The sequence below is a fragment of the Wolffia australiana genome, chromosome 2 (assembly GCF_029677425.1).
Source record: "Wolffia australiana isolate 7733 chromosome 2, ASM2967742v1".
Classification (NCBI taxonomy): domain Eukaryota; kingdom Viridiplantae; phylum Streptophyta; class Magnoliopsida; order Alismatales; family Araceae; genus Wolffia; species Wolffia australiana.
In genome coordinates, this window is record NC_135836.1 from 6,909,527 (window position 1) to 7,053,705 (window position 144,179).

At 42.2% G+C, this 144,179-nt stretch overlaps 7 protein-coding genes and 1 long non-coding RNA gene across 10 annotated transcripts; 4 read left to right on the plus strand and 4 right to left on the minus strand.

Annotated features, from left to right (window-relative positions):
* Nucleotides 1-18,057: 18,057 nt before the first annotated feature.
* Nucleotides 18,058-22,217, minus strand: LOC144716653 (ACT domain-containing protein ACR8-like). The gene is made up of 6 exons (XM_078591848.1): nt 22,036-22,217; nt 21,559-21,787; nt 20,885-21,466; nt 20,646-20,750; nt 19,579-19,966; nt 18,058-19,496 (listed from the first exon to the last, which is right to left on the minus strand). The coding sequence occupies exons 1-5, from the start codon at nt 22,095-22,097 to the stop codon at nt 19,619-19,621; spliced, it is 1,326 nt and encodes a 441-aa protein (XP_078447974.1). The 5' UTR covers nt 22,098-22,217; the 3' UTR covers nt 18,058-19,496; nt 19,579-19,618.
* Nucleotides 22,218-22,476: 259 nt separating this feature from the next.
* LOC144716654 (uncharacterized) lies at nt 22,477-27,965 on the plus strand. Of its 2 annotated transcripts, none has more exons than XR_013584963.1 (5): nt 22,477-22,856; nt 22,959-23,297; nt 25,788-25,935; nt 26,305-27,365; nt 27,943-27,953. It is a non-coding gene; the product is annotated as an uncharacterized LOC144716654 (long non-coding RNA). The 2 variants fall into 2 exon arrangements; XR_013584964.1 differs by having other exon boundaries at nt 22,480-22,856; nt 27,332-27,365; nt 27,943-27,965.
* Nucleotides 27,966-27,974: 9 nt separating this feature from the next.
* Nucleotides 27,975-35,711, plus strand: ATERDJ2A (DnaJ / Sec63 Brl domains-containing protein). The gene is made up of 11 exons (XM_078591846.1): nt 27,975-28,249; nt 28,339-28,434; nt 31,282-31,402; nt 31,488-31,594; nt 31,711-31,928; nt 32,527-32,704; nt 33,432-33,551; nt 33,622-33,708; nt 33,858-33,968; nt 34,495-35,299; nt 35,393-35,711. The coding sequence occupies exons 1-10, from the start codon at nt 28,064-28,066 to the stop codon at nt 35,293-35,295; spliced, it is 2,025 nt and encodes a 674-aa protein (XP_078447972.1). The 5' UTR covers nt 27,975-28,063; the 3' UTR covers nt 35,296-35,299; nt 35,393-35,711.
* Nucleotides 35,712-39,381: 3,670 nt separating this feature from the next.
* On the minus strand, nt 39,382-44,914 carry FKBP53 (FK506 BINDING PROTEIN 53). Its single transcript, XM_078591851.1, has 12 exons — nt 44,781-44,914; nt 44,556-44,629; nt 44,132-44,367; nt 43,878-44,026; nt 43,149-43,395; nt 42,847-43,050; nt 41,153-41,269; nt 40,841-41,060; nt 39,954-40,038; nt 39,844-39,885; nt 39,707-39,755; nt 39,382-39,627 (listed from the first exon to the last, which is right to left on the minus strand). Exons 1-12 carry the CDS (start codon nt 44,791-44,793, stop codon nt 39,546-39,548), a joined length of 1,518 nt encoding a protein of 505 aa, XP_078447977.1. The 5' UTR covers nt 44,794-44,914; the 3' UTR covers nt 39,382-39,545.
* Nucleotides 44,915-52,870: 7,956 nt separating this feature from the next.
* On the minus strand, nt 52,871-101,863 carry LOC144716655 (Trimeric LpxA-like enzyme). Of its 2 annotated transcripts, XM_078591850.1 has the most exons (16): nt 101,655-101,863; nt 101,343-101,573; nt 100,594-100,908; nt 92,812-92,919; nt 84,919-84,999; nt 84,807-84,843; nt 84,273-84,535; nt 81,143-81,251; nt 71,198-71,229; nt 65,519-65,770; nt 65,356-65,432; nt 55,724-55,815; nt 54,698-54,780; nt 53,932-54,009; nt 53,682-53,807; nt 52,871-53,091 (listed from the first exon to the last, which is right to left on the minus strand). In XM_078591850.1, the coding sequence occupies exons 1-16, from the start codon at nt 101,784-101,786 to the stop codon at nt 53,059-53,061; spliced, it is 2,049 nt and encodes a 682-aa protein (XP_078447976.1). In that variant the 5' UTR covers nt 101,787-101,863; the 3' UTR covers nt 52,871-53,058. The 2 variants fall into 2 exon arrangements, with proteins under 2 accessions (XP_078447976.1, XP_078447975.1); XM_078591849.1 differs by having other exon boundaries at nt 84,807-84,999; nt 101,655-101,862.
* Nucleotides 101,864-134,019: 32,156 nt separating this feature from the next.
* Nucleotides 134,020-137,800, plus strand: LOC144716657 (uncharacterized). Its single transcript, XM_078591852.1, has 6 exons — nt 134,020-134,224; nt 134,614-134,798; nt 135,669-135,779; nt 135,880-136,733; nt 137,385-137,457; nt 137,541-137,800. Exons 1-6 carry the CDS (start codon nt 134,116-134,118, stop codon nt 137,700-137,702), a joined length of 1,494 nt encoding a protein of 497 aa, XP_078447978.1. The 5' UTR covers nt 134,020-134,115; the 3' UTR covers nt 137,703-137,800.
* Nucleotides 137,801-137,839: 39 nt separating this feature from the next.
* Nucleotides 137,840-138,415, plus strand: LOC144715984 (TCP family transcription factor). The gene has a single exon (XM_078590952.1). The coding sequence runs from the start codon at nt 137,840-137,842 to the stop codon at nt 138,413-138,415; it is 576 nt and encodes a 191-aa protein (XP_078447078.1).
* Nucleotides 138,416-138,838: 423 nt separating this feature from the next.
* LOC144716658 (2-oxoglutarate (2OG) and Fe(II)-dependent oxygenase superfamily protein) lies at nt 138,839-142,653 on the minus strand. The gene is made up of 4 exons (XM_078591853.1): nt 141,645-142,653; nt 140,286-140,533; nt 139,218-139,422; nt 138,839-139,132 (listed from the first exon to the last, which is right to left on the minus strand). The coding sequence occupies exons 1-4, from the start codon at nt 141,960-141,962 to the stop codon at nt 139,010-139,012; spliced, it is 894 nt and encodes a 297-aa protein (XP_078447979.1). The 5' UTR covers nt 141,963-142,653; the 3' UTR covers nt 138,839-139,009.
* Between the last annotated feature and the right edge of the window lie 1,526 nt (nt 142,654-144,179).

Here is a 144,179-nt window from a genome sequence, read left to right on the forward strand (position 1 = left end):
GGCAGCGGCGTCCCTATACAGTCAACAAAAGAGCGGCTTAGGCGGTGATCAATTGCAGCACCAGCTCAGGTAGTGGGGGGCGGCATGGCTATGTGAGAACGACAAGGTTGCATGGAGGCACAACGATGGTGCAGAGGTGGCGCAACGACACGGGGGACGTTGCGGCGAAGAGGTGGCATGAGACATGGGAGTCCCGAGACAAAGCGACAGTGTTGAGGCAGTGCAGTGGCGCGGAAAGCAGGTGCAGGAGAGGGCAGCACAAGAGGGTGGCGTGGCGGCACAGGAGGGCAATGCGCTGGTTGGGTGCGGGCAGGCAGCCGCGGGAGCACAAGATGGTAGCCATGGTCAGTGCGGGCAGTGGCATTGATGGCAACAGCGGCGGCAGTGGCGGCAAAGGCAGCTAATATGGGTTTTCCAAGGAAGCCCGAATTCACAGTGGCAAAGTTGCAAAAAGTGGAAAATATCAAAATAACACTAAAAATAAAATAAAACACAACTTTCTCTTTATTTTTTCTCTAACAAGTGAGGGGGTCCCCCCACCCACCTTACATAGAGGTGCTAATAGGCCTCGAGAAGGCCCATACTTGGGATCCACCTTCCCAAGTCTAGACACAAGGCTTGGGCCCTAACGCGTAGGTCCGCAATACGAGAAGACATGCTAAAATAGGAACAAGGATAATGTCAACCTCCGAGGCACGTTTATTAGACTGAATACTTTAAGGCCGGGTCTTTCATCTTCACGTTGGTGCCTCATGCTGGTTGAGACCGGGCCTTTGGTGCTAGATGGTCCCCATCAATCAACCTATCTTTAATCGCACAATTCTATTAATAGGATATTTTTGATAAGGACATGAAAAATATATGAATAGAATAGCATTATCCACTTTTGTCATATGATGGGTACTTTTTGGGAAGATGCTAAGGAGAGATGGTGGGTACTTTTTGGGGAATGACTTCATTTAATGGATCTTTATGAGTCCCTGGATGTTTTATACCTTAGTATCAGTTATTAGAGTTTTTTGCATACTTTGAAATAAAGTTTGGAAACTTTCTGAAAAAATTAGTACTTGAAACTACTGTCTCAATGGAAGGTTAATTTGGGCAGGAACTAAAATCACCCACTGCCCTCGATAAATTATTGCATCAGGAAGAGAGGGGTGAGGCCCCCATGTGGATAGAGGTGGGTGTAAAAGACTTCTAGTCAAAAATAGGTATTCATGGGGAAGCCTTTGGTCTTTAACGTAGGAGCCTCAACTCGAGTGCTCCAACCATAATCAGGCAAACCAAGAGCAGTCTATGAAAAAGCTTACGGTGGCATCACTATTCTCATACACTTGCAAGAGATTTTTGTTGTCTATAGAGCACTTATAAGACAATAACATGAATCAACATCATTAATGTGTTAGGCATAATATTATTAATAAATCATATGCATAAATCAGAAGAGTTTTCCTAAAGATAACCCACCGTTGGTCCTTAGTATCACTACACTGATGGCCATAACATCACACATATTTATCGTATAAGTAGGGTCAAATACTGATATTCTTCCCATATAGTTTGTTGTCCGTCTCGGATGACCAAAAAATAAGAATATTAGAGTACACATTCAAATAACAGTGATAACGTTATGATCGCATCATAATTCACCAACTCATCAATGTTCAATGCATATTCCACAGTTAATTCAGCTCGGTCGAATGTGAACCCATTAACACAGACAGTGGGACCCATTTGATGTCTCTTAAACAATTGTACATCCACGAGGGTAGATCGATAAACTTTTATTCAATTTGTGTGTTTGAAATAAATTATTTTGTCTTTGATAATCTCAATTTTAGGGGTTTAATTCGTCATTGTTAATTTAGATTATTAAATAAAAATATATTTAACTGTACTTAAGAATACTTAGTTACTGATGAGTATAGATCGTCTCCACAGGGTACAATGATTAAGGATTTAATTTTCTCACTATAGTGATTATGGGTATAAGAAGAGATAAATATGAGAATAGAATAAGCGAGGTAGTGATATCAAGTAAAAAGATGTTAGTTATTTGTTAATTTAACTTAAAGAAAAAAGTAAGTGAACATGATGGATACGAAGATAGTCGATGGTATGAATGAGCTTAGTGGTTGGATGTAGAGTGGTATGATGGAGAGGATAGAGAGACGAGATAATGGGGACATAAGTAAGTGAAATGATAAATGAAAAGTTGATAAAAAAACTATAATTATGATAACGATGATTTCGAGAAAGAGACAAAGTATGGAAAAGACACTTACCTAAGATCCTTACGTTCCGACAAGATGACGGCAATTTGTGAGTGCCGGTAAGCTCTCCCTCTTCTCTTATGCTTCTTCCAGCACCCAAAACACTAAGAACACACTTGATGGATCTCAAAACTCACTATCTTTCAATCAGCCCACACAAGTAGGAAGCAAGTTCAAGATGAATTTCACATTGATCCAGGCTTCTATTTAGATATCAGAGGGTATTAATGGAAAGAGGAAAGGAAGACGAATCAACGCTGAAATTTTCAGCTCAATCGGAGTTGTAGACCAAAAGTTATGGCCGTGTGAAGTTGAGCTAATTCTAGCCCTTTATTTCCTTCTCTCTCCTCATCAGCGTCCTCATTTTTCATGCTCGTTAAGAAGTCAAAGTGCATGATATTCTGTGCTTTTCGTATTTCGTGTGAGCGCTCTTTGTAATCTGTGCCACGTGTACCTGAAAAGGACAAAGAAAACAAAATAAAATAAAAAGCATTAAAACACTTTTCCTTAAGTGCTGATGTGGCGACACGTCAGCGTGCCACATCACCCTTTTCTTTCTTCTTTTTTGTTTTAAATGAGTGGACATGAGTGTGCCACGTTACCCTGTCCAAAAAAAACAAAAATACTTCAAAAATTCATATTAAATAAAATTAAAACTCAAAAGTACGTGTAAATATATATTTTGATTAAAAATCATATCTTTCCAAATTTAATGTCTACAGTTTCCAGAAAAAAATCATATTCTGTCTCAAAAATTATATTCTTTTAGACTCTATTGTTAGAAAAATTCCAAAAATTCAGAAAATTCAGAAAATTGTTCTTAAAATAGATTTAATCATTTTAAGCTTGATACCATGCAAATATGAGGGATTTAATGCAAGTAAACATGCAAATATAATCATATTGAAGCACTAAACATGCATGTTATCAATCTTAAACTTTTTATTTTTCCCATATGGGACAACGGGTACATATTTTTTAAACCGGTATCCTGATATCAGATATCATTATTTAGATATTGATTCTCGATACGAGTTTTACATCTGATATCCAGATTTCATATATCATATTTTGATTGCAGATATCATATTCCATATCCAGTATTAGCATCCGCCACATCTGGAGGCCTACAATATCCATCCCCACGTCCAATATCCTGCATCTAAAACTGCCCCAATTTTACTTGGATATCAGATATAAGTTATTCGATATCAGATATGAGACGTCTGAACACTAATCTTGGGATTGCCTAGCTGGTATTAGAGATTCATCTTCATGTATGCTTCCATCTCCGTCCTTTCGTGAGATTAAAAAAGAGAGACACCTTTACCTAGTTATGTCCCACCCAAAATGGTGTTGGGTTATACGGCTATGGTTTGGTACATGGAAACAAATTCAATGCAGTGGAGCTAAAAATCAGTTCAAAATTGATCTCTAAAACATATTACACATAGAGTACCTTGTAGAGATTGTTCTCCATTCTTGACTTACTTATTGGGAGAGTTTCTTCATGTCGTTCACCTGTCATGCCTCTAGAAGTATCCATGCGAGTTGGAGATTTCTGGATCTCCAATCCATCATTGACTACTCTTCTTAGAGATCTTTGACACAAAAAAATGGCTGTTAAATTTGATGGGATGTTTTCTTGATATATGGTACAAGGTAGGTGATGGAGGAACATCCAGAAAATCAAGCTCAGACTCGTCAATAGCTGCACTGCGAAGCGCGAGCTGGCGTGAAGAACCTGAACTTCTGATATCAGGTTTGACGACAGCTTCCTATCGCCGTTTATCTGATGCATCGTCGTCTATTTTGTGCATGTATCCATGTCCTTTGACTATATGGAGGCCCCCCTTGTGTGTGTATGGGCCTTCCCGTGCACGCCATCTTGTTTGTTTGTTGTTTTGGTCCTTTGGGAAGAGTCCTTGTTGGACCCCTCCCCTAAGGTGGCCCATTAGGGCACCCCACACCCCCCTTACTATATAAGGGGAAGGGTGAACATACAATGTTTTGGAGATTTTGTTGAAAAAGTTAACCTTGTGTTGCCATGATCTCCCCCCTCCTCCCCATCCTTGGGAGCAGCTTCAGTATTCTGTAGGTTACAACGACCGGTGAGCTGCCCAACAGTGGCAGTAGAGATTACCCTACCGCCAAGTTACCCCATTGTTCACCGAGTTTCTTGCACCTCGAGTGGTGTGATATCACCCAGTCAGCAGACTCCTGCGCAGGCCATCATTGATTCTGCATGTTCCGCAGCCTTCCCAACCTCTGTCGCACGCCATCAAGGTTCGCATGTGCGCCCCTGTGTTAGCCCCTCGCCAACGACCACCCCCTGCAATGCTTCCGGTATTCTGTCAAACATCCCCTTCAAGTGCTTATCGTGCTCCCTTAGTGGTCACCAATGCCTGGGGTTTATCATTCTTGGCAGGGAGTTTCACCCTCGTCCATACCACGGTCAAGCCTCGTCTCGGTCAGGCATTGCCAGTCGAAGCCCGCGGATCCACCCGTTTGGACTCCCTCACCGGATCCACTCCTCTTCTGCGTGTGGAATGCTGGTGGCCATCAGCCCTTCCCACATTTTTACAATTTTCTTCCCGCTCATCACGAATTGCATAAGGGCACCCATTTGGCCGCCTCTTCAATCGTTCGCACCAGCCCAACCGCTGCAAGGTTTGCACTGTCGTTGGAGACTGCATCACCCATGATCTTTCACCTTGATGAGCCGGTCACGATGCTCCAGTGCCCGTCCTAGCCGCCTTGCACGAGTTTGTCCTCAGCTGCCACCGACAGACGGACTGCCTCGATCGCCCAGAGCTGAGTGTGCATGTCTCATATTCCCTTCCCCTATTTTATAGTATCATTATGTCCGTCAGTGCCAGTTTTTGAATGCTCCGCAACCTCGAGAGATTTTATAACTGTGTAGGACTTTGCAGCCTACTCGTGTTGGGAACTTTCTTTTGTAAGTGTCGGATCTGCATCGTTTGTGGCGACGGCGTGGTCGCTCACAAATGGAGATTGTCCACCACCCCGTCGGCCTTTGATCTGATCACCCAGGTCATTGGGAGCCTGTCTATTGCCCAGACCCCACGTGTTACTCTTGGGTTTACCGCCCGGTCAGACGGTGTTTTCATTATTCTTCTCGTTGATTTTACAGTTTATGCATCAACTAGTCACATTCGCATCACGCATCCATGCTCGTCCTCTGTGGTGTAACACGAGCCGTTCGATCCCGCAGCCCTTCATGTTACATCAATAGGCGAGCACAACCAGGAAGTTGATGACTTATCATGTAACCCCTGATTTTGTTGAAATTTTGGACACATAATTGTGTCTTTATGGACAGATTCTTGAAAGAATACCTCCATGATCTGAAAACCAGACATGTTATCAATGTGCTCCAACATATTGGGACACCACCCCCTCCAAATGTGTCATCCTAAATGGCAATATCTTGTGTGAATAATAAAAATCTGATACATGATGCCATGATTATTTTTTAAAAACCTTTAAGAGGATCAATGATCTATTGTTTGGATAGGAGCGAAAAGCAAAATGAATAAGTATGTTAGTGATTGTGGCGTTTTGAAAGCATAAAAGATCTTCTCCCCACATTTTGGAAGGATCTATCTTTCAGATTTTTATTGCCTTTCAAAGTCACATAGATATAATTACACGATCATTTTATTAAATATGTTCATGTTGAAACATCCTTTTTCTAATAAGTCCTTTTATCTAATGAGAAACTCCATCTACATGTGTACCCCCATTACTGGTTTTAAATCAAGTGTGCTCACAGGCTCTTATGCTGGGAACTCTAAAAGTTTCAGTCTAATCAATAATGCATAATGTTATCGTACCAAATGGGGTTAGGCTCTTAAATCAAAGTTTTGAAGTTTACTTCTAATGCATTTTGCTGAGCCAAACAAATATTGAGCGAATGGCTGCCATAGGAAAAATTTTGCTGAAACCCCTCATATTATACATTAATTAAAAAATTCATATTTTCGTGCTCCATTGTTGACTTATAGGTCACCTTTGTTGCCTATCAAGGAGGTCAGTAGGCTCCTCTAGTCACAAGATGAAATAACCTTTTTTCAATGGGAGAATAATGGTGCACACGACCACGCACTATCACCGGACGTGACACCACTACCGCACAAGACGTCCCATGTCATGGCACGTTCCCAACGTCAACTTCAGAACTGGGATCCGAACATCATTTAAAATTATATTTGCATTTTACAGTTATCTTATGTTTTCTCTTTCCTCCAAGGCCTATACATAGGCCAATGGTGTAATGGACTACTTGGTGATTTTTCTTTTGGAATTGAAGTTTTTTTTCTTCTAAGAGAAGTTGCCCTAGTCCGCTCTGCCGCGTCACCGCGTCTACCAGTTGGATCCGCGACACCTTATCAAAGCGCACATCACTCGCCCCCGCCAACGACGCGTCGAGAATTTCCTACATTGTCTCTTCGCACTACTCTTGTGCCAAAGGTACATTCTTCCCTCTTTGGTGTCGGTGTTTCTCGTCCAATGTTTCTCGTCTGTTTTTTCACCGCTGTCAGACTTAGTTGAATAGGTTTGAATTTTTTCATGATCGACCATTCGAGATATTGGATTCGGAGCTTTGTTTTCACCGCGGTGGTTGTAAGATAGTTCTCCTGCCCTCGACCAAGGAAAGGGGCGCACCATCAACATTTTCACCGAATTTAAATGTTCAAAATCAATCGTGTTGATTTGTGGTCTGTTTTATCCATCCCTAGTTAAGTTAGCTGATAATCTCAATTTTAGGGTTAAAATTCGTCGTTAGTGATTGAGATTATTCAATAAAATATATTTGACCGTACTTGAAAATACGTAGTTAGTGATGAGTACGGATCGTCTCCACAGGGAACGATGATTAAGGAATTACTTTCTTAAACTAGTGATGATCAATGAGCGATCGACAAAAACACAATTCAAGGATATGAGCGAGTGATATCGATTAAGAAGTACTTAATTTATATGTTAATTTAACTTAAATAAAAGAGTAAGTGATTGTGACGGACACGATAATGAACTATGGTATGAACGAGGATAGTGGTTGGATATGGAATGGTACGATGGCAAGGATGGAGAGATGAGAGAGTGGGGACGTAAGTGAGTGAAGTGATAAATGAAACGTTGATAAAAAAACTATAACTATGATAACGATGATGTTGGGAGAGAAACAACGTGGCGAAGACACTTACCTTAGATCCTTTACGTTACAGGGGATCGGCGATTTGAGTGTGGGTAAGCTCCCCTCTTCTCTTTTGTCTCTTCCACACACCCAAGACACCAAGAACACTCTTGATGGATCTCAAAACTCACTCTCTTTCAATCAGCCCACAAAAGTGGGAAGCAAGTTCAAGATGGTTTTTACAATGATCTAGGCCTCTATTTATAGATTAGAGGGTATGGAGAGAAAGAGGAGGAAGATGAAAAGTTATGGCCGTTGGAAGTTGAAGCAATCCTAGCCTTTAATTTCTTCTCTCTCTTCATCAATGTCATCAGTTTCTGCCTGTTAAGAAGTCAAAGCACTTGGTATTCTGTGGCTTTTTGTATTCCGTGGCTTTTCATATTCCATGGTTTTTCGGGTATTCCACGACTTTTCATATTCCGTGCCACATGTACATGTCAAAGGACAAAAACAAATAAAAATCTCTTTCTCAATGCTGATGTGCGCATCGCCACGCCAAATCACACTATGCCATAAAAACCAAAATACTTAAAATTTCATATTAAATCAAATAAAAGCCCAAAAAATACGTATAAATATATTTTTTGAATCAGAAAAATCATATCTTTCCAAATTTAATATCCAAAAATTCCATAAAAATCATATTCTTTCTCAAAAATTATATTCTTTTAGAATATACTATTAGAAAAATCCTAAAATATAGAAAAAATTCATAAATTTGTTCTAAAAATAGATTTAATCATTTTAAGCTTGATAACATGCAAATATGAGTAATTTAATGCATAAATACGCATAAATATAATAATATAAGGCACTAAAGATGCATGTTATCATTAGCCTATCCTACCCATGTCAGCCTAGTCATCCTGCATCAGAGAAACTATGTTCCACATAGGACAATTAATCAAGTCAGTAACCACCAACACCAAGCTAGAAAATTTGAGGTTGGGAGCTAATGTGGTATTGAAGTTCCGACCATTGTGGCATACTTCTCCACCACATTGGATGAACAGCCAATTGGCCCCCACATAAATTTTTACTTAGAATAGGGTAAATAAGGGTTGAATCCACAAGGACCACGTAAAGAGAGAGTAAATTGTAATTCAAATGTATTTAACAAATTTTTTTGGTGAATTTATATTTTTTAGATTTTTAACAATTTTCTAAAGAGCAAATCAACTAAATGATGGAAACTAGGAAGAGTATTTTCAATAAATAAAATAATTATTTATGTTGTTTCTAATATGTTCTAATAACTTATTATGATTTTTATGAATTTTTGGGGTATGTTTTTAGGGCAAGAAATAAACTTTAAGGAAAAATAGAATCTTAGGTCAAACTTCCCGTCGTAAAATTGCAGCACAAACAAGTAATGGATGAAAAACATTTTAACTTTTTCTACAAGAGGAATTTTTCAGTGTCATTTGATGTGTTGTTAAGCTTGAAGTCTAGGATATCCTCTGAAATATTTAATGGGGAAAGATGAGAAAATTTAAAAAATTTAGGAGATCACATGAACCTTGTTATCACTTCCCCCAAGGGCCAAGTGGTGCTCTTTCTCTAATAATCTTGATCACCCTTGAACTCTCTCTCCCACACTCCTGTAGAGAAAGAATGGATCAAATAAAGCTGATGCACTAGGCCTCCAATAACAAGTTGGGAGCAGAAGTCCAAGATGATATACAAAGAGAGGGAAGAAGAGATTAAAAAGAAGTGTCCGTGCAATCACATCCATTGGATTTAATTCAAGGTTTAGGAGGGCTAGAATTGATATCTAGCCTGGATCTATATTCCCTCCTTCCCAGATTTGAAAACAGGCCTTTCAACTTCTAATTGTGGGTTAGTTCCACAATTCTTGTCTTTAGTTTAGTCTGTCCTTTAGGAGGTTTCAATGGGCTTCTTGAGTGGGCTTCTTGTGTTTTGGGCCTCTTCCTATTATCTATTAGATGGCTTAAATCTCTACTTTCCTCCTATTTGTATCTCAAATTCACCATTGTACTTACCTAAGTCCTGTTTTTCAAGTAAAACTCCAAGAATATATGAGAAATCCACTTGACTCTAAGGAGTCAAATGGGGTTAGTTTCAAATGTCAATAAAATATATATAAAATAGAGGGGAGGAAAATAAATCATAAATTTCTCATTTTATCCTTCAATGGTGAATAATACTAGTGAAAGTATAAAAATATGTGGTAAAAATAAGTACAAACTTTAATTATAGTGATCTAATTTGATGTTATCACCTAGTTACCTGGATGACTGACATTCGCAAGTGTTTCACGAGTCACTCTTGCACAGATTTACCTAGCACACAACATCTGTGAAACATCTCGACAATGAACTTGATGACAACCAACTATACAAACATCCAAAACGGGGTCAATTTGTTGGCATGTGTAGCACAATTCCAAAACCAATTTCCTCATTTTCATATTGAAGAAAAGATGTTAATGGAAGAATCGAGTAATGTTATGACCCTATGCACATGGGTGCACATGAAACATGAGAAAAAGCTAGGCACAAGGAGAAATCTCTACTATATGAGTCAGCCATAACATAGAATTAATGTTTCAAAGGGATGTAGGAGAAGACCAAAAGGCCAAGCTGAACATCATTGGAAACCAGGAGGTTTGAAAAATTAATGGAGTTGATATATGTAAAATAGTATTTAAAATCTCAAAATGACCAACTCTTTTGGGGATGCTGCTATATTTTGTTGGCATTCAATGTTGGTTGGTTTTGTTCTTATAGTCTGGTGTCATTTGGACTACTTCATTGTCTATTACTCTCATGTTGGTACTTCCAAAATTCAACAAACTCTTTGAGTTTTAAATGACTCAAGAACCAGAGCAAGTACACTTCTAATGTAGAAAGGTACCCTCAGCGCTTGTCTCAATCAAGTACTTATGCTTACACAATATCTTACCCAACTTAGGAGCAACAAATAGTGATTATCAAACAAGAAATCCAGAAGTGGAGACACCACCTCATATTCTAGCATATCAGTCTCTGTATGGACCCCCACTGTTTGAAGTCTCTACTGGAACAGAAAGAGATACATTCTCAATATCTTAATTGGGTGACCAAAACCCTACAGTTGTAGTTTAATATTTCATACAAGGCAGGGACCAAAATCAAACAATAAATGCATTTTCATGTGTTTGTAATTACAGAAAGTCTTGTTTTACTATCTTACATCAGAGGACAAAGCAAAAGTGGAGAATCAACAAGAACATAAGTTGAACCAAACTATCATGACCTTGAATAAAAACAAAATAAACTATCCCTAGCTGTGTTCCATCTAGTGCCATGTTGTTACACAAAGGGCATACAATGATTCAAAGACATCTGAGCTCATCCCAAAGGTGTTGCATTACTTCCACAAACTTCCAAGAGAAGGCATACCGAATTACTGAACATGAAAATGGAAATCAAAGTGAAAAAGTATCAGGTGCGGATGAAGTAGAGAATTAAAGATAAGGCAAATTCATTCCAAGTCTTTCATAATTATAAATTTGGGACAGTTGCTCTAGTGGGACATTTACAGCCACTAACCCTTTTGGCAACCAACTTTTAAAGATCTATTCATGGATTTTATCAAATAGCTATATTCCTCCGAGAAGTAATACACCATTCTAGAGGTGATGGTTCATTAAGTACTCCCACTTGGTCCTGAACAAAGGATGTGGCTGAGGCATTTAGCCATGAGATAGTGAAGTAGCATGGGATTCCAAAGTCAGCTGTTTCCATATACGGCAAGTATCTTCATTTGTGCATTTTCAATAGAGCTCCAAAATTCCAGTGGTGGTGTTGGACAAGTCTACTGATGAGTTTAGCTTACCACTGCGAGATATAGATGCAAACAAAGGCTTAATAGAGGAGTGGAAGACTTTTTCGGATGTTTGCAGGGGAAAATCCAAAGGCATGCAAACAATGGCTACATTAGGCATACTTATACACATGACACCATTCAGATCTGTCTATGAGGACTAAAAAATACGTGTAATGGACAACAGGTGATTGTACACACTCTAACAGGCTGTGATTGCATTAGAAGCGTGACGGGTTCTATTTTTCTTAAGATCCTAACAAATCTATAATCTTAAGATCCTTGAAATTTTTTCTTATAATAAAATAATGGATTGGGTATTTTAAACTGTTTATATTAGATTTTTAGGTCAAAATATCAGAATCTGATAAATATAGAAATATAATGTGTTTTATAGCTAATCTATAATTTGGATTCTATTTTAGACATTTAGAACGTACAATTTTTTATATTTAAGAATTATATTGAATTTATCTTAAATTAAATATAAATGATGGAAGGATGGAACAGAGGGTCTGAATCAAATATAAATGATGCCCAGACTTAAACTAAAACTTTGGATTTGCACTTTGTATTTGCCTCCACTTGTGGTGAAATTCCATTGCATGTGTATATTATCCTCTAGCCTCAGATGGCTGCAATAATGGAGGAAACCATGCATAGATGCACACTGAAATCTGCAGAAGCATAGGAATGTTAATCTAAGTGTAAAGCCAAGAAATAAAATTTCTCTTTTATTTGTGTAAGTTAATATTTTAATCTTGACCACAATTTCATGTTAATGAGATAAAATAAGAAACTTATGTGATATCTTGTGTAGTCAAGATCTGAATGGCCAAGAACAATCATCAGTCGAATTTTGAATTCGGTAACATCCAAAAGAGTGATTATTGAACCCTGAATAAAAAAATGTTTCCAGGCTATAGGGGAGAATAAATGGACAAAGATTAACTTGCTTAAGTTACTGAATTTAAAATAGAGTCCTGTTAGAAGATATTGCATGCAACAATTAATTTGTCATCTTTGTGCAGTAACATTAACTTCAAATGGACATATTCATGTGATAGATAACATTAATAATTGTCATACAAGAAGTCTTTATTTAGATAAATCTCCATTAAAAATAAAGTATGGTTACACTTATCATGTTAAATAACACGAGTTACAAAGTCACATCCAGTACTTACCTATCTTTGTGACAATTAATCTTTATGTTAGAATATAAAAACAACATGCAATGTACAGGGTGAACAACTTCCATGAGATAGCCCACTTTAGGGGGATGTTGCTCTCATAATAAAATCCAAAGACAAGAATGCACAAAATTCACATTAACTCCATTAGTTTTTCTGATGTCCTTGCACGTAAGCACCATCTATAATTCTCTTGTTGAAAATATCCACAAAAATGGGCCTCTTTAAAAAAAATTATCTTCTCATGTAATATGTTGCACTTTATATAAATAAAGGGAAGGTTTATTTGGGACAAGATGGGCCTACATGCCTCTTCTAGGAAGAACCCTAGATGGCCCAACCTGTGATGAGCTATCTTGAAGGGCATGCAGGCCCTCACTAGGCACACAAGTATGCCCATGATTCGAATTCAGCCACCCAATTCAATGCATTCTTTACCAAGTTTTGATAACCTTGTCCACATTGGGATATTTAGCATGTCGCACATGCTGCGACGTTTGTCCCACTCATAGCCAGCACTATGCTGCCCAACATGCGGCATCTGCTCGTTCATTTTGCCCACCCATTGGAAGTTGGAGAAGAAATGGAAGATTGGTTCAAAATATAGGGTTGACAAACAAGTACAGGAGAGGGAAGAGAGATTTATGCTATCACAATGTAGATAATTAAAATAATACTTCTCTATTATTTAAGGGTGTATGAAATCAAAGTGATGATTTGGTTGCTTCTACGAATTCATTTTTCATTCATCCAAAAAGCCTCTGTACTTGCCTCCTATATTGTAAAAAAACAGATTTGATGGATCTAACGATTGTTTTTTCCAAGGTAAATTTAAAACCCTTAAACATTAGATGACATGAAAATTCTACACACGAGGTAGAGATACAAGTATCTAGAATAATTATCTATGGAGACTAGGGATCCCCCATCCCAATACCGACATCGGATTACGTTATCGGGACGGATGCTGTACTGGATATCAAAAATCAAATTTTCGGTATCCAATTTTTCCGATATCTGGATATTGGATATCAATATCGGATATTGGTTAATACAATACCGATATCCAACATCAGTATCCGTTTCTCGTGGAGGATGACGATATTGGATATCGGAGTTGGATATCGGATTATGATATCCAACATAGAAGGGTTATTAAAAATATAATTTGATTGTTGACTACGTGGGCCAGCAGCGAGGAATCCCATGTGCCCGTGGGTAAGCAGAGAGCTTTTTAAGTTATTAAGCAGCTTGTTTAATATATACAGCTCAATAATTTTGTTCTCTTCCATATGGGATAACATGATTTGGAGTATATATATTAAATTATTTAATAATGGATTCAATAAAAAATTACTATAAGATTACCTAATTTAATATATAAAATATTTAATACATATGCAGTTGATATATTACTACCTCGTTTAATATATACAGCTCAAAATTTCTCTTTTCCTCCATATGAGACAATAGGATTCAGAGTTTAATGTTAAAATCCAATCCTGTTATCCCATATGGAAGAAAACAAAAATTTTGCACTGCATATACTAAATGAGGTAGGATACATATCAAAAACACATGGTGTTGTTAACATAAATCATCTAAAATGATGATTAATAATTTGCTTTCTTCTGTTGGTACTAGATATCGATATCCCGATACCTGCTCCGATATCTGGATATCAAAATCCGATATCCGGTATTCGATATCCATTTTGTCATCACCCATTTGATATCCGTTTTCACCTATCAGACAGATACCATCCGATATCAAACACCGTCCCATTTTTTTCCGGATACCGGATATTGGATGGATATTGGACAGACAATCCCTAATGGAGATAACCAAGTAATTTGGACCAGTGAAGCAAGGCTCAAAGGTGAGCACTCATCAGTGTGAATCAAATTAATTAAATAGTGACTTATATTAGTATTTTTACTGAATGCATTATCTTTGTTCGCCTTTATAGAGTCAACACATTTGGTGAATTTAATGAAATCTTAGATAATAAAAGGCCTTCCTTCATTAGCCTTTTCATTATCTCTCAGGATATATGCCCCAAACTTTTGTCATTGAATACCAAATCATGTGCAGCTATTTTTCTCTTATTTGAGCTAACCAAAGAAGTTGGTGTTTCAATAGAAGAAACATTAAGTTTAAATTAGCAATATACCAATGGGGGTATTTTACCTAGATAAATAAATTCCAGATGAATCAAAATATAATTAAATTATTGTTTTTCACTAGTTTAGGTATAGAGACCAACCTTTGTTGAAGAGATGGAACAAAAGATAATCATCTGAAGTTTGCATTTTCGTGGATTTGATAATTAACCACAATGTATTTTCAAGAAATGGTGAATACCTTAATTTACATTGGAGGGTTCTGTGTTTGAAATCCCTACAAGGTGTTTGGAATGTGAAAAATGGTACCAGACTTAATCCACCAACTTTATTGAGGAACATGGACCATATTGGATTCACGTTGTTACGTGGGAGACTTAACATGACTAATTCTTGGTCAACCATAGCTTCCTCTTAGTGTAGTCCTGACTGATCCATTAGTCTTGACCCATTTGGCATGATGTGCCTAATTGATCTTATGCGGTTGTCAAGCCAATCATACCACCATGGTGTTATTTTTAAGGTCATTAAATGAAATATGTCTTCATTGTTATTCCAGTATGATGTTTATAATGAAGTCCATGAATACATGAAGTGGCTTATTGAATTATAATGAGATCAAAATACAATGCTCACAAGCCTTTAAACATACAATGTAAATATTCGTATTCGATGGATAGTTGAGGTGGACATTGAATTATCCTAATAGAATAGCACTATCCGATCTTCCTTACTTGATTAGTTTGGTTGATCATGTGGCTACTAGTGTGGAGACGCTAACGACATATGGTGGATGTTCTTTGGAGAAAAAGTTCACTGAGTTGATCCGTATAAATCTCTGGATGGTATTATACCTAAATATCAATCATGTTGATTCATGTCACAGTGGAATAAGTGATATATTAACCTAATATACCAAGGGCATCTCATGGATGGATAGCTATGTTTTGACTACGGCTTACAAGTCTCTAATCATGGGATACAAAAAAGTCTTAGCTTGGATATAGTGAGAAGCACACAGAGATGATTGAGTGATCAAGATGGGATTATCCACCCTTAGTATACGAGGAGATTAACACAAGAAAGAAGATGCAACTAAATCCCTAGATAGGAGAGTGAGAATTTAAGATAAGGTGTTCTCCAATGATCCCCAATACACATCAGTACTAATAGAATGACATCTTAGGGTTGACGATTAACCATACCCTTAGTCGTTCGGGAGTCTCGTGACGATGAAGGATTATACATATATAATAATTAATGATGGTAAAGGTTTTCATGAGCGACTTCAAACACTATTCAGTGTCTTCTAGAGCACAAGGTGTAGCTTGAAACCACATGGGGCAGGAAACTTTACCGATCTATGTGGTTAAATCGATCCTTAAATAATTAATTAATTTATATTTTAATATAGTTAATCAATAAGGTTAGCTAATAATTGTTACTAGGCCACTAAGGTTATTATCAAAAAAATTATAGGTGATAACATCAAAGTAGATTAATATAATAAGTCTTTTATATTTATTTTTTATCACATATTTTTAGATTTGCACTAGTACTATTCACCATTAAAAGATAAAATGAGAAATTTATGATTTATTTTTTATATTTTTATGTATTTATTGATTTTTTAGATTAACCCCACTTGAATATTTAGAGTCAAGTAGATTTTTCACATTTTCTTGGAGTTTTATTTGAAAAACAGGACATAGGTAAATAAAATAGTGAATTTGAGATACAAATGGGAAGAAAGCATAAACCAAAGTCATCTAATACATAATAAGAGGAGGCCCAATACACAAGAAACCCATTCTAGAAATCCATTCAAACCTCCTTAAAGACCGAGTCAACTAAAGGCAAGAATTGTGGAAATAACTCACAATTTGGATTTGAAAGGTCTATTTTTAAATCTTAGAAGGAGGTCACGTGGGTCCATGCTGAAATTCAAGAAGTTTTAGCCCTCGAAGCCCTTGAAATTGAATCTGATGGCTGGGAGAGTTAGAACACTTCTATTTATTTTCTTCTCCTCTCTATTTGTTTCTCATCTTAGATTTCTGCTCGTGCCTTATTGTTGGAGGCCCAATACATCATATTTATTTGATCCATTCTTGTTATAAAAGATCGTTGGAGAGAGAGAGTTAAAGGGTGATCAGGATTCGTGGAGAAAGAGCACGATTTGGCCCATGGGGAAGTGACAACAAGGTTAGTGTGACCTCATGAATGCTAGATTTGAAATTTCTCACTTTTTATTTATTTAAAATAATTTTAACTAGTTTTCATTTATTTTATTGATTTTCTTATTTAGAAAATACTTAAAATCCCAAAAATATAAAATCACCTAAAATAATTATTTTAAAATGTATTTTAATTGCATTTACTCTCTCATTAAATTGTCCCAAAACTACCAAAATAGCCTTAAATAGAAATATGGCTAAAAAAATTCCCCAAAATCAGCTCAAATATGCCCATTTGGGTGTTGCTCGAGTAGTGGTCTTAAATGAGATCACTATTGTTCACTAGAACAAAAGCTGTGACTTGCAAGAAACCAAACACGGCACCATGAAAAGGTAAACGCATACCTAGTCATACCATTTGATGCATTTGGAGCATACCCAAAGGCACCATAATGATGGAAACGCCTCTAACATAGGAAGCTTCCTTTATGGCTCAGGAATGTGGATGACTAGGTAAGCAGTAGACATGGTTGTTCGGTACGCTATGTGCGAATCTGTGCGATTTGTTCGTTATGTTCGGTTTTCCGAACAAAACATTAACAAATTCGCACAGATCATCGCACACACCATTCGAATTGTTCGATTTGTGCGAATTTTTTAATCCGTTTTTAAAGAATAAACATATGTTTATTATTATATATATGCTTATTCTTTAAAAACATATTAAAAAAATATATATACGTATGCGAATTGTTAGGTTTCGAACTTTCGAAGGATGCTCTCCCTCCGCGGTTCCTCTCTCGCTCGACGATTTCCTCCTTTCCCTAGTTCCTCGAACGATTTCCTCTCTCCCTCGACGGCTCAGCAATTTCCTCTCTTCCTTAGTTCCTTGGCAATTTCCTCTCTCCCTCGGCGGCTTGACAATTTCATCTCTTCATTTTTGAAGAATCATCCAACCGAATTTCTTCAAGAATCACCATAAGACATGAATCTTATTTAATTTCATTGATAAATTATGCATCGCCTTAACTTAATCTTATTATTAGGATCATTTGAATAACTCAGATTATTTCTTTAATAACATATCCACACTCAGTAAGAAAGAATACTCTAAACATTTTTTTTCTGAGAATTTATGAGAACTTTTGTGAGTTTGTTGCAATTTGTGCAAATTTTAAAAAATGTGTGAATTTTGTTCTAATTGTGCAAATTTTATTCAAATTGTTTTAAGTGTGCAAAAAACTGTTCTAATTTTTGCACAAAAAATAACAGAATAAAGTACAAGGTCCTATGCCGTTCTTTTATGCAGATTTTTTGTTAGTTCCAAAAGAACAGAACAGAAAAACCATGTCTAGTACTAAGCAGCCGAATCTCAATGTTATAGGCCCCACTAACCTTAATACACTCTAATATATAGTAGTTACCTAGGAATGATGATAATGCCCTTACACATGGGAAGTTAGCGTGATATTTTTAACTTAATCCCCACAGCGTCCAAGCGTGCTGCTTAATCAAACCCCAAAAGCTTTTAAATTATCTTCATTAAGACCTCTCCCCCATTTGCAGAGTAAACATCTAGAGATATAGAATGATCGTAGGGTGGGGAAGCTAGAGGAGTAATCTAGAGATAGAGACAATGATGAGAATGGGGGATCTTGAGGTAGAGTATTCTAGGAATAGAGTGGTCTACGGATGGGGTACATTGAGATAGTGTAATCTGGAGATAGGGAGAGTGGTCTAAGAGTGGGGGGATCTTGAAATGGAGATATTGTTGTAGAGATAAGATTGTTCTTAGAGTGGAGAATCTAGTGAGAGTAATATGTATTTAGTGGCCTAAGATTGAGGGACCTAGAAAGAGAATGTGTGTAATCTAGAGATGGGGAAAGTGGTCTCAGAGTTTTGAATCTAGAGAGAGAGAGAGAGAGAGAGAGAGAAGTCTAAGATTGAGGGATCTAGAGAGAGTGAGTGTGATCCAGAGATGGGGAATCTAGAGAGAGAGGGAACAGTCTAAGATTGAGGGATCTAGAGAGAGAGTGCGCGTAATATAGAGATGGGAAGAGTGGTCTAAGAGTGGGGAATCTAGAGAGAGAGAGGAAGCGGACTAAGATTGAGGGATCTAGAGAGAGATACATCTAGTGATAAAATGACTAAAGAGTGGGGGGGGTTCTAGACACTTAGAGAGAGAGAGAGAGGGAGGAAGCGGTCTAAGATTGAGGGATCTAGAGAGAGATACATCTAGTGATAGAATGTTTTAGAATGGGGGGATTCTAGAGAGAGAAAGAATAATCCGGAAATAGAAACAGAGGTCTTAGAGCGAGGAACCTAGAGAGAGTAATCAAGCAATAGAGGGGGGAAGTCTATGATTTCTGTGAGTGTTCTAGAAATACCGAGGGTGACCCAATAGAGCGAGAGAGAGAAACCTTGAGAGCTAGAGAGAGAGAGTGGCTGGAGTTGGGCGGGGAGCGTGTACCGAATTCTCAACCGCCATTTCTCGAGCATGTACCGCGATGCCGTCGCTCCCGCTGGGTCCAGGTGGGGTCTGACTGGTGGGCTCCGGATCTCGAAGCGAGGTATCCTGGCACGTTCAAGTGGGCTTCCCCGCTTTGGCGTTTCATCGCGTCGCGGGGCGGGCATTAAATTCCTAAGACAGCCATAGAATTGACGGAGACGGGCCGGGCAACGGTCTAGATGATGACGATATGATGATGTCATGGAAACGGAACGGGGTGTATGTGCAGAGAGAGAGAGAGAGCGGGGGTGACGAACCTGAGAAGAGGAGTTAGTCTGTACAGGAGGAGCGCGCGATCTAGGAGCAGGATCTGATGAGGCCGAGGTTGTAGAGATTCCGCTTGACGAGGTTTCCCAGGTAGAAGAGGCCCGCAGGCGCGGAGGTCACGGTCACGTCCCCGTAGCCGGGGGTCCCGTCTGGGACCTTGAGCTCGCCCAGGCCGATCAGCCGACGGACCGCTTCGATCAGCTTCGGGTCCGCCGGAAGCCTCGACGACGAGTCGGTGACGTAGAAGACGTTGCAGGCCATGCCGCCCTTGGTCGAGACCTCGGCTTGGGTCACCGACAGCCCGTTCTCGCGAAACGTCCGCGTGACCTCCGACAGCAGCCCCCGTCGGTCCACCGCGCAGAGCTCCAGCCTCACCCCCTGCGACACGGGTACTGCGCCATTTAGATTAACTCGCACCGACTTGACCAGTCGCGAGAGAGACATAGAGAGAGAGATAGATAGATAAAGAGAGATAGATAGAGGAGAGAGATAGATAGATAGAGAGAGAAAGATAGATAGATAGATATATAGATAGATAGATAGATATATAGATAGATAGATAGATATATAGATACATAGATACATAGATAGATATATAGATAGATAGATAGATATATAGAGAGAGATAGATAGAGAGAGAAAGATAGATGAATAAAAGATAGAGAGGGAGAGAGAGATAGATAGATAGATAGAGAGAGATAGATAGATAGTTAGATAGATAGATAGAGAGAGTTAGATATAGAGCGATACAGAGAGAGAGACATCGATAGATAGTTAGATAGATAGAGAGAGTTCGATATAGAGAGATACAGAGAGAGAGAGAGATAGATAGATAGTTAGAGAAAGATAGAAAGAGAGAGAGAGAGCTAGATAGATAGAGAGAGATAGATATAGAGAGATAGTTAGATAGATAGATAGATAGATAGATATATAGATAGAGAGATAGATAGATAGATAGATAGAGAGATAGATAGATATATCGAAAGAGAGAGAAATAGATGGATAAATGGATAGAGAGACAGAGATAGAGAGAGAGGGGGTCCGCGTGGAAACCTACGTCGGAAGCCCTCCGTTCGATCGCGGCCCTTAAGCAGAGAATCACGCGCTGCCTTTCCGCCTCCGAGCTGATGGGGGTCCCGTCCGCGTGCCGAATATAGAATTCCTGGGATAAAATAAAGTCCTTCAGATGTAACGCAACATTCCTCCACAGCTGTGCTCGCGGCAGCTGTTCGCGAACGATGATCAAACCCTTCATCGTTCCTGCGGAAACGGACGACAGCACGCAAGATCTCTCACCTGATGAGCGCGATCTCCCTCTGTGTCGACCGTACCGTGGAAGACCACGTACTCCATGTCGGTAAGCGTGCAGACGATGTCGAAGAGCAGTTTCGGTCGATCCCTGCATTGCACGTTGACGATGGAGTACCCCCGGTCGATCCAGTTCTGCACGGAGATCGAGGGAGAAGAGTCGGAAGAAGAGGAAGTCTCCGCCGACGGTTCGTAGTCGCGTTGAGCCGACATGATTTGATGAAGCCGACGGTCCGCGCGGGCGACGGAGCGGGACGGAACGGCCGTGATCCGGGCGGACGAAGGCGCGTCGTCCGCGTCCCCCCGGACGACGTAGCCGAGGCGACTTTCCAGATGCTGTATCCTCCGAGGATCCCCCGCGACGGTTCCAGAAAACTCGTCTTTGATGTGGATTAGCGTCGCGAGGCGGTCGTTGTGCGTCCACACCTTGGCCTCGACAACGCTGCATTGCATCTCTGCGAGCACCGCGAAGACCTCGGACAAGAGCCCTGGGCGATCGGCGCTCGCCAATTCCAGCACCGTCAAGTTATCGCTGCCGTCGGATCGGGCCTCGTTCCCAGCGCTAAGAGACTGGAATAAAAAAATTAACGCGTAAATCGAGAGGCCTTTCCATCTCAACGAAGGTAACGAGCAATTAGGGCTCCGGATCATAGATTCGGCACCTGTTGGATGTAGGAGAGACTCCTTTTGTCGGTGATCTTCTCTCCGAACTGGTCGGTAACGTGAAAGACGTCCATGAACCAGCGTCCGTCGGAAGATATGTAAGCCTTCTTGACGCTGAGGTTGAGATCGATCAGGATCTGAACGGATTCCAGCAGAATACCGCGTTTCCGAGCGCTGTCGACCTTGACAAGCGTCGCCGTGGGACAAACATCATTGTCGATCACAACTCTGCAAAGAATAGGAATGTGCGGACAGGTGAGGAATCCGGAAAACGCTAATCAGAGCAAGGAAAATCACGCCGGAAGAGCGAACACGGTCACGGCGGCCAAGATCTGATACGATTCCTCATGAAAAAACTCTGCCGAAGCCGGAATGCAAAAATCGACGACAACAAAAATCGAAAACAACGAACAAACCTCTGCCAAATCCGGAATGCAAAAATCGAAGAAATCAAAAATCGAAAACAAGGAACAAACCTCGGCGTGTTCATTCGCCGAACGAGCATCTCGTACGCGTCCGAGAACGAAGGCCACTCCATCTTCCCCTCGCCTCGCGGTAGCTCCGTCTTCCTCCTCGCCCAGCTTAGAACGACCTCTCCCTTCCTCCCAGATCCCGACGCGATCAACGGCAGTCAACAACCCCAAGAATTCTTCCCCCCAAAGTCGGCGATTAAACGCGCTTTATACCCCCTCTTTCTCTCTCTTACCTCGATCCGCCCGTCCATGTCACATGCGCCTGCTGACCGGGTACCCACTAGCCCGACCCGGTTCGCAGGTGGGGCCCGCACACATGACTACTTCTTCGCTTATCGGATCCGACGGGTCCGTTAACGAAGTTACCTTTTCTGTGAAGAAAAAATCCGGCGACCGAGATATTTTGACCGGCCGCTGTCCAGTGTCAGCTGCCGTGGGCGGGAAGCAGACCGAAAATTCCAGAACGGGAGAACGCGGCTGACGTGGACTTCTCCTTCCACGTAGGACATTGACCTGTCAGCTCGCCTCGGTGGCCGACAGCTAAGCGGGCAGCCGCAGAATTTGAATTTCCCGCGCTTTCTCTTCCCGCTAAAAAGTCGTTGAAGAGACAGTCGCAGCCGGCTTCCTTTCGATCTTCTTGTCCTGGAGCTATCAACCGGGTAGAGAGATCCTTCTCCCTTTCTATCATGTTCTTGATCCGGCAGAAGGCTGCCGGATCAAGAACATATAGAAATGGAGAAGGATCTCTGGGAGCCGGCAGGATTACGCTTGGAAGTCCGCGGCGATTCTTAATCTGGAAGTCGGCGTCTCGCGATTAGGCTTCGGTTGTTTTCAGCCTTCTTTTGTGATTTGATTTCTTAACCGCTGAGGAATTCCGATTAATCCGGCGGATATGACTGTAATCTCCGGGGAATTTTAATTTTCAGGAACAGCGCAAGCCTGATTGAGAGAAGGAACATGAAGAAATTGAAGCGAACGTGGCTCTGTCCGTGCTCGCACTACCTGATAGCCAGCGCATAGATCATACCTTGCACCTTGGATCTATCTCGAAGCACGAGGTTCGGCGCAGGCACGAGCTCACTGTCAGATGCATCAATGGCAGCCTAAAATTCTCGGCTCTACTTCGGACCGATGGACGGTCTGAATCGCGTTGCGACGATCGACCAACACTTACATTTTCACATGGTACTGTGCCATTACGCCGACAGGATCTCGCGCTTATTGCCGTCCATCTGATCGCGCCGTTCGATCTTGATCGCACCGAGGTAAGCACCAACTTTTCGTTATACCGTTCTTACTCGACCCCACCATTTATGATATTTACTGCTACTGACTTTTCACCACGCGCAATGCACGATTTCGTACAATTTCGGCGATTATAAAAAACACTGTTGCGGAATCTTTCTTTCTACTCCGTTGTTCTCGTTCGATGACGGATGACTGACCGGACGGGGCGGAAACCAAACCGTCATCCGTGTAGACAGAAAACGGAACGATACTCCTACAGTATCCTGTACCGTCAATCTAAACCGTCTTCCGTCGTCTGCCTCCTAACCTTAGTCTGTCTTGATGTAAGGACTGAACGGTTTAGTATGAGTTGCTGTATGGAAAGCCCGTCCCGTCCGTCCCAAACCCTAGTAAGGTACACAATCGTCCGGGACAGGACGGTTCTAGTCTAGACCCATGTCCCATTTTTCCTGGGTCATAGAATTTCTGAATTATAGAAGTTTTAAAATTCGAGAAAAGAATCATAAAATGGAATTTTAGTACGTTGTCTCATCAACCCTCCAACACCTGAGGGCAGACCGTGACAAGAGGACGGTCCTGCCCACCGTCACATCTGACACTTCCTAGGCCCTGTCGGTGCACTATAAGACCCTAGTCACATTACACTGATTAATTTGCAGACAAGGATACAATTCCATCAAGGTAACGGATCACGTCGTCCGTCGCGTCACACGTCACGGCGACGGGAACGCAACGGATGTGATGGTGATGGTGATGAAATTAGGGGTTTGTGACGGTGACGGTGATGGATGACAAACTGTGCATGACAGTGACGCGACAGTGATGGAGGGCCTCGGATGAGTGACGTGACGAGATGGCCGTCACGGATGACGGTCATGACAAATTTTAAAAATGACCAAAAAAGCTTAAAAATTGTTAGATTTAAGCTTTTCGACGGCCGAGATTTTGCCACCTGGTGTCACTAACTCAATTTCTTGGCATTTTACAGAAATGTCCCGGCATTAATTCACGCGGGCGACAGGATGCCATCAAAAAATAATTAGACATATGCACCTCCAATTCTCTCTCCTCCGCATGGTTGTTTTTCCTGCCACACGTGACGGTGACACCATCCGGTGACGGGGACGCCGCAAACCATGACAGTGATGTGAATGTGTAGGATCTTTACGAAATCCTAGGACGTGTAACGTGACGGTAACGTGACTAAACTTTCATCATGTCACCGTCTGTCACAGATCGTCATCGGTCGCGTCTCGTCCGGGACGTGCCGTTCCCTAGTCAGTACTGAGCAGTTTAGGATGGGATGAAAACGAGGAATAGTCTCTGACGAGCAACTGTATGGAAGACTCGTCTGTCCATCGAAAACCCTAGTAAGGTGCACGATCATCTAGATCAGGATGACTCTGCTCTCATCCCATGTCCCATTTTCCTTGGCACTTCCAGGCTGTCCAGTCCCAATTCAGCCCTACCCTCCGGAACATAAAACAAAAGGATTTCTGAATCATAGAAGCTCTAAAATTCGAGAGGAGAATCATAAAATGGAATTTTAGAACATAGTCCCACCCGCCCTCCAACGCCGAGGGCAGACCTTGACAAGAATACGGTCTTAAGAACATTTTCTTAAGAACATTTCCTTGGCATGTTACACAGATTAGTATGAAGAATAGGACGGGACGGTAAATTCGTCCCGTTCCAGACCCGGATGGTAAAGAAAGATCATGAATTTAACTTAACCGACGGGACGGGACGGATGCGCTTTAAGTGCGGTGGGGTCTCTTCAGCCTAAGTTTTTGTTAGGAGCTGCATGGACCTCGCGTGACGTACTGACGTGACGCGGAGGGCCGCCACGTAGGCCGCGTCCCGGTGAATTCCGTTCACGCGGATCGTCTGCGGCCCCGTTGGAGATCACGCCGGTCGGCTGATACCCATCAATGCGAACCGGTTCCCGGTCCAGGCGACCGGCCCGGGTCGGGAAACCGGCAAGATACGTCTCATCCTGTCCCCCCCCCCCCCAACTCTTTCAATTCCACCATGTTGACTTTCTTCTCCTTCTTCGTCATGTTTTCAATTTTCATGGGTATGGGTTGACTTTGTGGCGGCTGGGTTCGTTGACGGCGCACCCCTGGACGGCTAACGTCAACGTTAATGTTGACGGCCGTTACTAGTTGTCAACGTTAACGTGGGTCAGCGAAGAGATGGTGGCCCCACCATTCAGGTGCAGGTAGCTCATCCATTTATTAGCAGGAATTTTTCAATTGAAAGCCCGCGTGTGTTTGATTATTTTTCTGCGTCGGGTGAACAAGTTGAATCTGATCTCGGTAACTTGGTGTTACCGCATAAGGATATCTAATGTAGCCCAACAAGTATATGCTGATATTGTAATGAATAGAAATGTGGACGAAGGACTGGATGGTCTAAATTTCAATTGTATGAACATCTATGTTTCCAATTCACGGCGCATTATGAACTGTCCAACCGTCTCTGTTCTGAACGATTGTGCACCATAGGATGGAAGTCAGACAGGCAGGACTGAATGGCCATCCACGTTTAGTCATCAGTCCCATTCAGTCATTCGGTCTGACCGAGAGCGGAACATCTGTTTAGTCATTTGGAAATTGCTACTTCGCTGCCACCGCCGCATTGCTGATGCCACAGGTATCCACCTGACCATCTCTCTCTCTCTCTCTTCCTCTCACTCTCTCCCCTTCTTGGGATATATCTCTCTTGATCTCTATCTCTTCCCTTCTCACTCTCTCCCTCTCCCAATTCTCTCTCTTTCTCTTTCCCTCTCTGTCATGTCCCATCATCAGTCATCCGTCATCTCGGACGATTGTTTAGGACGGGGATGAAGGACGGGAGGGGACTAAGATTGTCCCGTCCTACATCCCAATTTTTAGAAGTTCGTCCAAATTGTCCCATCCAGAATTCTTCCCGTCCCTAATATTTCAGTCCACATCCTATTTTCAAAAAAATATATTTTAGCCCACATCCTGTCCCATCCAGAAACCGTCCCATCCTGTCCAGGACGAAGCAGTGCATTCCAGCTGTCACTTGGCACAGCACGTGTCGAATTCCAGCCAGAGCTCTCACGCGGATGCATGACTCTCACGGGACGCAGAAACTGTCCCCCATCCAAAGCCCAGGATGTGACGGATATTTCATCCATGGATGTAAAAATCGACCCGTCCAAGGACGGTGATGGGAAATGCTTAACCGCCTTCCCTCTCTCTCTCTCCTCTCTATTCTTTGACTTTTCTCCTCTCTCTCTCTTCTCTCCCTTCTCTTTTCTCTCAATCTTTCATGTTCTTTTCTTCTCTCTCCTCACTCAGCCCTTTCTTTGACTTTTCTTCTCCACTTCTCTCTCTTTTTATCCGCTCTCTCCCCTTCTTAACTGCCCACTATTGTTCCACCATTCTCTTCCCTATCTAAATTTCTTTCTCTCTTTCTTTTCCATAACTTACGAATTGACTTTTCTCCAACCTCTCCATCGCCTTTCCCCACAACTTCCTCTACGTGAACCATCAATCTCTCCATTAATTTCCCCTAAAACTGTCGACAGTTTATTTTCTTTGTAATTGCATGTTTTGCTTGAGATGGATACTTTTGGCTCAAGAGTTATTGTGAAGTTGTTTGTGAGAAAAGAGTGATTCCTTGGTAATTTTCTGGTGATAATGGTGACTGAGCGCCAACAGAACGACTACAATGGCTTCTCTTCTTCAACATCGTCTACTGCGCTTGGGTTCCTCCTTTCCCTTTCTCCATACTTTGATATCTCCATCATTTTCCTATCATCTTATCCACATCATTGAACCACCCCTTCATCTCACCTCATCATCCCCATCTAGTTCTCATTGTCTCCCTTTTTCTTAACTTCATTAACTCCCACTCCTTGTCCCATCCAATTTTTAAATCATTCTCCACACTTCCACCCCATTCACATTACACATCAACATCCTCTCGATCAAATCTCACACTTCCTTTTATCTGCTTTTTCCACACATTCCGATCCAATCAAACCTCTCTTTATTCGCACCCGCTCCTTGAGCTGCAGATCAACATTCAAGCTATTGGCTCCCATCTCTAAGGTACCTTGTGTCACCTTAACTTTGAGATAATTGTGGTTCATGATAATGATTTATTTGCTCAGAGTGATTGTTACTTTAAAGCTATCGTATGCTAAACTTTGGTCGTCCATTTCAAATCCCCTATTCCCATTAAGTTAGGAATATCAGAAGTAATACCAAATTGTCTTTGTTAAATCCTTGCTCCATTGACTTAGTCCCCTTCTATATGATTAAACCGAGTTCGGATCACCCTCAAGGAACATGTGTTAATTTTCCAATTTCATGAAGTCCGCTTTCGTGTCCCACATCAGTCGGGCTGATGATTCTTCATCCCGTAAATCGTCTGAACTCTGGGACGGGACTATTTTTTCATCCATGGACGAAATTACCGCTCCGTCCGCGTCCATGCACTATGATCTGACATTAATATCGGGACGAAACTTGGGACGACTAGTGACCATAATAACAATTCAGAAGAGCAAAGCCCATGGGGCATGTTTCCGGCCCATGTCATATCGGCCCATGTATTTTATTACTATATTTTTTTTCTAGACGGAGGCATTTACTATCCATGTTATTATAAGTTTTTTTTTTAAAGGGAAGCCTTTAATTGCCTTGTTTCGGTGGAAATTCTCGGATCTGGGAAAGGGTCGGCCTCGTCTCGTCGAATTGGTGAGTGAAGGGGGGCGGGGGATTTCCTCCCCTAGTCCGTGTCTACCATGGCGGACGCGGAGGAGAACAGCGCCCTCTTCCCGATCTTCATCCTGACACTCTTGGCGTTGCCGCTGCTTCCTTACACTCTTCTTAGGATCTACAACGCCGCCACGAAGAAGACGAAGAGCATCCACTGCCGCTGCTCTGTTTGCGCGCGTTCCGGCAAGTATCGCAAATCCATATTCAAGCGGGTAAAGCTTCGGTATTTGTCCCTTGTTTTAATTGGTTTTGGTTAGATTTTTCGGGTTTGATCTTTTTTCTTTTGCATTGTTGTCCGTAGATCTCGAATTTCTCGACGTATAGTAATCTCACGCTTGTGTTGCTCTGGGTGATTTTGGCGGGTCTCGTCTACTATGTCAAGCATGTGAACCGCGAGGTAAGCTCTCCTGAATTAGTGTAAAGCCCGGATTGGTTTTATTTTATATGCATCGTTATTGCAATTCGGAGGTGTAAAAGTGCATGTTTGGCGTCCGCTGTTTCATTTGATGAGAGGGATGAATCGCAGTAATATTTCATAATTGTTTCTGGGATCTATTGTGCATGCGGCATGATTGTTTGAACTCTCCAAAGAGATTCTTTAAGGATAAAACAGAAAGCGAAAAGGGTTATTTTCCTTCTTCTGTAAAGTAAACTAGGTGGGTGTGCTTCCACATTTTTGTTTGACGCTGACGATACTAATCATAGGGAGATCACAATGTGAAGACAGAAGAAAACATTAATTTTAATGCATGTGCTAAATAACAGTGTATACTGGATGCTGCATGGCAAGGCAAAAAGATCTAGTAAATGATATCACAATTCGTCAATGTCTTGGGATAAATCTCCATGGGGGATTTTGAAGACCTTCTGCCTCAGTAGTTCTCTTTCCCTGTAAACTTTAATTGCGGAGTTTTCAATTTTATTGTTTTAAAACATTTTAACTGCGACAGAGTTTACATTTTTAACCACTCGTGCAGTTTTCCATAGATTTTGTGGCGAATAAAATTTACAGGATATATTTTAGTATTATCATTTGTTGAATTTCCTTCATTGACAAATGAACTCAATCTTAAAAACTCTGCGGATGGATGAAACGTTTGTTGGCATCTTCATCATCTTCCATGTTTAGCCTGAACGAATGATGATGACAGTGATGAGTTCGTCAACAACAGATGTATGAGGATAAGGACTCATAATTGTCATCTCCATCATCCATTCATCATCAACCTCGCTGACGCCAAATCCTACTTAAAGATAAAACATTATAATATCAAAACAACGTTAAATGGCAATGGAAAGTTGAAGATGGCATCAAGTCCGAAACTTCTTGCCATCTTGTACGGATGAAGGGAGTCCCTATGGTATAGGCGTAGGAATTACAGGGCAAACTCCATGACCTCATCCCACTACCCATGCCGAACACCCATTAGTGCCTTACCCTTCTTAATTCTGTGGAGAATCTAAATATCTAGAATTTGTAGCGTTGACTTCAGAACCTTCTCTTCAATTGTCTCTTTTCTTCTTCCTACATCTCTGCTAGGTCTTCTATGCGATTATATCATTATTTCCGTCTAGATTCTCTGTCGTGTAGAAGATGTTCAGGTAATTGCAGCATCATAGAGATACCACAGGGGACAAGAACCAAAGCTTCATGGCATTTTGGCCAAAACCATCTATCAAGAGCGTCACTTGACATGAACATCTGAATACAAATGTTGTTGACTAGCATCCCCAAGGAGAGACTTGGGGTACCTTGTCGCGGTTGCAAGGAGAAAACCGACTTTCTGACTTCGTCCACATATAGTATGACTTGGCAAATACACCTGTCCGTCTTGAAAGAGAAAATAGTGCCGTACCAAGTGAGCTGTCATGTTCCTATCTCTGTTTGTCTGAATACATCATCTAGGTTGGATCTTCTACTCTGTCCTAAGTCTCTCTCTTTTATCTTCTTATCCATTTAGCTAGTATAATTGGGTCTTAGTTTGAGTAAAACATGCCTTGTTTTTACTCTTTTTGAGACAGAGCCCTTGAGTTATGTTCACTAAGATGAAGCATTTGAACTCTTTGAGAAGTTCATAGTAAACTTGTGCGCATAATTAGGGTGATAACAAGTTATCATGGTGGAGAATATGAGAGGAAATTCTTCACAAAATTCTGTGATGAACATAGACTTCTCCATTGAGGATTCTCCATAAAGAGCTGTGATGGCCGAAATTCCCAAAAGATACTCGAATATGGTTATTCCCATCTCTGCTGTGTTGTATAGCCAGCATAGAATTTGTGAGTTACTTCAAAAGAAAGAGAATTTGTCATTTCTCAATGCAGTTTACCGATGTGCTATTATATACAATTTATGCCAGTACGCCAGTCATTCGAAATTTTGGCATTGAGCCTGGAGAAACATCTGAGATCAGTCTAGCTGTCATCCATTAGGAATCTCTGTTGGCCCTCCAGTTTGAGGTTTGAGAGGGGACCTTCTTCACGATTGTTATACATTGCTAGCCCTTTTCTTATTTATGCATCTAATAGGTCTTCTGGGTAGGTTTCTTGTAGATTATTCTGGGTTGGATTCTTCAAGTTACTATTCATTTGTTGCATACGCTTCAAAGCTTATTACGAACTTGATATCTAATTGGAACCTTTGATCACCTTTCAATGGGTTTTTCCTTGACGGTCATGTATCATGAAGTGCGCACCGAGCCCTAGTAACTTAGCAGTTAAGATTAATATCGACGTGAATCTATTTCTTACATTCAAGAATATATGTATATATTCTTTTTGTCAGGGTCAATTAGTCCAGAAACTCAAATTCATTCGGTCAAATTCATAAGGTATGACCTATGGAGAAAGTTTCAAACTATGTGATGCATAATCGGGTGTAATTGAGGAGAGTGTCAAAAAACGGTGAATAACTTTTGGTTAATATTTCTGAACTGCTTATCATCATGGGTTGGATGCTTCCCTTTTAATCATGGTTATTAAGTTGATTATCCAGGCGACAGGAAAAAAGACTGAAATTCAGATTTACATGGATATTCTATTTGTATACTTGCCCTTTCTTTTTGTTGATCGGAATCATTTTTCAAGCTAATGTTAAACAGCCTCTGATACTTGTGCCATGTTTCTTTGTTCATTAATCTAATCATCATCTGATGTTTTTTATGAAGAAAAAGAGGGAAGATCACCCAAAATCTGTGATCAACCGAAACATTTCCGGGTCTAATTAACTTCTGACACTTTCCAGGTCCAAACATTTGAACCGTTTAGCATCCTTGGGTTGGAACCAGGGGCTTCCGACTCAGAAATAAAGAAATCCTACAGGAAACTCTCTGTCCAGTACCATCCTGACAAAAACCCTGATCCAGGTTTCTTTTTTGTTTCTTTTTCTGGTGTTGAATAGCGTAGTTGGATCTCCAGAACTAAATTTTGACTGATTTCTGGCGCTCGCAGAGGCCCACAATTATTTCGTGGAGTATATATCCAAGGCATACCAAGCCCTAACCGACCCAGTGTCTAGAGAAAATTATGAGAAGTACGGCCATCCGGATGGTCGGCAGGTGAAAGATCCCTTCTCTTTTTTAAGAAATATATGTTACTATTATTTAGTTGAAAGATCCCTTCTTGTCTGTTTGACTTTAGTGGATTAAATAACCACCGTCTGTCGTCAACACAGGGACTTCAAGTTGGAATTGCTTTACCAAAGTTTTTGTTGAACATTGATGGATCCTCTGGCGGGTGGCTTCTGCTGGCTATAGTTGGGGTCGGCATTCTGCTGCCTCTGATAATTGCAGTGGTCTACCTCCGCCAATCAGCCAAGTACACTGGGAATCATGTTATGCACGACACCTTGCGAAGTTATGTGTATCACATGAAACCGTCACTGGCTCCAAGGTACATAGCCAGCTGATTTCTTCTCATTAGGGAAGGGCAAATCAATCTGTTTGATCGAATGATTGATCGGACTGCCGGTCCATGATCACAACCCATCAGATCATTTGACAATCTCAATCGAGATGCTTGTTAAAGAGTCGATCCGAACTTCTATCCGAAGATCAGATTGCTTGTGTGATTTGTGGTCACCACCGAGAGTTAAATCGTTCATGAAATGCGGGAAAGTACTAGTTACTGCATTCCATTTCCAACGTCTTATCTCCATCCTTGACATTAGGCATCTCTTCATTGATGGATGCGTCTTTTACTTTAATGCGCCGACAAATCAATCTGATCAAACATTTTGATCTGACTGACAGTCGAGGACCAAATAGCAGTTGGATCGTATTGGTCCACGAGCATGATCAAGATCCAGACCAAATGTTCGACCAGATCAACTTCTTGGATTGTCAGATCAAGTGATGCTGACAATCAACGCTGATCTGATCTGATTGGATCATTATACCTAACCCCTCAACTTCATTATAGATTCTTATTAAAAAAAAATCATCATAGATTCCCTGTGTCAATTCCCAATATCTAAGTGGCTGCAATACAGCAAAGTCATGGACGTCTTCATCAAAGCCTCAGAGTACGTGGAAATTCCAGTGCGGAGGAGCGATGATGAGCCCCTTCAAAAGCTGTTTCTCGCAGTGCGCAGCGAGTTGAACTTGGACTCTAAGAACATAAAATCCGAACAGGCCAAATTTTGGAAACAGCACCCTGCCTTCGTAAAGGTACAACCTTCCATCATTTTCTTTCCAGCCTTTGCTTTTTCTTTCTTTGGTTTAGCCCATTATGTTACTGCTCAAAGTCTAATCTCTTCGTATTATATATCAAGATAATAAGAGCTAACTTCATTTATTTTACTTCTTCGGCACGCACTTCGTTAAAATATGATCTCCCAAGGCACTTAAGATATATTTGTAAGAAAGGCACTTTAAATGTTATAAAAGTTTACTATGTTTCAAAAAGGATTTAATGTTCAACATGGTTGTAAAAGCCTTCAATACACATAAACTAAAGCTGAAGTCAAGCATTCATCAAAATGATTGATATAAATTAATATCATGGAATCACATCTTTAAGAACTATGGTCTTGCCCTTGGCATGGTTTTACATTTGGTAGTAAAAGTAGGCTTTTTTTAAAAGATAGAAGGGACGATCACCCAACGAATCAGTGACCTTCCCCGCATAGTCATACAGTCCCATCTTGGCCAATCCAAAAACAGGATCAAACCCACATTTCTCCAACCATTACTCGATGAAACCATGCCGCCTTGAGTCCTTCCAACTCATGTATAACCCCGTCGTTAGAAGCTGCCCTGGCCTTAAATAGCACCTCGTTTCAATGCAACCAGATGGCCCACAGTGAAGACAGCACCGACTGCCTTCTTCTTTCCTTCTTTTGAGAAAAATAGGCCTTATTTGTTTCATTGCCTTATTTTCCTTTTTATGAATCAGACGGAGCTATTGATTCAAGCCCAGTTGCTCCGTGACTCAGCCCTCCTGCCTCCTGCGCTGGAGAGCGATTTCAAACGTGTCCTGGAACTTGCTCCACGCCTTCTTGAAGAGCTATTCAAGGTTAATTTTGCATTCAACTTGTAACTTTATTCCTGATCTATGTTGATTATAATAATTGTGCACAATCCAGATTTCGGTGATGCCTCGAAATCCATACGGCCGAGGCTGGTTGAGGCCTGCAATTGGCGTCGTCGAGCTCTCTCAGAGTATCATTCAGGTGAATCCCAAGAGCCTTCTCTTCCTTTTTGGATTTAGATTTATAGGATTTAGGGTTTATGGCTAATGGTTTGGGAAGAGAAAAACTGTTAATATGCCTTCAGCAGAATTTTAGAGAGAAAAATTCGCCCTAACTTTTAGGTTGCGCAGGCTGTGCCCCTCAGTGCAAGGAAGGTTAGTGGTGGATCCCCAGAGGGCATTGCATGCTTCCTCCAGCTTCCCCACTTCTCTGATGCCATTGTCAAGAAACTTGCCCGAAAGGTACGTTGTACATTTATATATCTTATATTGATTAAGATTTCAATTTCTATGAGATGGAAATTATCGTTGATCGGTTTCAATCAATCGTGATTGATCCGTTGGATTTATCATGATAGATTTTTGGATCAATCCTGTCGATCATAATCAATCATTGCTCAATGGAACTGATCAGACTTGATTAATCGATCAGATCAATCACGATGATCAAATCTGATTGATCTTCGTCAATTGCTTTGATCAATTTTGCTCAATCCGATTCGATCTCCCATCTCTACCGTGAACGTATGCTGGAAAAGAGAAGATGTGTACTAACAAGAAGAACAATCGAACTTCCAGAATCAACTTTTTTCTCAGTCCTTGATCGACATTCCGAAAATTCGGGGATGAATCATGAGTTCAGTTGATCCTATTTATTTCATACAAGAATGGAATGGAATGACTAAACAAGCGGGATCAATTACCTTTCAATACCTGGTTGACAGTTTGTATAGAAATTCTCAAATTGAATTACGGTTACACTTTGCAGAAGGTGCGAACGCTAGCAGACCTGCAGGAGATAGCAGAGGGGGAGAGGTCGGAGCTGCTGACTCAGGTGGCAGGACTGACGGAGGACGAGGCAGCGGACGTGGAGTTGGTGCTGGCGGCGATGCCCAACGTGACGGTGGAGATAACATGCGAGACGGAAGGCGAAGAGGGGATCCAGGAGGGCGACATCGTGACCATGTACGCATGGGTGACGGTCAAGAGGGGGAACGGGCAGACGGCGGCACTGCCTCACGCGCCATCGTTCCCGTTCCACAAGGACGAGAACTTCTGGCTCCTGCTGGCAGATCCGGTGGCCAACGAGGTCTGGATCTCGCAGAAGGTGAGCTTCTCCGACGAGGCGGCAGCTGTGGTGGCAGCCTCGACAGCCGTGCGGGAGGCCCGGGAGGCGCTCGGAGCCAGCCCGGGAGAAGTCAACGCTGCCGTGACCGCCGCCGCAGCCCGAGTCCGGGCAGGATCCAGGCTCGTCGTGGGCAAGTTCCAGGCCCCCGCCGAGGGCAATTACGCCCTATGCTCCTTCTGCCTGTGCGACGCCTGGATCGGCTGTGACAAGAAGACAGTTCTCAAGCTGAAAGTGCTCAAGAGAAGCCGCGCCGGGACACGCGGCGGTGCCGCCAATGCTGAGGAGCCCTCTGTGGCAGAGGATGGTGCTGCCGGCGAGGACGACGAAGACAAGGAGGACTACGACGAGGACTATGAGAGCGAGTACAGCGACGACGGTGAGCCCCCTGAAGCCAAGCGTGCCTCCAACAGCGCTGACTCTGCCACGGATGATGACTCATGATGAGGTGCGTGCAATTTTTCTTTTTGATGCACTGTGTTTTCCGTCTTTTCGTTTCTATGCGAGGCCGTTGAACCGAGGTACTCTCTTCCGTGTTCAGGGTTCTCTTCCTTGGGATGAGATAAATTTTGGTCGTGGAAGAAGGAGAAGCCGCATCGATTCCGGTATCGTGATTTATCTCTCTCATTTTTCATGATCCGGTCCATGATTCGATGAGATTGGCCATCTTCCTTGGGTACCTATAACTATATTATTTCAAGGCTCTTATTTCCAGAAATATCAAGTTAGATCCACAGTGGTTGTTACCTAGTTCTTTTCCCTTCTATGCTTTCCATCTTGGATGTAATTGTTAGTATGACCAACAAACTACCAGAAATTATCTTCTCCTGGGCGACGCGCAATTCATTACTGCTTAACCACATGTAAGACCACCATGAAGTTATGTAAGATTTTATGGGTCCACTGCGCAATGTGGTCATCTGATGGTTTTGATTGGCTAGGATGTGGGTTGGGATCATCATTAACCAAGTTCTGAGATCCATCAGGACCAGAAATCTACCAATATTTGGAGCTGAGGTCTTGAACTTGGCATTGAGAAAAAGGCTAATCTCTTGATTCAGGACCCTGGAACATTCAATTTTTTTTGTTTCAATAGTTGGAAAACTGGCCTTTAATAATCTTCAGTCTTCCATATTAGCTATGTAGTTAGTATATATTATAATTAAGGTTGGGGTTTAGATTTGTGTAGGACCTAGAATTTCAAAACAAAGTATGATGGAATACTCAACTTTATTTTCCTTAGTTGTTAGGCAACCCTCTTGACTTCAAGGAATTCCCCTGAATTCGTATAATGTGAGATTTAATCCACTTTTTTTTCTAATATTTCATTACGTCTAAGTTTTCAAATATTTTTCCAATGCTTTTGTGTTGCATAGAAAATGGAGAAATGTCTTGAAGGAAGCCAAATTTAATATTTAAATGGATGAAAAAATGTTTAATTTAATTCTAAAATTGCTTGGCTTTAAAAATATTAGTATCTCGTTAAATTTTTGTTATAAAATATGAGTTTCAAGTTTTAAACATTTTTATCTTATTGATTGTATTCTCACTAGAAATAAACGCTTTTTAGGAGCGACTTCAAGTTCAAAACAAGTATTTTATTTTGTAATGATTATCTCGAATAGTTCATTGTGCAGATCTATCAATGTGTTTATTCTTGCTTAGTCTTAAATTATATTCAAATTGATCATATTTTGATCGTGATTTTATTTTATGACTTGAATTTTACTATTCAAAAGTATTAGAGGAAGGCTGATGTTGAACGATTACAAAACTGTACAATCTGATATTGAACTTCATATCTCATTGAATTTATTCATTTAGATATGCATATCTTTTATCTATTATGCATCAAAGAAACAATATAAGAAATAGACGAATTCAACTTTAGTTTTATAGAATTATATTAAGTTATTTTTATAATTCAAATATCATATGGCTTAACCTTTGGAGATTTATATATAATCGAATGTCTCCTGTAAATAATCAAGATCAAAAAATAAGGTTGAAGAACATGCAAAAACCGGTGGCTAAGAGGTTTTATGCGACCCAATGATCAGCTAGGAGATGATATCTAAATTATAATCGGTCATCATGTACTTCATGTACTGCACTTATTACCACATTTTGTATCACCACTCAAAATGGTACAAATTTTATCAGAAATTGAGAGAGTGTTTCCCAGTGTATCAAATAAATTAGTCAAAATGTGACCTTGGAAGCTAGGTAAAAGACTCAAAGTATGATCCTCTAATTCTATTTATGAAGTATCCAAAACAATCAGAATGAGTTTCTAATTAAGCAAGAAGACTTTGAAATCCAATTTAAAACTTTATTCCTTAATGTTTCTTATTCTTATGGGTTCTTATTACATGTGGTTTATGAGCCCCAATTTAATGATACTCGATATATTTCATCATTACTTATTGGTATTCATCACATTAAATAGTGTTTTATCAGTCAATCACGAGAATCTAGAGTCTATCTTGAATGCGAGAAATAAAAATAACGTTAACAATACACTTTCTATGTAAATTTAAAAAATGGTCGCTCATATATTTATTAAAATTTCAAACTCAAGTTCATGAAATAACCATAATGTCTAATGAATTTTCCTATTTTTTATAATTTTCTGAGTCTTTTTATCTTGATTAACCTTACATTCTCTTGAGAAAACTATTGAAAAACAGAAGAGAGACATAAAAGAAAATTTTTAAATAGGTCTAAGACCTTCATCAGGACAGTGCGCCGCCTATTGGCATCGCCAAAAAGTAATCTTGTAATTAAAGATGAAAACGGATGAAAAAATACACAAAAATTGAAAAAGGAAGATTTAAAACTATGGTATCATTATTGGTATGTAATAATGATATTATTGATTTTTTTTAATTATATATACAAATGAATTAGTTATCTTCATCTCCCAGTACCAACTCCACTGCCATGTCACTTTCTTCTTTCTCCCTTGTCTTGATCTAGAATTACATGGAGAAATAGGAAGTATTTTGATATTTTATACTCTTATCAGATGATAAGAAAATCAGCAACGAATAAAAATAATTATTTAATCTTGGAAAATTATTCTTTTTCTATTTGTCCAAACTCAGAAGTCGGTTGAGCCCAAAAAATATTTATTATTTTTTTTCCATGAAGTTATGCTGGATGGCCCAAAAAACATTGGAAAACTGATGCAATGCTGGATGACCCTACAGTCTTTTGCCAGTAACTTTATTTTTATTTAGGGATAGAGTCTATGATATTATTTTAGCTTCAGGCAATGCAAGAAACGACACAAATCTGGAAGTTTTATTATGCTCATGTGAATCAGGGCCATCTCATGATCTGCAAGTCAATCAGGATAACTTTAAAAATCATGTTTTGAAGTCATGAAGGATGATCTTTTTAGAATCTGAAATTCAAATTTTGTGCATAAAATCAATGAACCTCTCAACAAATAGAGATAAAAAGGGAAACTTCTACTTGAAATATGGAAGCACCACTCAAGTGCCTTGTTTCCATGAGTTTTAATATCTAAAAGTTAAAACCAAGTGAATGAATTGTGATTTTTTTTAAAAAAAATGTTGCCGTTTTGAGGGATTTTAATATTTATGCTATAATTATATGTAGATGGGTTTTAAAATCAATCTCATGACTCATTCATACCATCCTACACTTACGTTTATCCAAAGATACAAATATTCTTTTAGATCATTCAATTGCTTTAATAGATGCATTTAAAATTGATTTACGCTTTCATCATTTGCTTAAGACTGTAGTCATGTAGATATGTTGATCAACTTATAATTGTCCCCCTATAAAAGTGTACATCTCTATAAACTTATTTTTTAAGGAAGTGCGTTGTTCACCATAATTTTACTCAGGATCATACTACGATGAAGTAAACTTCATAGAGTAGATTATTCCGAACTATAATAAAATATTGAGAATTAATTGCTATCTATTACGATTTTGAATTCTAAAGCTCATCAAAAGCTTCTAATGAAGGTGTACCCAATCAATAACTTGTGTACCCAATCAATAACTTCCATCAACTTTATTTTTCCAATATATACCTTTGAAGATTATTATTTATGATCATCTCACATAAACAGATGTGATACATGATCATGAGAGAGTTGTGTATACTGTCTCTCATATGAGATTAGTGAAAAATTTCAAGTAAAAATAACATTCCAAAAGTTTAATTTGGAGAATTTGCATCATGATTCCTGCCGATCCAAGAAAGGTCTTTGACTCGGATCCTCAAAACTCTGTACGCATGTTTATAATGGAACTGAATGAATTGGATCCAAGGATGAAAACAGGATTACTTTAAACCAAAAGTCACCAACAGTGGTTAAACTCAGGAAGTCAGAAAAGCAGAATAATTGTTTGCCTTAGGCGATAATTCAAAGAAATTATTCATCTTTCAACAAATACTAGAGTTTATTAACTAGTTTCACCTGAATTTGACATATTTCAAATGCATCAAAGGTCGCCAACTATAACGTATGAGCCACATCTGAGATCTGAACAGTAAATATGGATGACTTTCATGATATACTGTCCTCCCTTCAAAAGGTGAGTTCACAAAAGAATGAATGCCTCATAACATAATCATAGTCATGAAAATCACAACCACTACCATAATCATAAACAAAATTGCGGCTAAGGCTGACCTTCGCCCAACATCGCTACTTGACGTTGACTAGCTCGACGTCGAACAAGAGCCAGGAGTTACCTGGAATTGCGCCGCCAGCGCCTTTTTGACCGTATCTGTTATACCCAAAAAGAAGATTACCAAAATACCCTCATCATGATGATAAATTAAACCACCATAGGATGCCATGCCTACCCCATGGAAGGAGGAATTGTAAGCCGCCTCTTGTCACCCACCCTCATACCTGAAACCCAGAAAAGTCAACGCATCATTTTACTGACTTTTTATGAGTAAATTTGGAATTTTAAGAGATAATTTTTAAGGTATATTACCGTCAACACCGACATCCCAGCCCTTAATTACTTGTCCTACCCCTGGAGCAAAAATAGAACCGATTTCAGCAGACGAAGGGGGAAGAAGAAGAAAAGGTCAATGGATATACCAAGGCGAAATTTGAAGGGCCTTTGACCAATGTTCGAGTCAAAGATCTTCCCATTCTGTAGTTTTCCAATGTAATGAACAAAAACCTGAGTAAAAACAAAGATAGTTAACCTTATCGTCAAAAAAAATATATTTGGTGTGCATTCCAGTTTATGAAGATTTCCAGTCTTATAACTAGGTTGGTAGACGACGACGAATCACTTTTCGTCATGTTCATCCACCTGTGGCTTAGGCAAGTGACAACAAAGATTTGCTGACAGCTGATGATCGATTCAGATGATAACAGTTATTAGAAACTGGATGATAATAATGGGGGGAGAACATGATTAAATGATCAATCCTAGCTTGGAAACGATGGATGATGACAACGATGTCAGTTCTAGGAAACCAGAAGATGACAATGATGATTCCATCTTCAGCCAATGGATGGAGGTGAAGATAACAGCTATTGGAAGCTGGAGGAAAATGACTATGATGACATGATTATACTCCAATCATAGCTCTTAAAAATGGATGATGACAACAATGTCGACTCTTGGAAACAAGACTACAATGACAATAAGAACTCATCCTCAGCTCTTGGCAACCGGATGATAATGATGATGAATAAAATATGATTAAATGATCTATCATAGCTTCGACATGAGGGATGATGATGATGACGACAACAGAGACTCTTGGAAGCAGTAAGATGATGACAGAGACGGTTCGTCATCAAACAATGGATGTCGGCAATGAAGGTGTTAAAGACTCCGGAAGCTGGATAAAGACAACAATCTGTCATCATCCACCATCATCACCAACATCATTGACCTTAAATCATTATAATGACTATGATTCTGTCTCGTTTTCAGATAAAGGAAAAAGGCCTAGTTCAAATTAAGGTACAGTTTTTCCAGGAGATGCTCGTTTGCCGTCAGGTTGACCCATTGCAACCTCTTCGATGACTAAACCATTTGGAAATGTTCTCGGTTTTCGAGCAGCCTCAGCTTTTTCCTTTGACTCTGATGAAGCAGTCTTAGTCTCCCGCATTTTCTTGTCCTTCTGTTGCTTATTATCACCTTCGGTTGGAGCACCAAGGGCATCACTGGCGGCCCTTTTAACACCACTGCAGCATTAAAGACGAATTTTTTAAAATATGAAATGCAGACGGGACCCTGAATAGGATAAATGAATCATGTGAAAGAACGAAGGACTAACATTTTCTCAGGCTCTGCAACATTGCTATTGTCAGGACCTGATTCTCCAGCGGAAATGTCTTTAGCCTTCTTCTTCTTGTTCTTTTTCTTCTTCTGCTTGCTGATAACATCAGTGTTCCTGCTCAATTCGCAGATTCATCACATGTTTAATTAGGATTGGAGGATGATGAACATCCATATGATAACGAGACAATGAATATGACAATTAGTGTTCGCCCGTCCCGATACCGGTACCAGATGCCGGTGTCGGGACGGATGCTGTATTGAATACCGGAAAGGCAATTTTCCAGTATCCTTTGATTCCGATATCCTGATATCGGATATCGGTATCAGATATCAGTTGCTACAGTGCCGATATCCGTTACCCATATCCGTCTAGATGTCGAGATCCGTCTCCGTCTCAGGGGGAAGGCTGACGATATATGATATCGGGTGTGGATATCGGTTTTTGATATCCAACACTGATATATTTTATAAAAATATATTAATTCATTATTGAAGAGAGATTAGGCGAATCAACCTGAGGTAAAGGGTATTTAGAGCTTTTAATTTGTTTATTGGAGCTGTAATAGATACAAGTCGAACTTTCTTTTTTCTTCCATATAGGATAACAGCAGGATTCCGAGATTAACAAACTCTGACTACTTTATCCCATATGGAAGATAAAAGAAATTTCGGCCTGTATTTATTAGACGAAAGAATCAAATCAAAATAATTCTTTTTTTAAGTTAGATTTCTGTCAGAGGACAATATGAATGTTATACCATGTTCCATTAACACACTCAAAGGGTTATATGTTATATCGGGTGTATTAATATCATAAATATATATTATATATAAGCCGATTAAAATATAAAGAAAATATATCAATATAATATTAATTTATTAATATATATACCTTGTCTAATATATACAGCGCACGATTTAAAATATCTTCCATATGGGATACCAAGATTCGAATTTTAATGTAAACTGCGAATCCTGTTATCCCACATGGAAGAAAATAAAAATATTACACTGTATATATTAATTGATAACATATCAAAACGTAAGTCGTTAGATTTAAATAAACAAATGAATGAGATTGATAACTTAATTTTTGTCGGTCGATATCCGGCATCCGGTATCCGTCGCGTCCCTCTACCTACGGTATCCGGTACCGATATCCGTCTACCCCTCAAAGACGGATATCGTCCGATATCCGATATCCGATATCTGGCACCGTCCCATTTTTTCCCCCGATATCGGTTGTCCGATACCGGATGACGAACGGATATCGGTTGGGCGAACCCTAATGACAATGATAGGATGAGGATGGAACACTGATGACGCGACAACAGCGAGACTATGAGACAGTGACACAACAATGAAAAGGCGATGACATGACAAGGATGAGACAATGATAACACAGTGATGAATGACAATGACAATGACAAGGATGGCAAGGAGACGTTAAGACAATGGCTAGACGACAGAGAATTTGCCATCAAGATGATTGAACGAATAGTGTTAACAATGATAGTGTTAACATTTTGTCATCATTGTTAACACTATTAATTCAAAAAAATAGTGTTAACAATGATGACTCGTTAATGTCATTGTCCATTGTCATCGATATAGGATGAGCCGAACCCTGGGTTTAAAATGGAATAACTGAATAAACAGAACTACATAAAGGCATAACAAAAGTTTTACTTCTCATCGGTTTCTGTTGTAGTTCCCTCATTCTGAGGCTTTTCCTGGCCCTGCTTTAAATCCCCCTGGCGTGCTTTATTATCTCCACTTTTCAAACTTTCCGGATGTTCACCATTGGTTTTATTCCTGCTTATACGGTCCACATTTGCGTCAAGAGAGTTGGTAGCTTTTGTCTTCTCTTTCTTTTTCTTTTTTTTTCCGGTACTGATAGTCAAAAAACAAAGATAACCTCCATTAGATTAAGTATAAGAATAGAAAACATAAGAAAAGATAATGTTGAAGTCTCGTGTAATTGGTCTTACACTTCAAAAGATTCCTTGAGATCAACTTCAGCTTCCTTGCTCTGATTGGTATTTAGTGACTTGCTATCCACTTTCTTGTTTTTAGCAGACTTATTTTTCTGGGCCTTATTTGTGGGTGAAACTGGAAATCCATCTTCGTCCTCACTTTCCACTTCAGCTGACTTGTTGTACTTCACAATTTGACCCTGGGGTACAGCATTGCCCTCATGCCCTTGCCGTTCATCTTCAGAAATTTCTTCAATGACGACTGCATTGAAATAAATTGCATGAGCACATAAAATTCAGAAATAAAGAATTTTACTGAACTCAGTAACTACCCATCCATGTTAAATTTTAGGCTAAACTTCTAACAAAGGAAGTTGAAAAGCTCAGCATTACCAAATCTTCTAGAACAAAAATCCCGACATGCTTCCATGCATTATTTTACAATAATACTCATAAGATCATCATAAGTGATATGAATGAGTATGAGACACTCACAACTGATTTTTCAAGCGTTGACAACAAAACGTAGGGAGGTAAGAGATTTTAACCGCTTTAAAAGCACACAAGTCAATCGGGAAGTATTCTCAGAAGTCAGAAATTAGATATTATATCAAGATTCGAGTGCGGATGGCAGATTTCAGGATGTCATTTACACCACTATACGTGTTCAGTATTGTGAGTAGCTTTTCGTGTATCATATACCGTTGCTTGGCTTAATTTTAGATGTTCTGTTATTTTAAGTACCTCCGCTGTTTGGACGATTTGTGGGCGACATGTCAACATCGTCGTCGTCATCATCATCATCATCATCGCTGCGATTCATGAAGTCTTCATCATCGCCACTGCCGGAAGCGTCACTTCCAATCTCCCAAACATCTCCACCATATGAATCACTTAAAAAAAACATTCAAGAAAGTAATTTAAGAAACATTTTTTTGGGAAAACAATTTAAGAAACATGCGCTTCAAAATATAGCAAATATCAAGGGAGATAAATACCTGTCCTCAGAGTCTTCCACATTGTGCCTGGACTCATTGACGAAATACCCAGTAAGATGGACACTTCTAGGCCCAACAACGGAGAAGACTACCTCATCTTCTTCTTCGAATTCAAGGTCCAAGCTGCAAGATTCAGACTTGTCTGGGAGGAGAGAACACAGAAGAACTGGCTGCTCATTGGCGACACTGCATTGCACAACAGTTCTCTTTGAAGCCGTCCCATTGCCTAAAGTAGCCTATTCGAGAAAACAAACATAAAAATTCAATTTTTATACAGAAGGAAATTTTAAAAAGCTGATTGTATCCATAAACAACAGAAAAAACAACAAAGATATCTTCGTGAAAACAACATTGGACCAAAAATTGCTTTCAAAAACTGAAATTAATTCATGAGGAAGGGACACGAGGCGATTCAGCAGTTCACCTGCGTAATGCGTAAAGCCCCGCGACTGCTGTCATGAGTTAGAGTGAAAGATTTGCCTGGCTTCACCTCGACGCCTTCCAAAAAAAAAACGATAAGGCATTCAGCGAGGGGAAGGAAAAAACTCATTCCTGTGTCAATTTATGAATTGTAAAAGAGAAGAATACACCACAATCATCACTATAACAGAAGATGGGCAGAAAGAGGATTGTCGGATCAGAAACTCACCCCAGAAAGCCATTAGATTCAATAGTATGAACCCAAAATCACGATGGGTTTTACAAAGGAGCACTGGCCAAAAACTCTGCTTCAGAGGTGTTACCAAAAACCCTAATGAAGACGCTTTGAGCAAACTGTACGCCTCCTCCAAAGATATATATTTATGTATATACCCAGCTTCCAACTTTCTTCAGGGTAGTAAATATTTATATGGTAAATTTTATTTCACAATAATTAAAAGACTTGCATGAATTGGATATGAAGGTAGAGAATATTTGTTTCTACTTACTGGTTCCCCCCCTTTAGATTAGTGTTCGCCCTTCCCAGACCCGATATTAGATGACACTATTGGGATGGATGGTGAAGCAGAAGATATCGGTTACAACAGTACCGATATCCGTCTCAATATCGGCATCCATCCTCGTCTTAAAGGTTGTAGGATGACGATATTGAATATCAGTTTTTCAGATATCCAACATATGAATAAATATATTTTAATTAATTTAGGATGCATAACAAAAATATTCAAAGCCAAATATATTGTTTGTTTGAGCATTTCTTCATTTTTTTAATGGTTTTCATTTAATATTTCTCTTATAATTTCGTAGTTTGAAACTGGGCCAGAGCAAAACGGGCCATATCGCTCTTGCCGCAGGGCCCAATATTAGCCCAATATACATTTAGTAATTGCAATGGGTAAAGTGTAATATTTTTTTCAACTTTATAAATGATATGAGGTATTTTTACTTTTTTATTCTAAACATTTCCCATATGGAACAATAGCACTGGTCTTTTTAACTGGTCTTCAGATATCGGACATTTATCTGGACACCATTTTTTGGTACCGATTTTGAAAATGAATATCAGATTCAATATCCAGTATAAACATCCATTCGGAGGCCTATGATATTCATCCTGATACACATTATCAGATGGATATTCGATATTCGTCCGATATCCGATCTACAGTATCCGAAACCGCCCATTCTTGAACAGAACTTAAAAGGGTTATGTGCATTCTCATTACATGAGCTAGGGGGCCATTCGATCGTATTTAACATATAGATCCCTCTATCATGAAATTCTGTTTAGGAGTAGTAATGACCGTAATTAGACATGTTTTTGACATATGTAATGTTATTTGGGTCTCATATTAACTTCTTTTGGCTTCTATTGAATCAAGTATTCATTTTGATTCCACATCATTTATTTTTTTATATTTCTCATCTAGAATTTAATAGTATTCTCACATTTATATTATTTATATATTTTTTGAAATTGACATATAAATACAAGGTATGTTACAGATAATTCAAATCAAATGAATTTGATGTCTGAGTCAGACCTTCATTTTATAAATATGACCGAGTAGAAATACTCCAATACTCCATCATTGTCATATACTCCATACATCACACTAGATAGATATCATAGTTATGGAATACAATTAACTTTATAGATGCCTTCATGGTGAAATGGTAGACTCGCAAGACTCAAAATCTTGTGTTAAATAACGTGGAGGTTTGAGTCATCTTGAAGGCATAATATTGAAAATGCTTATTGAATGAGAAATTCAAAAGCAGATCTCGGATCTAATTGATATGTATATACCTAGTATCTGTGTTGATACAATGTATTCTGGAGGATCCCCACAATCTGAGCTGTTGAAATTGCAATAGGTGATCTTCTCTGTCTGATGAATGAGAAGTCTGCTTTGACATCATTTACCCTGAACAGTAATCACATAATGTTAGATGCAAAGATACCTATGGTAAAATTCCCACCCATAATTCAATAGATAAAGTGCATTATATAGTCCATTTTAGGGATCGATGACTTGCCCATTCAGTGACATTGACACTGAATGTTCCCAAAACAAGTACAATTGGGTCAGGTGAAATAGAGAATAGATAGACGTCTGTTGGAATTCCACCCTGATCCTTTGAGGCCTACCAGACAGATAATCCAGTACCTCTTTTCTTGGTCGTGGATACCTGAATATACTGAACTGGACCCCGTGTATATTTTTTGTTCGGAACATAAAAATTAGAATTAGGCTCAGTCAATTTGAATGTGTAATATACATATGGGAGATCTTCCAATTGTGAAGATCCATCGACCTGAGAAGAAGAAAAACGTTTAGTTTTTTTAATGATTCAGTTAAATCAATGATTCGTTATTGGAGTAGAGAACACATTTCATTGGACATGCAATTATTTTCTGATGGATTTACATGGTTTCATAAATGGAAAATTTAAGATATAGTGATTAATAGGCTATGTTGATTCTCCATTCAAGAATTCTTGATTAGACAGTTCATATCATCCATACATAGTGTTTTGATCTAAGATTTAAATTCTTCCATGTTTCAGTAGTAGCATATTTTACATGGATTCAAGGTCAATAATATGGTATAAAGAAGTGTTTCCAAAACTTTATTACCCGGTTGATTCTGTTCCCCTTGATCTCTTTTTCATGGCCACATATCTTTACAGCTGAGGAATGGGAGAATATTTTTCCTGTCACATGAATGGTCGTTGTTCCTGTCATATGGGAAAAGCCATCTTTTTCTGAACAATTTTTTTGTCATTTGATCCAATAGCCAATTCTTTAGATGGGAACATATTCCATACTTATAGATAACTCTTGGATATAGCAATAGAACAGGAAGATCTAGTAGATAATAAACTATTAGTTCTAGGCCATCTCCGGCGACGAATCAACAATTTGAAGTGCTTTTTTTATGTATTTTGGATGAACCAACATTTATATATAGATGTAGGAGGTTTTTTTTGGGAAGTAAAAGCCCCTTTGACATCACGTTATCTGCAACTGATTCTCGATGTGAAAATACAGAGACAAAGGGATGATCTTTGAATAGGAAAAATAATGGATCTGTTGGGTCCTGATATGATCCTCTACCCCCTAGGGTATCTTAGTAATTTTAGCACGCTAGGGGTATTTTAGTCATCTCATGTTTCGGTTAGATTGCTTCCTTCTCTTATAATATGTATAGCCCTCCCTTGAGGAGGGCAGTCAACAATTAAAACAACATTGGCCTCTTGGCTCACTATCTCAATCCTCCTTATCACGGTCCCGTCCCCTTGACCGTCCTACGATCCCCTATCCCCATGATCGTCTCACAGGATCTTCAGCCGGCTCATCCCTGGTTGACCCCTACCCCCTCTGTTCAACCCCTCCTATCATTCTCATTTTGACCCTCCTACCCAGGGAACTTCTACCTTGCCTCTCCCTATATTCCCCTCCCCATATGAACCTAGATCAAGGTTCTTATTATGTCCCGAATGAATTGTCTTATTCAGAAAAGCTTTGTTCTTTGTAAGATCTATCTCATGTATGGCACTGCACGGTTCCACTCTGCAAGAACACTGAATTCTTCTGTTAAAGCTCACTCTCTTAATGTAAAATAATGCATTTTACCCAAAATGACCTGACTAAATAGGGAAATCCCAATTCATTGGTCCTTTCGCTACAATCAAATAGATTGCCACAAGGTCACTATATTCTAGGAGCTCAAACTATGTGATTTAATAAATCTTCCTATGTATGTTGGGGGTCAAGGGCTCCTTCCCTTTCTTCAAAATAAAGAAATCTCTGATCAACAATAGAATAAGACATATTTTGCATTTTATCTATCTTTTCCTTAGTTCAGACGAAAAAATACCATTGTATTTTAACAAACTGACTGTAATATTTTTCTTCCCATTAGAATCCCTTCAGAGTGCATTCATAGTTATAATTGATCATGAACTAGATCAAAATCATTCACAAAGAATCCAAACATCCCGTTTTTTTCATTTGGTGTGGACGGAGACAAAAAATCTTGATCAATCAATCTGGTGGAAAAACTTAAAAGATAAATAATTATCGTAATTTTTTTTATGCTCATTCCAAGTATGAATTACCATTTTAAAAAATAAGAATCCGTTTCCTCACATGATTTCTTCTTCATACAGATAGATGTCGGATCTATGTGGAAATTACTTAAAAGTATATTTTGTGCAACATCCCTTTCTATGATAGAAGAGGATTCCATAATCCTGAACCAACCTTGGATCGCAAATCCCAAGTTTTTCTATGGAGAGATGATTTGATTGTATTAGTTTATATAATTGCTTTCTTGTGAGTAATGCTATTTGATAGGGTCTGGTTGATAAATGCTACAATATCTCGTGCATTGGAACTCATAGTCATGGACCCGGATCCGCTAGTATGAAACATTTTCTTTTCCAAGTGAAATCCCCTACTATATGAAATTATGAAAAAGTGCTTTCATTGTCATGCAATAAGAAGCCCTTTTATCGTAATTCATGAATTTGATTTATTCATAGATACTCGGGCGGATCCGCTTTTTGGGGAATAGGAGTCGAAGCAGTAACCAGAATATTTATTAAGGAACTTCTTTCACAGTCCTTGGAGAGATAGTTCACTAATAACTTAGGGATGAGTCATTCGATTCATTCACAAACAATTGATGAATTTTTGGAATCCAGATTATGCAAGGAGACAATGCTTTGGCTAATTTGATTTGTCGATAAACTCATCTCCTTAAAGCTTAAAGACTGCCGGTACATGTTTTTTGAACCATCACGAGTTGAAGTATGCAATTTCCGTTTTTTTAAGCATGAATGATTTAAATACAAAAATTTAAGAATCTTCCTCATTTTCCTGCATTTTTTCCATCAATTCATGGAACACGTCCATAAATGGTCCTGACTTGAGCTCCTATCATGCTGACCGTCACACGTGAATGCATGCACTGCCCATCCACCTTTTTCAATTGTTATATTTTTTCACTTTTATATCCTTAATAAAGTGATAAATATTTAACTAAATCCCTGAAGATAAACATCTTGCCTAATGCTTAATATATAGATTACTTAATGTGAAAATTTTCATTGGTAATATTTTTCAGTCTAAATTTAAATAAAAAAATAACCCTTCATTCAGATTTATATATATTTAGAAACTGATGGATGAGGAGAATAACAAAGAGAACAAAAAAGGCATCACAAGGAGAGTGATAGTTTGTAGATCAAAACCATACAAATATGATAGCTTTTAGATAAAGTGACGAAATACATCACATGTTTTAATTTTTTTTTAAAAGCATATAGGTCATGCAAATGCAAACTAGAGAGATGAAAAAATGATATACACTCAATTGAGTATGTCACTTGAAATTACTAAGGAAGAAGGGTTGTAAATTATCATCAAGGTTAAGAATGGAATTTTGGAGAGAGAGAGAGAGAGAGAGAGAGAGAGAGAGAGAGAGAGAGAGAGAGAGAGAGAGAGAGAGAGAGAGAGAGAATGAATTTGGGAAAGATACATTAGTAGGAGGCTTCCTAAGATGAAATATATAGAGATAGAGAGCACATGCAAAGGATGCCTAATGTCAGAGGAGCTAGAGAAATATAAATTATTCATTTTTAAAAATAGATACAGACGAGTTATAAAGTTATAGGAAATTTTATCTAAAAAGCATCAAATGCAGGTAATAAGAAACTTAATAAAATTAAGTTCTAAAAAATTTAAATTATTGATACGAGATGTGCACCCTTAAATATTTGTCATAAAGTTGGTATTAATTCAGTTAAACGATCCGAGATTCTAAGAGAGGATTTTTTGGATAGTCCAATTTGGTTGCCATCATAGGACTATGGGGTCAGGCCCATGTTGAATCTCTCATGGCACAACATCACCTGCTTTCAAAATGATTTGTTCTGCAAGAATTTTGCTCACGCTTTTGCTTCTGCTCGTAAACTAGTGTGCTATCTATACCAGTCCTTTTGGGCATGCTGTCTATACCATCACTTGGAATCCTGATTTAGGAAAGAGATCAGGCCCCACATTCGCAAGGGACATTGGATACACCAATGTATCACTTAGGCTAGTAATACATGAGTGGCCCCATAAAAATGCTTCAGCACATTCCAGGAAATAGTAAAAAAAAGTACCACAAATTATAGTTATGCGATCTAAACTTTAGACTTAGGATATCTCAGTTGGGCCAATATTGTAGATAGTGGGGTGTAGTAGTAAATCATTGAAAAATGAAAAAATGAGAAAAAAATTAACATATATTAAAAAAAAGTTCATCCTAAAGTTGGATAGGAAATGATTTTGCATATTTTTTTACTTAAGTTCACACTTGATGGTATAGTCAAACTTCTCAAGTTTCTACATCAACTCAGTACTTCACCCTCTATGGAAAAAGAACATAAGTTCTATTAATGTGAATCAATAATGAAAATCAAGTGTCAAACTGAAGGAATATTGATTAAAAATACTGATAAGATTAATGCATTCAACTATCAACAATAGAAATTATTAGTGTTTTTGTAATGCAAAGTATTTAACTGACGAAATAAAAGTAAAAACCAATATTTCAATACCTTTCTCTATGTTACATTTATGCTAAAGTAGCTTTAATTGGCAATGATTATTCTTAAATAAAAATATAAAACTAAAACTTGAAAACTTATAAATTAAACTGAAACTAACTAATATTCCTTTTTTGCTAAATTTTTAAATAACAAATGCTAACTTTTTATGACTAAAATCTAAAATGGATTGATCAATCCTTGACAGATTGATTTTTTTCTCTGGTCAAGTCATGAGCAACAATGGAATTTATCCAGGCCATCTCAAGAATTCATATAAGTAATAAATAAATGTGTTGGATCAAAATGGATGGAAACTAAGCGTAGAAAATATAGTTTACACATCTATACTTTTATTTTGGACTCATAATTTTTATCAACAAGTAAAAACTCTTTTCTAAGTATGCTAATTTATGAATCATTTTGAGTATGGATCCTAGGTTCTCGCCCTATCATCTTTCATGGAGAAAATATGGAAAAACATTATCATAATTTTGTCATGATTATCAGCATACAATATAAAAGAATTGGCATTCTATCCTACCTGTGCCTTCGTATCCCCTCATCACATGGAACTAACAAAATCACGTTTGTCAATTTTGAATTGAGAGAATTAATTTAAAGGGAAAATAAACCCTTCTAATAAATGAAGCACTCCAACAGAGGCCCAACTATATGATGAACACTTCGGAGGCAGAGGTAAAAGTTTCAGAAAAATTCCCCCAAAGGTAAACTTTTCAAAGAAGTAATCTTACTTCTGCTTATCTGTTCGCCTTTCGTGATCAATCATGTAACATGGCATGCATGCGGTGCGGCAATGTAAATTATGTCGTTATTTAGGTTTATAATATTCACAGGGATGAATCCAAAATCTATTTTTCCTCAGCATAAAAGTTGATTTTTTTGTAAAAAAAACTCATTTAAACAGCCGTAATTATTTTTTGATCGACAACTTCACGAGTTTCTTTGTTAGTGAAAATTTAATTCATAAAAAAATGTGCCACTTCTCATAAATTTAAGGCTTCCTGACATAAAAAAGAGAGTAATTCATGAATCTTAATTCTTGAGATTGCATTTATTCGAATATATGAAAGACAACAAAAATAATAAAACTCGTTATCATTATTACGTTACAATCTCGTTTTATTCCGGCTGGACCACGTAGCAAGCTACTCAAAGATTCCCACGACTGTACGTAATACAATTTAAATGGATTACAACTATTTTTAAAAGAAAATATTGAAAATGATAACTCTTTTTTGACTAAACCATATATACCTCAAAAGTTATAAAATTTTAACAGATTTACCTGAATGGAAGGTACCAGAAAAAGGACACTCATTGTTTTTTATACTTTTGTAACATTCGACGTCAGAATATCTACTTCTGCAAAATATTTGCAAGGGAAATGAAGAAACTCTCAAAGAGAACTCAAGAAGAAGAAAAATGAACATGACGAGTAGAAACCATTATGAATCGTTCTATTCCACTAAGAACAACACTACACATGGGTTTGTATTTATATTCTCAACATACAAAGTTATTACGGAATACTTCCTTTTATTCCAAGCAGTAATAATGTGTTGTGGCGGTCCGGTTAAGATGTTTAGAAGTAGTCCTGTTTAGAATATACCATACGTAAAGGGACGTCTGCATAGGATTGGATGAAAGCTCGATAGATGACAGATTGGGATCTTAGATATCAAACAAGTTACTTTATTCAAATTGTTCCAATACAAATTTAATAAACAAAATTACTTTAATTTAACAATACCTCAAACATACAAATCATTCTTAAAGCCACAATCATTCTTAATTTTAACCATTCCGCCCACTGACTGCATACCTTCTGTCACTGATGAGTACTCCCCCAGAAATGTCAACTAATCCTCTTCTTCTTCAGCCTCTTGGAGCCACTACAGAGGAAATTCCGACCAGCCAGAAAACAATTCAACCAAGAGTGATCAAATCGGTTAGGCAAAAGAAATTAACTCGTCAATTGAACAATTAGTCCAATACATATGAAGTGCACTTTCAATTAAGCTTCAGCACGTCCTGATGGCATTGACGTAGGTTAGATGGTTTGCAGATGACGTTGTCAACATCAATGGGGCCCAATGTTGCTGACCCCATGAACAGTTCATACTTTTCAGTCAACATCATCGTCAGTGTCATTTAGGCCGATCGACATTGACGACAGTGTTGACGTTGATGAGGACGATGATTCTTGAACTGGAATTTTGCCAAGTTGAATGAAATTCAGCGACAACGTCTGCGATAATCCCATCATGGGCGAGATTAACCATCAACAGTAACATCGTCAACATCATTGTCAACCACAATAAACTTTGTAAACATCAACATCAACAATTTCCGTTGACGTTGACAAATGTCAAACCCAGCTTTCTCTTGTCGTTTAGGTCAAAGAAGAGATATCACAATTGGAGAAGTAATAGTTCATTGAAGGAGAATATCACGTTTCTCTGAACAGAACGATGTAAGGTACCTGGATGAAACTTTCTGCCTGCTGTAGGAGTACCTTCTCAGATTCCTCAGCCCCCTCTTTCTCCGTCGCCCATGCAAGGACGGCATCTTCAGATAAGACATCTTGATCATAGAGGAACACCAGTATCTGCAATGCATAGGTTTACAAATTTGTGTTTTTTTCAGCAGGAATCAATTGATTTCTTTGAAAGTTATATACATTCGGAAAAATAAAAACTGATGGCTTGAGGGTTTGCTCAATAGGAGGATACCCTGGTGAACAGCGGTGAAAATTCTCGGGTTGATTCCAAGTCTAGACACATCTCTTCGAATTTCAAGATAATCTCCACCTGTACATGAATGATAGAGCACCAAAAAACAGTAAATATGGGATTTTCTAAACAATGGTTGTGTATTATTTATGTTATGTAATTATTTAATTTTTTCCAAATAAAATATTTTTTGAAGATTTTTTTTCGAAAATAATGTACAAAAGAACGTTCCCCCCACATTTTTTTTTCAAAAGTGACAAGGAATATTCTTCTATGCATCAATATCTTTGCGTCAAAGCTCTCCGTTGTATAACATACATGACGCCAGAAGCTCTCATCTCTTTGTACCTCTTGGAATCCTTGACAAGAGATAAGTTTTCAAAAACAGCGAAAAAAAAGGAGCCTAGCATTGTAAAGTGGAGTACTTCCCACATAATTTGAATTTTTTTCAGCACATGAGACGGAATATTTCTTTCATGCATAAAATATTCTATTTGTAACAAAGTTCTAAATGATACTACATAAAGATATTCTATTTCTCTCTGAGGTTCTCAGATTTTTGCACCTCCCTTGAAATCGTCCATAAGAAATTAATGTCCAACACCAATAATTCCTATTAAAATTTGTAAACCGCGAGCTGTCACTCATAGTGAGCTGGAGACCACGGCTACAACAATATAAAATAGAAGAGAACTGAAACCCCGAGCGTGAAGATAGAAAGAAATACAAGCGAAATAGTATGGATAAAAAAATTTGCTACTCTGACCTCTTCATCGACGGTTTTTGTGTAATGCTTGAGAAGACTTTTCCAGCGGGTCAGCACCTCTTTCGTTTTCTCAAGGAGCTCAACTGCACATTGTTATGACCATAATCAAGTGGCGAGTGAGCTTGAATCGTGCTCAACATGGCTCATAGATGGATCTTTAAGAAAATTATTTTATTAATTTGACCAAAGTAACATTCAAGCATGCCCGTAAAATTGAAGAAACTACTTGAAATATTACTATTAATGTTAATGAATAGCAGAGAAGAAAGATTAGAAAAGAACATGAAGCTAGTTGACAGACAGCTTTTTTTAAAGTTATGCAATCAAGAATAACAGACTCGAAACTATTAGACATCGACGCCTTCACAGCTATACCTTTTGGCTTTATGTTATTTTTCAGTCGTGTTTTCTATTCTTTGTTTTTCATTGAACGATCCTACAATTTATACAGTAGATCACTCAAGGGTCCTAGAACCTTACGTGTAATGGGCACTGGACGGAGCCTTTTTCAGCCTTATGTGTAACCTTATAGGTTAGACCTTATGTGTAACCTTATATGTTAGACTATCAAGAATAACATACTCAAAACTGTTAGACATCCACTTCTTTACAGTTTTGTACTCATACCCTTGGGATAATCCTACCATTATGAAGTAAATCACTCAAGAGTCCTAAAGGCGTGCTGGCCACCAGGCATAGCTCTTTTTAGTGTTAAAATGTCAAGAATATCAGACTCAAAACTTTTTGAGATCGATGTCTTTACAGTTTTAACCTTTTACATTACTTTTCAATAAAGTTTTATTTGTTGTACCTATATCCTTGGATGATCCTAGTAATTATAAAATATAACACTAGTCCTGGCCCCTTATAAGTTACGGCTGCTTCATGTGTTTAAACAGGTTCATCTTAGTAATGAAGTGATTTCTCCCTCACTGGGTTAAGGGGCTTGGCTGAAATCTGATACGCACACCTACCTCTCTGTTAAGATAAAGTGGAAAAGAGAAATTGAAATGAAAAATAGCTCACTGTTTGTGCTGTGGGGAATAGATGAAGCCAGCTGTATCATTGCATAGAACAATGCACCAGCGCAGTCTGTATGATCCACATTGTAGGCAAGCCTGAAAGAAAAAAAACGTGGATATATTTTTTTATAAGTACGATGAGGTAACTCAACTATGGCAGACTAACTCTTACCTCTTTAGAATAATATGCATTCATATAATTAAATACATGCTCAGCTATCGGTTCAAAAGTATCATCTTATTTGGATACATGATGAAAACAGTAAGTAGATACATGTGCATGTTAGACAGTCTTCTTTTTATGTTCTGTTTTATCATATTACTGTATTTTTGGCCCAGGGATTCTAAGAGGCCTACCATCTTTTTTGGTAAGTCAGTCCACAAAGCACGTGGTCCATTGTCTTTTTTTTAAAGTTATTTAAGGCAGTCACCTGACAAAGCGGTAACCACCCGTAGTTACATGTGAAGATAGCTAAAACTCTCTTCACTATTTGGCCAACCCTTATCTGAGTACCCCTCTAGCGAACTATGATGTCATGAGGCCCTCAACCTTGTGGGTGAGCCTTCCTTGGACACCTTACCCCCCTGAATATTGCCTCATCGCGGCGTAGCCATATTGCCCAGATCACTGTAATCGCTCGTCTCCCCCCTCCTATCTCCTCCTGGGGCCCCCTTGCCTTAAGAACTCCCACAACACCCCCTCTGACGTCACATTTGCCGCCAGTTGCGCTTGGGTGGCCCAGATTAAACGGACAAAAGGGCATGCGAAAAATAAGCGGTTGCAATCTTCGTCACCATTTTGGCGTAAAGTGCATGTCGCAGAGGTATCAGGATACATCCTCCGGCGGAAGACATGTGTCACCAGTCTCTTTCGCAGTAATAGCTATCCAAAGATCTTAACCTTTAGTGGAACCTTGAGGCGCCAAATGGCCTGACATGCCTGGTTAGTTGGTTGATCCTCAATTCCCTGGTATAACCTAATGTAGGCCTTCCGAACTGAAAAGGGAGCGCCTGTCCAAACCCATCCGTCTTGTTCGCCATGTCCTGGCCGGCATTGAATCAAAGGTTATTGCATGCTTAAGAAGTCTGCTGCCCTCTGGTCTGACAGAGCACCATCTACCCTCGGGTTCCATATGTTGTCCCAACATTTCTCCACTGCATCATGGGGGCTTCTGGCCAACGCATAGAGCCGGGGGAATGTCTCCCTCAAAAGGCGATTCAAGGACCACGGGTCTTTCCAAAAGTGAAACAGGGGGCCATCGCCAAGTCGGGCAGAGAACAAGTCTCTAACTTGGGGGAAAATCTGTCTAAGGCCCTGCCAGAAGGGTGACATTCCCCTGCCTGGGGTCGTTTTCTCATCCCAGTTTAAGCCCTGTCCATAGCTGCCGCAGGCTGGCTGCTCGGCGGCTGGCGTGCGGGCTGGCGGCTCGGGCGGCTGGTCCGTGGGCTGGCTGCGCAGGCGGCTGGTCCGCGGGCTAGCTGCTCGGCGGCTGGCGTGCGGACTGGCTGCTCGTGCGGCTGGTCCGCGCGCTGGCTGTGCGGGCGGCTGGTCTGCAGGCTGGCTGCTCGGCGGCTGGCGTGCGGGCTGGCTGCTCGGGCGGTTGGTCTGTGGGCTGGCTGCGCAGGCGGCTGGTCCGCGGGCTAGCTGCTCGACGGCTGGCGTGCGGGCTGGCTGCTCGTGCGGCTGGTCCGCGCGCTGGCTGCGCGGGCGGCGGGTCCGCAGGCTGGCTGCTCGGCGGCTGGCGTGCAGGCCGGCTGTTCGTGCAGCAGGTCCGCGGGCTGGCTGCGCGGGTGGCTGGTCCGCGGGCTGTTTGCGCGGCGGCTGGCGTGCGGGCTGGCTGCTCGTGCGGCTAGTCCGCGTGCTGGCTGCGTGCGCGGCTGGTCCGCGGGCTGTTGCTCGTGCAGCGGGTCCGCGGACTGGTTGTGCAGCGGCTGGCGGTCGTCGGCAGAAAGCTTCGTCGGAGAACCAGCAGTCGATCAAAATTGCAGTTAGGGTTTCCCCTTCCTGCAGGATCGAACAGATCCTTGGTTCACCGGAGTTCTGCCGGAACTAGGGCGATGTCAAACCCTAGTATCAGATGCCCAAGGGCTCTGATACCATGTGAAACCCTAGAAGGGTTGAGGGAGAGGAGAAGAAGGACGATCGATGAAGGAAGACTAACAGAATGACATAAGGACCCAAAGGGTTACATGGAGGGTATTTATACCCTAGGAGAGTAAGTAGGAGAGAGAGAGTGATAATAATAATAAGTCCACACTAACAATTTGGATGACTAGGTCCTCCCGAGGGTGCATGAGCCGTGTCACCCACTTTGTTAGTAATGCTGTGTTCATGGGTTGTAGGTGTAGTACGCCAAAGCCTCCTTGTTCAGTAGGTCTGCAGACCATATCCCATGCCACCAGTGCCAGCCCTCCACCCTGGTTGGGCCCAATGTCTTTCCACAGGAAATGACGCATCAGGCATTCGAGTCTCTGGCTGATTCCTACTGGCATCTTGAACACCGAGAGGTGGAAGATGGGAATTGATAATAGTACCGACCTCACTAGCACTAATCGACCTCCTCTGGACAGTACCTTGGCTTGCCATCCTTCCAGGTGTCTCTCGACCTTCTCTACCACCAGTTGCCAATCTACCTTAGTCATCTTCTCTGTAGTCAATAGCAGGCCCAAGTATCTCATAGGTAAGCTTCCGAGTGGTGCACCAAGTGCCTCTGCTCATTGCGGCGCCTCCTCTTGAGTAAGGCCGCTGCCCACAAATGCTGACTTAGCCTCACTGATTTGTAGACCAGAGAAATCTGCAAGAAGTCGAGTAAGGTAGACAGGTTTTTCGCCTCCTCCACTAAGCCTTCTATAAAAAAAGTGGTGTCATCTGCGTATTGTAGTAACGGAATACCCTTGGGATGGCTTCCTATCTGATATCCCTTCAATAGGTTGTGGGAGCCTGCTAGGTTGGTGTATGTGGCGAGTGCATCTACCGCTAGGACGAAAAGTAGGGGGCAAGCAGGCAACCTTGCCTTACCCCCCTTTGTGGTTGTTTACGTCTGCCTTCAGGCGTCCTGTTCACCAACACTGAGAATGAGTGTGTTGTTATGCATCTTCACCCACATGATCCATTCCTCTGGGAAGCCCCTCCGCTTTAATGATGCTCACAGGAAGCCCCAATCTAGTGTGTCATAGGCTTTGGCGAAGTCAACTTTCCACATGAACCCCTTGGTCCCGTGCCTTCTCCATGAAGCTAAGATATCTCCCGCTGCAATTGCGCTATCCACCAGTAAGCGGCCCGGCATAAATGCTGATTGGGATAGTCCGACGAGCTCCCCTATCACTACTCTCAGCCTGTTCGTCAAGACCTTAACAATAATTAGATAGATGGAGTTGGATAGCGAGATTGGTCTGAAATCTTTGATTCTATCCACGCCTTGTAGCTTTGGTAGTAGAAACAAGTATGCCCGATGGATTCTCTCCACATTGCCGGTCCCTTGGCGAAATTCTTCGAGTGTCGCCATCACGTTCGGCCTCACCCATTCCCAAAACTCTTTGTAAAAGAATACCGGCAGACCATCCGGGCCTGGCACCCCATTGCCATTGAGTCCTTTAATTACCTACTTGACCTCTACCTCTGAGAAAGTTAGGATCAACTCAACCTTGTGAGCCAAATCCTACATCCGTGTCCCTTTACCGCACCACACCCACCGGTTGCGTCGTCCTTTTTTGTAAAAAGAGCAGAAGTATTCTGCAGCGGCACAACCCACCAATTGTAGTCCAACATGTTCCAGGCCTCCCACCTTCAATTGTGGTCCAACGTGGTCCATTGTCTTTGTAAACAAGAAAAGAACAATTCTTGATAGCAAATGAAAGAGATTACAGGGTTTTATAGGAAGCCCTAATGAGCTGACTAGAGAGGGCCCTTAATGGGCTAACAAGAGAGAGAAAATAAAGACATGTAATACTCAGATCAACACTCCCCCTCAAGTTGGAGCGTGGATGTTATCCACACCCAGCTTGGAACAGAGCTCCTCAAACCTAGGGGCATGAAGCCCTTTGGTGAAGATATCTGCAAGCTGTTCAGCGGACGGAACATAAGGCGTGCAAAAATCTCCCGATTCAAGCTTCTCTTTGATGAAATGGCGATCGATCTCGATGTGCTTTGTACGGTCATGCTGAACGGGGTCATGAGCAATGCTAATCGCCGATTTGTTGTCGCAGAACAGCTGGACAGGAGAGGGAACTGGACACCGTAGCTCACGAAGAAGCTGGGTAATCCAAAGTGCTTCACACAGACCATGCGCAAGGGCACGGAACTCCGCTTCAGCACTCGATCGAGAGACCACTTTCTGCTTCTTGCTCCTCCAAGTAATCAGATTGCCGCCCAAGAAGATGCAATACCCAGATGTGGACCGACGATCAACCACAGAGCCGGCATAATCTGCATCGGTGTAGACTTCAAGACGCAGGCCGGTATGGCGACGAAACAATAAACTTCAGGAAACGGAGGAGACGATGAGCAGCATGAAAATGGCTCATGCGAGGAGTCTGCATGAACTGACTCAGAACACCCACTGAATATGCAATGTCCGGGCGAGTGTGGGTGAGATAAAGCAGTTTTCCCACAAGTCTTCTATATGGGCCAGGCTCAGCAAGCTCCTCATCCGCATCGGCACCAAGTCAATGGTTCGCATCAATCGATGTCGAAGCAGGCTTGGCGTCCTCCTTTCCAAGCTCACAGAGAAGGTCCACCGTATACTTCCTCTGACAAATAAAGATCCCGCTGGAAGAATAGGCCACCTCTATGCCAAGAAAGTACCTCAACGGGCCAAGATGGCGAATAGCAAATTCCGACGAGAGATACATAGCCAGCTCAGTAATGGTCGGCGTATCATCACCCGTAATAATGATGTCATCCACGTACACAAGAAGAATAGCGACTCCCCCTGACGTGGAATGGCGGAAGAAAAGGGTGTGATCACCATTACACTGACGGTATCCACGACGCTGCATGGCCGTCGTGAAACGACCAAACCAGGCACGAGGAGATTGCTTCAAGCCATATAATGCTTTCTTCAGGCGACAGACAATAGACTGCGGAGACGATGGCACTAAGGAAGTGTAGCCAGGAGGTAATGCCATGTAGATCTCCTCAGTCAACTCTCCATGCAGAAAAGCATTCTTCACATCATATTGTTGCAAAATCCAGCCCCGATCCGCAGCAAGGGCCAATAAGATCCGCACAGTATTCAGCTTGGCGGCGGAGCAAAGGTCTCCTGATAATCAATGCCATGTTTCTGAGTGAACCCTTGTGCCACAACCCGGGCTTTGTGGCGCTCAATAGAACCGTCAAATTATGCTTCACAGCATACACCCAACGGCTACCCACGAGATGCTTCGGCCGGTAGAGGAACCAGATCCCACGTTTCATTGTGAGCAAGAGCCTGAAGTTCTTCCGCCATGGCCTGACGCCAATGCGGAAATGAAAGGGCAATGTCCACCGTCTTGGGAAGGGAAGTGGCATCAAGGGAGGTGAGAAGGGCATGATAAGAGGGTGAGAGGCGATGAGAGGAGATAGATTCCGCCAACGGATAGAGGGGAAGGCAGGAAGAGGGCAGCACGGCTAATGAGGAGGTGGCAGGAGGGGTGGAGGTTGAGGTAAACGGGCAGCAGGAGGCGAAGAAGGAAGCCGAGGCTTTACGGCGAGCAAGGGTAATACCGTGGCGTTTTCAGGCGGGCAGCGACGGATAGGGAGCGGAGGAATCGAAGAAGGTGCAGCAGAAGGGTCGAGCGCAGGAGCAGATATTGGAGGAGGCTCCACAGGAGGGACTGAGACGGCGGCCGGAGGCGGGTCGGGAGGCACAATTGCTGGAGGAGCAACAGGCGGAGACACGTCGGGCGGGGCCGGTGAAGAGGGACGAGGGACGAGGATGAGGAATTCGAGTGGATCAGAGGGAGATGGGGACGATGAAGGTTCAGGAGAGGAGGAGGAATAGTAGGGAAGCAATTCATCAAACGTGGCATCTTTGGTGACGACGAACCGACGAGAGGGTGGATGATAGCATAAATAGCCTTTTTGGGTGGAAGAATAGCCAACAAACACACACTTGATAGCACGGGGATCCAGTTTATCACGACCAAGTTGGTGGTTGGGCGCATAGCATACACATCCAAATACACGAGGAGTAAGATGAGTTCGGAGAGAGAGAGTTGGAAAGGAATGCTGAAGACGGTCAATGGGAGTGGAGTAGTCAAGCACTCGAGATGGAAGGCGATTAAGAAGATGGATGGCGGTGGAGACGGCTTCCCCCCAAAAATACTTGGGCACATGCATATGGAAGAGAAGGCTCCGAGTCATTTCAAAGATGTGACGGAATTTGCGTTCGGCAACGCCATTTTGTTGAGGTGTACATGGGCAAGAAGTTTCATGGATAATGCCTTTGTCTTGGAAGAAGGTGCTTAACGTGGTGTTAACGTAGTCTTTAGCATTGTCGGAGCGGAAGCGACGAATGGATATAGAGAATTGAGTTTGGATAAGGGAGTAAAATTGAGGAATGACACGAGATATCTCCGATTTGTTCTTCAAGAAATATGCCCACGTGAATCGAGTAGCGTCGTCAATAAAGATGCATAACCACCGAGAACCGGAAGTACTATGAATAGGGGAAGGCCCCCACACATCGGTGTGAATAAGGGAGAATGGGGTCGAAGAATGAGAAGACGAGATAGGATACGTAATGCGATGATGTTTGGCAATTCGACAAGCAGTACAAACAAAGCGGTCCACATAATGGCCTAGAAAGAGTTTAGGAAAGAGACGATAAAGAGTAGCAAAGAAGGATGGCCGAGGCGTCGATGAAGAAGCCTGGCAGCTCGTGGGAAGCCGAAAGGGAAACTGCCGCAGCAGCAAAAGCAAGAGAACTCGAACAAGGACGAACAAGATAGAGCCCCTCATGCTCCTCAGCAATGGAAATCGTCCTCCACGACACCTTATCACGATAAAAACATGAATTAGGAGAGAAGGTAAGGTCTTGTTTCAAGTCGCGAACAAGGCTAGATAGGGAGAGAAGATGATGAGTAAGGCGAGGAACATGAAGAACTTTAGATAGATGCATAGAAGAGGAAAGGGCCACACGACCAATACCCGCCACGGTGAGAAGATCGCCGGAGGCTGTTTTAACTTTGGAGGAGCTAGAAACGGGTGCATAAGTTTGAAAGGCTCGAGGATTTGGGGTCATGTGGGCGGTGGCACCGGAATCAAGAAGCCAAGTGGAAGAGGAAAAAGAATGGCCAGGAGGATGTAGGTGTGGGAAGACTGGTGGACATACCTGCGTGGGCCAAGGAGCATGAGCCCACGACTGGAGGATCAAGCAAGCGGCGTAGACGCTCCATCTCTTCCGGAGTGAAGCTAGCGGGCGAGGCACTAGTTGGGAGAAGACCGTACATCATAGGCACTTGACCCGGGGCACGCGGGCGAGGCGGCTGCAGCAAGGTTGCTCGGTTGTGCGGCGTTTCCGTTGAAGCTTGTACGTCTCGCCGAGTGACCTCGCTTCTTGCAGTAATTGCAAAACAGCGAAGGATCACCCTTTGGAGAATCCTCTGTCGAGCCGTCGGACCACGTGGCAAGAGCCGGGTGATGGAGTCGGCGATGGGCGTGCGAGCGAAGAGGAATGAGCTACAAGTGCGAAGCGAGTTCTGGGCCTGCTGGCGGGATTCTTCAACCCGCACACTGTGGAGCGCATCCTTGAAGGTAGGACCAGTCTCCCGATGAATAAGCTGAGCCCGTACAACTTCATATTCCGGGTTCAGTCCCATAAGAAACTGGAAAACCCGAAGTTGAAGAGTATATTGGCGGTCCACTGAATGGGGGTCGGGCGGCATGTAGTAGTCAATTTCATTCCACAACGAAATGAGCTCCGTACTGTACTCCATGATAGACCGGTCGCCTTGACGCAGGTTAGCGGCCCGATGTACCAATTCGTACAGAGTCGCAATGTTGTGCTTCTTGGAGTGGCTCTCAAGTGCTGCTTCCCAGACCGCCCGAGCCGACTCTAGAGACACGAATTCACCTTTAACACTAGGTGAAATACTGTCCAAGAGCCAACGATGAACTACCCCCTCAACGTCCAGCCAGTCATAATACTTGGGATCGGTCCGAGAAGGTCTGTCTTCTAGAAGATGGCGCATGAGACGCCCTTTTAAAGTTATCTGGATGTACTGGCGCCATTGCAAGAGATTGAATCCAGTAAACATACCATCCGGAGGCATCCGAGGCAAAGAGGATGGTCCAGAGGAGGACGACCAATTCCCGGGCTCGAGAGGCACTGCAGATGCATGTGGCGTAGATACCGGCGTCGAGTCTGGCGTAACAGTAGAGGTCTGGGCTTCAACCGGGTTCGTCATGATGAAAGCAGAGTAGACCACAGTCAGAAGGCGCCGGAACGACGAGAAGCCGGGAGTGCAGGCGCCGAGACGTCGGGCGCCGGGACGGTGGGAGCCGGGACGGCGGGTGCCGGGACGTCGGGAGCCGGGATGGCGGTCGTCGGGACGGCGGGCGCCGGGACGACGGTCGTTGGGACGGCAAGCGCCGGGACGTCGGTCGCCGGGAGGCGCGAGCCGGGCGACAAGCGCCGGGAGGGCGCGAGCAGCGGCGCGCGAGCCGAGGGCGTGAGCCGAGGCGCGCGCCAGGGCAGCGGCGGGCGCCGGAGCGGAAGACGCTGGGGCGGCGGATGTCAGAACAGCGAGCGCCTGGGAGGCCCGGAGGCGAGGCGGCGAGAGACCGGAGCGCGAGATCAGGCGGTCGTGAGAACCGCCGAAGATCGGAGCGCAAGGTCGAGCCCAGGAAACCCAGATTAGGGTTAGGGTTAGGGCTCTGATACCATGTAAACAAGAAAAGAACAATTCTTGATAGCAAATGAAAGAGATTACAGGGTTTTATATGAAGCCCTAATGAGCTGACTAGAGAGGGCCCTTAATGGGCTAACAAGAGAGAGAAAATAAAGACATGTAATACTCAGATCAACAGTCTTATTTAAGTGACTTCTTTCCCATGTATGATATTAGTCCCTTGAGTGCCATGGTCCCACCCCTCACTGTATGACTTTTTAATGCAACCTATCCCATCAAATGCAGCTCTGTCATTTTTTATCATAACCCTAGCCAACACAGCCTCAAGAGAACATGTAGCAGCAGGAGAGTAAGAAGAAGGCTGGGATTAAGTTTGATAGTGCATACAGTAGAAAAAAAACACACGCATTTATTTTATAGAACGTATGTATTTTTATAATAATAAATTAGCGTTAGCTATTTTCCCCCCAAAAAAGCGACGGCGATGATAATTGAGAAGACCACCCAGCAAGAACATCTCAGTATCATCAAGGCTTAAGAAGGAGATCAAGCAGACATTAAATGAAATTTTCCAGCAGGAAAATGGTGTTCTCAATCTTTAAAGGTAGAGAAGTTGCAACACAAGAATATTTTACAGTAAATAGATTATGTAGTTTTTTTCATCACTCCAACCAAACCAAACGACCAAATAATCAAACTGTGGATCCAAAAGCTATAACTACAAAATGAGAGAAACATTCTCCTACCCTGCTGCATTCTATGAAAAGATGGTAAGGAAAAAATGCACAAGGTATTGTAAGATACTTGAGAGAGTTCACTTCCAAGATGACATTTTCGTCATTGATCCCTTCATCAACTGCTCGCCTGAAAGTTGCCTCAACCTTAAAAGGAAATCATACTTAAGAGATCACAAATGAGTAACAACAGATAAAGTAAAGGATAAAAATCAGGTGTATCTGATGAAAACCTCTTTCTCAAAGTCGACATCTTTGTGGTGGTCGTCATCGCTGCCATTGGAATCAGAATTCTCAGATGCTGCTTGCAGCTCTCTTGCAGTAGAAGTTATGCTAGCATCGGGATATGATGAATCCAAATCATTGTTGCCAATGGCAAAAAACTCTGCAAGCTTTTCCGGAGGTATTGGAGCAACAGAGTGCCGCCATTCTTCATCAATCCCTCCATCAGAAGACCAAACAAAGCCAAGTCCAGAAATGGCGCCCTTTGCACATTATTATTAGAAACAATAAATACAGGTAAGATAATTCGTAAAGAAGAAATAAGAGTGCAAGAATCAATCAACGAGAAAAGGGTGTCATGATGTAGAATTAGTATCTGTTCTGAATGGAAATACTTCTAAGATAGTGTAAATTTCAAAGTCTATCAAGTCTCCTCTCGAAGATCTGATAAACCTGCCAATGCCATTTTATTTTGGAAGAAAGATAGGGGAGATTACACAAAATTGGTGAACTTCCTGACGTGATAAATAAATATGGTCGTTAAGTACAAATAAGGCCTAAAGGGCTGCCCTGCGCCTTTGCTGCGGTCTTTTTGAACCATGCAGAGACAAGACTTGCGGCTGCTTGTATAACACTGTCCATCAACGCTTCCCGTCTGTTGAAGATGACCTCATTCCAGTGCAGCCATATTGGCCAGAGCACCACGAAGGCTGACCATGGCTCTCTCACCCCTGACTGCATCACCCGGTATAGAATCCCAAAAGACCTCCTCTAAGAAGACATCCACTCCTGTAGTTGGCTGGTGGGTCCACAAAGCTCGGGCAAAATGAACATTTGAAGAAGAGATGGGCAGTCTTCTTCGTCACTTGCGCACATAGCACAATCAGCAAAGGCTCCGGACTGGAGCTGCCTGACTCACCCAGTCCAAGCTAGATCTATAGATGTCCTTCAGAATCTGTGTAGCCATATCTGTATCTGGTCCCATAAGTGTGCTCACCCACTTGGCCAATAATGCATTGTTCAAATCATATATTTTCAATACTCCCAGCCTGTCCCAAACAGATTGGGCTGCACACTATGTCCCGCAATTAGAGGTCCATCCCCTGGCCCGCCATCCCTGAGCTTTTCCATTTGAATCTTCTCATCATACCTTCCAGGCACTTGCTGATCCCAACCAGTAATGCACGTGTCGCACCAACACCAAGTGCCTCCTTCTCGACAGCACTGACCTGCCATCCTTCCAACTTCTGCTCTACATTGTACTGGTTGCCAATCCGTGTTCTTGATACGACCTCCCATTAATGGCAGAACCAAATATTTCATGGGAAGTGTACCACTCGGTGTTTCCACGACCAGCGCTTGACAGCAAAGGGCTCTGCCATGCCTCCAATCTCCTCTCCACTTTCTCAATCACTGGGGCCAAATCCATGTTCGACACCCGCCCCATTCCTCAAGGGCAATCCCAGGTAGCGCAAGGGTGACGTCCCAATGGGCATCTCCAAAGACTAAGTGCATTGAATTTCTTCCTCCTGCGAAAGGCTAAACCCGACAGAAGCAGAGGTTTAATCACCTAGCCAGGTTTCAAGCTTCCTCCGCTGAGCCTTCCATGAAGAAGGTGGTCTCGTCTGCATACTGAAGTTGTGGAATGCCCATTGGAAAGCCCTTCAGCATGCCGTGTGTGCATACTTTAACAGTACAGATGCCCAGGGTGTCTATTGGTTGGATGAATGATAGTGGTGAAAAGGGGCCTCCCTGCTTGACTCAGCTTTGGCGGACGGGTCCATTCGCTTTCTGGTTTGCCATTCACTAACACTGAAGAAAAAGTGGGAAGTCACGCATCTCCTCACCCATTTCACTCATTCTATTGGGAAGTCTCTCTTCCTTATCGAGAGTTGCTTGCCTTTGCAAAGTCAACTTTAAACATGAAGCCTTTCTTCCACTCTCTTTGACACGTTGCTATGATTCCTCCACCACCACTGTGCTGTAAATCAGCTGGGATGAAAACGAACTGAAAGGGTCCTACAAGATCGCCAATGACCCGCCGGAGTCAGTTGGCCAGTACTTTTGCCAATGTGAGGTAGATGGTACTAAAACGCTATATGGCCTAGAAATCAGCAGCTCTAACAGGGCCTTGGCATTTCAGTAGTGGAAAGACATGCAACCTGTTTAGGCACTCTAAGTCAAAGTTTCCCAGCTGAGATTCTGCCAGTGTGCCCATAAGTTCTGCTTCAACCATCTCCCAAAGCTCACTAAAGAAAAACACCAGAAATCTGCCAGGACCTGGAGCTCCTTCTCGTTTAAGCCCCTTGATGGCTTAGTTTTTTTCACTTCATCCACAGTAAAGGGTCTCATCAACTTGACCTGCTGCTCCCGTGTCACCTCTACCACTCCATTTCCAGAAGATGTTTCCCCAAAGCTCCCCCTACTGCCCTTGACCCAAACGACTTCGTGGTTCCCCAATTCTAACTTCAATATTTGACTTGTTACCCTCCTTCCGTTCGCCATGAGTGTTGGCATCCATCTCCAACTGTTTATCCTCTGCAGCCATGCCTTCTCGGTAGTTCTTTTTCTCCTTTGCCTCCTGTCCTGTAAGTGATCTGGGGTCTTCCAGAATGTCTGTCTTATGCCATCCAAAACCTCTAACCATTGTATGTTTCTCTCTTCCTGAATGCGCTTCTTGACTGCCAAGAGATGAGTTCAGAGCTCTTCCAATTTTAATAGCCGGAATAGTCATGACGGTACCCCGTATGGGCTCCTCGATATCTCCAGAAAATCACCAGCTCTCTACATTCTGAGGCATACTGCCCTCTTGATAAACATCTGAAACATTTGCGCTCCCCTTCACTAATTATTCAGGACTTGTCACCCTGTGCCTGCTGTGCTGCCCTGGTTCCCCAATGTTCCACCATCACCCAGCCCATCACATCATCCGCAGTCTCATATTGATGTGTTCTGCCTCCCAAACTCTGACCCCTCTGACGTCTCCTTGGTGACTCTGGGTTATGGGTGCTCCATGCCTCTAACCAACTATACCTTTACCATTGTATGCTTGAATTCTCACTGAATTTTGTTCAGTGCTCGAGTGATACTCCACGATTTCTTCCGGCCTACTGTCTGCATATTGGGCCTGCTGACATTTGACGTCTGTCTTGTGCATGAAACCCCGCTGCATACTGCTCCTGCCAGCATTGCCCTCGTCTCCATTGTGTCAACTGATAGGTTTGCCATGCGGCCTTCCCTCGTGACTTTTGTGGTACCATGTCTACAAGACATCCCCCCCTGTGCCTGCTCTCTCTGTTCACCCCGTGCAACAGATGGGGGCCTGTGGAAATCTCATTGTGAATCTATAGTGAAAGGCCCGAGACCACCTCCCTGACTCATGCGCATTTGGCTTCGCCTCACGCTGGGATTAATCCACTTAATGTCCACCATACTTCTACCATGAAAAAATTCCTCGTCGTCACTGAACCTGCCTCTCCTTGTGTGGTTGCTTTGGCTCTGTGATATGATCCCTGGCCCTCCTGGGGCAGTCTCCTCTTTTGACCATTAAGGAAATCTAGGGTCCTACCCTCCCATGTTTCCTTTAAATAGCACAGCCCTCCTTTTAGGAAGGTAGACTGGAAGTTATCTTATTTGGCTACTTGTGTTCCTTCCCTCCTCTACTCGACGTCCAAGCTCTGTCTCCCCCTCTATGATCTCTGTCCTCGCAATTGTCTCTTCATCATCATCTCTTATGGCGGTTTGGCCCTGGTCGATTCCTACCTCCTCTGTTCGGCCTCTCCCTTGACCATTCCCATTCTCTCCTCACCAACCTGGGAACTTCTCTCCTGTCTCTACCTCTCTCGTCTTTCTCTGAACAACACTGGACGCGTCTTGGGTTATCACTGTTGTAGGAAATCCTGTTGCATGGTGCATCAATCATACTCCTGAGTCAGAATCGTATCAGTCTGGTGATGGGGCTCTCTCCAACCTTAACTCCCTCCCCTCCACACTGTTTTGCCTTATGTCTTTGAAGTGAAGTCCATATCATGTTTGCCGCGTCACAAGCGCCACCAAACTTCTGTTTCCAATGCTGCAACTGGTGCGGCCTTGAGCACCACCATGAATCACAGTTTGCTACCACTCCGCTTTGAATGCCTTCACGAAAGCGCCGACATGGATGTTCTCCTTCATTCGCCTTCTTTCAACCCCCTGGGAACAACGCTGCGGAGCGCTGCTGTGACTGCCGCTGCGAACTGCACCATGAAAGTCTCCAATCCACTGATGTTTGCTACTGCTCTGCCTTGAGCACCACCGTGGACACCGTCTAAAGACACCACCTAATCCCTCGCTGTGAACCACCATCTCCGTTGTTCACCTTCTCCGCCTTCTCTCCCGTCTCTGCAGTCCCCTGCGACTCTGCCATCGCAACCTTGTGAGAAAGATCAGGATCAGATACAGCCACTGCAGCGGATTTACCACACCGCAAGCTCCCTCTGAGTCTCGGCCCACAGCCTCCAAGATATCCAGTATGGCAGCTGCTCGCTTGTGCCAGTAGCCCGTTGCCACTGCCGATCGCCACCTGCTGCTACTGTTCGCCGTTCACCATCCACCTGTCCGCCACCATCCACCCACAGAAAGATGGTGGACGGCGTGATTTATGGCAAAAGGTGCTGAATGGCAGATGATGCTGAAGATAATGTTAGACAGCACGAGACTCCAGACAAGCAAGTGGTGGACCATGAAGAGGGGCAATGGAAGCCACAGGGAAAGCACTGTCGGATGGCAGTCATCCTGGACAGCAGCAGCACAGGGACGTGCTCTGCCTAATGATGATGGTGCTGGCTGTGGCATGGGCTGTAAATGGCAATGAGAGAAGGCACCTGACCATGGCAGTGCTGGTTGGGGCGCCATCTGAGAATTGGAGCACTCCTGAAACCCTAGCTGGATCTCATAATATGTAGAGAAACATGAACTAGGGTTTCACTAGTAAATGATATTCATCCTCATTATATGACGGGGATCATATATGGGCCATGGGTGATACACAAAGCCATTGTGGTACATAAAACTGGTGCTTTACAGCCCCCTCCAAAACCGTGCATAGATGAAATAAATTGATACTAGACATACTTGTTTCTAGCACCTACCGCCCAAAGTCCACAACAGCAATGACCCACGGAGGAACCTGGAGAAGCCCAGAAGAAGTTGTCAAAGAAGAGGGAAATAATATCATGAAGATAAGAGCACAATTGAGAGAATTTCTCTGTTCATTCTTTCGCTTGTTAGAGAACCCTTGTCTCTTTCTGCCAACCTTCCCTGGTTGTCCTCTAATTCCCAATTCTCAGGGGGAGAAGTCAGATTGCAATCTTGAAGTGGTGATGGCAACCATCTATGCTTCCCCATTAATTAATCCTCTTATGGTTCTGCAATACCCCCCTCCATTCTAAACAGGGAAATGGATCAATCATCAAATTACATTTTATAAAGACAAAATCTCCCTCTCATCTGACGATATCATTAATTTTATTTGGTTAAAAAGGAAAATGATAAAAAATAATTAACCTGCGCTTCAGTCAAATATGCGTACATGGCTGTTTCAATTTTCTACTGACACTAGCAATGAATAACTTAATGTGCCCGGAATAAATACAGAAATCCCATAAAACCGAAAAACGGTTTAATCTAGAGAGAATGTAATCTAAAAGTACCTCTGAAGTGACAGAAGAGTCCACTGGGGGTGCTGCATAGAAATTGTAAGGAGACAAATTAAACAGGATTTTCTCTGTCGAAATATAATATAAAAGCCAATATAAAGAAATGATTGATAACATCACAAAAGACAGATATCCAGAGCTATCTGAAACTGGTAAACATTCATTCAATCAGTAGCTTCGCAGCACTGCACAAGAGAAGTTTGCAACCTATTCCGATTTTTTCAAAACTCTTTTTTTTTTTTTTTGAAGAGAATAAGGCAGACCACCTGAAACCGGTGGCCCACCTGATACTATTAAAAAAACAAAGTCATCTACACATCATTTACAGTTATGACCGCACATCCTGCTTTTATCCCCCTACCCCCCAAAAAGATATTAGTGCCTCAATGTCAAATATGGCACTCTCGACTGAAGCCTTTCCTTCCTTTAACACCACTTCGTTTCGGTGCAACCATACCGCCCACAGTATTGCGAGAATTCTCCCCCACTCCATTCTGCTCCGGTATCCACCCGTCGTGACTGATGCCCAAAAATTGTCGTCTGAGGAGATTCACCCCTGAAATCTGTTGCGAGGCCCATACTCCTTGAGCGAGGTGACATGTGAAGAAAAGGTGTGAGCAGTCTTCCTCGCCCCTAGCGCACAAAGGGCAGTCGACAGGCTCTGCTGGTGCCCACCTCCGCCGATAGACCCGGGTGACGAGTTTCCGTCTCCTCAACAACCAGCCAAAAATTCTCACTTTAAGAGGAATCTTTAGTTTCAGCATTACGTGGCATGCCTGCCTGACTTCTGGGTCATCTCTTGCCACGCCTTGAATCTTCAAGTATGCATCCTTAACCGAGAAAGTTGGCCCCCGCCATACCCATCCGTCTCGATAATCTGCTTAAGGACTGAGAGGTAGGAGGATCTCGTGCATCCCCAACAACTCCTCAAACCGAAGATCTGATAATGTCTCAGAGAGGGTTGGGACCCAAGCCCCGTCCCAACATTCGCTGACCGTGGCAGTTGGGTTCCTTGTTAGAGCAAATAGTCTGGGAAACTTCAACTTCAAGGGACCTTGTTTGGACCAGTTATCATGCCAGAACCAAAAGCCTTCCCCATCTCCCAGTTTGGCATCAAATAACTCATGGATGTGAGGGATGATTTGACGTCGGCTGCGCCAAAAAGGGGACTCCCCCCTACTTCTCACCCATCGCCTTTCCAATCCATATCACGGCCATACATGTCTCTTAGGACATCGAAAACAAGACTCTCCGCTGGTGTCATAACTCATTCGACCCATTTAGCCAGCAATGCCGAATTCATGGATTCTTAGTGGAGAACCCCCAGCCATCCTTGTTTCAGAGGTCTACAGACCACATCCCACGCTAATAGGGGTATCCCCCTAGGATAACCCTCTCCCCCACCTCCCCAAAAGAACCGCCTCATTAATCCCTCTAGCCGCTTTGTCACAACTGCCGGTGCTTTATATACCGACAAGAAGAATATAGGGATCGCTAAGAGCACTGACCTCAAAAGTACCAGGCGACCCCCTCGTGATAACACCTTGTTCTGCTAGCCCTCCAACCTGCGCTCCACCTTGTCAATCACTTGCTGCCAGTCTGCAGCTAGGAGGCATCTTCCTGTCAGCGGAAGACCCAAATACTTCATTGGTAGCGAACCTCGGGGCGTGCATAGCGCATTAGCGCATTGGATCTCCTACTCCAACGACAGGCCGAATCCCACAAAGGCTAACTTTTCTCTGTTGAGACGTAACCCCAAGAAATCAGCAAATAATTCTAACAGGGATGATATGATGTGAGCTTCTATCGCAGCTCCTTCCATGAAGAATGTTGTGTCATCCGCATATTGGAGTAATGGAATACCCCTGGGGTAACTCGCCGTGTGAAAGCCGTGCAGTACGCTGTGTTCGCACACCTTAAGGGTACATGTGGCCAAAGTGTCTACTACAAGGACAAACAATAATGGGGCTAATGGGCAGCCTTGTCTGACTCCTCTCTGTGGGCGGATCCATCCTCCTTCTGCCCGACCATTGACCAAGACTGAGAAAGAGTGGGACGTAACGCAACATCGCACCCAGGCCACCCAGTCCTCGGGAAATCCTTGCTTTCGCATGACGGACCATAGAAATTTCCAATCAAGTGAATCGTAGGCTTTTGCAAAGTCCACCTTCCAAATAAAGCCCTTCATCCCGTTTCTTTTCCAGGCTGAAATGATCTCCCCCACCACCACCGCGCTGTCTTGCAATTGTCCTCCCGGAATGAAGGCCGATTGAAAGGGTCCGATTAGGCCCCCAATCACCCTTCTCAACCTGTTAGCCAACACCTTGGTGATGATGAGATAAATAGAATTATACAGAGCAATGGGTCCGAAATCGCCCACATTCACCGCTCCCGAGCACTTGGGCAACAGAAATAAATGTGACCGATTCAGTCTTTCCATGACAAAGTTACCCATCCGGAACTCGTCCAATGTATCCATCACGTCTGAGCCTACAACATCCCAGAATTCGCTGAAGAAGAAGACTGGGAGTCCATCAGGGCCTGGGGCTCCTTCTCCATTCAAACCTTGGATCGCATTTTGTACCTCTTCCACGAAGAAAGGCTTCACTAGCTCAGCTTGTGCTTGTGATAACCGAGATACGCTTCTACCTTCCCATCTCCACTGGTTGCGAGCCCCCCGCTTAGTGACTGTTCTGAAGTGATTTGCTAGTGCTTCTCCCACCCCTTGTGCCCCCACGACTTCATGGTTTCCCACTTTCACACGTGGTATATGATTCGACCTTCTCCTTCCATTCGCCACCATATGGAAGAACCGTGTGTTGGTGTCCCCTTCAGCCAAAGTTGCCGCGACCACTGCCTCCAATCCATTTCAAGCTTCTTATCCTCTTCCTCCACTACCTCTCTGCATGTTTTTCTTTCCTTGAGTTCGGAGTCGACCAGGCGTCTTGTATCTTCGATGGAGTCCAACTATTGGACTCGTGAAAGGGCTTCATCTCTTCGCTGGCGTCTTCCCTCTCAGATCTTTTTTTCCACCCCGATGAGGTGTTGTCTTATACCTGCCAATTTGGTGGCCAGCCTCATCGTGGCTGTGCCCTGTGCTGATTGACTTGTCCACCATGTTATCACTTCTTTGAAACCCTTCTCACGTAGCCACGAGCGATCCAACTTTAAATAGGTGGATCTGTTTTGGACAACATTAGCTTGCCAGATGATTGGAACATGATCAGATAATGGTCTTGGAAGTGCTCGTACATCTGCCAATGGATACTCTTCCAATAGGTCCACCGAGCAAAGGAATCTGTCCAGGCGAGACAATGCTGTAGGGCCTCTCGTACTTCGCCAAGTGTAAATATAGTTTGTCGGTCCCATTTCGTGTAACCCCGTCTCAGATATGAAAGACCAGAAAGCCTCTGACCCTGGATCCTGCCCTCCCATCCCATTCGGTCTATCACTTGACTCTAAGGTCACGTTGAAATCGCCTCCAAATAGCAATGGTATCCCGTGAAAGAGGGAGACTACACTTTCCAGCTCCTCCCATAACCTGCGTCGATGGGCTGCAATAACAGGGCCGTAAACCGATGCCACCATGCATTGAAAACCGTCGCTCGTTCTCTTCATTTTTACTGCCGCTACATACTGTCCCGTCCATGACCCCTCTTTAGCAAAGGTCGTCGTATTCCATGCCACCAATAGGCCCCCGGATCTACCTGTGGCATTCACGGCCACAAAGCCCTCGAGAAAGCCTCGTCCCACCAAGTTCCATTCTTTTGTTTCACACCTCTCCAACATCGTCTCTTGTAGGCAGACCACATCGGCTACCCAGTCCCGTAAATAGCTCCCCACCACTCCCCGTCTCCCTTCATCCCATAGACCATGCACATTCCATGATACACACTTCATCTATGATATGATAATTGCCCTCCCTGCATCTTCTCCGGTGTCACCTCCACTACCTCCGCCAACTCAAGCAATGTTGGGTGTGTGATTTGAGTTTCCTCTGTCTCTATTTCCTTTATGTGGCTTGATGACGCTATGATCTCTTTTCCCTTGGAGCTTTGACCATTCGGTGCTACCTCGTGTGGCTCTTTTCGAGATTTCGCTTTCTTTGATCTGCTGTCCACGATTAAGCGCAGCTGACCATTTTGCCCGGACACCACCCAAGTCTTCTTACCATCTGCCTCCGTTAAAGCCAGTTACCCCCTTCGGTAAACCACGCCCTTGAACCGGCGAAGAGCTTCATTAGTTATCTGCCGTATCCTCTTCCGTCTTGGGCGTCGGTCTTTCTGAACCTTGTCCACAGTGGCCGATGTCCGCGGTAAGGCCGATGATGCGCTCTCCCCCTGCATCTTGTTGCCACTCTCTACTCCTTGTACGCCTTCCTCCATGGTAGGTCGCACCGATGGGGGTCTTGTGAGGGAGCCCCTGAACTCGCAAGGTGCTGCTTGGGGATTCTTGTGGCTTATTCTGGCCTTGAAGGTTTTCGTGTGTCCATGTGACCACGCTGATTCTGGTAATGACTCCCCTTCTATCACTTCGACGTCTAGTAACACCACGTTTGGGTCCCCGAATTCCAACCCTGTCGAGATGATATTCTTAAGCCGTCCAAATGAGGAGACCAATTTTGTCAGCGTCGATTTATTGCGATGCACCAACGGGAACCCATGCATCTCCACCATGAGCCCCATTTTTTAAACTCCATCAGCTCCATCGGTGGGGAGTATCCGCCGCCAACTCACCTCCGTGGTGTCGGTGATCCGTTGCTTACAGCCGCGTACCGCCACATAGGCAGCCACCGGTACCCCTCAAAGAAACAAGGTGTTGGTATCTACCGTCGTATCTCCGCCTGCTCCAGTTTCGGGAATTTCTGCCATAAGCCAGCCCGTACGACCTCGGTCTCTGGGCTATCTCCGAAAACATCTCCCACCAGGCATTTTTGGAGAAAATTGATGCCCTCATCTTGCCCTTCAGTAGATACTTGGATCTTTTGCTGTCTTTGGCTTTGGATCGGGTGTCCTGTCTGCGCCTAAATTCTGTTATTTTCTCCTCTTCCTTGCCTACACTCGAACTGGCGGTGTCCTATCCTTTGGCACCCCCGGCAGATAACTGGATCTCGACAGTCACGTGCATGGTGGCCTCGCGCTAAACATCTGAAACAAATGTTTTTCTCCCCGAGGGGTCTTCGCTGTATTGGCCCATTGACAAGTTGAGCCCTCTTCGCGCTATGAGATCTCACCGTCACCCATCCAACCGCTTCGTTCTCCAATCCGCATCGGACTTCTTGCTCGTGTGCCGTCCTCATGTGTTTTCTTGATCCGTCTATGCCTCCGCCCGCTACAGCAACTCCAGGGTCCTCTTGCGCTCCCTCTGCATTAAATGTGTGCCCCCGGGGTTTGCCCACTCTTGCCCAGGTCCCCCTCCGCCATCTCCCCAGCGGCATTGGTCCTGTTCTATCCTTCTTCTGATTGTTGTTCAGGGCCCCCTCGTCCCTATCATGTGCCCCCCCCTTGTGCTGAGCGTGCACGGGTCTCATACCCCTCTCTTCATCACCTCTTTGTGCCTGCGCTCTGTATTTGCGCCCATCGTGGAGGGGCAACCCCTGTTCCAGCATCTCCCACTGACGAGTATCATATCGGAAGGTATTTCGGCGAAAGCCTTCTATCGTTGCATCTCTCATGCCACAGCGAGACCCCATTCCACCTTCACAGAATTCTCTTCAAGTATCGCATCGCCGGCCCTGAGTATTGTAAAACTTTGCCTTGGTGATCCCCTTCTGAAACTCGATCTTAAGAGGCAGCCCCGCGAACATCTGTCCCTGCAAGGTTCTCAATGCAAAGACCGCGTCTTCCGCCCTTCTGAAATTAACAAAGGCATAGCTTCGCCCAGGTATGAAAGCGGTAGTTTCGAGGCCCCCAAATCGTAGGAACTGCTCGAACAACGTGCCCTGAGTAACTCGGGGCGGGAGGTTTCCTACCCATAGGTGGCGACTCGGCTGTGCTTCTGCCTGCCCCAATGGATGGCTCCGGGGATTAACTCCATTCCCCCTCTCTTCAATTCTGGGGTTGAACGCACCGCAATGTTTCTCCCTTCCCCCGTCGATCTGGGCCCTCATTCTCTTGCCGAACAAGCGCTGCGCTGCCTCCGCTGTGGACAGAGAAAATGAAGAACCTCGGGCGAGCGCTGCGCCGATCTGGTTGCTGCAGATAGAGTTCTTCAACTGCGAACCAAACCTCCGGGATATCATGCAAAGTTGATTCTTTCTGGATATTATAGTCGGCGAGAGTTCGGCCATCCTCGAGCTGCTTGCAGGAAAAAATAAGACGTTGCTGGTCAGGAGGAATCCCTTCCTTGTCCTGGATCTTCGCCTTCACGTTATCAATCGTATCGCTGCTCTCGACCTCTAGTGTGATCGTCTTCCACGTCAGCATCTTCACGAAGATCTGCATTTCCCCCGATAGCCAGCGACTTCCGCCTCCCTCCTCGCCCATCAAACTTTCAACTTTATCCTTTGGCATTCTTCCTCCGATAACGAATTTCAGGGACATTTCTGCAATGTCACCTTCGCTATCCTCCAAACCCTCCATGCTTGTTACATTTCCACCCTCCAAATCTATCTCATCAATGCTCAAAACTCTGATAAGTAAACTTTCCATATATCATCTACAAAGATTAAGTTATAAGAACTTTGATCTAAGTTCCTAACTGGAATGGGGAAGATGAGAAGGGGAGATGTTCCTGGGGTTGGAGAGTTGAACGGGAGTGATCAACTGTGGGCCCACTCATCATGTTGAAAGTACATGTGAAAAAGTCCTACATCACTCATCCCAATCTCCCACTCATTACACTAATAGATCGCTCTGAATTTATAGTATGTCCCTCTTGTGTCTCTTTAGTTTAGTGCTACCAGCTCCAAAGTTCCTATTGAACGTCGTTTATGTCAATGAAATGTCCTGTAGCCATGGAACCACCGTAACCTTATTGTATGCCTTTTATTGGCCACCTCATGTTACATCTTATTGTAGTGACTTCTTTTCATCTTTTACTCTTTTTCTCAAAAATCTAGGCAAAGTTTGAGAGAAATCTGAGCACATTTTTCTCTGACTATGCAAAATTGTAATTCAAGTCCTTCATGGCTACTAATCAACATAAATTATGTATATTCATCAACCCTCTTGCATACATACCCCTCAACAAAAGGAGTTGCTAATTGCAAGCTTCTTCACCTCATTGAAACTGACTTCCCTTCTGTGGTGATGCGGTTGGGTCTGTGATAGGATCCTTGAGAGGATCTTCAACCTATCTCGGGGTAGTTTCGTCATGTTAGCCCACAGGGGCATTTCAATCATTTGGCTAGTATGTATTTCCTATAATAGGGATGCCCTTCCTTTAGGAGGGCAGCCAAGATTATAGAAGAAAGAAGTGCTCTTGTTTTTTTTAAACAAGAAAGAAGTGCTCTTGTCTCCCCTCTCCTCATCTATGTCTGGTCTCCTTCTCTCCCTTTATGATCCCCTGCCCTCGTGATCGTCTCTACCTCACCGCGTCTTCAGGCTGCTCGTCCTCGGCCGATCCCTACCCCTTCTGCTCGGCCTCCTCTCCGATCCTTCCCGTTTCACCTCTCCTCCCCGGGAAATTCTACCCTCCTCGTCCTCTACCGTCCTTCCGATACGAGCCTAGATCCAGGATCGTATCAGTCTGCATTGTGAAGGTTGGGCTGAACGGCACTGTCCATCGACTGAAAGCTAGTCTAGGTGTATGGGACATAGTGCAGACCTATGGTGAAGAATATAATGAAAATTTTATGATGAAGAAGATGACCACATGGAACAACCTCCTGGTTTCAGTGATTCTGCTAGATTTGACCGGGTGTGTCATCCACAAAATCTTAATAATGTTGTTTAGTTGATTCAGGCGCATCCTGGAGTTTGATCCAGGCAATGTGAAGTGGATCACTTGGCACTCTCGCCACACTTCTTCTGCTTCTTGTGTATGTGGATGATACTATCATTACTATTGATATTTTAGCTTTCGAAGTCTTACTCTAGTATCACACCAAGGATGTCAAGTTTGCTTTTGATCTGCTCCACCATTAATGGGTGTCAAGTCAGTGTCTAACCTTATGGGTCCAAAATGAAAATTAAGCCCTGATGATGGTGAACTGCTGAAGCTCCAGCCCTCTATTGAGAATTAATGGGCCAGTAGAATCATGTAAATCTCACACAACCTGATATTTCCTTCTCTAAAAGATTAGTGAGCCAAACCTGGCTGTTGTCTTGCAAATTATGCATTATCTGAAGCAAAATCCTAGTTGTGGACTGTTAGAAGCTTCTACCGCCCGATTTCAATACCTGTGACTGAACGAAATAACCAGGAATATATTGTCCAACCAAAACTGATCAACGTAACCAAATGTAGCGAGAAGTCCAAACGTGAGATAGAGGGAAGATGCAAGAACAGAAATAGAGAGAAGGCACAGGAGGGGACTAACCAAATCGGACGTCATCCCTCTCCCGCCGAGCTGGAGAATCTCCGCTCCCGACGAAAAGGTGTAACTGCTTCTTCCAAAGGCGTGCCTCTGTTTGAGCTCCTCCCTCTTTATTTATAAGGCTCTACTTTAATCTTCACCCGCCATTTTGTGTTGCACGTGCCTGTCCTGAAGCACGTATAAGGTGCTCCTTCCCTCGATGCCTCTTTGTCCTCTGGTAGATCCTGATGGGGTTTCTATCATGGACTTATTGGTAAGATCATGGATCTTCTATGAAAAACTACCTCAAGAAGACCGAGTCTACTCTTTCTCACAATTCAAAACAGTAGAATTCCATACTAGAATAATAGTTGAAATCGCAGTTCGAGTTGAGTGAATAGTTGCAAAGATAGAGAAATGAGACAGTTAAAGAGAGCTGGCCGAATCGGTTGTTCCTTCACTCGCCGAGCTGGAGGATCTCCTGTTCCCCCAAGACTAGTTTCACTTCTTGGTAAGAAAACTGAATCAAGGCCCATAGGAATGTCCCTTTCCTTATTCCTTGGTTTCCGGTCAGGTCCCTGTCTTGAAGAGACACATGCAGTCCCCGATGCATGTGTGGAGTCTGATGAGTTAGATGATTTCGGACTCCTCTATTTATGATAGGTCCGATTTAGGACCTTATCCCTTACCTAACACAACAATGTTAATCTGGATGGCTGCCCCATTTCTGATACTGATTAGGCGAGCTCTGTCTTTGTAAGAACTCCTTAACATGCCGTCATATCATCCTTGGTGGTTACCACATTTGTCGGGTGACCACCTTAAATAACTTTTCAAAAAAAAGTCATCCTTGGTGGCAACCTCATAGCTTGGAATATCTGAAAGTGTAATTTTCTTCAAGACTTAATTTCGGATATTATCATCCTATGGAGCTTTATTTCAAAAAAAAAATCATCCTTTGGAGCTCTTCTGCAATAATCTGGTTCTGCCCATGCCTATATCCTCACATGTAAATCTGTCTTCTTGCCCCTATTGTTGTACTGTCTAGTGATTAGTACGATAACGACTTCACTAGGGTACTTCCGAATTCAAGGTACTCATTATGTTATGTCTTCAACTCGACACATGATCAACACGTACCAGAGAAAAAGCATTATGTACTCTTGTCGGTCTTGCACTCCACCAACCCTAGGCGGCCATTAGGGTTAACACAAAGAGGAAAAACTTATCACTTCACAATGATGCCCACACATCTCTATTTGAGATGTTAACATGGGTTTTACAATATTGGGCCTCTTATGAAAGGCCATCTAGAAAGTACACATAAGGGCAAAAAGGTAAATGCAAATATAACAAGGAAAGATATGGGCCCTAACAAACCTTCTCGTAAAGGGTCATACAGTTTCTCACCCCATCACAAATCAAACTAGAATCGACAGAAAAATTTAACATCTTTCAAGATATAAATATCAAAACTCAACTGTTAGTATCTGCGTATTCAAGCTCCTCATCACTATCTTCAATTGTTGGTTGAGGGCATAGAGAGACTTTTGAGTAGGCAGGAACGATGCTTTTCTGCCCAACCAAAACCTGGGCAGGGAACAGGGAGAAGGGTGAGAACTGATACTTTTATTAGTACGAATTTTTTTTGAAATTAGAAAATTGTCATCAACGAATTATTCACGTTATACATAGGGTCACCCAACATTCCAATAGAAAAAATTGACACGGCGGATGCCAACTTATGGGCGATGCAGATGAGACAAGACAAATGAGCCAAAATAACTAAAAATAGACAGACAAATGGAAAAAGGATATAACCTGCAGTGTGTTTAGAATAAAACTTAAGTCAGATGATCAGAAAAAGAAAGCAATAGTCCTTTTCCAATGAGATAATATCTGTAACACTAAAAGCTTTGTAATTACTAATAGGGCTATTAGTAAGTAAAAAGTTCCTCAGAAAGTAACATGCACAGATACTAATAGGGCTCTTTTATAAGGCCAATAAATGATGCCTTTGAGGACTGTTCCGGTGACAGATAAATAAGACCACTGGTGCAATTTTGATCTCGAGTAGCACTTTTCGTACATTTAAATCACCATTTGGTATTAAAATCAACTTTCTACATGAATAACTAACTGGAATTTATGACTCACTACCGTATCATGTCCACAACCGTGGATAATCTGGACATTTCAATCAGGCCATGAAAGCTTTAGGCTGTACACAAAAATGTAATGAGCACACATTCTCCCCATTTATCTGGAAACATAACAGTTGCCAGAAACAACCTACACACATGATATCACAATAAACTATTCAGCAGAAGCATACATAACGAAGAGTCTGGGGCGCTGATGAATTTTTGGGCTCTGATGAGACTCAAGTAGCTCACCCATCAGGTGTGATCCTAATGCAGCAGCAAAAATATGTTGATGATCTTCAGAGTCTATGTTAAGGAGCTGCTACCCACTGATGTCCCAGTACAGTCAAATAATAACTTGGACATGCAAATGCATCAAGTCATTGTTGACACACGTATGCCCCAACTAGTGGGTAAAATGATTTATTTAACCCATAATTCCTGAGAAATATCTTACTTTTATTAGTATCTTAATTTAATATATGCATACTACAAAGGGTCTTCATCTGCAAGAAACAGTCATGTTCTCTGCTATACCAAAGAGACAATAAGACTTCAACTCATTCGCAAGAGGGAGGGCACCTTTCTATGCAAATCTACATAGTACGAAAAGCTGCACGGTCCACTGTTGAATTTACTTAATCTTGAAGAAAAGTTTCAGTCCATAGCTTGTGAAACTTGAGAGAGGCTCGAGATCTAAGGGCTATAAGAAGACTTCGAGAACTATCGTAAAAAGTGTTTTAACAATTATCCTTCAATGAATCATCAATTAGCATGACAGATGATCCAATTGGAGTAGGATTCAGCAATGTACACTGAATTAGACTGGCATTTTACCCCAAGTCATCTACACACCTCACATCAAGAATTATAATAGTGTAGTGCTTCATTTTCTCAACGAAACGGACCCAAAGCTGGGATCAGCTCTGAAAAAATCTTTCATATCTTGAACATATGATATTTAAAGATAAAAGCAAATATACTTCATTAAGTGACAGTCAATTAGAACGTTGGAAGTGGGCTTCATCTGAATCTACTCTGACAAGAAGGAAATGCAAGTCTAATTGCACATTTTACTTCAAAAGTAAAGAGAAGGAAAAACTAACTATTCATGGAAAGGAAAAATGTATCCTGAAGCAATAAATTCGAAAAATTAATATTATGCATTTTCAATGGTCTCAAAATTCGTTGGAGACAAAATGATGCCTATTATTTCTCTCAGATGAGCCCTGCAGAGAGCAGAAACTCCCCACCCCCCCACTTATCACTATTGTTTTTTCAAAATAATAAAAAATATTCTAGAGAATCACTTTGTTCAATATTTTGCACTGACCACCACCGCATAATATGGAAACTAAAGATCCCCCCTGAAGGTGTGGTTATTTGGCTGGTTGCTCCTATGCCAAAGGCTGGTGACGCAAGTCTTCAGGATGAGATGGTTACCGGAAAGCTCAGCAGTGTGAGTTCTGTGCACAAGAGGTGAAGAAGACTGTTTTCATCTCTTCTTTGAATGCGCATTTGCCCAGGCAATGTGGGCCTTCTGGGACTCTTGAAAGGGTAGCATATCTAAGGTGTAGGAAAAGCGGGAACAGTCTTTTGCAGTGCTCTGGGCAATATGGCTGCTTCAGAATCAGGTTATACTGAAGGAGACGGAGATGTCACTGGACGGAGTCTTACAAGAAGTGGTGACTCTTGTCTTTTCTTGGTCTAGAGAGATGTGACCAGAGGGTGTTGGTGCCTTTGGGTTGTGTGTGTATTCATTGAGCATATATATACAACACCAGGAGGATCACCGATCTTGGGTAATCTTCCTCTTGTTTCAAAAAAAAAAAACTTTCTCCACTATTTGTGGTGGAAAAACTCACTGAGACTCTGTTATGATCTAGAAAGATGTGATAAAATCCTTGACTGTTCAAGGGATAGCAGGAAAGAGAGATGACGATGAGGGGGTGGAGCAGAGTGCTGGGAGAATGAGAACCCAGGAAGAGGGAGATGCTGATCTGTTGATGCGTCGTCGAAGGAAATAGCTAAGCTGGACTAACATAAAGATCCATCCTAAAGATTGTTTGCTGGCCCCCAAAGAGGAGGGCAACATCAATTCAAAGGGAAATACAGAAAAAGGTAAACGACTGAAATACCCTTAGAAATGAAAGAGGATCATATCAAGATGAGTCCCATGTTGTACCACTCAGTAAACATACGAGGATGCAGCATTAAAATGGAAAACTTGGCAAAAAGTAAAAGTATATTGTCGGTAATGATGAATTCTATATGGTTTCTGCGAAGGTCTAGAGAACAGAGTACTCTTTCCACCTAGAGTAATCCCATTTTTCCGTTTACTTCTTCATCAACTTTACTATTTCATCCGCCAGAGACCAAGATTCAAACAACATCACCCAGCAATAGTTTTTGTAACCTAAGCAATGACACATCATATGCTAGGTAACTATGGCACAAGATAAATTACCTTGAAAGATAATATCACACCAGGTTCCAAGATAGCTCCTGCCTTCAGAGTGACTCCATCGCACACAATTGCATGACTCAGTTTGCTATCATTTTCAATAATAACTTTATTCCATATATAAGAGTTCTCTATACAAACATTATTCCCAATCACGCAGCCTTCTCCAATAACAGAATGAAAAACTCTACTACATTCCCCAATGGTGGACCCATTTCCCACGTAGGAGAAAGCACCTATATATGCAGAGTTTGATATTAATGCACCTGAAACGTGAATTCTCGGTTAGAGTTTTTTGTGAAAATGAAAAATAGTACAGTAAAAAACCACCATCCTTTGTCCCGTAAGAAGAACCATTTACCCCTTTCCACCATAATCACATTCTCTCTTTTTCAGGAAACATATGGACGACATATTCCGAAACATAAGTAAAAATAGCTATACAGAAAAAACGTGGAAGCAAAATAAAATTTATTTGATACGTGCAAAGTCAGAAGGAAAAGAACTGCCCACCATATAAGTAGAATTTACTCATACCTGGAGATTTATAAATCCCTTCTCTTTCAAGCATGACCTGGCCGGATTTTCCAAAGGAATGAGCATTTGGGACGAGGGGATATGTCCATCTTTGGATTGTGTCCTTACTTACCGTGTCATAGCTCCTAAAGTTATCTACTCTGGCTGCATAACTACCATTAACGTCATGCGTGAAAATCTTGTATCCCATGATCTGAAGCACAACGAAATAATGAAAAAAAATCACCACTCAGTATAACTCAAGACAATTTTCATATCACCCATACTGGAAAAGGCTTGCATGAAATTCAAAAATAAAATAGTCTAATTGTGAAATGGTTTCTATAAGAAAAACCATTGGACAAATTAACAAGTAAACAAAATAAGAGGCAAACAATTTTATGGACAAATAATTGATGAATTAATGATAGATTGAAAGAATTGAAAATGAATAGAACTTTTATCACATTTGTCATCACGTCTCTCGTATATACCCCAGATGCAACTGTGGCACTTGCTGATGAAGTTCTCGACTTCAATGATAGAGCCAGCGCACATCGTCTTTCATTTTCTAACAGCTGAATTTCAGTATTTAGCAGCCGAATTTCAGAAGCATTCAATTTGCTCTTCCACTAACATGATTTTTTTTTTTGAAAGAATCTTCCACTAACATGATACGTAAGGGAATCCAGGAGAACGATGAGTTGAGCAGTCTCCGAAAAATTAAGCAACTTCAACTTAAACACAATAACGTGCATTTCCCTGTTTATTTCTATTAGTGATATTATGTGTTGCACGCGCTAGATACACATCTTGTTTGTAATGACATGTGTCGTTTTGTGACAGTTAAAGTAATTTATTAAAATAGGGCCATACCCTTAAATGCACAAAACCATTTTTTTCTACCAATTAATTGCGGCATTTCATTTCCTCTCTCCAAAACTGTCTTAAAAAAGAAAGTTCCTTCAATCGTCAAATTTAGTACACCCAAATTTTATAGAATTCTCAGAAAAATTAAAGAAATATTAGCTCATTTTCTTATTTCACATCCAAAAAAGTGTGGCTCTAGAAAGTTTACTATTTGTTCTATTCGGGATCCAATATCAAATGGAAATTTTACAAATGAAGAGAAGATTTCACAAACTAAGCAACTGAATGCTGCACAGTTAGAATGCCATATCTCTCGCTTTTGCTCCCAGCACTGAAATGTCGTGAACTTTTTTTTATCTTTATATATGGACAACAAGGAAGAGAGGGGGGGGGGGGTGTGGAGGGGGAGAAGGAAGGGGATGATGTCCCAAAAGAAGCTACTTTGTGTTACCCTGCCACTGGAGCCAAAGCAGGAAGGAAATAATATTACTTCCAGTGCTCTCATGCCTACCTTAAATAAGCAGAACAAAATCCTAGTACATTTTAAAAATAGCTCTTTGATCTATTCCGGAACAAAACCTGATACAAACCTGTTGGTCATATTGTCTTTGATGTAATTCCTATAGCATAAACCTCAATTGGATAGAGATGGATGGGTCAAGTGGGACACGAGCGGGAGAGTTCCCAGATGGTGCGGATGGGAATGGTCGGGAAGAGGCCAAATTGAGGAGGTACCGATCGACCAGAGATGAGCTTCGTGAAGACACGGTGAAGTAGAAACAATCACAAGGACGAGGATCGTAGGGGAAGAGACAGGACTCAGACGTGGAGGGAAGATGGGATAAGAACAACCACTAGCGTAATACTTTCTGTCTGCCCTCCTAAAGGAAGGACTGTGCTATTCAAAGAAAACATGGGAAGGGAGAGACCTAAATGGCCCTAATGGCCAAAAGATGAGACTTCCCCCAGAGGGTCCGGGATCATATCAAAACCACATTTTATTTTCTTAATAGTAGAGAGGCTACAACCTGTCTTAGAGAAAATAGCCACCGCCAAATCAGATGGATTTTTATCCTCCATGAAACAAAAAATCTTCTCATTCGGTGAGAGCAAAGGGTTTCTGGTAGAAACAGGAAAGCCTATCAGCATTTTGGTAGGGTACTGTATGAAAATTTATAACTGCATAACTGCTAACTCACAACATGAATAAAAATATGTGAGTTTTAACCCAAAATTATGTTCTAGGGTGGCACAGTCTCCATCCTCTCAGATTTCCCCTCCAATTTCTCAAGAGATGGCAAAGTTCAACAAACAAATGGTGATGCAAATTTAAAAGAGAAAACTAGGTGTATCCATTATGACAACCAGAAGGTTCCTCTTTGCATCGCTCTCACACACAGACTTACAACAGCATATCAGGAAAGAATCCTGTTAGTGAGAGACTAGCTACTATGGGCTAATGGGCCCTATTCTATAAGCCCATTAGCCCATCTATCCTTCTCTCTCTTAGGGTATACATACCCACCTATGTACTCAGTTATGTGATGATCTTCCTCTTCCCTTCCACAACATGGTATCAGAGCTCCAGAGCTCCTCACCTAGGGTTTGACATCGCCCGCACATCGCCGCTGCCGCTCTTGCAGCAGCAGCCGCCGCCGCCGCGCGCGCAGCAGCCGCAGCCGCCGCGTCGCGCGCAGCAGCCCGCAGCCGCTGCGGCGCACGCGCAGCAGCCCGCAGCCGCGCGCACGCGCGCAGCCCGCAGCCGCCAGACGCGGCGCGCAGCCCTAGCCGCAGCGCGCCTGCGCCGCAGCCGCCGCGCCGCCGCGCTGCGCGCGCGCGCTCCAGCCGTAGCGCGCCACGCCGCAGCCGCCAGCCGCGCGCACGCGCGCAGCCGCTAGCCGCCGCAGACGCGCCAGCCGCCGCCGCCAGCCGCGCGCGCCGCAGCCTAGCCGCAGCGCGCCGCGCCGCAGCCACCTGCCGCCGTGCGCACGCGCCGCAGCTCCAGCCGCAGCGTGCCCACGCCGCAGCCGTCAGCCGCCGCGCGCACGCGCCGCAGCTCCAGCCGCAGCGCGCCCGCGCCGCAGCCGCTAGCCTCCGCGCGCACGCGCCGCAGCCCTAGCCGCAGGGCGCCCACGCCGCAGCCGCCCGCCGCTGCGCGCACGCGCCGCAGCCCTAGCCGCAGCGCGCATGCGCCACAGCCGCCAGCCGCCGCCGCACGCCGCCACCGAAACCAACATGCCGTTCACTGAGACTGACTTCGCCGAGAGGCCCTTGTCCTACAAGGTGGCCCATCCGCTCCCATCGGTCCCGGAGGTGACACTCCTACGGGGCCCGAATCTCCTTCAGTGGATGCGCTTTGTCGAAACCGCCCTGAAGGCACGTCAGCTCTTCAAGCACTGCACTGAAGAGCCCCTTACAGTCGACCACCCACACCATGCGGCGTGGGACGTTGAGGAACAGTTCGTCCTCGGCTGGCTGTATGCGTACCCTGGCTCCCGACTTCGCGACCGGTTTCCGCATCAGAAAGCGGTCAAAGATTCTGGGATCAGGCGCGCTCCTTCTGTGGCCGGGACAACGACTGGTGGCGCCTTTATGCTCTTGCATGTCAGGCCAGCAATCTCCGTCAGGGGACGCTGACCATCTCTGAATATGCACTTGCCCACAAGAAGATGTGGGATGAGGTGGACTATTATCTTCCACCCGACGACCCGACATCGAAGACGTACCAGAATGTGCTCCTCCTGCGGATCATGGGCTTCCTCAGCGGCCTGAACCGCGAGTATGATGACATCCGTCGTCGTGCTTTGCACCGCAAAGAAGGTCCACCTGCTCTTGAGGAATTGGTGAAGGAGCTCCAAGAGGAGGAAAGTCACTTTCTCCTCCATGGGACTCCCTCCTCCGGTCCTCCGGGCGAGTCGACCGCACTGCTTTCTGCCCACACCGCGTCTGCACTTTCTTCCGGCGGCAAGCCCCCAGCGATCCTCCCTACGCCCACATCCGCAGCTCCACCAGCTGGGACAGCGGTTTGCTCATACTGCGGCAAACCGGGCCACGGGAAGAACAAGTGCAAGAAGCGCCTGAATGATTGGAGAAAGAAGAAAGAGGCCGCCGACGGCAAGGCCATGGTGGCCCAGTCTGACTCATCCTCCGCCAGCGCCTCCTCAGTGACCATGGATCAGCTCCAGGCAGATTTGGCCCGACTTCGTGACCAGATGGCAGCCCTGCAGAATCCATCCACGGCTTACTTCGGTGGTTTTGGTGCGTCTTCCACTCCTTCCCCTTCCGATGAATGGTACTGTGGTCATACGGCTTTTCACTCTCCTGTCGTCTCCGATACTACTTGGGTCCTTGACTCGGGGCCACGAACATATGACCCCGAGTAATGCCCGGTTTGTGTCCTACGAGCGGCATCAGGGTGGCCGTACTGTTCTCACGGCAGGGGGTGGACGTCTTCGTGTGGCTGGCATCGGGGCAGTCTATGTGGACGGTCTTGGTGTGGTCCACAACGTCCTGCATGTTCCCGACCTGCGGGCAGTTCTTATGTCTCCACAGCGTTTAGTTGATGCCGTCTCCTGTTCATTCCACCTCAGGCCTGACGGTATGTTTCTGTCTGACAAGGTGGGCCGGACTACACCGATTAGGCGGGAGAATGGACTGCTGCTGCTGGATGACGGAGGCCGCTCCCAGTGCTTCATGGTGCACCGGACTCTACTCTCTGCGGCTGAGCAGTGTCGGGGTCGTCTTCTGATGGAGCATCAGCGCCTTGGACACCCCCCTTTCTCTACTTTACAGCGTTTGTTTCCGTCGTTATGTTTGGGCGTGGACCTCAAGACTGTGATTTGTGAAGCTTGTCAGTTGGCCTAGCATCGTAGATCCTCTTTTGCTTCCTCTCCGTCTCACACTACGACCCCGCTGTTCCGCGTCCACAGTGATGTATGGGGGCCAGCCCCACAGCCCAGTCTGAAGGGGCACCGCTACTTCCTACTCTTTGTGGACGAAGCTACCCGCTATACGTGGGTTTACCTTCTGACTGCGAAGTCGGAGGTTGCGCAGAATGTTCGACATTTTTGCACCATGCTCCAGACGCAGTTCGGTCGCGGCATCCAGCGTTTTAGGTCCGACAATGCTTGGGACTTCTTCAACGCTGACCTCGACTCTTTCTTTGCCGACCAGGGCATTCTCCACGAGTCCTCCTGTGTGGCCACCCCCGAGCAGAATGGCATGGCTGAGCGGCGGATCGGCTATGTTACCTCGACAGCGCGCACGTTGCTGTTGGACTCGAAGGCGCCTAGGCGTTTTTGGGGCGATGCGATTTTGACGAGTACTCATCTCGTTAACCGTATCCCCACCCCGCTCCTGGAGTTCTCCAGCCCCTTGGACCGGATGACTGCGGCCTTCCCGGACGCTTCCCTGAGGACGGGGCTCTTGCCTCGTATCTTAGGCTGCACGGCCTACGTCCATGACTCTTCTCCGACACGCACAAAGCTTGATGCTCGCGCCCTCAGGTGCGTGTTCGTGGGTTACTCTTCCCTCCAAAAAGGGTATCGGTGTTACCATCCGCCCTCTCGGCGTTTCTTCATCTCGGCAAACGTCACCTTTGCAGAGCATGAACCCTACTTTGGGGACTGTTCTACCTCATCACGCCTTCCGCTGGATGAGGCTCCTTCGGCCCCCCCCTTGGGGCCCCGTCTGATCGTGGAGTCTACCACCACCACACCACCCTCCTCCCTCCATGATCTCTCTCCCCTTGCCTCCTCTTCCTCAGTTCCCCCTGCGGGGTCCTTGGACGTGTCCTCCACTTCGTCTTCGTTTCCTGCCCCTCCCCCCTTGGCAACTCCTCCTCTCCCATTGGTCTCCGGTTCACCATCCTCGTCCCCTCCCGGTGAGTCGCCCTTGTCACCTGTTCGTGACCAGCCCTCATCTCCATCCAACTCATCTTCCCCTCCTACCGCCAACATACACTCCTCATCCGGTGTGTCGTCTCCTGCTCCTCCCGGGGAGTTCCCCCTTGCTTCCGCTCCATCTTCTGTCGATGGTGACGATCAGTTGGGATGGCCTATTGCTCTACGGAAAGGGGTCCGTCAGTTCACTAAGGCCTCCCTATACCGTCTCTCTCATTTTATCTCCTTTGACCGGTTGAGTCCTCCCTACCGGTTATTTCTTTCCCGCATCGAGTCCGATCACGTTCCTCGTCGCTTAGCCGATGCTCTCGCCTCTCCTTCTTGGAAAGCGGCGATGGATGAGGAGATGCAGTCTCTCCTCAAGAACCACACGTGGGACGTCGTTCCACTTCCCCCTGGCAAGAGGGCTGTGGACTGCAAGTGGATCCACGCCAAGAAGCATCATGCGGACGGGACTCTCGAACGCCTCAAGTCTCGGCTTGTGGCTCGGGGGTTCACTCAGTCCTATGGCGTAGACTACTTCAAGACGTTCTCACCAGTGGCGAAGATGGAGACTGTCCGTCTTCTTTTGGCGCTTGCGGCCCATTTCCACTGGACCATCCGCCAGTTCGACGTCAAGAATGCCTTCTTGCATGGCGATCTGACGGAAGAGGTGTACATGCAGCAGCCGCCGGGCTATTCTCTCGGCCCCCCCGGTCACGTGTGCTGCCTGCGGAAGTCTCTCTATGGACCCAAGCAGTCTCCGCGCATGTGGTTTGGGCGGTTCTCCTCCGTTCTGAAGACCGAAGGGTACACTCAGAGTAATGGAGATGCCTCCCTCTTCTTCCATCACAGCCCGACCGGGATCTCCATTCTTGCCGTGTACGTCGACGACATCCTCATCACGGGGTCTGATGCTGCTGAAGCTGTCTGCCTGAGCGCCGCCTTGGCTAAGGAGTTTGAGATCAAGGCCCTCGGCCTTCTTCGCTACTTCCTTGGTCTCGAGGTGGCCTACTCTCCTCGTGGGATCTTCGTCTCACAGCAGAAATACACCGTCGACTTACTAGCACTGACTGGGATGACCGATTGTGCGCCGGTGAGCACTCCCATTGATCCCAACGTCAAGTTGGGCAAAGGGGAGGATTCACCACTGAAGAATTCCCACTGGTATCAGCAACTGGTGGGGAAACTCCTCTACTTGACGCACACTCGGCCTGACATCGCCTTCGCCGTCAACTTGCTCAGTCAGTTTATGCATTCTCCCCGGGAGGTTCACCGTCAGGCCGCCCACCGGGTTCTTGCGTACCTGGAGGGCTGCCCCGGCAAGGGCCTGCTCTTCCCTCGCAATACTGACCGGACCGTCAAAGTATACACTGATGCTGACTTCGCCGGTTCCGTTGTGGATCATCGGTCTACCACGGGCTACTGCACGTTTGTTTTTGGCAGTCTTGTCAGCTGGAAAAGCAGCAAGCAGGACAAAGTGTCCCGTTCTAGTGCCGAAGCCGAGTACCGCGCACTCGCCGATGGGGCCTCCGAGGGCTAGTGGATCTATGGCATCCTTCACGATCTCCGCGTGGAGTACGCCGGCCCGATTCACTTCTACTGCGACAACAAATCGACGATCGCGTTGGCCAAGAACCCTGGACAACAAGGACGTATCAAGCACATGGAGCGCAACCGCTACTTCTTCAAGGAGCGAGTCGACGAAGGGATCTTTGACCTTGATTTTGTTGCCTCCGCCGACCAGGCAGCGGACGTCCTCACTAAGGGCCTCTCCCGCCCACTTCTTCAACGTGCCGTCTCCAAGCTCGGCATGGAAGATATCCATACTTCGCTTGCGGGGGGGTGTTAGTGAGAGACTAGCTACTATGGGCTAATGGGCCTTATTCTATAAGCCCATTAGCCCATCTATCCTTCTCTCTCTTAGGGTATACATACCCACCTATGTACTCAGTTATGTGATGATCTTCCTCTTCCCTTCCACAACAAATCCTGTTTCAATGATTTCAGATTCTAATATTTCTCATTACGCTTGAAGCATTTTCAAGAAAAGCAACGGGATTGACAGCTTATGGAAGCTAAATCAGAAAAAAAACCCGTTTTCGAGATAAATAAAAAACACGAGATAACGTTCTGAAGCAACCCACAGATACTCTCCAACACCACACGACAACGAAAGAACAGGTATATTCAGCTGATCCTAAGTAAATAAAAAAACCTAGAATGAGAAAAAAAAAAAACAGGAGCAACGACTCTAAAAAGATTATAAGGCTTACATCATCAACAAGCAAACCCTTGACAAAATGACGTCGGAGATGCTGATAATCAAAATTATCGGTAAAAAGACTAAGAACCTCAGGTGAACAAATATCAATATAACAGTCCTGCAAAAAAATGGAAATTATTTCATCAAAGAAGTGCCTGATTAACATTAAACCATGTTAAAATATGCAGATGAACCACAATCCAATGAAGGATCTGGTACTGATCAATAAATAACGCAAGGAAAGAAATGATACTGATCATAAAAAACCAACAATTCTTTCTTTTTAATGTGTTACCCTAGATCCCTTCTGAGGTCTATTGTTTTCTTTCCTTCTTAATATAAGTGGCCCACATCACGCAATATTTTTCTAAGCACTTCTTTCCCCAATAAGAAATAAGTAACTTAAGTTATTTGAACCTTGGCCCATATACTTATAAGATGGTATTGAACCAGCAGAGTCGAGATTCATTAGTGAGATTTTTTTTCAGTTCATCCTTCTGTCAAACTCTAACAAGACAGATGGCGGCGGCATCTGGGGAAAGAGCTGGTGTTTCAACACTAAGAAGTTCAAATTACAAAGCTGGGAGCGCTTGATACATTAAGGATCTATTCTTGGCTATTTAAATGCTAAACTATTATCCCTCCTTGCGCGGATGTGTTCACCCTAAACTTTTCCCAGACTGAGCACATACATCCATAAGTAACTAAGTGCTCTGAATTTAATATCTTGGGACGGATTTAGGTGACAAAATTCAAAAGGTTGACAGTATTAGATGCCAAGAATCAACGTTCAGGATTCTGATTAGCTACGCTTTTCTTTCACGTAAAGAATTCAAGGGGTTGGAATTCTATTCTGATGCAAATCCATAGCTTGGATAGAGGCCATCAGAGAAAATTTGAGGCGGAGGAGGAAACGAGGATTGGACCAGATCATGCCAACCTAAATGCGATGAGGATGACGGATGGGAAGGTTCTGGAGGATGATGCCCAGAGGCACGATCAAGATCTACGCAGGTTGAATGCTCTGAATAAGAAAACGAGGTTTTCACCAGATCCGAGCAGCGAGATCTGATGAGGAAGGAGAAGTTTTTAGAAGAGGATGTCCAGGGGCACGATTTTGATTGCCCCAGCTTGAATACTGCTGACAACAAAACGAGGTTGAAACTAGATCGAAGAGTGAGAATGAAGACGGAGAAGAAGATCACTGATCCAGACCCACTGAAGAAGTTCATGGTGGAGGAAATATTCTAGAATAGGATTCCAAGAAGCGCAATCACAATCAACATGGGCTATATTTTGCGAACAAGTTCATTACCCTATGTCTTTCTATTGCTCTCCATTTCTTTTAATTTTCTTTCTATTTCTGTTTGTAATATATTTCCCTTTTTCTTGTATCTTTTAGTTACTGGGCCTGGCCAAATACGGATGTAACCTGTATTTATACAGGTCCCCCAAGTTAACGTAAGTTGCTTTTCATTTTATTCTTTCTCCAAACCCTACTCGCCAGGTGTTAGTAGGGAAGATGACAGGATCCAGCAGGGATCTTAACATGGTATCAGAGCCCTAATTCGGGCATCCACATGCGCACATCAGCATCAACTTTGGCCTGCTTGGTGCGGGGAGAGTTTGGTCAAGGCGAAGGCAGACATGACGGCGAGCTTTCAAGCAAGTCAAGCTCCATCAGAAAGGGTGCCGTCTCTCAAATACCATGAGAGAGCCCCCAGATTTCTTTCCCAAAGGTCCCTGAGTCTGTGATGTATGATGGCTTAAACCTACTTCACCGGAGTCAGTATGAGTTGACTCTAAGGACTGGGACTACTTTATTACCTAACTAGAGTGGTAGATTCTGACGATCCAAACTACAGATTTTGGAAGCAGGAAGACTCACTGATACAAGCTTGGCTCCTGGGCAGCATGGCTGGAGAAAGATTCAAGAATTTTTTGTTCCTGAAGACTGTTGAAGGGATACGGGACCATGCACAACGGGATAGATCTAAACAAGGTATTGACTGGCACATCTACAGCTTGGTTCGACTTGCTACGAACTTAGTGCTGGGAGAGCAGTCCGTGGAGGAATATTCAACTGAATTAATGGCCCTTTGGCAGAAGATCAACCGTTATAGGCCGATAAAGAATCCTGAGTCACAAGAGTGGCAGTATGTGATGAAGGATCGTCTCAAAATGGAGTATGAGGTGTAAAGGAATCGGATCTTGCACAGGAGAGAGTTCCCAATATTGAAGAAGCCGTAAATCTCATACTAGAGGAAGACATGAGGCTGCAGATGCTGGTGGAACCTGGAAAAGGAAAGGCCACAGGGCAATTACATCTTTCTTGACTAAGAAGAAAGATGGAACCCTCCCACATTCTACTGTATCAGAGACCACAAGTAGCAATGTCAGCCAGCAGGGCAATCAATTGAAGACTCAGGGACATGTGCAGAAGGGGGATGAGAAGGATGATCTATTCTGCACCTACTGCAAGTAGTGGCGACATACTCAAGACGTGCTGGAAGCTTCATGGCGAACCAGCTCAATAGGGGAAGGCTTATACAACTACTCATCCACCAGCTGAGAAATGTTAGCATCCCAAAGTTTTCCAGCAGTGGTGCATGTAGCACCTCTAAGTTATCAGGAAGTGACAACACATTGGAAAAACAGGCCCCCTCAAGCATTGAAGCAGAGGACCTCTAATCAGGCAGAGAAACATCTGGAAGGGGTGGTCTTCCCAGAATGGAACTTGGAAGAAGCTGAACCTGAGATCAGTCAGGTTGAACCTGCCGAGGTTCCATGAGTGGGAGAACAGGCCAGAGAAGCTGACGATGGTCACTGTAATTTTCAATCCAAGCTTGAGAGTGCAGGTGATCAAACAACAGCAGCAGAGCAGTATTATTGGCCTATAGCCTTGTGAAAGGGTGTAAGAGGTTGTACCACGAGGGCTACTTAACCAATGTCCAATTACTTAGCCTACAGCAGATTGTCACCTCAGTATCAGGCTTTCTTTGGTAACCTAGTGGATGTGGTCATCCCATGATCAGGAGAGGAGGCTCTGTCTATGCAGAAATAGAAAGCAGTAATGGATCTTGAGATGCCGACCCTGGGAGACAATAATACATGGGACTAAGTACAGTTACCAGCAGGTAAGAAAATGGAGGGGTGTACATTGATGTACTCACCAAAGTACAATGTCAATGGAACACCGGTTTCGGGTGGTCTGCCCTATTTTCTTCAAAAAAAAAAAAAACAATGTCAATGGAACATTTGAGAGGTACAAGGCCCGCCTGGTGGCAAAAGAATTAACTCAATCATATGGGATAAACTACTTTGAAACATGTGCACCAGTGGCAAAATTAAATTCAGTCAGAATAATTTTTTTTGAAGGAAAGGCAGAATACTTATTACACTTGCAGCTCATTACAGCTGGGGGATATTTCACTATGACGTTAAGAATGTATTTCTTCAAAAAAAAATATGAATAAGTGTATACCACCTGGATACAAGCTATCTGATGATAGACAAGTAGTGTGTAAACTAAAGAAGGCTCTATATGGACTCAAACAATCACCTTGAGCTTCGTTTGGGAAGTTAACGAGATCTACAAAGTGACTGAGACCGAAAAGTTTGTCAAAGACTTATTGGGAGTATGTTTTATTGAAATCACACTCGGCCAGGTATTGCCTTCGTTGTTGTCAACAACCAGCATATAAATTAAGTGCATCTTGACAGAGCTGCAAATCATGCAAGGAGACCCAATCAAAGTGTATTGCGATAATAAGTCAGCAATTGCTATTCGTTTTTTTTTTAATGAAAAGAGGGAAGACCACCCGAACTCGATGGTCAACCCAAAATTAATATTGATATATATGATCGTGATAAATTCCATGCCCGGCTGGCATTTTCCCTCCTGTATTGCTATAGTTAACAAACCTGTTCCACATGAGAAGATCAAACATATTGAGATTGACCGACACTTTTGCATATGGAGGTGGAAGCTGGCATTATTACTATTGCCTATGTTGGATCTGCTGATCAGGTAGCAGACATCTTCATTAAGGGACTGCCTGGCCCAGGAGTAGATAGGCTAGCTACCAAGCTGGGCATGGCCAATATTCATACCCAACTTGCAGGGGGTTGTAAACCAATGCCCCATTACACTATGTCTTTATATTTCTCTTTATTTCTTTCTATGTCCCTTTTTTCTTGTATTTGTTAGTTACTGGGCGTGGCCCCTTATAAATGTAACCTGTATAAATACAGGTCCCCAAATTAATGTAAGTTGAATTTTGTTTTCTTCTTTCTCCAGACCCTAGATGCCAAGTCTTGGTGGGGAGACAGGATCCAGCAGCGATCCTAACAAAGGTTTAAACCAGATCAGAATGTGGTGATGAAGATGGAGAAGACGATTGATCTGGAGAAGTGAAAAGAAATTGTTGAGAAGATTCTAAAAGATGATGTCCTGAGGTGCGACCAAGATCGGAGTATATTGAATTGAATGCATGGAACAAAGAGGCTAGGAGAGCTGCCGGGCCACAATTGAGGGAACTTTGAAGAAGATTCGTGATCAGCAACAAGGGACAAACATAGGAGACGGAAAAAGGTCAAAGAGAAGACCAATCCAGTAATGGAGGAGAAGATCTTGCATGATATGGATAACAGAAATGAGAGACTGAAGAACATGCATGATATGGATATACAGAAGGAGAAAGAAGATGAGATAGATGAGATTAAGATCCATGGGGATAAGAAGATTAAGATGGTCGGCACCATGGAAATAGGGGGAAGCTTGAGAACTGGACCATTAGAGGGGAAGGGGGAAGAAGCAGAGACCAAAGGTGTAGGTTGGGGTTTGGTGGAAGGGAGTGTTCCCAGTGGCGTGGACTGGATGAAGAAAACAGTTCCCTCCTCAGTGATTCCTGCAAGAACAAACGTTTTCCCGGGTTCAAGTTCATCATATAAGATACGCAGATAGGATCAACGGCAGCCATGCGGCAGTGCTGTGTTGGCAGATGGTGGTGGCAGTGAGGGCCTCGGCAGAGGCACAGACAAGCTGCAGGGCCGCGCTTGGGCCCATGGCTTCTGGCATTTGGTATGTCTATTCCAATAACCTACAATACAAACAAGAAAAGACGGTGCAGTCCTACACATGTCACCGAGTAAGCTCATGCTGATTCAAACAGGGGCATGTAAGAGTCCATAAATAAGAGAATGGAGGGGCAAGAAGTCCATTCAATAGCTTCCATTATTTTCCAAAGGGACCTGTGGCTTCAGGGCAAAGGAGGGAGATACTCTTGACCTCACACGACAAATGACTCAAGTCTTGGATTCTTTCTCATCTCATTCCTCTTGATCTACTCTGCTTCTCCTGAGACAAGAGTTCTTGAAGACACTTCTTTAATAGCTGGGCTGAGTTCTTGAAAAAAATTTACCCTTGCATTGGGACCAGCGGGCCAGGGTTTGAGACTGCTGGGATGGCACATGGAATCCGGCTTTCAAGGGCACTCTGTCAGACCAGAAGGTGGCGAATTTGCTGCACAAGCAGCATTCTTTGAGCTATGTTCGACCTCTTGTTAAAAATTGACAGATAGATGATAAACAGAGAGGAAACAGAAGGAATGGTGGGAGGAATGGAGCTCCTACACAGGGTGGCGCCTTTGGAGTGAAATAAAAATACTTCACACAAAAAAAACCCCTTACGGAGGCTAGGGTTTTGGGGCCCTTTAAGGGGTCCCCAGTACATTCTCTCACGTGTGAGTCACTTAAGTAGACTCACACGTGAGAGTCTCATTAAAATGGTCCCACGTGTGACCATTTTATGAGGGGTCACACGTGGGAGTTTTTGAGAGAAGAAGTTCTCCCAGTGGGCCACTTATATAACGTGGCCCACTTACAATGGAGGAAGATTAGAGAAACATAGAAGGAGAAGAAGAGAGAGAGATAGGAGAGAGAGAGATAGTGCGGGAGTTCAGTCCAACACCTATCAACAGGGCAACCCACGATTCAGAGTGGGCAGGTAGATGAGAAAATCAGAGACGGCCAGATTGAGGAGCTGACAACCTTCCATGCATGTAGATACAAACGGAAACATAAGGTATCCTTATAGGTGTGGATATTTTGTTGGCTGCTCAGGCAAAGACTTGTGACCTGCACTTTCCAGAAGATACTATTTCCAGATATTTCATCATAGAGTCTTTTGTGTGCAGGGGATGAAGAATGCTACTCCCATCTGTTCTTTGGGTGCCCATTTGTTCGGGTGGTTTGGGCCAGCCAAAAGACTGTCATTTCAGATGAGGCCTTCTGGGGTTATCTCAGAGGTGGTATATTCAGGAGGGAGGTGGAGTGGTAAAGGCTACTAGCAGTGGTATGGCTGCATCTCAAGGGTACTTTCGTATCTCAAGGGCTGCCCGGGCAAGGGACTCCTCTTCCCTCATAGCTCGGACAAGACGGTGAAGGTGTACACTGATGCTGATTTTGCTGGCTCCGTTGTGGATTGTCGGTCTACCACGGGGTACTGCACGTTCGTTCTTGGCAGCCTCGTCAGCTGGAAAAGTAGCAAGCAGGACAAGGTGTCCCGCTCCAGTGCCGAGGCCGAATTTCGTGCTCTTGCTGATGGGGCAGCCGAGGGACAGTGGATCCACAACATCCTCGCCGATCTTCACGTGAAGTATGTGGGACCAATCCACTTCTTCTGTGACAACAAATCCACTATCGCCTTAGCCAAGAACCCCGGACAGCAAGGGCGCATCAAGCACATGGAGCGCAACCGCTATTTCTTCAAGGAACGTATGGACGAGGGGCTCTTCGACCTCGAATACGTCTCCTCTGCTGACCAGGCAGCGGATGTCCTCACCAAGGGACTGTCCCGGCCGCTGCTTCAACGTGCTGTATCCAAGCTCAATATGGACGACATCCATACTTCGCTTGCGGGGGGGTGTTAGTTAAGTGCTTATCCTCCTCTTGGGCCCTATTCTATAAGCCCTTTAGGAGCTCTTATTTCCTCTCTCTCATAGGGTATAAATACCCTAATGTAAGCCACTTACTTCCTTATGTCAATCTATCCTCTCATTTCTCAACCTCCATCGACCCTTCTTCTCCTCCAAACTCTCTAGGGTTTGTCAATCGTAATGAGATTTTTTTCAACGGGGACACAGCATCAACTGACAGTACCATTCATGAAGTGGAGGGTTTTGTTTAAGGATGGTCTGTAACAGGTGGAACCAGTTTGGCCTCCATGTAACTCTTGTTTATATGTCCATGGTATCGGATTGATCACCGATTTAAGATGATCTTACTCCTTTCCTCAAAAGGGGATTTTATGTCATACGAGTACCTGATAACAATATCTGATATAGCAGTTCAGTTGTTAAGGTACGTTGACGACACACAATTATAAAAAAAAATTGAGCCTGATAACTATCTGACTGAACAATACATGCATGATATGCAACAAATTGTGAAAAAGAACCATCTGGTGAATAAGACGTGAGAGTTAGATGCTAGGAGATAAGTGTGCCAAGGGAGATTGGAGATCTTCAGGATAACAATACTACGGGAATGAACCGTCAGGAAAAAAAAGAAAACAATAATAACTCCAGTGCATGACGGGCAAAAAGTTGAGAAAGGTCTGTAAAACCAATAACCCTTGCAAAATAGCATTCGAGTAAACACTTTCGAGCAATAAATAACATAATATAACCTTACTCATTAATGTGTTCAAAAATTTTCAAACAACTAAGAAAAGCGAACAGAATAATAAGCCATTGCGCAACTATGAGCAGAAAGTAAGCCTGAAGAGAACCTGCTTGTTGTTGTGGAATAAAAAACTAGAGTTATCAGATAAGAGTGTCTTCTCCAGGGAAAGTATGGGCTTCGTGTAATCTGCTTTATCTTCATAAAATAAAAGTTGATTTGTCTGAGGGTCAATTGCCATGAAAATCTCTCCATTGCCAAGACGAGTTTGATGAGTCAAATACGATGGCTTGACGTCCTTAATTAGCATGGTCATTATAGCCTGCGGGTCCTTCTTCCTTCTTTCCTTATGCTCTTCAAGGGCCTTTGTGAGTGCCGCATTGCTCACTGTGTCTCCACTGATAAGAATAAAGTCTCCCCTAATCTGCAAAAAAACAATAATAAATAAGTTCAAAAGCAAAGCAAAAATCCCCGACCGATGGAGATTGAAGCAACTTTTAAATCGGACGCTTACAGACAAAAGACAGATGGGAGAACCAGAGATTAAATATTCAAGAAAAAATACAATCAACACAATATTGAATGGAACAAACTTATTCTTCAAAAATTGCTAATTTTTTCAAGAAATATGAATGAAATGGTTGAGGACTTGCATTTTTATTTCCAACGGCTCTTTTTTTTCTGAAATGTAAGAGAACTTTTCGTAGTTCGCATCTAGTTTTTAGACATTTATCGAAAGTTATTGATCAGAGGCTGAAACTCAGGATAAATGGAATAAATTGACAATGTAGTTCAACTATCAAACACAAAAGGCGAAAAGTAAACCAGCAACTATGAGATAATCCATTCCCCACGTACCACACTTTTATTGTAAATAGCTCGCAAAGCATCCCCCGCACTGATACAATCCTGAGACTCGATCGTCGTCACAGAGAACTTCGGCTGGGCCAACCACCCGGCCGCCTCCAAATAATCCTTAACTTGCTTAGCATGCGCGCAACAGAACACGAAAACCTCCTTCACACCGACTGATTCAAGCCAAGTCATAGAATACTCGATCATCGGCACGCCGACCAGCGGCAGAAGAACCTGGGTCAAATCAAGTCGATGATCGTCGGAATCGATCGTTTCAAAAGGAAATGCTACATTCCGAGTTGGAAAAGAACTTACTTTGGGGCGCTCGAGCGTGATTGGACGGAATTTCTGGGTGAAACTGTCGGCGAGAAGGATGGCTTGCAATGGAACGCGCGCGAGCTCGTCGGGGTCGTCGCCCGGGCCTCTTCCCCCCTTCTTATGCGCCATTTTCGGATGAACAACGGCGGCCTCTTGCTCGGTTTGTACTGCGACTTCGAGCTTCTCCGCGGAGAAGTTTATATACTACGCAAGGTTTCGGTTGAAGGGTCGGCAATAAAAACCCCGACTGTCCTATTTCTTCTATCGTTCTCGTCATCGTCGTCATTATCGTCATCGTCATCTTCAACATCATCACTGTCGACATCACCAGCTCCATTGTGGTCATCCTCGTCATCATCATTGACATCATTATCGTCCTCATAGTCATCGTCATCGTCATCTGCAGCATCACCATCATCGACATCACCAGCGTCATTGTGGTTATCCTCGTCATCATCATCGTCGTGATTATGATCCTCATTGTCATCATCGTCATCTGCAGCATCATCATCATCGACATCACCAGCGTCATTGTGGTTATCCTCGTCATCATCATTGTCATCATTATCGTCCTCATAGTCATCTTCATCGTCATCTTCAACATCATCATCATCGACATCACCAATGTCATTGTGGTCATCCTCGTCATCATCATTGTCATCATTATCGTCCTCATTGTCATCGTCATCTTCAACATCATCATCATCGACATCACCAGCATCATCGTGGTCATCCTCATCATCATCATTGTCATCATCATCATCATTTTCAGCATCATCATCATTGCCGTGTGCATCATCATCATCGACATCACCAGCATCATTGTTGTCATCCTCGTCGTCATCATTGTCATCATTATCGTCCTCATAGTCATCGTCATCGTCATCGTCATTGTCATCTTCAGCATCATCATCATTGTCGTGTGCATCATCGTCATAGACATCACCAGCGTCATTGTGGTCATCCTCGTCACCATCATCGTCATCATTATCGTCCTCATTGTCATTGTCATTGTCGTCCTAAATACTTGACCATCATTCAATAATATTTGTGATTTTAAATCTTTTTATGGTCGTCCAAATAATGCTTGGATAATGAACCAATACGTTTACAGTTGTGTTTAAGGTTTAGGGTTTAGGGTTTAGGGTTTATGATGGAAGAGATAGATGTTGTAATAGGAGGAGCATTTTAGCCATAGTCTGCACTTTTCAATTTCATTATGTTTCATTCAGACTCTAGAGATTGCAGTTTCATTTTGTTGCCATCTAAGAGGTTGGACCTGGAGTAAATCATTTTGGTCATGCCTTTCGATCAAAACTAAAATCAAAGTTTTCAAAAGTAAGTTATTGTTTAAGTCAAAAAGTTAATTGAAAAAATTGAGCAATCAACTTCAGTCACGTCACACATCATGGTGACGGCACCGTGACGGATGATGTGAGGGTGACGGTGACAGAAATAGGGGTCCTTGACGGTGATGGTGATGGATGATGACCTTGACGTGACGGGGAGGTGACAGTGACGGTGGGCATTAGAGGGGGGACATGAGGGGATGACCGTCACGGATGTCAGCTGTGACAGATTTTTAAACTTTCTGACGGCTGACATTTCACCATGTGGCGTCATTAAATCGATTTCTTGGCATTTGGCAGAAAAGTCCTTGCATTAATTTGCAAGTGCAAATGAGTGTTGCTAAAAAATAATTGGAGATATGCCCCTTTGATTCTCTCTCCTCCATATTTACCTAAGGAAAATCATAGAAAATTCCAGATATTCTATATAAGACCCCGCAAATTTTTTTATTGGATTTTTACGCCTGCAACACGCGTCCGAGAGCAGTTTTAAGGGCATATTTGCAATCATAATTTAACAACAGTCCCTCCTGATTTAGAAATTAATTTGAACTCCAATTTTCCTTCTAAATTTATCTTTTTTTGATTAAAATTTTTATTTATTCCTCAAATAAATTCCCAAAAAAATCAACAAAATTCTAGAAAAATCTTTAAAAAATCTGTAATTCATCCCCACAGTAAATAACATTAAAAATAATTTTTAAACCTGCCATTTCCATTTAAATAAATTTCTTTGAAACTTTTAAAAATTCCATAAAATCCATAAATTAACAATCACTAGGTTAAAATCAGAATTCACTTATATTAATTAACATGTTAATATATGATAATGAGACTATTTTAAATTCTTTAATTGTATTAAATTGGGCTAATTACTTGAGTTAATTATGCAAATGAAAGGCTGCAACATCATTTTAATTGTCATCTCTTCAAATTGGAACAACAAGTTGGTGTCGAAACATCATTCAGAAACTATTTCCATGGGAACGATGTATACTTGTGATGATCTGATAGAAATTATAGAATGATGTATCATCGTTTGATGCTTGAATTTTACTTCCATCTCTCTGGACCCAACATGCTTGCATATAATAAACATATATAATAATTATGAGGATACATGATATTTATGAATGAAATTTTAACTATTTAGAAACTTCATGGTGGTGAGAGCTGGCGGCAGTAACTGCCAGTGGTGATGCCTAGATGAAAAGCGGTGATCATGACAGCTCGAAGCACATAATTTAATTAAAAATTATGTGTTAGAAATATCAAATACATCAAAGATGACAACAAGAGTTTTAGAGAATTAAACATGAGTTTTGGCATATTGCTGCTGATGCATGATGATAGGGGAGACCGGGTAGGAAAGGCTAAATAGTGTAGGGTGGGATAAATCAGACCACAACTCACACGTATCGAATTCAAAGATTTAAGTCCGGTGAAATATTGATGGTGCAGCCCCTTTCCTCGTTCGAGGGCGGGAGTACTATCTTACAACCACTGTGGTGAAAACAAAGCAACAATTTCAATAAATCGAACGGTTGTTCGCTCGAAGATTCAAAGGTCTAATCAACTAATCACGAGAAGATTCAAAAGCCACATCAGCTAATCTAACGATGGTGGAAAAACAATTGAGAAACACTGGATGAAGAACGCCGACCCCAAAGAGGATAGAATTTACCTCAGCATTAGAGCAGTGCGCCGTGGCGGTGCGAGTAATTCTTATCGCGTCGCAGGCGGGGACGAGTGACGTGCGCTTCGACAAGGTGTCGCAGATCAAATTGCATGGTTAGTTGGTGGGGGGAGTCGCCCGCTTGCGAGGTTCGGGACATCGCCCCAAAACCTAAACGGTAAACGAGGCGCGTTGTTGCAGGACGTAGGATCTGAAGCCCTAGATGCTGAATGCAAGGGTCGCGTGGGCAGGCCGCTGTGCGCTACGGCCTCGTGGGCCGGCAGTTGCGCGCAGCGGCTGCAAGGGCGGGCGGTCGCGTGGACGAGCGGTTGTGCTTGCGGTTGGCAGGGTCTAGCAACTGTGCGTGCGGCTGGCGCAGGTGGACATGAGCGGCAGGCGCATGCAGTCGGCATTGTGCGCAGTCGTAAGAGGACAGGTGGCCTTCTCTCGATGGTGGTGGCGGCGGCTAGAGGCAAGAAGGCAGCTCGGACGGGTGACGGCTAGGGAAACTTCCTTTTAGAAGAATAAAATTCAATTCCAAAGAAATTCACCAAGTATTTCTTACAACATTGTCATATGTATAGGCCTTGGAGGAAAGAGAAAATAAGAGAACCGTAAATTTAAAACCCTAATATTAATCAACGTTGGCGACATGTCGACGTGTCACGTCAGAGGACGGTTCTGAAGTTGGCGTTGGTGACATGTCATGACGTAGAACGTCTCGTGAGAAGGTGGAGGCGCGTCTTGTACTGGTGCATTGTCATGGTTGCCATCAGCGGCTCTCATCACTGTCTTTGGTGTCCTTGGCGTCCACCCCAACTCCCTTGTGCAAACTCATAAAATCTCATTGCCCCTCCATCCTATTTTAAGAAAAAGACTACATGATTAATACCTCATACTATATGTGAATGCAAATAAAATAACACAAGTAATGGTATAAAGTAGGATTAATATCTCATACTAGTCGTCGTCATCAGAAAAGTCCTTGACATTATCTCCATCACATAGTTGAGCATTCTCGGCACGTAACCAACACTTCATTATGACTTCATTTGAAAGTGACGAGTGCACGTCCTGTGGAGAATAAATGCTCTACTGGGGCACTAGTCGCACATATTGAAAGAAACTCTTGTGCAAGGGTAGATAGTCGAGGGTAAGTTTGTGCGCCTATGCGTGCCCACCATCCTAGTGATGTCTCTATGTCCTTCCTCTCTGTTGATTGGAGATAAGTTTTCAATTCCTCTGTTGGAGTGGTTACCCATCGTTCCTTCTCTCTAGAGGGTGGTACCCCGTCGATGAGTTCAGTGAGCCAGTCATCATCCTCAGGGTCATTACAAGCTAGATCTTGGTCCCCTTGAAGGGGCATTAGTTTTCGGATGAATACCAATGCATCATGACTGCCGCTAGGATTGAGTGATGACCCCGTGTTGAAAGGGTCAAGAATGGTCATTATTGTGGTTGCACGGTTCTTAGATATAATCAACTCATACTTTGATATCTTATTCTTCATACTCTCACACGTTTGTCGGACCAATTAGATTTGTCCAACAACCAGATTTATTCCCGAAGTAAAAATTGCAGACAAATCAAAAGTTTGTAGAGTAGTATCAATATGTCTCATCAATGCCTTCAAAATGTGAAGTACTTCCACGACTCTCACTGTCTTCGAGCCACTAACATAGTTTGTTGACCTCTAAAATGGCCCAGGATGTCGTGGAAGTCGGCCAACATTTTCCACTCTACCCGAGAAACTCTCAAGTCCTTCTCCATCATGGACAAGATCTATAAGGCCATGAAATTGATGACATCTCACTTCTCCAAAGCAGCATGTAACATAGCATACGTACTGTTCCATCGTGTTGGAAAATCTAATGGGATTTGGTTATGATTTTGTTGCCCGACATCTTTGCATGTCTTCACGTACTATTGGCATCGTTGAGTCGATGCTCGGATGCTTGTGACTAAGGATCGCAGACGACTGGCCGCATCCCCCAAGAACAAGGCAGTATCATGAATCCCCATGTCTCAATGACTCGTCGCGGCCTCGTGCATGGCATCCAAATCATCTATGTAAGCATCATAAGCAATATCATCTCTTTCGCCAACTATACAACTATCCGCAATCCTGGGGGGAGGTATAGTCAGTGCTACATGCAATGATTTCAAGGCATCTTGAAGAATGATGTTCAGCACATGGGCAGCGCATAGGACATGTCAGTCCACTATGAAATGGTCATTCACCAGCTTAAGCTCCTTCGCCAATAGTGATATCATATGCCCGTTGCTTGAGGCATTGTCTGTGGTGATAGCGCCAACCTACATTAAAAAATGGTGAAGTTATGTAATAAGATAATATACTACAGCAGTAAGTTTGATGGGTTGTCACTGACCTTCATCCTCAACCGAAGTCATCCAACACGTGAAGCATGATTACACTCATATTCACACCATCGTGTTTCCCCACAAGCTCGCGTATTGCAAGCACACGCTTACACAGTTCCCATTGGTTGTTCACCCAATGAGGCCTGATGCCTAGAAGACCACACGAATTCTCAACCGTCCACACACCCACTGTTAACGAGACCTTCGGGATATTTGCTAATAACTCTACGAGCCTCCCTTTCATGACCCCATATAGCTTCTCTGTTGCAGCCTTTATTGCCTTCGATCCTAGCAGGTCAACAGTTGTCTTAGTGGAATAGTTCCACATGAACAGGTCAACAGTTTTCCACGATGGCCCAAGGGGAGTCCGTAAGACAAACAAATTGCGCTATAATCTCCTCCGCTTTGTCAAGCGTCTTCGTCACTCCACGACCCTGCCCGTACGCCTCAGCTATCGAGCGTTGACCAGTACGAATGCCATTCAGCTTATCATATATTCTACTGTGATTGAAATGCAAATGCCTCTATAATAAGTTTGTAGATCCATCTTTGCGTCTCTTCAACCTATTTCGTAATGGGTCAACTTTTTGGTCGCGACATAATAGACACTCCCATATGCCCGATCCAATCTCCGTGAAATATTTTAATATTTCTGCTTTCCATTTACGTTTGGTACAAGATGTCCCAACCAAAGGCAGAGTAGTTTCATGAACACCATCTACCGATGACTCTCCATCAAAGTCGATGCGCAAGTCGCAACGTGGGATATCCATTCAATACTATGTATAAACCAATAAGTATGCATAGAGGATGAACAAGTAACAAATATGTTAAATAAGTATGCGCAAAATTATAACACAAAAGAAAAATGCAGAGATTAAAATAGGAGAAGAGGGTGGAGAGAGAGGATCTGCAGAAAATATGATGGAGAGAGTAGGAATTTCAGAGTAAGAGAGAAGGACGGAGGAAGGAGAGAGTGGAGAAAGAGGATTTGCAGAGAATAAGATGGAGATAGTAGGAATTTCAGAGAAAGAGAGAATGATGGAAGGAGAAGAGGGTGGAGAGAGAGGATGTGCAAAGAGAGACATATGGATATGCAGCCTATTCTAAACGACAACATTCTTAGAAATAATTGTTCCCTTGATACTGTAATTGGGATATATATACTCAATTTACGCCCACAAACATTGAAAAACACTACACTTTATAAATAAAATCTCCCTGGGTGGCATCCAGGGCACAGCTGGATCGGACTACGGGCACAACCCTAGGGTTGGCCGTACCCGGCACCGTGATTTTTGCTAAAAAAAAAAAATGTTCCCTTGATAATGAAATCAAGGTACGACAAAAATAAGAGACAATTGACAAAATTTAGGTTAAATACTTCTGGAGTATGCATTTGAATTTTGAGACTATAAAAAATAAGTACTCGGTATTGAAAATTTTTAAAGTAACACATGAACCATTTCATGATTAGAAAATGCTGCACGGTGAAAGAGTTTGAATTGTTATGGGTTCTAACTTGTGGGGATGTTTGCGGCTTTGAAGAGAGTTTGTGTTATAGCTCGGATTGAAGAGCGCTGAGAAGATCAACGTCCCGATTCCGCACGAGCGCTGAACTCCTCCACAAGAGGAAATGCCATGTTATCGTTATTCAAGAGAGAAAGAGAGAGAGAGAGAGGATAATGTTCCAGAAGTTCGATGGAATGAATCATGAGATTTGGTCAATGACGCCTAATAAATTCCATCTTTCACTGCCAAAGAATCCAAAACAGATCAATACAAATCCCCAAAATCTCTACTATAGAAATGGAGCTTCAGTTCATTCAACTACTAACCTGCGGTGTGGATGTAATAGATGTAGATCGCGAAAGAGGTTGTAAGAGATCAAATTTACCTGTCACACAGATTGACACGATCATGAATCGAGAAGGTTAGCACGTTTGACAATCTTCATCAGCCGATCCATGATCAAGCCTTAGAGCAACAATAGCATTTCTGAGGGTAATCGACGATAATTGGCAACCTTGGAACCTCCGATCGTAAGGGTTGTTCTTAACGTCACACGTGATGGTGGTGTCGTTCGGTGAAGGGGACGTGACAGGATGCCACAACGAGGGACGCGTGACACTGTTGTGACAAATTTTCCAAAATCTATGGATGCGTGACGAGTAGTTCATCACGTCCCCGTCCGTCACAGATCGTCATCCGTCACTTCACATCCGGGTGTCACTTCCCACACGTGTCATTCCCTAGGTAATGTATTGGCTATACAATCAAATAATTTTTTGTCATGGCATGTATAAATCAAGGCTACCTATGTCGCCCATGTGCCTCCCATATCCTATTGACCAACTATCATGTATGTGATGCTCTCCACTTGCACCACTATACATCCTACTACCATGTTGGGTTTTAGGGCCTTGACCTAGATGAGAAAATCAAAATGATTTGCAGCGGAATACTTAACTGAAATCATTACAACATCATTAAAATATGAAACAAATTACCACATCACGGATTGCATTAGTGATTCTGTCGATACTCAAACGAGTTGTGTGGAGCCTCTAGAAGTATCCACACTATCCTCAACTGATCGAATCTCATCCTTCACCATGATGCACTACATTCAACTTCCATCTTCGTCATTATGTCATATCGATTGCATTGGGAGTGAAGTGTTGTTTTGGGGAGAAGTGAGAAGAAAGAGAAGCTCCATGAACAATTCTAACATGGGTGAATTTTAATCAGGGCCTTCTCCTATTTATACTAAATGAGATTCTTTCATAAAACCCCAAAACTTTAAGTATATGTTTTCACATACAAAAGACCATTTACGTGTGACCCTCTAGGCCCATGTATTAGTCTAGTTAACGAGTCCATTGGGCCAATAACCTTTATTGACCTTCCAAATTAATTAACTACATCATCAGATAGATTAATTAATGTTGAATTAATTTAACCCAATTGATAGGTCAAGCCTCCAACCCGTGGGGCGCCAAGCTATACCTCGTGCTATATAACATACAAAGGAGTGTGGATAGACTTACTCATGGAACCTGTTCATCATTGGTTACCGTGTACATATAGTCCCTATGATGACTCTGTGTATGGTCAACTATCAAACCCTAATTGTTCATCCAAGTTAGTATTCATGCATCTATAAATCATCAGAGAACTCTTCTATGATATTTCACTACCTTGGCCAAGGACTTCGTCACATCATCTTCCTTGAGCTGTCGTCTCGAATACCGAGGGTGGACGGTCCTATCTTGACTATTCAATCATCTTTGTGAACTTCTTGATATACCCAAACTAAGATTATTTATAATCTTATGATTAGAGACTCGTAGGTCTTAGCTAAAGTATAACGCCCATCCACAAGATATCTTAGGTGTCTCAAGTCTAAGGACCACTTACACAACCATGATGCAAATCAACTTAATTGACATTTTGATATAATAAAATTCAGGGATTTATGCGGATCAATTCAGTGAACTATTTCCACTACAGAGCCCTTACTATCATCCTCAGTGTCTCCACACAAATGGCTTTGAGATAGGTCATACTCACCATAAGAGTGAGGCTAAATGGTATTATTTTATCCATATACTTCAATGCCCTCCTCGAGTATCCTTCAAACATGAATATTTAGAAAATGTTTAAATACTAGTGATCTTCATATTACAGTCTCATCATAATTCACAGTCTGATCATAAATTTATAAACTTCATTATAAGCATGACACGCGCAATATAATGAATATGTTCTATTCATGAATGTGGAACATGATACAGAATGTGTGATTGGCTTATCGGCCACATATTTTTAAATCATACATGCAAGGTGTCACCAAATGAGCCACTCGGTATCCAACCGCCATGCACCCCATGCTGCATGTTCACACTTTCCTCATTTTCCTGCTCACTTGTGCGCATAACCAATCACATACTACCTAGTTTTTCATGTCATTTCACATAGAAGGGTGAGCTAGGTGTCACAATTTGCCATATAATTGCTATAGTCTTACATGCATCAAGGATGTCCATTCCCACATCATCAACCATTAGTAGATAATGGGGTAATTTAAAGATACTACATTCATTGCTATATGTGAATGGGGTATATGTGAAATTGCATGTGAATGGGGTAATTCAAAGGAAATTAATTCCTATATGTGAATGGGGTAGAGAACGTGATGACATCACCAACCACCACGTGTCACTTGCCACATCACCACCACCACGTAGGTTGGGGGGAACTTGGGCCATAGGGGCACATAGATATATATTAAATTTAGTAGGATCGATTTTCACGACATCACCCACCACCACGTGTCATTTGCCACATCAACATTTTAGGAGTATGTCATTTTATGAGTCTGTCTGAAATTGATCCTAAGACCTTCCCTCCACATACTGAGAACTTTTCAAACTGACCTACAAACTTTCTTTTTATTCTAAATTTAATATATGTCTATGTTCCCCTACTAGCCCAAGTGCCCCCCAAGCCACTTGCATGCATGCTCATTTGTTAACACCTAATTTATTGATGGCCACCCACATGCCCCTATCAATGCTTGCCAATGCACTCACGTGCACCAACACACTGATCATTCTACAGTTTATGGCCTTAATAGATTCCATACAAACTCTGTTGCTAGTGGAATATTGAAACAAAGACATAGATAATCACATTAACTTTGCACAAATTTAATATATTATTTATTGGTTGAATTAGTATCTTCAACACTCAAGAAGACTAATAGATATCAAGGGAGTGCACTTAAGAATGACTAGAATAGATATAAAAAATGGGTGCCTCCTATATTTATGCTCGCTGCAACAATTTTATAAAAATTTGATGTCCTTCAAAAATTTTCATGGTTGCCCCTAAAATTAGAGTGCATCCACCAAGGTCCAAAAACATAATGTAAAACTCTAGGCCCTTGAATTAGTCAAGTTAATACCTTTAATGGCCCAGTATTAATAATTGATTACATCCATTACTAAATAATAATCAAGGACCAATTAAGCCCAATTGATAGGTTGAGTATTGGAAATATAGGTAGAATGTAGGCCATACCCACATTCCACATCTCATTCAATATTTGTGATACATTCATATTCAATTTAAAGTGCACGTGATACATATAGTTGAAGTCTGTGATACATGCAATGACTAAGTGAATTATGATGAGATCATGCCATAATGATTGGACGTAAATATATGTTCTAAAAATTTCTATTCGTAGGATACAGATATGGACATTAAAATATATTAATAGAATACCACTATTTAGTCTCACTCATATGAGTATGGTCGATCCCATAGCCATTAGCGGAGACATATTAAGTATAGATAACTTGTGCTCTTTGGGGGAAAAATTTACAAAATTGATTCAAATGAATCTCAGAATATTATTATTCCTAAAATGAATCAGGATGATTCAAGTCACACTTTTGTAAGTGATCCTTATACCTGAGATACAAAAGATGTCATATGGATGGATGGTTGTGTTTTGATTAGGGTCTACTGGTCTCGAAACTTGTGATTCCAAACTATCCTAGCTCAAAAACAGCACCAATTCCATAAAGTTGATTGTGTAGTTAAGATGGGACCATTTTCTAATGATATTAGAGCATGTAGATTCAAAGAAGAAGAAGAAATTAAATCTCTAGCCAAGGTAGTGGAGATATCAAAGAAGGTGTTCTCTAATGATTTCGCTACGCATGAGTGCTAACTGAAACGTTTGATTAGGGTTGTATGATTAAACATACACTATGTGATTTGGGAGTCTCTCACGGATGAATGATTATAAGTACATAATATGGCAGTAAAGGTTTCATAGGACAATTGATATTCTCATCCGGAATGTATCACAAATAATGCTTAATCATGAATTTTGATCTCTTAAAAGGTAATATTTTGGTTTATTTGTACTACTAGTTTTGATATCATTCTTTTATTCAACATTCAACTACACTATTGAGTTTCAGATAAAACTGATCAACGCCACAATTCTCGGCATTGAATTCCCCAAGACGTGGAGCGATAAGGTACACTAAATACTATAGATACAAAGAAGTATGACAACTCTATCATGAAACATTTGTAATCTTTGGGCACCATGTTTGTGTATTCCTTTATCTACATGAAACTGCCAATCAAGCTAATGTATGGGTAATCATTAAACCATGATAGATCATCCTACTTAGTATTAATAAACGACAAAAAATATTAAAAACACATTATTTTATACTTTTATCACCCTAGTTAAGGATTGAACTTCATCTTTTTCCATGTGTCAATCTCCTCTCACATGAAGGCATACAATCCCATCTTGACCACAAACTCATTTCTGCAAACTCTATAATGCACCCAAGCTAAGACAATTTGGAATTCTAAGATTAGGAATTTGTAATTCATAGTCAACATAAAACCATCCATCTACAAAAAAATTTTGATATCTCAAGTCTACAGACCAACTTGATTGAAACATTGATATAGTACTGTTCAGAGATTTATACTTATAAATTCAGTGAACTCTGTCCCTTAAAGAGCATATACTTTATGTCCTTAGTGTCTCGGCATTAATGGCTACTTGATCAGCCATACTCATTATATGATTGAGACTAGCAAATGTTATTCTATCCAGATATTTTGATATCTTTCTCAAGTTTCATTATAATAAGAATATTTAGAATACATGTTTAAACACAAGAGATATATATATCATGATCTCATCATAATTCACTCAGTCATCACATGCATTCTTTAACTTCCTTATAAGTATCAGATGTGCATTATAATGAAAATATATTTTATCAATGAATGTTGAACGAGATATGGATTTTATACTTGGCTTTCTATCTGCATATATTCATTACACCATTATGAACTCGATGCTTCAGAGCATTATTCAATACATTATTTTCCTACTTGCCCATATTCTCCTTCCAAAATAACTCAAGAAACCATGGGGGTACTCTATTCTAAAAAGACAAGCATCACCCATAATATCAAAATATTCAAGTCTTTGTTTGCAATACCTTGCATTTCCCTACAACCTCTTTTTTGTTTGTGCAATCATACCCAACCTGAATTTTTTCATTACATTTTTTCCATAATTTTTTTTCCTTTTAGGATATACAAATGGGATGGAGAATTAGTTTGAGCCCTGAGAATAGTCTTAAAATTTACAATCTGAAGTCACACCAACCCTCCACTTATCTTCTTTCCCTTTCCTCCACCGTAAACTCTTCCTCATTATTTTAAGAGTATAAATTATTTAACCACGTGTCTTTTTTAATTTCATCAAAATTTGACATGCTTATCTCTTTTTGAGGATGAATGTAATTCATATGATTTGAGAAAACTTTCACACAATCATGTGACATTGCCATCCCCTTCAGAAAACAGTTTTATCATGTTCATTGGAACATTTGGGCCCAATTTGATGTTCCATCTTTCTACAATAATCTCCACTACATTGTATTCATAGATAATTACAACCTTGTCACTTGAGTATACTTTCTTAAATATTGATTGCATGCCATCACTGTCATCCAGCACTTTACCATTGAGATTACCATTACACCGCTACATAGAAAATATCTTAAATTTTGTCGAATATGTCCTTTATATATTCTACACTAATTGTGGCATTTTACATCAAAGCACTAGCCCATATATGCTAAAAGGAAATATTTTAACATTATTTATATGACTTGTACTATTATAATTGAGATGAAAATTCCCTCTTATCTTGAGACTATAGCCTAATGACATTCACCGATCTTATAACCTAACTTCCCTCTTCCCCCGTTTTCTATGCTATTCCATTCAATCACTTATACCCCAACTCTGATGAAAATATGTGCGGCCGGCAAACCAATCACTTTTATATTCATTAAAATAATGTATTCATTTTAGTACATGTCTGATCCCTATTAATGATGTCTATGAATACATGATCATACTTGGTGAATTATGAAGATATCGTAACACAAAGATCACTAGACTTTAAGTATGTGCTATAAATATTCATATTTGAAAGATACTTTGAGAAGGACCTTAAAGTATCTGGATAGAATAACAATATCTAGTCTCAGTTATGTGATGAGTGTTATCGGTCTTGTAGAAATAAGTGTGGAGACACTTATTATACAAATAAGTGTGGAGACACTTATTATACAAATAAGTGTGGAGACACTTGTAGCAATAAGTGTAGTGGAAAGAGCGCATTAGATTAATCAATACAAATCCCACAGTGGTATTATACCAAATTATCAATCAACTCAATCACATCATGGTTTTGTAAGTAGTCAGACTTGAGGAACCAAAGACTTGAGGAATCAATGATGCAATAAAGTCCTAGGCCAAGGTTGTAAATTATCGGAGAAAAGTTCTTTACTGATTTCTTAACACATCACTACTAACTCGGATGACCAGTTAAGGTTTGATAGTTTACCATACCCTAATTCATCCTATGAGTGTCAAGTGGATGAGGGACTATATATACATAGTAACTAATCACATACAAGTTCTATGGGTGAGTCGAGAAACACTCTTATCTTCTAGAACACAAGGTGTAAATTGGCACCCCACGAGCTAGAAACTTAATCTATCAATTGAGTTAAATTTATTTAAAATTAATTGACATATATGATGATATATTTCATTACTTTGGAAGCCAGTTGAGGTTTTTGGGCCACTTTAGTTGTTAAAGAGACTAATACATGGGCCTAGAGTTGATAATATCAAACTTAGGGGTTTAATTCGTCGTTGGTAATTAAGATTATTCAATAAAAATTATATTTAACCGTACTTAAGAATGCATAGTGATGAGTACGGATCGTCTCCACAGGGAACGATGATTAAGGATTTAATTTTCTCACTATAGTGATTATCGGTATAAGAAGAGATAAATACGCGAATAGAATAATCGACATAGTGATATCGAGGAAATATAAGTAGAATTACGCGAAGTGTTACACGAATAATATGAATGGTGCGACAGATACTATAGTGATCGAATGCACGAGCGATATGATGATAAAGATAGAGACGAGATAATGGGGAGGTAAGTATGTGAAATGATAAATCAAAAGTTGATAAAAAAACTATAATTATGATAACAATGATGTCTGGAAAGAAACAATGTAAGGCGAAGACACTTACTTTATATCCTTTCGTTTCGCTAGGATCACGGTGACTTGCGAGTGCCGGTAAGCTCCCCCTCTTCTCTTATGATTCTTCCGACACACCCAAGACACCAAGAACACACTTGATGGATCTCAAAACTCACCATCTTTCAATCAGCCCACACAAGTAGGAAGCAACTTCAAGATGAATTTCACAATGATGCAAGACTCTATTTATATATCAGATGTAATGGATGGAAAGAGTAGGGGAAGACAAAGAAGTACTGAAAATTTCAGCTCAATCGGAGTAATAGATCAAAAGTTATGGCCATTTGAAGTTGAAGAAATCCTAGTCCTTGAAATTTTCTCTCTCCTCATCATCGTTGTCATTTTTCATGCACGTTCAAAAGTCAAGACGCTCTGGATTCTGTGCGCTTGCTCTTCCGTGCATGCATTTCATATCCCGAGTAGTGCTTGTCATTTTTTGCGCCACGTGCGCCTAGAAAGAAAACAAAAAGACAAAGGAAGGAAAAGGACAAAAGAAAAAGAAATAAAAAAGAGAAGAATCCCGGTGGTGCGTCAGCGCATGCCACATCAGCACAAGATCATTTTCTTTAAAAAAATTGAATGGACGCACGCACGCCTCATTGCCGTCGTCAGAATCAAAGGAGATAGAACGCAAAAGTAGGTTTTTGTCTTATATTCCTCAATCTTTGCAGACTGTATTACAAAAAATGGCTTCTTTTGTCGGTTCATCCACGTCACCTTACGCAGAAAATTTAAAAGCACCTTTTCGTTAACATTGGTTGCAATCATCGCTTTGCAAATCCCGAAGCGATGATTGCGTGCTGAAATGATTGGTTGTCGCCAATCATTAAAATAGCTTTTAATTCGTCGCCATTCGACAAATCAAACGGTGATACATGGCACGCAAAATAAAAGGACTTATAAAATATTTAAAAATTCATATCAATTAACATAAAAGCCCAAAAAATACATTATTTATATTTCAACTCAAAAAAAACATATCTTTCTAAATTCAATGTCAAAAAATTATAGAAGAATCATATTCTGTCTCAAAATTATATTCGTTCAGAATATATTGTTAGAAAAATCCCAAAAATGCAGAAAATTTAGAAATTCCTTCTAAAAATAGATTTAATCATATTAAGATTGATAGCATGCAAATATGAGTAATTTAAGGCAGATAAACTTGTAAATATGATCATATAAGGTACCAAAAATGAATGTCACGTGCAAATGGTCTTTTGGACGTCGAAAGATATACTTAAAGTTTGTGGGTTTTTATTAAAACTAGTTGTTTAGAAAATTAGGAGAAGGCCCCAAAAATATTTTACCCACAACGGAATAGTTTAGGGGCCTTTTGTTTCTTCTCCCTTTGTCCCTTAGCTCCTCTCCATCCTAAATTTGATTGGGACATCTTAACGACAAGGACAGAGTATGAATGCAGCTGGTCACAGTGATGGATGAAATTTGACATGCCATTCACTGCATGAATATGTCTAGAGGCTGTACGCATGAGCAGCTCGACATGACTTAGTTTAAGTTTTCCTTATGCATCATTTTCTCCTAAGGTGCTTTGTTTCATGTTTTTAATGATGTCGTTATGATTCCATTGTAAGCCTTTTTCTGCAAATCATTTTAAGTTTTCATCGAGATCAAGACCCTAGAACCCAACAAATTACACGACTTTTTACAGTCGCCGTAAGTGTTTGGGTGTTCAACCTTTGTTCATGACTATATTGCATCAATGTCCAAACTTTCACCTTGTGCTCTTAAAGTCATGTTAGTTGACTATCTTGGTATGTAGGAGGAATATCTCATCCATCTTTCTGATTGCCATTAGTATGTCACCTCTACCATTATAAAATTCATTAAGAAGACTTTGTAATTTAACACCACACTTTCAATGTTAATGGTCACCACCTGGTCACGCTAGCTTTCCTCATGCACCATTTTCTCCACCAACATCCCACACTATTATTCATCTTGAGGAGGTTTTCAATCTGCCATTACGATCATTATTGCTATCTAACCTGCCCCATCTGTTCCTCACCCTTAGTAGATACATCACTATCAATAGTATCCACTCTTTACAATCTTGAACCTCCTATTGCCTCTAAAAATGGTAAGCACTCCTGTACTCTTTAACATTTTTTATTTTGATTGTCTCCACATCAGCTTCGCGCCCTATTAAGCATTTAAAGTACTTCAGAGGTAATTTACATGTTTCATGATCATATTTATATTGAAGCATGTTCCAACTATCTGTGTACTAGGGACCAATGAGATTGGATGTCAACCACTAAACACTGCACTTATGTTGGGAGTAATTCGGTTAGTGGGCACTCTTGAAAGATATATTTTTCTCATTCTAGTGTTAAAGCTTAATATAGTGGCATGACTAATACTACATATTAGATGGCTTGGTTATTTTTATTTCTAGAGTCGTTGGGCTTTGTTCCATTGGTACCCATACCTATGTCCTATGACACCCAACTTTTATCTTTATTGTAGACAACCCTATATTTGATGAGCATACACTACATATCAATGTTGATTGGAATTTGGTTTATCACACGGCGTACAAGTTCACATATTGCTTCTTCTAGCTGATTAGCGGACAAGTTCACTAAGAATTTATGTTGAATATTCTATGATGTATGTGGTGACAAGCTGGCCATATTTGACCTGTATGCTCCAGATTGAGGGAGGTTATTGGACTAGGTTCATCATGATCTTTGGGAATAAGTATTTAACAACTCATTTTCCCTCTCTTGATTGAAACCCATGTATTACTCATATAATATCTAATCAAGCTTTTTCTAACTGATCCATGAGTTAAAATAGAAAAACAATTGGAACACAAAGATTAAAGAAACATCTATCAAGGAACCCCTAGTATTTGTTAACTTGAAACTTGATTATTCGTGCAAATATAATTTTATTGACTATGACTGATTTAAAGTAATCATAATGAATGGCCCAATTTGGTCTGTAGAAAAATATAATAATGACTGAAAATTAGATAACTTGTGAACTAATCTTATTTAGGGGCATGTATCACATAGTATTATGTGTGAAATGAAAATTACTGGTATTTATATCACTTATGATATAGAATGTGTTGAAATTATTTTAATCTTCAACATAAAAGTAAATTATTGTGATGATTTTGAAGTTTTGTTTTCACGATTTTATTTTGGAATTTGGTTGACATTAAAAACATGAAGATCATAGTCAATTTTTTGCATTTAATTATTAATAGTATCAAAATTTTCCTTTAATTTCATTTTAACACTCCCAAATAACCTCATTTATGATTTTTTTATGAATTTGGGTTTAAATTGTTCTCAATTCATTGTAAAGTTCACTTTAATGAAAAAAGGACATGTTGGTATACACAACGTAGATAAAGTGAGTGTGAAGTGGACTAATGCTCAATGTACCTTCCCATCTATTGTGAGGTACGTCAACTAAAGTCGGGGTATAAATATCACAAGTTTTAATCTCAAAGCACAAAAGCATCATTGATGAACCCAAAATGAGGCTTAAGATTATAAATATTTTAAGGCCATTTTGGGACCATTTTATTTTTATTATCTCCATCTTCATCTGAATTTTCTTCTCATGGATTAAATAAAGCATTTGGTTAAAACAGTACTTTTTAATGAAAAGTTTTCATAATTTACAATTCCAATTATTTTTATGTAAAATGAGTTTTCAAATAAATAAATTTAATGCGTTAAATTCTCCCTAGTGGTTATTCAACATTTTTTTGGGAAGGAAAAAAATAATTAAAATATAGAAAAAAGGGATAGTTTAGTTGAGAGTAGCCAAGTGCTAGCACTCAAGCCGTAGCACTCAAGCCGGTTGCAAGAGGGCGAGTGCAGGAGCGCTCAAGCCACCCCCGGCTGGTGAGCACTAAGCGCAAGCACAAAGAGTATCAAGAGATGGGTACGATCCATCAAATGATTATCAGATGTCACACATACTACACATACAACAATATGAATCTAGAGATGACTCGTTTCATTGTACTTCCTATGATCATTTGAGGATCGAAGAATCACATATGCAATCCTTTTTGAGGTGATTACCATTGGTGTATCTTTCCTCATGGAGTAATAAAATGACTTAATATTCATCTACGGGCCTAGCGTTATGTCCTTAACTCAAATCAATCTCAAGCATTTACAAAGAGACTTCTGCTACCTAAGTGAAGGTGATGTCGGGCTTTGTCTAGGACGCCGTCCGATCGACACCGAGTATGTTGGCTCGATACTGATAAGAGATAGTGGTATCAAACGTCGACGATGTCGTCGTCCGACGAATCAAAACCCTAATGGGTCGATGTAACTACGATGCGAAGATGAGTGCCCTACGTGTCCTACGTGCAGGCTTTGACTTGAGGGGGCGTCGAGCTCCAAGCTTGAACGGGGTCGCCGGGTGACAGCGACGGTGGCCTCTCAAACCTCGTCGAAGCCATGAAGGCATCGACAACCAAACAGAATCTATCCGTAGGGCTCACACGTAATAGACGTAATCGTCCATAATGGTAAGACACTTAAATGTCGTAGTTTTCTCTCAATTTGCCTCTTCACCTACCTAGCCCTAAGCGCGGGGGAGTCAAGACAAAATTAAACAGCAAGCGGTAATTAAATGAGTGATGGGAGGGGACGGCATAGCTCGTGGTGCAAAATCCATCGACGTTAGCGGCGGTCAAAGCGAGGGGAGCGAAGAGGCGCCAAAGAGCATTCGGCGGCTCAACAAGCGATGCGATGATGCAGGAGCGTATGTAAAGGGTGGATAGGAGAGGAAGACAATGACAGCAGCGTCAGCAGCTCAAGCCGATAGACGGCATTCGTTGGCACGACCCTAGTGGTGGCATTGCACCAACTTCGACGGGCAGTTACGGCGAGTAGAGCGGCCACGGAACAGTCCACCTTCATGGTAGATGGCTGACCGATGATGCGGCGACTGTCGGGGGTGTGGTCGGTCAACTAGGCTCACTCTAGCGAGCAGCGCCATGGGTGATGGCTTTCCGATTATCAGCAACACCAGTGATTTCTTCCGACTCTTAGAGCGTTAGGAGAAACTGGCGATAGCAGAATTCACTCATGAACAACAGCACGGCACAAGGAAGCTCTTGGATCGATAGCAGGAATGACTGAAATAGAATTTGTCTGGGAACACTAGCGGCGCCAGCAGGAGATTCTTGGAGCAATAGCTGAGATGGTAGGAGCAAAATTCATCCACGAACACCAGCGGCACCGGCAAGAGGCTCTTGAAGCGATAGCTGAAATGGAAGCAACAAATTCGTCCAATGGAAGCAGGAGGAAGTTCTTGGAGCATCAGCTCAGTCGGCGGCAGAAGAGTGATTTCCTGGACACTAGCAGCAGCAACAAAATTAACTCACGGTTCCCCCCGGACCACTGGTGGTCAGCGGCGATGAGGAAACACGCAACAAGTAATTTTGGTGGGGTTTTTTTCATCAGGGGGTCAAAATCCCACGGCGGCCTGGGGTAACCATCGATCCGCGGCCTCACGGTCGTTTGATCACACAGCTACAGCAGGAGGAAACCCACTTCGCAATCTGGGTTGTTCTTTTGGCGGCCAACGTCGGTTCCCTTGTTTGTTGGAGCTCGACTCTCAGCAACGGAGGGTGGATTTCACCCCAGTGATTAGGAATTTAGGAACAATTCTGACACGCGAACAGATAGAATTCTCCTTTTCCCTTCCTTCCTTGTTCTTCCTCTTCTCCCCCCCTTTTTGATATCTCTTCTATGAAGAAGGGGGAGACCAGAAAAATTCAACAATGATGCTTTCTTGTTCTTCCTGGTCTGAGGGGCTAGGGCATCCCGCTCTTCCCTTATAACGGGGGAAGAGGTCAAATGATGCCCCCCCTTAGTGTTCGCCATCCCGATATCCGTCTGATACCCGGTATCGGACAACCGATATCCGATACCTGGGAAAAAATGGGACGGTTCCGGATATCGGATATCGGGCAATATCCGTCTATCAGGGGTTAGACGGATATTGGTATCGGATACCGGGGGGTGAGGACGAAGACGGTATCGGATACCGGATATCGGAAAACCGATTTTGCGATATCCCGTATCCGATACCAGTTTCGGTAAAATAATCATTGACCTGGCATAGTTTTACATAGTTAATTTAACATAAGTAGATTTCAATATGTATTCAATGCCCATTATTATATAGTAACAATTTTCTTTTATCTTTCCATATGGGATAAAGGGATTCCGAGTTTACCACAAAACCCAGAATCCCTTTATCCCATATGGAACAAATAAAAAAAAGTAACGTGTATATAATGTCTTGGTTGTATAACAAAATAACAATTTCTTCTGGTGCCCCTTGCCAACATTACCCCTGCGATATATGAAATGTCAGACGTCCATATTTTTAGAGAAACATGGTTTCATGTGCTTCTCATATTTTTAGAGAGCGAGGCATGAAAAGCTGGAGAGAGAGGGAGAGAGGGAGGGGGAGGGGGAGGGGGAGAGGGATAGAGAGCGAGAACTAGAGAGAGAGACTGAGAGAGAGACTGAGAGAGAGAGAGGGGGGGAGAGGGAGAGGGGAGAACGAGAACGAGAACGAGAACGAGAACGAGAGAGAGAGAGAGAGAGGGAGAGGGGAGAGGGCGAGAATGAGAGAGGGACTGAGAGAGAGACTGAGAGAGAGAGAGGGGGGGAGGGAGAGAGGGAGAGAGAGAGAGACTTAGAGAGGGAGAGAGAGAGAGACTGAGAGAGAGCGAGAGAGAGAGGGCGAGAACAAGAGAGAGACTGAGAGAGGGAGAGAGGGAGAGATAAGGGTATACGATGCGGATATCGAAAACCGATATCCGCATCCGATATCCGGTACCGTCATCTGTCCCCCTGAGACGGGAAAGGGATGCCGGTATCGGATATCGGCACTGTAGCAACCGATATCCGATACCGATATCCGGTATCCGGATATCGGAAAAAACGGATACCGGAAAATTCAATTCCGGTATCTGGTTCAGCATCCGTCCCGATACCGGTATCCGATACCAGCATCAGGACGGGCGAACACTACCCCCCCTTAGTGGGTCAAAGGGGAGAGAAGAAGTGTCCATTAAGGGGGCCCTTATAGAATGGGCCCCCTCATTACAAAATAAAAGGGGGAAATAAAGAGATAAAAAGAAGGAAAGAAAACAGAGAAGACTTGGGCACAAGGGAGGGGTTCCAATTTGGCTAAGGATCCTCCCTTTGACGATGACGAAGGACGTAGGGACGCGTCGTGGACACAATGAAAACACATCGACAAGACGAGGAAAACACAAAACATGAGAAAGAACGAAGAAAACAAAACGCAATAATTCGAGCAATTTCACCCGATCTTTGATGACGGTGGCAGGCGACGCAGATGACGTCATCGACGATCTTCGATGGCGTGCGCCATCAAAAGGTTTCTCAATTCCTGTCAATGCTTTTAGGCTGGTGCAAATTTAACCTAAATATTGTTCTTAGCTCTGGATTTGACTATGTGATAACTTGAATAAATCCCATCTAGGTGTGTTCCCATCAACGTTCGGCATGGGCAAGTGTTTTTTTGCCAATGAGTAAGAGCGGCAACGATACACACGCTCTTGGTGGTGGGATCAGTGCATTATTTGTTAATGGAAGTCAGTGCATTATGTATAGATGAGTGTCGTGCCATCATATCAACAACTAGGAACAATGCTCAGATTAAACGTGTGCCAGTCTCAACGCTTGGGCAAGAATATTAGGCAGCCTTCACTTGTGAACCAGGCGTCCAACAAGGGAAACACTTGTGGTCTACATATGTGGCTTCAAAGATTAGGGATGAGTGTCACCACCTATGTTGCATTTGGTGTCCATGCGATGAAGTTGGCTTGCTATCCCTAGTCCAAGTAGGTGGCATACCCTGCACAGTTTGGGCATGCCTTTGAACAAGAATGTCACCTTCTTTGGGGCCTTACACACCCCCACAATGTGCACTTGTCGACACCCTTGTTGACACCAGCTGCGCTTTGTAGGTTCGCAGCAAGTGCTCGAATTGTCATAAGTCAGAGTCGCATGTCTATGTCGTGCCCTCCACTGGGTGGTTCTTCCACTTTACCAGACACTCAATCTTGTGGTAGCAGCCATGACATCCTCCCCGATCTATCTTCCTTTTGTCGAGAACAACCTATACTTCTTGGTCAAATTGTGCCCACACATTTGGAGGCGCACAAAGGGCCTGCTTTCCTCTACGCATCTTCAGGATTGGGCTCATAGTTTTTGAGCCCAGAGACATGAAAGACCAGATGGACATCCACCTGTTAGGATATGTTGAGCTAGTAGGTGACTCGTCTAATTTGAATGGTCGATCATAATGTAGTAGAAGCCCCTTATGCTGCTGCTTCGCCCACTTTGTCTTGAGCATCTGGGCATTGGTACTGAGTAAGACCAGATCACTCACTTGGAACTCCATGTCTCACTGTTGTTGGTCAATGCTTGACTTCATGCGCTGAGCACCACACTCAAGCGCCTCGCGTGCTTCCTTTTCACCACTTTTTACATTCACATCACAATGTGAATGTGATGATTGCACGCAAAGCAAAAAGCCGAGAGGAAATTTTCATTCTGCCTTCTTTTCACCACTTATGGAGAGGTTAACATCCGCCTTTCCATTGTAATCTCAAATGGTGAATGCCATGTAGATGAGCTCCAGTTCATGTTGTGGCCAAATTATGTTGCATCTACTAGTTCCACCCAATTCTCTTGGTTAACCGAGATGGCGTGTCGCAAGTATTCTTCAAGTATCACATTGACATGCTCCATTTGGCCATTTGTTTGCGGACAAAAGCTTGTAAACAATCTGACCTTGGAGCCCTTGAACTTGAGCATCAACTCTCAAAATGACCCATGAATCTTGTATGGCGGTCGCTGATGATGTTTAGTGGAAGCCCCTATTGCTTCACCACATGTGACATGAAGAGCCGAGCCACACCGTCAACATGCAAATCCCCGAGGGTGGGAATGAAAGTTGCGTACATGGAGAAGCAGTCCACAACCACCTGATAAAGGTATTTCTAGTAATAAAAATATACACATTTTATAATTATATGCATCATATTATTAACTGTATATTTATTTTACTGTAAATTTTCCCTCCATGCATTATTTCTTGAAAATCTTTAATATGGCCATTTTCCTCATTAAAATCCTACATAGTGCTTGAAATCCATTTTCTATCCCATCTAGAAAATATTTAGTAATTACTATGACCTTAACCTTTAAGTGGATTCAATAAAAAATTAATAAATGCATAAAAAGGTTTTTAAGTGGCCAACTAAGGGATGAGTCGGTGGCATTCAAGCCACCCAACAGCTAGCAAGTGCAGAACACTCAACTTGGGCATCAGCCGGTGAGCACCGCTGCCAAGAACCCAACCGCTGGCAAACGAAGGGCCCAACAACAGGCCAGTATAGGCCAGTGAGTCCGCACGCACAATAGAGGGAACTCATTTATTTTCGATCTATAATATTGTGCAAAAAGTTTATAGAATAATTTCACTGTAGATAGCCACCACAATTGACTGCGGATAATAGTCTAATAGGGCATTGACTCACAACTTTCCAAACTTTATATGTAACAAAGATCAAGTGTCCACAAATAAAATGATGATGCACAAACTATACCCGCAAAAAAGTGGGTTAATATACCTTTCTTGATTAGGTCGATTAAAAATGCCACTTATAGCAGGGAAAATGAATGCTGGAGTAGGTTCAAAACACGTTAAAGATGATAAGAAGAACATAGCCTTATATGGATCCACATCTCTCCGAAAGCAACTTCTTCATTTTGTTCTTGCCCTGGCTTGCCTCAAGGTTTAGTGAGCTCCATTCTTCAAAGACGTTTTTTGGAAGCTCCTATCAAAATCATCTAGTGGAACCAGTGAACTTCTAGAAGTCTATAAAGTTATAGGGAAAATAGAATATTATAGCAGAGTCAAACTAGATATGAAGTATTCAATAGGAATATAGAGTACTCCATGGTCCAAAATATTCTAGAAGACTCGAGATATTTGACTGAGTCAACACTCCCATGGTCGTATGACAAAACCTATAAATATCAAAATACAAAAGTCATGAGAAGTTTGCAATATCATTTATAATGCAAAATCAATAATTTATATTTCTATAAATAACTTGCGGTTTAATAACATAAATGCAAATTCAATATTATCATTCATCGACTTGTGGATTTCTGTACCCACGTATCACTGGAACAATCACAATATGTGGTTTCCTTCACAACACATGCTCCCGTGTTCATTTTATCTTGAAAAGTTCTTCCAAAAAATCTAAAGTCAAAATCATCTGATGTGGAAAACACAAGTTATTCCATTGTCTAATAGATACAAATAAGTACTTGTGAGTAATTAAAATTCTTTACCAAAGCCATTCCTTGAGTCAAATAGAAATATTCAATATAATCAATAATATGAAATTTATGCAAATTAATGATTGGGTGCTAGCCTTTTTGTTTTGTTTCTTTAAGAATATTTATCCCCGAATTAGAAGAAATAAAATTCCCAAAGGACAATCATATGAACTCAAAACATTATTTTACTATTAGATAATACCCCATCATGGATTTAAGGAGTATACTGCAAAAATTCGTCGATGGAAATATGCCTACGTATGACCACATTTAAACAATAGGAACTTCGACTTGAATGACATCTGACATTCATCTTATCAATAAAGCCTCAAGAATCTTTTCTATATTCAAGGGACTCAGCACAAGAAAAAAAAACATTCAACATACTTTTTCAAAGATTTTATCATTTGTCCCTCATATCATGACGACAATTATGTATTACACCAACAAAATGAAAATTCAACCATATTGCCTCAGCTTGCAGCAGTAAATAAACTTAATTTTTCGTAGAATCCAAAAAGGGGACCCTGGAACAACAAGGAAAAATGTCAAAAAGTTGAGCCAGGCAAACCAGAGGTCGGTGTGGGAGCGCTCGAGGCATAGTAAATATTGCAACTATTCATTGCCAAACGTTCATGAAGTTTGGACATAAAAGGAAAAGTACAATTGATAATAAATGATAATAGAAGAAGAAGACCAATAGAACAAGAAGAAGAGCAACAACAACAATAATAGAAGAAGACGAAAAATAGAAGAAGAAGAACAACAACAGAAGAAAAAGAAGAGGAATAACAACAAAAATAGAAGAAGGCGAAAAATAGATGAAGAAGAACAATAGAACAAGAAGAACAATAGAAGAAAGAAGAAGAAGAAGAAGATGCAGAAGAACGACAACAATAACGGAAATCGAAAAATAGAAAAAGAACAACAACAATGTAGAACAAGAAGAATTAGAAGAAAAAGAAGAAGAAAATGAAGAATAACACGAAAAGACAGAGAAAGAGACAGTGAGAAAGAGAGAAAGAGAAAGATAGGGAAAGAGGGAGAAAGTAAACGAAAAGAGAGCGAGGGAGAACAAGAGAGAGCGATGGAGAGCGAGAGAGAAAAAGAGAGAGCGAGAGCGAGAGAGGGAGAGAGGGAGGGAGAGAGAGAGAGACAGAGAGAGAGAGAGCAGAGAAAAAGAGAGAGAGCGTGAAATCTTCTTGACAACTTTCCTCTTGACAAAACTTCTCCCCCGGCAACACTCTCCCACGAGGGGCTCAATTCTTGGAAGAATTTGCACTGTCTTTCTTCTACTCTTGTACGGACACTTCCTCTATTTCTCACCTTGTCACTCAATCTATCATAATATCATTCAATCTGAATCACCCTTCCTCGCTGCCTTTTCCTCTCTCCCTTTGCTGCCTTTTACTCTTGTATGTACCCCTGGCCGGCCGCTCTCTCTCATCTCTTCTCTTGCTTTCATTCCTCCCGCTGTCTCGTATCTCCGCCTACGCCCAGTCCAAGTTTGATGGAAGCATGCAGTCCAGACTAGCGATTAAACACAATGAGGACGGCACACAGAAATCCCCCTGTTACGTTGCTCCTCAACTGGCTGCGGCGTCCATCGATCCGAAAAGTACGGAAGTACCATGCAATCTAGAATTGGAGAGAGAAAGAGCAGGACAGAGATAGAGATCGAGATAGAGAAAGAAAGAGAAAGAGAGAACGAGAGAGAAGAGAGAAAGAGAGAACGAAAGAGAGAGAGTCAATGAGAGAGAGAAATAAAGAGATAAATAGAGAGAAAGTGAGAAACAGAAAGATAGCGAGAAACGAAGAGAGAAAAAGAGAGAGAATGAGAAACAGAGAGCGAGCGAGAAACAAAGAGAGACAGAGAGAGAGAGAGCGAGAAACCTTTTGTTTTGGTTCTTGCACATGGTCACAAGGAGATTTGGAGTGATGATACCCGTAACATTCACCATTGGTTATGGGCTACTCCCATGTTGGAAGAACGATTGGATTGGGGAAAGAATTTTGGACTAAAAAGAAGAAGTGGGCGAAGAAATTCTCTGACTATGCTGAGCTTAAACCCCGAAGGGACTCGCCTACAAAGCTACTCCTTATAATGGTATTCTAGGGCACAAAAGGTTACCCAATCTATCACTTAGCAAAACTTGGAGGATCATCTCCTTTTGTTGATCTCAGTTATTCCTATGGTGTAGCAAGGTAAAATTTCCTTATTTATGCAAAATTCATAAGTGACGAAGAAAATATACTCTTATGACCTCTGCCCCCCACTTTTTTTGTTCATGGGCGTCACTAAAGAATGTAGCTACATGCAATTCCAAACTAGAAAGTAATAACAAAACAAGCAATTCAAAAAGAGAAATTTGAAGAACAAACCTTGGGTATAGTGACGTTGTTGTACCTTGCCATTGAGATGATGCCACCTCTTGGATGTAGGAAAATTCTTCCACCTTGCTTGGGTATGGTGATTTGCTTCCCCCTTTCTGTTGATTGAATTGCCTTCTTCCTTATTTAACTGCAATAAAGAAAATAAAAGCCAAAATTATGCCTAACTTGGCGCTCCCTCTCTCTCTCTCTTTTTCTTTTCTAAAGAAAGAGTTTTATGAAAAGCAAACAAAAAGCATGCCACTAAAAATTAGATCTCATGCTGAAAGTTATGATACTACTATACTAGCACAAGTAATTCTATTCCCAAATGGATGTATTTGTATTTCATGGTGGGTTTTATGCTTTGGTAAGTCCACAGATTTTTGATAGCAAGTTGAATTTTCAGAATATGGATACCAGTGCAATAAAATTTCGATTTAACCCAGATAAAATAATCCATGAAATATATATATGATTCTGTAAAAAGGTATTTAAAGATGTTTTCCTGCCATGATATATCAAGTTGTTTAGATGGGATATTATTGTCAATAACCATATGGGAAAGACTTTTATTTTCCATAAAATGATCATGCCAATCTGAAAATAAAATCTTTTTTAACAGAAAATATGAAACTACAAATTGATTAGGCATGATTATTTGAAAATATTTAGCTTGGAAACTGATTTTATCATTATTGAAAAGATGATTATGCCAATCAGAATAAAAAAATTTAGTAAGATTTGGCATAATATTTACTCCCTTATTCATTTTCCTTTTCAAAGATAGGGAATGAAGAGGCAAATATGCAACATTCAACTGTTCATTCATGGATATTAAAGGTAAATCATCATACAAAATTTTTTCAACTATTTTAATATCATGAATGAAATCTATTTCTTGCTCTTTATGATATTCACATATACTCGCATTTTTATTCTCATATAACTCCTTTCTATCCTCTATGAAATCTTTTTCAAAAAATTGTTCATCTTCTTCCTCAATAACTCTTCCAAAATCTTCAAATATCATATGCATGTCAGCAAGAATTTCATCCAACTCCATTGTACGACTTCTATCCTCCATAAAAAAACCGCGTTGTCCCCTTGAAGCTCTGGAGTACAATGCTTCCGGAAAAGGGATCGGTGGACAATAACCATCAAAATCTAAAATCTTTCCACTAAGTAATTCGTTCTCAATCTTATTCTCATCTCCATTAATCAGATCTTTGAAAACATTGACAAAATCAGAACGTGATTCTTCCTCCTCCGCATTTGCATCCCTATCATGCATGATATCATTATATCTAATTTTATGTTCATGAACTTTATTAGCAAAATTAAATGGTGCCTCATTAGGTTCAAGTTCATGCATATAATCACTTTCATGGCATGGAGATGATGAATTAAAAATTTGAAAAGTCGTAAAATATTTGAGTGAAGATTGATCTTCCCTTTCATCTGATGATTTTGCAGATTGGGGTTGGGCTGAATCTTCTGAAGACTCATAGCTCATCCTGCTTTGTGTTGATTTCAGCATGTCGATCTGCATCATAATGAGCTTCTTCTCCTCTTCCCAAGCCTTTTCCTTTTCCTGCAATCTTATATACTCCTTCCATAGTTCGTATTCATCAATAAAATCAGACAAACCTTGGTTAGTTTGATCATGAGAAATAGATGAACAAGAATTTGAAGATTCCAAATTTTCATATGCATATGGATTATACTTCTTAGAAAATTTAGCGACGCTCAAAGCACTTTGCATTTATTTCTCCATCATCACATCAAACAAAGTTTTATCACGAAGTTCGGAAGTAGAAAGAGTAGAACCATCTGAAGATCGAGAATCATAGGATGAATGTATGTCAGCAATCTGAGAATTTGCATGCTCATTTCGTTGCATATTTTTCATAGTTTCCTCAATCATCCATTCAAACAAGGTTTTATTGCCAAAGTCGGGAGTAGAAGGAGAATCACTCGTTGAAGATTCAAACTTAGCATGTGCATATGCATCACAATTGTCAGAAACATGATTGATATTTGAAGTATTTTGCACGTTTTTTTCAACCATTAATTCAAGAAAAGTTTTCTTACCAGGATCAATAGTAGAAGGGGAGTAATAATTTGAAGAGAAATTTGCAGGTTGGGATTCATAGGAAGCAAATTTGTCAGAAATTCTAGAATTATGACATTCGTTTTCTTTAAATCCATTCATATTCACTGAAATAGGAAAATTATCATGAAAATTAGGAGAAATAGGAGGAAAATTAGAAGGATTACAAGAAAATTGATCATATGAAAAAGAATTTCCCAAGTAGTATTGATTATTGCAAATCTCCTTTTGACTGTCAGGAACTTCAATCATGGAACGTCAATCTGATTATATGAAGGATTGCAGTAAGAATTTGAAAATTGAGGATTAAGAGGAGCATGTGAGTGAAAATTATTGTAATAATCAGGGAAATTGGATGTTGGTGGACTAATAAAATCATAAAAATAAGGAGAATAATTTCCCTTATTTCCCATAGTTCCCATATTTCCGTTATGGAATTCATTAATTCCATAACAGTTATACATTATTTCAAGCAAACTTTTTATTTTATTTTTACAAAGCACAAATCAAACAGAAAACACTTGCATTATATTCATCATTCAAATAATTGTTCAAATGAATCCCTAACTCAAAGGAAATGAAATTTAGCCTTGTTGCCTCCCCCGCAACGGCGCCAAATGATAAGCTTGAAAATACGTGTTTATATGTCGTTCTTTAGGGAGTTTGAATGTTATATTTCTTCCTATGTGCATGATGGAAATATGAAAGGTAATCTATTTAAAACTTGGGAATGTTGGGTTATAGGGCCATGATATGGATGAAACACAATGATTCCGTGCACCGGAATAGATAAATAGAATATTAACAACTTCAAAAAAAATATGAAACAAACCACCTTGGTACGGATCAGATTTGTGATTCCTTTGATTCACAAATGAGCCATGTGGAGCTGCTCATGTGAAGCCTCTAAAAGTATTTGCACGATCCTCGACATGTCGAATCTCCTATGCCTTGACGAGCTCCGTTCACCCTCAATCATCGTTGTTACGCCGTTCCGATCACATCAGGAACGGAGAGGAGTTATCGGTAGAAGGGAGAAGAAGGACAAGACCCTCAAATAATTCTGGCATGGGTGAATTTCATCAAGACCTTCCCATATTTAAACTAAGTAGGTAATTTTCGTAAAACCCCCCAAACTTTATGTTCTTGAACGTCTAAAAGACCCTTTGAGTGTGATCCTCTAGGCCCATGTATCACTCTAGTTAATGACTATGTCAGCCCAATAATCATCATACAAATTAATTAATGTCGGATTCATTTAACCCAATCTATAGGTCAGGTCTCCAGGCCATGTGCTAAGATACACCTTACGCTCGAGAAGATTCAAAGGAGTGTATACTGACTTTCTCATGGTACCGTGTAGATATAGTCTCTCATTTCCTTGATGCTCCTAGGATGACTAAGGGTATGATCAACTAACAAACCCTAATTGGTCATCTGAGTTAAGTACCACTATGTTTAGAATCATCAAAGAACTCTTCTCTCATATTTTACTACTTTGGTCAAGCATCACATCACCTTCCTTGAGCTGTCTCCTTTTATATCGAGGGCTGACGATCCCATCTTGACGTCTCAATTGTCTTCGTGAACTTCTTGCTGCACCCAAAATAAGATTGTTAAGAATTCTGTGATCAAGAACTCATAGGCGATCATCAAAGTAAAACTGTTAGTCCACAATATATATTTGGCATATCAGACTTAGGGGTCACTTACACAACTATGACGTGAATCAAATTTATTGATAGTTTGGTATAATAACATTTTGGGATTCACGTGGATGAATTGACATATAGGTTATCTTAAGAGCACCCGATATTTATCTTTAGTGTCTCTACATTAATGGCTATAGAGTCGACCATAGTCATCATATCAGTGAGGTCAAATAGTGATTTTCTATCTAGATACTTCAATGTCCTCATCGAGTATCCTTTGAGTAGGAATATTTAGAACACATGCTTAAGATCTAATGATCTTCGTACTATGATCTCGTCATAATTTCACTAAGTCTAATCGTGTCTTTACAGACTTCATTATAAGCATCACTCATGCACATGGAACCTAATGTTATGTTCCGAGAATCAAAATAGTGTAACTTATTTAAACGCAACCTATTTCAAAACCTTTAGATAAATTAGATTTGCCACAAGGTTTTGACATTAGATGAATTAGATTTTGAAAGAAACAATACTATTAACTTTAGAAGGAGATCAAACGAGAAATCAGTTTGAAGTGAGATGCTTGCATCTTGATAAGGATCTCATTTTCATGCCTATAAAGAATATCATTACGACATAGTTCTTGTTTAATAAAAAACTTCTATGTCATAGGATTAGTTGGGTTATTCTCAATTAGAACAAGCTATATGTCAATTATATTGAAATCAAACATATACGACTCTACTTTTTTTTTTATAATATAAACTTATTATCTTCATTCGCCATTCATTTACTTTGTAACATGATCTCAGAACCTTTAGAACTATGAGCTTCATTTTCTTGAGAATCACCTTTGTAGACACAACCAGACCTACGGTACCGCCGTCCGTTTTATCATTTGTGCGTGTCTATTTTATCATTTGTGCATGTTATGCTAATCTTCTCTATCTCCTTCAAATTTTATTGGATGTACCCAAAGTGACAACCTTCAGTACCATGGAACAGAGCTACCTTATTGTTTTCCTTTTACGCAACACTAAATAACCAACCTTCTTGTTAATATATTTAATTTTCAGCCATAAAATTTCTCGTTTGGCCTTTGTCAAAAAATACTAGGGAAGCTAAGTTCAAATTAATTCAAATGTTTCACATATTTGTCAGAACCTTGTTAATCTATTAAAACAGTTAACCAAATCTTTATTTTTCTCTCCGAAGCTTCCGGGGGAAGCCATCTAAAACCGACAGCGCTTCCATTTTTGCGAGTTTTTCCGCCAGCGAGGAGACAAGAATCGAATCGAAGAATCTTCGATGCCGACGGAAGAGTCGGAGATCGACCCTTCGCCAACGACGATCGCATGGAGCTGGGTCGTCGAAGAACTCGCGGATTGCAAGGAAATCGACTCCTCTATTCTCGCAGGTAGGGCAGACCGCAATTCAAACGCGACGAAAAAAATAAATAATGCGAATCAAATAATCTTTCATACGTCTCTCAGTTTTGCGTATGCATTCTCATCTTTTTACCTGCCCAAGATCTCTACTTTGTCATTTAGACGATTTTTTTTGGGTGTTTTAGGTGGACTGATGATTCCCGTATTTTTTCGTATCCGTTGTCATCTTTTATCTGCCGATGATCTTTACTTTGTCATTTAGATGATTTTTTTGGGTGTTTTAGGTGGATTCATGATTCCCGTATTTTTTGTATTCATTATCATCTTTTATCTGCCGAAGATCTTTACTTTGTCGCAAAGACGATGGTTTTGGGTTCTTTGATGGGGCAGATTGATGATCTCCGTGGTTTATTTTCAGCTATTGTGCGATCGAACCGCGGCATCATCACCGATTCATTTTATGGAGACAGTGCGAGGAGGCGTCTTGCGCTTAAGTTCTTGGAGGAGCTGTTGGACTCCTTTGAGGAGGTTCACTCTTCGAATCGAGTGCAGAAGCCTGGTTCTGATCCCACAGTTCATGGAACAATGGGTTTCGATCAAAAGGTGATTTTCTTGCCTTGCTTCTGACTCTCTAGATTTAGGTTAATTTGTCGTCATCCTGTTGGAAAATCCAGACATGGATGGGATGAACTTGTAATCAGTATCTTCTAAGTCCGGAAGATACTAATTAAAAGTCGGTCGATTTGGATTTTTCAGCGGGAAAACATACAAGGGACTTTAACCATCTAAAATAAATCTGCAAATTTATTGATGTAAGACACATGCTTTCGAAAATCAGTGCGGGGAAAAGCATCGTTTTTTTATTGTGCACGGGTGTTCGTCTTAGATTCTAGCAGATTATTTTCCAAAATTCAGGCGCAGTCGTCTCACTGTATTTTTTCAACATTGAAAACTCTTCCTTCTGCGAGCAGTGAATCTCACAATGATGATTCATCATCAAACGATGGGCGGCGATGGTAACGACGATGAAAACCAGATGACAGTGATGAATCGTCGTACATTCATCAGCTTCATCATTGATGCAAAAATTAGGATTAGTGGACAGTTACAGATACATCATCATTGTCATCATAGACATGCATGTTTGGGTGGTTACCTATTATTTCGGTTGACCGTCTCATGTATTTCCAAAAAATAAAATAAAATAGTCATGCATGTTTAGACGCGGATAAATTACGATGAGGATGACAAGTCGGCATCGGCCGATAGATGTCAATGACGACAATGACTGGTTATTGTCATCGTCCTAGTCCACTCTTTCTTCAAAAAAAAAATCGTCATAGTCAAATCAACATCGTCATCGTAAGTTAGACATTCTTCTTGTTCTTTTGCCTCTTCCTCTCACAGAGTAGATGTTTATTCAGTATCATATAGCTATTTTATAATTATATTTTTTTAATTTGACCTCTGCAGCTGGATCCATTAGACATCTTCGGAGGTTCTCCGAGCAGGTCTAACCTTAACACTCTCCGCCAAGCAGTTCAACGAAGACGAGCTGCATTACCAAAACCTTCCCTTGATCTGGTTTGTCAAGAAAGAAAGCTCATCTATTCGTCCAGTTCAACAAGTTGCATTTCTTCGGTGTAACCCATTTAACATCTCATTTTTCTCTCTACTACTGTAGTTGAAGCACAAGATTATTGAAGAATGTCTGACAAGGAAGCCAACCAATCCTGCAGAGCAAGACATCGGGAATGCCCGGGAAGTTGTTTCAAAGAGAATTAAGTTGAATCCACATTCAACTCGCAAATTGAGGTCTGATTCTAGCATTTTGAAATCGGCATCCACCGATGAACGCGACGATCAGGTTGTAAAGGAAACCATTCAAATTGATAAAGCTGGAAAACCAAATGAAGGCAGCGGACGGATCGTCGCCTACTCGTCGAGTGACAACGAAGGCGGCGAAGATGCGACGGAGACATTCTTGTGTAATGACAGTCGTCAGGCAGAGCGAAGATTATGCAGAAAGTGTTACGAAGGTGGTGACTTGTTATCGTGTTCAGAAATCAACTGTGCAATCGCTATCCATCGGAGTTGCTTGGAATCTTCGTCTGACATTGATAACCCTGAAGGTTTTAAATGCCCCTTCTGCTTATATCAACGGGCTTTATCAGACTATTCTGAGGCTAAGAAGAGATTATCTTTAGCCAGAAAAGCCATTTCTGCTTTTAAAGATTGGGGGGGAATAGAGAAGAGTGGGCAGCCTTCAAATTCGACGAATTTGAATCAGCAAGTTGAAATTCAATCAAAAGACCATCATTTAGACGCTGATCCCTCCAAAACTCTAGAAAGAGACGATGAACATCCGATACTCCTTAACCATGACCATGAAAAAGAGTTGGAAAATGTTTCTGGGAATGCAGTTAGTCTCAAGCTGGAAGTTTGTGAAGCCGAAGGAAAGTTTGATCGTGCGTTTGAGCAGAAAGATTCTTCTACCAGAAAATACAGAAGACGAGCGGCCCGAGGTCCTAAGCGCTAGTAAGTGGTCTAACGATTGTTGATTAAAGCATGGAAAATATAGTGATTCAAGAATTTGCCTCAAATTAATGCATATTTTCTTTCGCTTAATAAGTTCTCATAAAATGAAGTGATATTCCCGTAGAGTTCATCGGCGTAGTCAATGTTGAATTCCAGAACTAGCTTATCTGCTCAAACGCCTCAACAAATAGATAGTTTTATTTTTTATTTTATGTTTCATGGTCATCCCAAAATTCAGGAATGTTTTTTCCGCCATTATCAGTAGATCATGATCAAGCCTTTTAGTTTTTACTGCATTTCTCCACCGGCTGAATCAAATTCGAACTAAGTTAAGCTGGCTTATCTGACGCGAAAGCAATTCCTGAAATAGATAGGCTTTTTTTCAAATATCCCCTAGCGTCAGAAGAATTGATAGTTTTTCTTCTGCAAACATATATATTTCCTCAGTACAGGAATTTTTTCTGCCATAACCAGTAAGTACAGCGTGACTGATAATTACAATGTTGACTGGTGTCCTATATCTTCTCTGATTTTATTTTAAAATCACGACTGTAATTTTTACCCCATTACGAGTAGATCACGATCAATATTTACAATGCTTAGTAGTGATGCTTCCTTGGCCATGATCATCTTTGAAAAACTTCGTTCCAGCTCAAACCCAATAATCCCCTGCGCTCGGAGAAACAGGCTTCCCTGGACCGAAGACGAAGAATCGATTCTAAAGGTATTAAAAACACGAATCCGATAAAGAGATTTCCTCATCACGATCATCATCATCATCATCACCATGATCTACTCATGATTCAGGAGGCGATGGAGAAGCTCCAGCAGAAGCGCGGCGGGTTAGGGCAGGCGGAGATATCCTGGATCAGCATCCTGGACTACGGCAAGCACGTCTTCCATCGCACCCGCCAGCCCGCCGACCTCAAAGACAAATGGCGCAACTTGCGCTCCAAATCCTCCTCCTAGATAATCTCCGCCGTCGGATCACCCCAGATCGGGGCCCGGCCGTCGGATGGGCGATCCCGGTGGGGCCCACGGGGTTTTCTAGGGTTTTTTTTTTTCTTCTTCTTCTTCCTCGTCCTCTTCCCGAGGAGGGGGAGGTGATGGAGGAGGGAGGAGGAAGGGGGGCGGAGCTGAGGATAGCGGCGAAGGAGGAGGAGGAGGAAGGGGGGGAGAGGAGGAGGAGGAGCAAGGACAGGCATACGAAGGTGGAGGGGAGGGGGAGGAGGATAAGGATGCCGGCGGCATGCGCGGCGAGGATATTCCAGCTGACGCGCGAGCTCGGCCACAAGTCCGACGGGGAGACGATCCGGTGGCTGCTCGAGCACGCCGAGCCGGCCATCATAGCCGCGACCGGCACCGGCACGGTCCCCGCCATCGCCGTCTCGGTCGGCGGCGCGCTCAAAGTCCCCACCGAGTCCCCCGCCCGCGAGGCCGCCAAGCGCCCCAAGAAGCTCGACCGCGCCGCCGGCTCTGTCTCGGCCGGGCTCGCGCCGGTCGGGGCCGCGGCCGGGCCGGCCGGGCTGGTCCCGGTCTGGGCGCTCGGCGGGGGGCTGTGGATGCAGCCGCCGGTCTGGGCCTTCCCCTCCGCCGTCCCTGCGCGCGGCCCGCCGCCGGCGCCGCCCGACACCAAGGAGCTGCAGTTTCTCGGCCAGCAGCTCCCCGAGACGGCGGACTAGCCTAGCCAAGCCTAGCTTAGCCTTGGACAAGGAAATCCCTGCCGTTATCGATCCTCCATTCATTCTGGATGCCCATCCGAAAAGCTTGTGTGAATCTCAGACTCTTGATTTGACCTTTCTAGTAAGACTGGAGTTTTTGAGTAATTACTGCCCTACTGTTCTCGCCGAGAGAAGAACCGATTTCAACCAAATCTTTCAGTTTTTCTTATGTTAACGGCCATCTGACGAAGGTACTCTGCTTGGGAGCCAGATCACCATCATGGGTCTCTCGTTTAGTTAACTTGCCCTCTTTGATCCTCCCTTCTACTCATCGCCCATTCATTCAGGATGCCGATCCTAAAGCTTGTGTGAATCTCTGACGCTTTGACTTGACTTTTTCTAGTAAGAGTTAACGACTTTTAATTAATTAGTGCTCTCAAGAAAGTCTCAAGGACCATCCGATGAAGGCACTTCACCATCATGGGTCACTTGTTTAATTAATGGGTTGTTTTCATAACCAATCAACACTGCCCTTTTACTCTCCACAGCCGCCCAAGTTATAGTTTGATCAGACCAGACCAGACCAGACAATGACTTGCTTGTTTTCTGTGAATCTCAGGCGAAGACCACGTCGGAACGGAGGACATACTTGGTACCCTTGATGACCGCACGCGCTTCATGGAGCATGCACCTGCCGCCATGCACATGGAGAAGGGCCATCCCTTCCACCGGCGCCACCTGCATGATATAGTCGTAATTAGATACAGAGTGAATGCTTTCTCCAATGTGGATCAATTCTTTCAAAATTTGGTGAAGGCTCTACTTGGGCCACAATTCCTCTGTGGTCATCATAGAACACAGTCTCGCCCCCGGCCAGCACCATCGCTGCGGCGGAATGGTCGGCGCCCTGCCGCGGTTGGGGTCCTGCTCCGGCGAGGTATATTAGCAAGGTGTACTTAGTTCTCTGCCCCCCACCCAGATCGACGCTCTCGTCAATGTGCCGCCCGAATCGCTGGCCCACCTTGTACCTGAAGAGCTTAATGATCAGCTTAATTGGACTGCCTGCTCTTACCCTTTTAAACAACAAGAATGCTGGTAATCTGGTTCCCATGAAGAATTAATGGGTGTCATCATCATCCAGAAATCTTCATCTGCATCATCATCATCATCGTCATCGCGAAAGCGCACATGACCATGACAACGATTTTCAAGAGAAAACTGGGTGACGATGACAAGAGGACAAGTTTATGGAGGGAAGGTGGACAATGAAATGGGATGGACAGACAGAACTGCACAGAAATCCATTCAGTCTCCCCATACAGTGTTTTTGTCATCCATTCAAGACACCCTTAAGAAATCTTAATTATAAGCTCATACGGGTAAAAATAAAGTTTTGCTTAACCCGACTAAACGAGCTCGAGGTGTTCTCAATTGGCGAAGCCTCTCTAAGGGGTTCTCAATTGGCGAAGCCTCCATTGCCTTTGCTGAGGAGTTCTCAATCAGCGAAGCCTCCTTGGACTGAGCTGAGGAGAGAGAGATCTATCCCATTTCAAAGTGGGAAAAATGATGATAGGATGACCATGACGAAATCATCCTGGGCATCATTTTTTTTAAAATATATAAAAAAAATACCATGATGCCTGGGCATCGTAGAGTCACGACCTCGTCATGGTCATCCTAATGAGAATTAATGACGAAGAAGGCGATGATTCATCAATATCCTCACATCATCATCATCAGGGCGGCAAACCAAACCCTATAATCCAATTATTCATGTCCTGGTTGACTTCATTTGGGAACATCAAGTAATTTGCACTCTTACCCATCATCAAGAATGGAAAAAAAGGAAAAAACTTAAAGCCACAAACGTGAGATTGTGATCTGTTATTACCTGTAGAATCGGATGTTTGGATTCAGGCCCACAGCGGACTTTCCCTGAAGCTTGATGCCGGCAAAGACTCTATCAAGCCCAGACTCCCAAATGCACTTGGCCAGCCCAGCGTCGTTAAAGGATATGCGGTCGTTATCCCTGAAGGCTTCACCTCTTGCGGGGCCAAGGCTTCCCTGGTGAGAAAAACCTGAACACTCGGCCGCCTCTATGAAACCCTTGGCCTCATTTGGATTGAGATAGTTTGGTACCTGAATATCTTAAAGGACAAGTCACTAGCTTAGAATCATTACAGAATATGAAATAACAGAATCTGATTTTTAAATCTCTCAAAGGATGGCATTCGAGGCAAGATCTTGAATCTCACTTCCCATAAAATTGATTTTCAAAAATGGAAAGTATTTTGTTGGGAGAAGAAGAATTTCTCTTTTCCTTTCAAACACCTGGGCAAATTGCATGAATCACCCCAACAGATTAGTGCTGATGTAGGAACCTGTCATTTTACTTTTCCTACCTAAATTACGGACCCAAGTTCTAATTTTTTTCGAATCTCCCAAAGTTGATGTCTGAGGCAATGATCTTGAATCCCCCTTCACATGACATTGTGATTCACACCTTGAAAGTACTTTGGAGAGATGCAAGAGTTTCTCTTTCCCACCAAAAACCAGGTCAAATCGCGCGAAACCCCCCATACAAATAACTAATGACATGTTCCTGTGACATCATAATTTACTTTTCTTGAATCCCACATCCCATGACATTGTTTTTCGAAATTAGCGAGCACATCGGACAGATGCAAGACTTTCTCTTTTCCCACCAAAAGCCAGGCTGATTCGCATGAATTCCCCCATACAAATAATTAATGACATGCTCTTGCGACAGCATAATCTTTTTTTCTTGAATCCTACATTGTTTTCCAATAATATTAAAAATAATAATAATTGTTCTTCAAAACTAGAAAATCACTTCGGAGAGAAGCAAGAGTCTCTCTTTTCCCACCAAAATCAGGCCAAATCGCACGCAATTCCCCCCAAAAAATAGCTAATGACATGCTCCTGAGACAGCATAATCTATTTTTCTTCAATCCCACTTCCTATATCATTGTTTAGAAACTAGCAAGAACTTCGGAGAGAAGCAGAGTTTCTCTTCCCACATCAAACACCAGCCCAAATCGCCAGAACCCATCCACGCAATTAACTCATCACAGGCTTCCACGACAGCCAAAATCTAATTTTTCTGAAAAATTCGTTTTCTGAGACGGATATTTGATCGGTGAGGAAGGTGAAACTACTTTCTGGCGAACCCTGATACGGAATTGAGGAGGATTAAACGCAGAAAACGAGAGAAAGGGCAGGAGCGAACCGTGAAAAGAGAGTGACCCTTCAAATGGTTAACCTGGAGATCCGGCTTTGGTCCGATCATCGGCCATCTCCTGCCCCCGATAGAAGCTTCACCAGCGGCGATTCTCTTCTTCTTTGTCTTCCCTCCATCTTCCCCGCCCATTCTCGCTTCTCCGATCGAGAGAGAGAAATACAAGCGGCTCTTCCTCTCTCCGACGCTCCTCTTCTCGACGGGGAGGGATGCAGTGCCGTCTCTTTGGCCGAGAAATTTGATCGATTTTCGCGCATCGGATCCGATAATGGGTATCGGATCCGAAACTGGATATCGGATAAGAGTCATGGTGATTTGCTGAGTAGCCTTGGAGCTTGAGAGAGGAAGAGGAGAAGAGAGAGAGAGAGAGAGCGAGAACACGAGACAGACAGAGAGAGAGAGAGAGAGAGAGAGCGAGAACACGAGACAGAAAGAGAGAGAGAGAACGAGAACACGAGACAGAGAGAGAGAGGGAGAGAGAGAGAGAAAGAGAGAGAACACGAGACAGAGAGAGGGAGCGAGAACACGAGATAGAGAGAGAGGGAGAGAGAGACAGAGCGAGAATACGAGACAGCGAGAGAGAGCGAGAGACAGCGAGAGTACGAGAGAGAGAAAGAGAGCGAGAATACGAGACAGAGAGAAAGGCAGAGAGCGAGAATAAAAGACAGAGAGAGACAGAGAGAGAGCGAGAACACGAGACAGAGAGAGAGAGGGAGAGAGAGCGAGAATACGAGGTAGAGAGAGAGAGCGAGAATACGAGACAGAAAGAGAGAGCGAGGTAGAGAGAGAGAGACAGAAAGAGAGCGAGGTAGAGAGAGAGAAAAGAGAAAGAGAGAGAGCGAGATCGAGAGAGGGAGAGCGAGGGAGGAAGAGAGAGAAAGAGAGAGGGACGAAGAGCGAGAGAGAGACTGAGAGAGAAAGAGAGCGAGTGATATTTAGAGAGAGAGGGAGAGAGAGGGAGAGCGAGAGAGAGGACGGAATGAGAGAAAGACGAGATATAGATAGATAGAGAGAGAGGGAGAGCGAGAGAGAAAGGGACGGAATGCGAGAGAGACGAGATATAGATAGATAGAGAGAGAGAGAGGGAGAGATAGATAGGTAGAGAGGGAGAGATAGACAGAGAGAGAGAGGGAGGGAGAGAGAGAGAGAGCGAGACAGAGGAGAGCGAGAGAGGAGAGAGGTTGACCAGATCCGTTTGTTGTTCTCCACTCAAAAAACGTTATCGGCTTCTAGGCTACACTGTAGTGCAATTAGGGAACGGCATGTCCGGGACGTGGCGCCCCGGACGTGACGGGACAGATGACGATCCATGACGAACGGTGACGTGACGAAATGTTCGCCACGTCAACCATCACGTCACACGTCAGAGGATTTAAAAAAAAACGTCACGTACCCGTCATGCGTCCATGCACCCGCATTCCGTCACGTCACCGTCACGGTGACGCCGTCACCGTCACTGGTGACAGATATTACTACAGAGACAAACTTCTCTTCCTCCAGGTCTGTCTTCTCTTCCTCTTCTCTTCAATCTGATCTATCACCATCGCCAACGATCTTCCGTGTTCTTCTCAGGAGCTTCTCTATGCCGACTGCATCTCCGCCGACGAGTACCGCTGCTCGGGGGGAGGAATAGAGATATGTGCAGTTAGATAGATTTGGAAGAGAGAAACAGATGGATCGATTGGCATGGATGATGGAAATATAGGCAGATTGACAGGTGGGATTGAGAGAAATATATTTAAATAGAGAGAGATGGTTTACACTGGCAGATAGAAAGAAGGGTAGAGAGAGAAATCTAAAGAGAGATTATGAGACTGATCAAAGATTAAATTTCAAAGAGAGAGAGATTATGAGACTGGTCAAAGATTAAATTTCAAAGATAGAGAGATTATGAGACTGATCAAAGATTAGATTTCAGAGAGAGAGAGAGACTACGAGACTGATCAAAGATTATATTTCAAAGAGAGAGAGATTACACCCATCTTCACTCACTTTTTTTCTTCTTCTTATCTTCCTGAATTATTCTGAAACTATTTTTTCTCCTTCTCTCCTGTTTGCTCATCACTGAACCTTACAATCTATTGATTTCATCAAAATGCACATACATTAAGTTGTTTATATTATTATTGTGTTCTTCCTTCTTCATCACTTATCTTGCCTCTATTCATTTCATCAAACTACAAATTGATAGGACAGAACAAGGTACATTTTCACACGTTACCAGGTTCCACAAAAATTTTTGTGGAAGATGAATCAAATAACAACAAAAATAAACAAAGTTGCATTAATGTGTGTGAGGCTTTAAGGTACTACACATTCGTACAGTGAAAAAAATTCAAATACAACTTATGTGACATCACTAACCATAAAAAATATTAAAGCAACACTCCACTCTAGAGACATCTTGAAAGGTTCTATCATAAAGTGTATGCTACTTGAAGGCCAAGGGGAGTCGAGCGTGAGTAGAGGGAGGTCAGTAGCTGATTTATTCAAGACAACATACAGTATGAAGCAGTATTATACTGT

Coding starts and splice junctions, on each gene's coding strand:
- LOC144716653 (XM_078591848.1), bottom strand. CDS start 22,097: ATGGAGTGGCCTTCGTTCTCGGACGCGTACGAGATGCTCGTTCGGCGA. Junction 21,788..22,035: donor CGGCGAATGAACACGCCGAG/GTTTGTTCCTTG, acceptor TATTCTTTGCAG/AGTTGTGATCGACAATGATG. Junction 21,467..21,558: donor GTCTCTCCTACATCCAACAG/GTGCCGAATCTA, acceptor TTTTTATTCCAG/TCTCTTAGCGCTGGGAACGA.
- FKBP53 (XM_078591851.1), bottom strand. Junction 43,396..43,877: donor AAATCGTCCAAACAGCGGAG/GTACTTAAAATA, acceptor ATTTCAATGCAG/TCGTCATTGAAGAAATTTCT. Junction 39,756..39,843: donor CTGGGATGTCGGTGTTGACG/GTAATATACCTT, acceptor TCTGGGTTTCAG/GTATGAGGGTGGGTGACAAG.
- LOC144716657 (XM_078591852.1), top strand. CDS start 134,116: ATGCCGACGGAAGAGTCGGAGATCGACCCTTCGCCAACGACGATCGCA. Junction 135,780..135,879: donor CAAAACCTTCCCTTGATCTG/GTTTGTCAAGAA, acceptor CTACTACTGTAG/TTGAAGCACAAGATTATTGA. Junction 136,734..137,384: donor GCCCGAGGTCCTAAGCGCTA/GTAAGTGGTCTA, acceptor ACTTCGTTCCAG/CTCAAACCCAATAATCCCCT.
- LOC144716658 (XM_078591853.1), bottom strand. CDS start 141,962: ATGACTCTTATCCGATATCCAGTTTCGGATCCGATACCCATTATCGGA. Junction 140,534..141,644: donor AGGGTCACTCTCTTTTCACG/GTTCGCTCCTGC, acceptor TAAGATATTCAG/GTACCAAACTATCTCAATCC. Junction 139,423..140,285: donor CCAAACATCCGATTCTACAG/GTAATAACAGAT, acceptor TAAGCTCTTCAG/GTACAAGGTGGGCCAGCGAT.
- LOC144715984 (XM_078590952.1), top strand. CDS start 137,840: ATGGAGGAGGGAGGAGGAAGGGGGGCGGAGCTGAGGATAGCGGCGAAG.
- LOC144716655 (XM_078591849.1), bottom strand. CDS start 101,786: ATGGCGCATAAGAAGGGGGGAAGAGGCCCGGGCGACGACCCCGACGAG. Junction 55,816..65,355: donor TTGGAAGTGAACTCTCTCAA/GTATCTTACAAT, acceptor TTTTTCTTTCAG/GCTTGCCTACAATGTGGATC. Junction 53,808..53,931: donor TTTCACCGCTGTTCACCAGG/GTATCCTCCTAT, acceptor TATGCATTGCAG/ATACTGGTGTTCCTCTATGA.
- ATERDJ2A (XM_078591846.1), top strand. CDS start 28,064: ATGGCGGACGCGGAGGAGAACAGCGCCCTCTTCCCGATCTTCATCCTG. Junction 31,929..32,526: donor AAACCGTCACTGGCTCCAAG/GTACATAGCCAG, acceptor GCTGCAATACAG/CAAAGTCATGGACGTCTTCA. Junction 32,705..33,431: donor AGCACCCTGCCTTCGTAAAG/GTACAACCTTCC, acceptor TTTATGAATCAG/ACGGAGCTATTGATTCAAGC.